The sequence below is a fragment of the Gracilinanus agilis genome, chromosome 4 (assembly GCF_016433145.1).
Source record: "Gracilinanus agilis isolate LMUSP501 chromosome 4, AgileGrace, whole genome shotgun sequence".
Classification (NCBI taxonomy): Eukaryota; Metazoa; Chordata; class Mammalia; order Didelphimorphia; family Didelphidae; genus Gracilinanus; species Gracilinanus agilis.
The window spans coordinates 475623239-475767417 of record NC_058133.1 but is presented as its reverse complement, the minus strand read 5'-3'; the positions used below and the strand labels follow the sequence as shown (position 1 = coordinate 475767417).

Here is a 144179-nt window from a genome sequence, read left to right as displayed (position 1 = left end):
TGATTCTTGCCAGTCAAAATTAGGAATAAAAAATGAGAAAATTATACAAAGGAAGATTTTTATAAAGTTATTTCACTTGGGGCAGTGAAAACTTTCTATGAGTTCATCTCTTCTTGATGGAAAAATTCTTGTCTATGTATAAAGATGAAATTATAGAGTGGTGGAGATAAAAATCAAGTCTAGAGTTAAAATTTTGTTGTATTTTTTTTTCACAAGGTTGGAATAAATTGGACACTTTTTTGAAGAAAAATGGCTACTGCTCAGATGCACAGGAATTGTATGGTATGATTCTCTTTATATGAATATTATACTTTATCCCCCAAAACAAACCAAGAAGTCTCTTAGTGGGACCTTCTGAGCTCCAAATACTTTAAAATGAATTTTTACATTTAAAAAATAATTACCAGACCTGGAGATAGGAGGTCTGGGGTTCAAATTTGTCCTCAGGCCCTTCTAGCAATGAGCCTGGCCAAGTCACTTAACCCCTATTGCCTCGGCCTTACCATCCTTCTGCCTTGGAACCAATACATATTATTGATTCTGAGATAGAAGGTAAGGATTTTTAAACCAAAAAAAATTGCAATGAAATATTTTGTATTTAGGCCTCTTATTATGTAAATACATTATGTTTCCCATGAAATAATGATAAATTAGCAAATTTGTGACATGTTTGAAAATATACTAAAATGCTAGTAGATTTAAGGATTTTTTTTTTTTTTGCTTTAGATAGTTCAAATTCATTCTGTACTGGATCTTAATGAAAGTTGCTATTATAATGACCTTATAGAATCTTAAGTTTAGCAGCTTCAGACCATTTCTCTGGAAAAGGAGGCTATTCTCACAAAGACACACATATCAGTGGTTTTCTTCTATGATAGAAGAAGCTTGTATCTATTTCTCTCAAAACAGTCAAAAAAGAACATGGCCATAAGTATTGTAAACTCGCATATAGTTGCTCTACCGAATTAATATGTTTAATGTCTTGTATTCACTGATATAAATTTCAGTTTCAAAAAGTTCCCACCTTTAGCACATTGCCCCCAACCCCAAGATGTTTTACTCTCTGGGGTTTCCTCCTTTCCAGGGCCCCATAACACTTAAAAGATTAGTAGAAAGAAGCAACTAGATATAATCAAAAGTGTTATTGCATTATTTTTGTTAGCTCCATTTTTTTACAATGACTATTGGAAAAAGTTTTAATTCTCCTTAAATTTTAGAGTGCAGTGATATTTCCCAATAAGATTTCAACTGAACAACAATCTTTAGTATTGGTGAAGAGACTCCTAGCTGTTTCTGTATCCTGCATAACATACTTGCGAGGAATATTTCCAGAATGTGCCTATGGAACAAGATATTTAGATGGTAACATAATTTTTGAAGACCTTTTAAAGATATATGTTATTTTATTTTTTCTGTTTTAAAACTTTAATTTAGCTTTAATTTATTGATATTTCAATTTTTAAAAAATGTCTCCTCTGCTTCAACTTTTGAAGGGCAGTAAAGATTGTCCTGTCCTTGAGCATTTTGCCTGGTTTGAATTATTTCTAACTACCACTATACAATACAGTGAACAAAGCAGTATGTTGTAGAGCCTTGTCTCTGTTCTTGTGCTCATTTAAAGTGAAAATAATGTGGACATGGTATACTACTATGCTTTTAGCCTGTTAACTTCTTGGTCCTTTGAATCCACAATATATTTTGCAAATGGATTCTTAGCAAATACTCTGGTGAATATGACAGAATGTGGTTTTTTTCATTATTTTTAGATTACATAGTAATCTTTATATCATATTGTAATAATGTTAGTAACATGATATGTTCACATTTTTTCTATTTAAAATATTTAGATAAGAATAATATTTACTAAATGGAAATTCATTACAAAAATTCAACAATATGTAAACTTAACCCATGATGTGGTGTAGCTAGGTGGCCAGTGGATAGAATAGTGGGGCTGCAGTCAGGAACTCATCTTCTCAAGTTCAAATCTGGCTTAGCCATGCCACCCTGGGCAAGTCACTTAATGCTGTTTGCCTCAATTTCCTCATCATCAAATGATCTGAAGAAGAAAATGGCAAACCATACCAGTATCTTTACAGAAAAAACCTTAAATAGGTTCAGGAGGAGTTGGACATGACTGAAAATGACTGAACAACCAAAAAAACCTCAGATATAACTAAAGAATTTACAATTCCATTTTGTACCTGTATTTCATAAAGAAATACAAATTCATTTATTATTTCTAGATTTTTACTTTTTTCCCCCCCAACAAGCAAAACTGCACTACCCATCTTCCCTATATTTTTACGTTTAGATCTTTGTGTCAAAATTCTGAGAGAAGACAAAAACTGTCCAGGAGCCACTCAGCTGGTGAAATGGTAAGAGTAAAAATACCTAAAGTTTAAAATCATAGGAATTTTTGGTTGACTTTGTTTCAGCTATAAATTGTATAACTGAATTTTAGTGACCCTTTAGCCCTTACATCCTCACAATGTTTCTTCAAGACTCCTTTTAATTTTTATATTCACGTTTCTATTTTACTCAGGTCCTCTAACAATAATGTGTCCAACTTCTTAATTACCTCTCAGTTCTCCTTTCCCCAGTAGCTGCCAAAACCTGTATTTTTGCCTTTATAATATTCCCTCTTATCTCATTCCCTATCTCCTGCTATAATTTTTTTCTTTCATAATTTATAAAATATTCTAGTTAACCTAAAAAAATGAAGCCATTTTAAAATCACTTTTGTAATGGGCTAGCATGAAGATTTATGCAAAGAATTTAATTTTCTGGAAATAAATTCAAGAATGCAGAGTTAAGATTTGATAATATTTGTTTTTTTTAGGATGCTAGGATGCTATGATGCTTTGCAGAAAAAATATGTAAGTCTTCCCTTGTCATTTATTTCTTTACCTTTTATAATCTGCAGATATAGTTTTTATCATGTTAATGGATAACTAATTAGAACTTTGAATTAGAGAATTTTTATAAATAGCCATGTTTCTTTAAGTTATCTTTTATTAATTTTGGAATGAATACTAAGCAAGTATTCCTAAGTCCTAACAGACTTGTTTTAATGAATGAAGACTCTTTTTTATAATTAATGTTTATTAACAGTATATTAAAGTCTGAAAAAAGCAACTTTATGTGGATTAATATTCTTTCTACAGTCTTTCTTTTTTTATAATTTACTTAGCATACTCTTAATCCATATACAGTATCATGGTGTACCAGAACCATATAAAATAAATTAATAGAATGCGCATTCATGAAGATTAACTACAGACTTCTAATATACTAACTTAACAAAAATTTGATATAACATAAATCATGAGGGTATATTTACACTTATATAGAGTTTAGCTCTAGAAAAAATTGTGAAATAAGCTATTTATTTACAGGTTTTCATCTCCCTTTTTAGGACTCCTCCAAAATCTTTTTTTGTGGACTCCTACTTTCCTATTTTCTTTAGACATTCATGCTCTACTTTTCCTTTCATAAAAACTAGCTCCCAGGAAAGGAGCAGCCATATTATTCATAGAGAAGTGTCAATTATTGATATCTTAACATTAAAAAATTTTAAGAGTATTTATTAAAAAAAACTTTCAAAGTTCTTATTTGATTTAATCCCCCAAAAAACCTCACTATTGTTATTCACAATTCTTCTGAAATTTTTGTGTTTGATAAAGTCATTATTGGGGTACTATAGGACTTGTCTAAGGCATCTGTTTATGTAGTTCACCCTATGCCATAGTAATTTCCTATTGGGAATAGTGAAATTGTAGGTTAAACATGTTATGATCCATGTTAAAATATATTTTTTTAATTAGAATTTTTTTTTGGTATTTCAGCTAAGGATGGTTGTTCTGGCTGTAAGTATTTTTGAGTCTTTTATTCTTCTCAAAATAATTGAATATGGCTTTGTCTAAATGATATGAAAACTAAAAGTATGTTAATCAGTTGCTTCTTTTGTTGAATTTCCCTTATGAATTTAATTTAAACAGACAGTTTGGTAGGCTTAATCTTAAATAACTTTTCATTATTTTTAAATAGGTGTACAGCAATCCAGAAGACCCCCAGGTAAGTGTGATTGACCTAGTAAATTATTGCAATACTTTTAATATCTAAAAACTTTTTTTTCAATTTGTGATGTAACACAAGAGAGATCATAGAACTTTTTGGCTTTTCAGAAGCTTTTACATACTTCTTCATTAGATGAGGAAGCTGAGGTTCATTAATGTTAAGTGACTGATATGCAGGGTCATGATGATGCTCAATAGTGATGGCATAATAGAGAACAGCAAATGCTGGTGAAGGACCTACTGGGGGGGTGGTGCAAGGGGGTGCATTGCTCTGGAAGCCCCCAGAGGGCCCATCTGGCCGGGGACATCAGAGAAGCTGTCAATGACCTGGCACACAAGTGGGCATTAAAGGTTGGTTTGGAATTTCACACATGCGCAGAGAAGAGGGAGACTAAAGGCATTCCAGCACAGAGAAGTATGAGCAAGTGAGTGGGATGAACTTTGACAGAGAGGAAGGAAAGGTCGGCTGGGAATAGAGAGTTCACCAGGGAGAGCATTAAATGAGGCTGAATAGAAGGTCTTGAATGCCAAGCAGAGTACGCTGAACTTGATTCAGTTGACAACAAGGAAACATTTAAATGGTTTTGAGCAAAGGAATGATGTTCCCAGCTGCATGTGCAAGGAGGATTATTCTGAAAGCAACCTTTGGGAGAGTTTGGAAGGCAAAAAGACTTAAGAAGGCTAAAAAGTTGGTGGGTCACAATGAAGGTCTGTATGCAACCCTTGTGTTGAAATAGACAGAAGGGAGGGAGGGAGAGAAAGGGAGAGAAATGTAAGAGACATTGGGATGGTGGAGTCATCAGTAATAAAGTTTGGACTCATGACTATAATGATATAATGTGCCTTGGCATAAAGAATTCCTGAGTAAGGGAACTCCCTTTTGTTAGCTTCAAATTTTAGAGAGTTGCCCAGGGAGATTTAAGTGGTTTGCCTAGGGTCATACAGCCAAGTAGGTGTCACAGGCCAGACTTCAATCCAGGACTTTTTGGCTTCCAGGACATTTACTAGGCTGTGCTGCCTCTCATCACTGATTTGATAAGAGAGAGAAAAATAAAGCCTTTGAACATGGAAAATGATTTAAATAATAATGTCATAGATAGGTTTAGGTGGGAAGATAAAGAGATTGGCTTTGGACATGTCTGAGTTTTGAGTCACTGATAATAAAACTGATAAGTAATTGGAGAGAGATGGTCCATTGTTAAGAAGAGAGCTAAAAGTTGAAGAGATGAGCAAGTTAAGTTAACCTCTGTTTGCCTTAATTTTCTTATTCGTAAAATAAAGAGATTAGATTATAAGATTTTTAACCTTCCTGCCTATTATGAAATCTCATAGAGTTATGATTGAGATTTGGGAGCTGATGCATAGAGGAAGTAATTGAAACCCTGGAAATAAATGATTGCCATCTCAAGAGGGTATAGAGATAAATAGAAGAAAAGAGAACTAAAGACAAACATTAAGAGATTGGTAAAAGATTAGGAGCTTTTAAGAAAAAAGGACCAGAAAAGTGTGGAACCTCTGAAAATGGAAGGAAAGATAATCTGGTTGAAAGAAATGATTAATAATATCACATCTGCAGAAAGCTCAAGGAGGAGAATTCAAAAAATAAACCATTCCATTCAGTAGAGTGATGTCAAGTTGCATCGATGCCTCTAGAATGGTGATTGTGAATCCAGCACTTTTTGTATGCCATATTGGCTCTATAAAATACTGATGAATCTCTAATGAACTTGAGGCCAGGCAAAGAAGAAATGAAAATGTTTCCTCTTACCTTCATATAATGAATAAGCATCCTTAGTCCTGATCATACCATTTGGGGTTTGAAACACATCCAAGGAAAAAAGTGGAGGAAAGGAAAGGAAGAAAAACAAGAATAAAACTAAAGAGAAGTTCCAGAAATACTTATACCACTCTGAAGTGAGGGTAGAGCCAAAGTAATAAAATAATAAGAATAAAGGCCTCTCAATTTAAAGTCCTGGGTTCTGCAGAAAAGGATAAAACATCAAGATTTTGGGGGGGTCAGAGGTGGGGTGCAGGAAGGGAAGGGAATGTATATTTTTCTGATTCTCTTTGGTATCTAAATGAAAATACACATCATTAGCCATATTAATCATAAAACACTATAAACTGGGGGGTTTATGTTGAAATAAATTTATATTGAAAATGATAGAATATATCACTTATCCTCATTCTCCACAGGCAATTTGGATTGACAGCTCTTTTGAGTTGATGAGAGGCTGGGCAGAAATTGGGCCTTGTGTGACTGGGAGGAAAAGATCGAATTAAATATATAATTTTCCTAAAACTTGATGGTAAAGCCTTAATCCAGTGCCTCATCATGGTGTGGCAGTGACTAAGTTTTCTTTTTTTTTTTTTTTTAATTTAAATCCTTATCTTCTATCCTAGAATCTATACTAAGTATCTGTTCCAAAGCAGAAAAAGCAGCAAGAGCTAGTCAGTTGAGGTTAAGTGACTTGCCCAGGGTCATATAGCTAGGAAGTGTCTGAGGCCATATTTGAACCCAAGATCTCCTGACTCCAAACCTGGCTTCCTATTCACTGAGCTACCTAGATGGCCCAACTATGGGTTCTTAAAGAAAATACACCATTGAAACACAAACTCTGCCAGGTGCTGCCAAGCTTTAAATAAGGTCTTGGGGTCAGTGTATCTGTTGGCCAGACTAGCTTACATAACTTAGTAGACCATCAGTTCTAGAAGTTGGGCACCAGGTAATGAATATTTTTAGTCACTTGCATTACATGAAGATTATCTACAAAGACAAAGAGTAGTTGAAATTATCAATTCCTAATATAGTGATGGTAAATCAAACAATAAAACAAACTAATATAAAATGTCCAAATGTATTTATAATTTTAAAAAATTTAAAATAATACCCTATGTTTATTATGTAGGATATTTGGGTATAACAGTTTATAAAGTGATTTAAATGTTATTTAACTAATTTCCACAACAACTCTATGAGAATAGGTAGAGTAAGTATTTTTTATGCCTAGTTTAAAAATTAAAAAAAAAAACAATACCTAAAGCCTAGAGACTAATTTTCAAACACAGTTTAAAATATTCCATTATCCATAGAGGATTTGCCTGTTATCTGTCTGTATACTTTTTAAAATAGTCAATGTAAATATGATATAGCTGGTTTTTGGTTTTCTCTGTTCTATTGAATTTGCAATCTTTATATTTTAATAATCAAATCAAAGCAGCAAGTAAATGTTTAAAAACTAGCATTCTATGTTAGATTCATAATTATAATGTTTTATTTGTATTTAAGACAATTTCAGAATGTTATCAGTTTAAATTCAAGTATACCGGCAATGGACCAGTTATGGATTTCACAAGGTATTCTGTTATAGTTTCTTCTTTACCAAGTTCTACTTATTTATGTTAATAAAACTAATTTAAGAGTGCTCTCTGAAGCTATTCACGATACCTCATCTAACTCATTAACCTAAGCCTGTTAGAATTGTCATTCTTTTTTACCACTATCTCAGTATACTTTAGCACTATGCCATAATTGTGTCTCAGGATGATAGTTTTGTTGACGATATGAACAAAGAATAGAAAAGAATTGTAATTACTTAACTATTTTTTGTTTGGGGTTTGGAATCACTTGGTAAAGTTCCAATGCTAATTTCTTTGACTATTTCTATAAAAAACAAGATTATGAAGGCATCTTAATATGTTTAAAATTAGGATGAGAAGTGATTAACCTAAATATTAAATGTTAGTAAAGCTCTTTGAAAATAAATGTTTATTTTCACGTTATAACGGTTTTTACCAGAATGATTTATTGTTGTGATATTCTTGAATATGTTTTAAAACATTAAATTTGATATGTAAACTGTTACAATAATTTCTCTAATATTTTGTTCTTTCTTAGTAAAAACAAAGGCAGTAATGCCAACCTCTCATCATCTGATACAAAGAAAGCAAGTATTCTCTTAATTCGCAAGATTTACATTCTGATGCAGAATATGGGACCTTTACCTAATGATGTCTGTCTGACGATGAAACTTTTTTACTATGATGAAGGTATTATTTACATTGCATTTCGTTTTAGCAAATATATGCAGTTTTATTGTTGTTGAAACATTTGGGTTTAACTATTATTTAGCTATATAGTCTTACATACATTCCACTTACAAACTTTAGGAAACTTCCCATTTCATGTCAATATTTGAGAAAACGACTTGGAATAATTTAACTATATAAAATGTTAGTGCTGTATATATTTCTCTGGTGACAAGAATTTATTTTAGGGGCTCTTATCTCTTAACATATATACTTTATCTGACTGAGTTATTTGTTATATAATACATTCAGAACCTGGGTAAGGCTCTGTGAGTTGTACTGTTGATTTTTCTTTGAGGTGATAAAAATAGTTTTTAATCTTTTTTTTTTTTTTGGTAGTAACACCATCAAATTACCAACCTCCTGGTTTCAAGGAAGGTGATTGTGAAGGAGTAATATTTGATGGGGAACCCATGTACCTAAATGTGGGGGAAGTTCCAACACCTTTTCATACTCTGAAAGTGAAAGTGACAACTGAGAAAGAACGAATGGAGAACATAGATAAAGCCATACTAACACAGAAACAGTTAAAAACCCCACTACAGAAAATCCTGATGGACAGAGAAGATCTAGAAGCAGAGGAAGAGTTCATGAATGTAAGAATTAGTAAGGGCTTAGAATAGATGATAGCCCCTATTGTTTTACTCTTAACTCTAGGGGTGGAGGTATGAGAAGAATCATTAACCTCCTGCGAACTTCATTTAGTACAGTCTAAGTACTATGTTGGACAGAGGACTGGACCTGGAGTCAGGAAGACCTGAATTCAAATCCTGCCTTAGATACTTACTAGCTCTGTGACTTTGTGCAGGTCATTTAATCCGTCTGCTTCAGTTTCTTTGTCTGTGAAGTAGAGATAATAAAAGCACCTACTTCCCAGGGTTGTTGTAAGGACAAAATGAGATAGTATTTGTAAAATACTTTGTAAAACTTAAATATTAAATATGTTAAATGCACAATATATTACTATGTAAATGCTAGCTGTTATAACACTTTTGAGAGAAAGGTAATTCAAATTGGGAGGAAAAAATATATTTCTTCCTCTAATAATTTTGCTTTATTAATGATAGGTTACATAGAACATTTCTTTTGAAATGCTCCAAGTTTATTTGAAATATGTTCATTGCATCTAATCTTAAAATTTCCCTCAGAGGAAAAAACAGTTATATTTTTTACATTATAGGGAAAAAAAGTTGTTGTTCATACTGTTCTGTAACTTGCAGCCTTTGACCTAGGGAAAAATTTAAGTTCTGTCAGAAGTGATTTGCTAAGTGATGATATAAGGCTCAGTGCCCCCAGTGATGCTAATATTCATTTTGACAAATATTTATTTGATTTATATTTGATATAGTCTGCCCTTTATCAGTGTCTGTTTGTCCATGACACTATTTACTACAGTGCCCAAGGCACTATAAGCCTATGTAACTGGAAGTACCCAAAATAGCAACAGGAATGATGTTCTTAAAGATCTTAGAACCTTGAGTGGGGGAATATATACAGATATACCCATATAAGAAAGAATGTGATAAATGCTAAAGAGCAGTCTAGGAAGAGTGTTTTGAGTAATTTGAAAAAGATCATTTTCAGCTGCAGAAGTAGGTGGCACCTGAGTGAGCCTTGGAGGAAGAGAGACACTTCAAATTATGGAATTGGGAGGAGTATAAAGACACTTAGTCATGGAGGATTGAATGAGCAAAGACAAAAGATAGGAAAAATCAAGATGAGACTGGAGGATAAAAAATAATGGACTTTGGCTAAGACTGTGAAAGAGGCAGCAAAGTGGGGTGGGTGGTAGACAAAGTGCTGAACTTGGAATCAGAAAGATTCAAGTTCAATTCCAATTTCAGATACCAGCCTTATAACCCTGAGCAAGTCACTTAACCTCTTTCTGCCTGTTTATCTGTAAAATGGGGATAGTAATATCTCTTGCCTCTCAGAGTTATAGTTACAAATAAGATAACATATGGAAAATACAAACTTAAAAAGCACCATGTAAATGCTAGATACAATATAATACTATATGGAGTTGCCTTTGTCTGAACAATGTCCAGTTTTTCACTGACCTTTTCAAATGATAGCTCCCCGAATTGGACACAATACTCCAGCAGATTACACTGGGACTGTTTTCTAACTATTCCTGGAAAAACTCTTCCTTATAATACAACCCAAAAGTATATTGGATTTTTTTGGTGTTTTTTTAAAATTATGAACCCTTACCTTCCATCTTAAAATCAATATTGTATATTAGTTGGGGTTAAGTGGCTTGCCCAGGGTCATGGTCAGACTTGAATCCAGACCTCTCATCTCAGCTGACTCAATCCAAAAAAGCCAATTGGCTGTTTCCTGTATTAGCTTTTTGGCTTCTACAATAATACTGCCTTGTGAACGAATGAAACATTTATTAAGCACTCTCTATGTTTCCAAAGTTCTTTATCTTTTTCTTCATTTATAAAGTTTAAGGGATTGGACTAATGGATCTCCAAAGTCTCTTCTAGCTCTAAATCTGTAGTCCTATAAATAATACTTGAATTGGTTTTATAAAAGGTTATTAGGAATTCAACTGGTAGAGTGCTATGCAGTAGATTGGCACAGAGAGCATGTGCCTTGCCTAGAGTCAGATAGTTCATACATTTGAGGCAGGATTTGAATTCAAATTCCCCTAATTCTAGATCTAATTTGACCTTACTGCCTAGGTGTCTCATAATGAAGAGGAATAGGCAAACAAGAGTCATATACATAAGGACTTAAGTAGTCCATTTTGCTTAGAGAATTTCAAAATGTAGTGGCAGGTAATAATCACTGACATTTATATAGCATTATAAAGATGTTAAATGTATTATGTATCTTAAAAGAAAAACAAGTTCTATACAATGAAATTTCAGTTTTATGTACAATCTTCTCTGGTACTACAAATCATATGGAAATTCTCATTTTATTTGATTTTAGATTTAGAGTAAAAATTAACATTTGAATTAAAAAAAAAGTATTTTCATGGCAGTAAATACTTCTACCTAGCTGTTTTTGTGTCTCTCAGAAGTATATACATTTTATTCCAGTTTTCTTTATGTGCTTTCTATATAGGAAGATTTCGTCACTAGTGATAAAATGAGAGAGCAGGAAAAAAATCATGAGCCTTTAGAATTTGAAGGTAAGTTTATAAAATGTAGATTAATTTACCTTCTTAATTTCCATTATATGTCATTTTAATCTTACTATTTTTACAGAATTAAGTTTAGCTTGTGAAGAAGATGAGATTATGAGGTCTGAAGAAAGTCCAGATCATTCCATCTCTCCTTCTCAGGTATAAAAAGATCTTAAATTTCACTTTTAAAAGATTGTCTTTCATTTTTGTAGGAAGAAATCCAACCTACCAAATAGCTATACAAAAAAATGCTCAAATGATTAATAATTAAGGAAATTCAAATTAAATCAACTTTGAGGTTCTATCTTATAATACTCAGATTTGGCAAAGTTGATGAAAAAAGGGAAATGATAGATGTTTAAAGAGTTATGGGAAAAAACATACATTAATTTACTGGTGTTAGAACTGTGAATCGGTCCATTCTGAAAAGCAATTTAGAACTCAACCCAAAATGTTAATAAACTGTGCATATCCTTTGACTTGGCAAAACCACTACTAAGGCCTAAGCTTCCAAAAGATGAATAAAAGAGGACAGGGACCCAAACATTCAAGAATATTTATAGCAGTTCTTTTTATAATGGAAAAGAACTAGAAACTAAAGGAATACACATTATTTGGAAAATGGCGGAGCAAATTGTATTACATGAATATAATGGAATAGTATTCTGTAAGAAATGATGAAAGCAATAGTTTCAGAGAAACCTGGGGACACAAATGAACTGATACAGAGAAAAAGAAGCAGTCAGGAGAATAATTCATAAAATAACAACAGTATTATAAAGAAAAAACTTTGGCAGACCAAAGAGCTCTGATCAACAAAATGACCAATTACGATTCCAAGAGAGCTGTTGAAACAAATTACCCATCTTACAGAGAAGAAACAGACTCAGGGTGCAGAGAGACATATTGTTTTGGACATGGCCATGTTTGTTACAAGGGCTCTGTTTTCCTTTTTCAATCAGAATGGGAAGAAAGGTGGAAGAGAGAGAAAGAGAGAGAGAGGGCAGGTGTGGGTTAATTTTTAAAATTTAATTTAATAAAGCAAAAGATTGTATTTCCCAAGAATAAAGAGGTGTTTTATATTTTATTTGCTTATTTTCAGTTCTTCAAAAATAATATTTGAATTTGTTACTTTAATAACAGTTGCCAAAAAATCTTTAATAGCTATAAGTTCACTTAACAATAATCTTTGTGCCTTTCATATATAATCATAGAAGATTTGCTAGAAGAGATTTATTTTTTCATATTTCCATATTGGTCATTTTGTGAAAGAAAACAGACCAAAAAAACCCCAACAACAAGAAAAATAAAGTTTAAAAAAGTATGCTTTGATTTGTATTCAGACTCTATCAGTTCTTTCTCTGGAAGTGGATAGCATTTTTCATCCTAAATCCTTCAGAATTGTCTCAGATCATTGTATTGCTGCTATACTACTAAGTCCATATCCAAAGAGATTCAATATAGGGGGAAAGAACCTACCTGTACAAAAATATTTATAGCAGCTCTTTTTGTGGTGGCAAAGAACTGGAAATTTCAGAGATACCCATCAATTGGAGAATGGCTGAACAAGCTGTGGTATATGATTGTAATGGAATTCTATTGTGCCATAAGAAATGACAAACAAGATGATCAAAAAAACCTGGGAAGACTTATACAAAGTGATGCAAAGTGAAGCAACCAGAATCAGGAGAGTATTGTATACAATAGCAACAACAATGTATGATGATCAACTGTGAATGACTTAGATATTATCAACAAGGCAAGGAACCAGGAAAACTCCAAGGGACTCATGACAAAAAAGGATATCTACCTCCACAGAAGGAACAGATGCATTAGTATTTCAGTTTTCCTTCATATTCTTCAACATTTGTCATTTTCCTTTTCTGTTATATTAACTAATCTGATAGGTGTGGGGTGGTACTTGAGAATTGTTTTCATTTCTATTTCTCTAATCAATAGTAATTTTAGAGCATTTTTCATGACTAGATAACTGATTATTTTACCTGAAAACTGCCTGTTCATATCCTTTTACCATTTATCAATTAGGGAATGACTATATATTTGAGGAATGAAGCCTTTATTTGAAAAACTTGCTATTGTTTTTTTTTTCACAGTTATAATTGCTGTGTATTTCTCTCCATCCTAATTTCCTCTGTTTAGCCTACTCTAACTCTGTCAATCCTCTAAAGTGTTTTGCTTCTAACTACCACCGCCTCCAGCCTGTGCTCCCTTCTATCTTTCTCTCCTCTTATCTCCTTCCCCTCCTATTTTCCTATAGGGTTAGATAGATTTCTATGCCCAATTGAATGGGTATGTTATTCCCTACTTCTCCTTTTCCCCTCACTAAAAAAGGCTCTTAAAAAACAAAAACAAAAAACCCTTGCCTTTTGTCTTAGAATTAATACCATTTATTGGTTTTAAAGCAGAAGAGCAATAAGGGATGGATAGGCAAGGGTGGTTAAGTGACTTGCCCACAGCTAGGAAGTATCTGAAGTCAGATTTGAACGCAGGCCCTCCTGTCTCCAAGCCTGACTCTCTATCAAATAAGCTACCCAGCTACTCCTCCTGCCTCTTTTACATGATATATTTACCCCATTCTACCTCTCCCTTTCTCCTTATCTTAATGCATTCCCCCTTATTGAATCCCTTATGATTTTCTCTTTCATGTTTACCTTTTTGTGCTTCTCTTGAGTCTTGTATTTGAAAGTAGTCAAATTTTCTATTCAGCTCTGGTCTTTTCCTCAGGAATGTCTGAAAGTCTTCGGTTTGATTAAATATCCATTTTTCCGCCCTAATGGATTATACTGTTTTGCTGGGAGGTGATTCTTAGTTGTAACCTAGCTCTTTTGCCTTCTAAAATATGTTCCATGCCTTCTGATCCGTTAATGTAGAAGCTGCTAAATCTTGTGTGATCCTGACTGGCTCTATGACATTTGAATTATTTATTTTTGGTTTGTGTTATCTTCTTTGTAATCTCATTACCAAACTGTTGACTCTTTTTTTCATGATTTTCTTGCCTCAGGCTCATTTATTTTCCCTCTACCCACTTATTTGATTAAAAAAATTTTTTTTGAGCTCTTATAGTAATTTTTGGGGGGCCTGAGAGCCAGATCTGCATATGGGTAATATAACAGAGTCCTGCATCTAGTGCCAGGCAGGAAATGCCTGTAATTTCCTTCTGACCAGTTACCATCTGAAAGCTACTGCTGCTAATTCAATTGCCCTCAAGGCCTGCTGCTGGATTGCCTGGGTACTGCCTGCCCTGTATTACACTCTACTCTCACCCTAGTGAGATAAACCTTTCCTGCCCTTCTGAGTTGTCCTGGATGCAAAATTGCTTCACCCTGCCCTTTTGGGAGTTCTGTCACCCCAGAAATCTTTTTAAAACATTATTTTAAAGTTGTTTAGAGGGAATTATGGGAAAGTTCAAGGAAGTTCCCACCTTTTCTCAGCTGTCTTAGCTCTGCTCCCTTATAGGAATCTTGAGTTAGGATAATGTCATAATAAGTTAAAATGCAGTTTGAGCTCAATGTTCACTACTTAATTCCTTCTTAGTCCACTTCTCTCAAGGACTGGTAGAACCTCTTTGCTTTGATCAATAAGAGAGTTCTTTTATGATTATAAGAAGAAATCACTTCCATGGGTCATAGGCTAATCTAAAAGGAAATTCATAGGTATACAATCATAACTCTTATTATTTTATATATGGTTCACAGAATGCTATAGCAGGAAGGGTCTTTAATGATATGATCTGGAGTCAGGAAGAGCTGAGTTCAATGCAGCCTCAGATACTTATTAGTTATATGACCCTGCACAAATCATTTAAGCACCATCTGCCTCAATTTCCTCATGTTTATATAAAAGGATAATAAAAGAATACCCTTCTAAGGTTGTTTTGAGTATAAAATGAGATAATGTTGGTAAACTGTTTAGTAAGCCTTAAAGTGCTATATAAATGCTAGTTGTTGTTATAGACCAATCCCCTTCTTTTGGTGGGGAAATTGAGACCTATAAAGTTAATGTGACTTGTCCAAGGTCACACAATGTCAAAATTAGCAGGTTTCCCTGGTCTCAGCCAAGTGCTTTTATATTTATACTAGTACTCCTTTAGTAACACTAATACTTGTCCCTGTTTTTCTCAGATCAAAAAGTTCCTTAAATGTATTTTTTGCATATAATGTGTGGTTTTGAACTGTGGCAGTAAATATCCTCCATTTTAGGTTGAACAGTTGATCTGCAAGACATCAGAACTTGATGTGTCTGAAAGCAGAACAAGAAGTGGGAAGGTTTTTCAGAGCAACATTGTGAGTACTTACTCAGAATGAACTGTATATAATACAACTGGTTTGTTTTTATTTTGTTATCTGAATCATAGCGAATTATCTTATGGTTTAGAATGGTATTAAAGTAAGAGCATGTGGCCAACTGCTCAGCCTGAAATTTATGGGGTGTCTTTACCTTAGAGGAGACAGCACAAATTGATATGGTATTTAGCTTTGTTGTTTTAGAAACCCAGCTTTACCAGTATACCCAGGAGTGATCATGCTAGTTCATGCAAACTCATATCAAACAAAAAGCCAATTTATTTATAGTTAAATCAGTTAATTCCCAGTTCCATATATCCAGTCCTAGACTCTCTCCTGAGCTCCAAATTGGATTTTCCATTAGTATCGTGAAGAGATGTTCAGAGCAAAGCTCCAAATTTTTCTTGCCCAAACTCTCTCCTGTCTTGAGCTTCCCTGTTACTGTCCAGAGTACTACTGTTCTCCCAGTTACTAAGACTTGCAACCTCGGTGTCATTGTAGATTCTTTATTCTCATTCATCCTACATACTCATTTTTACTAAATCTTATCACTTTTTTTAAGCTCTTACCTTCCTTCTTAGAATCAATACTAAGTTCTGGTTCTAAGGCAGAAGAGCATTAAGGGCTAGGGCAATGAGGATTAAGTGACTTGCCAAAGATCACACAGCTAGGAAGTGTATGAGGCCAAATTTGAACCCAGGACCTCCCACCTCCAAACGTGGATCTCTATCCACCCAGCTGCTCCTAAATCTTATCTCTTCTACTTTTACATCATTTCTCCCATTCATCCCTTATCTACTTACAGCCATCATCCTAGCTACCATCACTTCTTGTTTGGTTCATTTCAATATTGTCCAAATAGGTCTTCCTATTTCGTGTCTGTTCTCTCTCCAAAGTATTAGATTCCAAAGTGATTTTCCTGAAACATAGGATTAACCTCAGTAAATTCCAGTGGCTTCTTGGTACCTTCTAGGATCAAACATAAAGTTCTCTCTCTGTCGTTTAAAAACTTTTGCCTTCTGGCCCCTTTTCTACTTTTCATTCTAACGTTAGAATTTTTCCATAAACTCTATGGTTCAGCTACACTGGCTTACTTGCTCTTTTTAAAATATGACCCTACTTTTCCCATCTCTGTGACTTTGTCCCCCATACATGGAATGTGCTCCTTCCTCATTTCTGCCTCTTAAATAGTTATATGTACTTTGTATCTGATCTTCCTTATATTTGTTGGTAATTATTCTCTTTATATTTGTAGTACTTCTTCTAGGGTTACTTACCCCAAAGCCTATTCCTGTTGGTAGGTTGGGTTCCCAGAGGACAACTGACTATTCTTCTCCTCAGAGTCTAGGAATAACCCTGAGGTGTTTGGGGTTTTTTAATCTAATACTGTCACTCATAAGTCCCCATCTGATCTATTCCTTACTATCACAGATCAAATTGATCATAGACTTGTTTGTACCTAATTTGTACTTTTTATTTATTGAATCAATCAAACTTGTTTGGGCTTTCCATATTTATATCATTTGGGATGAGGGTTTCTGTCCTTCCTCTTATACATTTTTTCAGTTTATACTTGTTATATTTGGCATACTATATGTATTTGTCTACCCCATTAGATTTATATGTGCCTGGAAGGTAGGAATTGTTTAATTCTTTGCATTTATTCCCCAGAGAGCAGCACAATGTTTGATACATAGTAGGGCTTAATAAATGCTTTTTGATTTATTGCAACGACTGGGACCCTGAAATATTTGATAACACTTTTCCTTTCTACTTTTCCCAGTTTTGATAGAGTTATTTGGAACAATTCTATAAATAATGAATGTCTAAGCTATCATTCAGTATGACACTCTATTAGTAGACCATTAAAAATTGTCTATCCTAAAGTAGTAACATTTAATAAAACCTATAAAAGCAATGTAAATAACAAGGGAAAATCATATAATTGTTCTCTGCCTCATTCACAAATATATGCAGTTTCCTACTCTTCCTCAGATGTGAGATGGCAAAGAAGTCTCTTGAGGAAAACTTAACACAGAATGGGAAACTGGTGATTGGTGATCATTCTCCTCTCAGCATGTCCGCAGTAATATATATGGAGAAATGCCAATCTCTTAAGGCAGGCCAGATTCTATTGAAGTATCTCAGGTTGGCTCTGGGGTCAGAACTTGGAAATATACATCATGGCAGTGCCACTCCATGCATTTGCCCTTCCATCCCTCAGCTCTGACTCAGACTCTAGCCCAAAAGCTTGGCCCAGACCACTTCCCATCTCTTCCTTTTCTTTTCCTTGCAGCTTCTCCTCTCTTCTTTTTTGCATCATGTTTGTGCACCCTGACTCAATCCCTACAATCCCTACTCTATCCCCAACACCCTGGAGCTATCTCTAGTACCACAGGGTACCTAGAACTGAGAGCCCCCATTATGCTGAAGCAATCTCTGCCCATGTTACACAGTGCTCTGTAGTTTGGAATTTGCATTCCTTAGATAAATCCTGATTTAGTTAGTCTTGGATAGCACTGCTTCCATTTTACAGATGAGGAAACAGGTGAAAGAAGTTAAATGACTTGCCCAAACTGGGAATGATCACCTAGGATGTGTAGAGACAAGATTTGAACCAGGTACCCAGTTCAGTAGTGCTCATTCCTCTCTGCCATACTTTACCCAGCAAATACCTAGAGAACTTATCTTTCCCACCAGAGAACAATGTGCTAGTGATCAAAATGGTTGACTCTACAAGATATATAATGCTTCTCCCTTAAACAGTCCTGGATAATCAACAAATCTCATGATAACAATTTTTTAGATTCTAGGTTAGCCATCACATATTTTTGTCACGTTACTGTCTCAGGAGAGATAGGTTACCATTCTTACAATGTATAAGCCAGGACCCCCTTATCCCATGAAGACTCCCCCAGAAAAACTATACCAATTTTAGGATATTAAACTTTGAGTCCACACAGATGCCTACTAATTAAGCTTTTCTTTGCTCTTCAGCCAGAGTGAATTCAGAGTCATCTCATGAAATAATATTATAGCAATATTCTTCCCACCCAAAAAATAACATATTTTGGGGCACCAAAAAAATGGGCCCCCCCCAATCCAACAAATAAATTCACCACTATTGGGAAGAATAGACACATGTATGGGGCACACCCATGGAAAGGCACACATAAGGAACATGGGTGGCCAGATCATATATGCTATCAGTGTAGCCTTTCTTCCCTGCTCCCTCCAATATCACATCTCTGCTCCCCTGTGTCTCTCTTCTGGGCTGTTTTCTCATCTGCCTGCAGCTAAGGTACTACCTCTTCTCAGCAAAGGGATGAGCATAAGCATGAGTACCTTGGCTCTTTTTTAGCTTAAAGTACAAAGGAAAAAACTTAAGTTCTTCTGGAAAGGCAGAACCTCTACCTAGATACACTGAATCAGGGGAACTTAACTTGGGGTTAAAAAATGCTTTGATAACCTTTTGGATAGAATTGGTTTCCTTTGTAATCTCATGCATTCTAAGCATTTAAAAACATGATTCCAAGGAGTTTCTAAGCTTCACCAGACTGACTTCCAGAGGGGTCTAGGACACAGAAAAGGTTAAGAACTTATGAAAGTGGTCTCTCTGCTCAAGGGGCTAAGTAAGTTTTTTGGACAAGTCCAACAGCCAGCTAGTTGTAACCACAAGCATCTAGTCTTTTTTTTTTTTTTCCTCCTGACAGTATTGCTCTCTGTTCCAGACCTTTCTCTGACTTGGAGTTAAAATATTTTTATTAGTCTGTTTAACTCCTTATGAATCCCATTTTAGACAGTTCTTTCAAGGAAGTTCCACGGAAGATATACAGGTATGAGGCATGGCATTTTCATTTTCCATAGCAAAGAATGGATAAAGAAAAGATAAGAACAGTCAAAGTCTGGAGTACAGGCAGTGTTGTATCTGAGGTTTCTGCACAATTCAACTTCTTTGTTATAAAATCCTGCCTGTCACACACCAACATAATTAGTAACAAGCCTGCACACTTTAAGCTATCCTATAATCATTGTTATTTTAAATTAATTACATTTTCATTAATATTCCCTGATGTGATTTGGGAGACACCTTAGTCTTGTTGGCATCAAATTTGCAAATATGTTGTAGAGTAGTTAATTTCTGCAAATGGCTAATCTTATATTCATTTTCATTTTGTTTCGGCTTCTGACCATTTCCCCAAATTCTAGGAGTATATTCTTCTTAACTTGCATCCCCTTAAGCATTGAATACAAAATATAACAATCATTTTTATTTTTCATATTCAAAAATTTTATTTAAAAAGTTTACATCTGAATTACAGGGTTGAGAAGGAAAATATGTTATAAAATGTAGTGAATGGAGATGTGAAAGGTACTAATGCAATGAATCAGGGACTTGGAGGGATCTACTTTTAGCTTTTTTAACATATAGCAGGTATGATTTGAGAGGAATCGTGTAAGCTTCTTGCCCTTCCTTTGAAGAAGACTCCTGGTGACTGAATCCTAGAGATCATGAGGATCTAGAGGATTTAGATCCAAATGAATGTCAACTGTTTAGCAACCATAAATTACATATAATAGAACTCCATAAAGTAAAAGGAATATTTAGGTACCTATGGGAAGTGGGAAAGTTTTTTGACTCTTGGCTTGAGTGTGAGTCCTTTCTTTTTGTTTGAACAAAAAAAAAATATGTTTGTAAAACATAGCCTTATTCATCTCCAAGCAGTCAGATATGTGAGGAAAAAAACAAAAACAGGAGAAATTAGAGCTATGAATACCTATAAAGGAAAGAGTGCCTGGGAGAAAAAGGTGATCAGTAATATTTAAATGCAGCAGAGATTTTTTTTTAAAGGATTAAAATGGGGGGAAAGCCATCAGTTTTGAAAAGAGATAACCCTAGTAACTCTGGAGAAAGCATTTGAATGAGGAGGTTACAAAGGACTTGGGCAGTAAGAAGGGCTATATAAATAATGGTAAGGGATCAAATATAAGAGATGTTGAGATATAATTAAAGACTCTAGGCAACTGAATAGATATGTGGTATAAAGAATTGTGAATCTGTATGATGAGAAGTATAGTCTATTGTTGACAGAAATAGAAATTCAGAAGATGGGTGGTTTTTGAGGGGAAAATGTTAAGTTTTGTCATCAAAGTTGAGATATCCAAGGGATAATGTGAATCAACTAATGTGAAATATTCAATAATCAGTGATGTGGGATTGGAGCTCAGGTGATAATCTAGGCCTACATGTATGGATCAGGGAAATGCCAAATATTGATAGACTGATTGGAAGAAAAAAGACATCTCTCAAGTCAGGTAACTTAGTTCAATGTTGTCATTTTTTTATCATCCACAAAACTTTAGATGTTTCTCCCTTTTTCTCAGAATTATTTTCTCTCCCCTATCCATTATATTATACTCTGGAATGTCATTATATACATTTATGTCTCCTCAATCACTCTGGTTCTCTGGCTGCCCAATTCATAAACCTTCTAAATTCCTGGAAACTCTATCTTCATTCTACTTTAGCTACCCATAGAAATGTGCATAGTATCACCCATAATTGTGCAAACTTTGATATTTTTTGATTGTCAATTCTTGCCCTATCATTGCTCCTCTTGCTCTGTGACCTTTAGTCCCTTTACCAGTCCCAGTTCCCCCAGAACATATCCTTGTTCTGATCTCTCTTGTTTTCCTCTTCTTACAAAGTTGCACTGTTATCATGAATACTCTACTCACCTGTCTTCCTTACTGGAGCTTCTTCCAGCCACTAATTGTATCATTTTCCATTAGTTAGCAAACTAACCCATTTTTACTTTCCTAGTTCCTGCCCTAGTAGATTCCTGACTTAAAAAGAATGCACTTTCCCAAACCCTGGTTGCTTTCTCTTCACCGTCCACCTCAATTCCATGTTTGTAGGCCTCTTCTGTTGTGCCCTCTGGAACTTTCTATAATTAATAAGCAGCACTTCTTCACAGGCTTCTTCCTGTAATATTTTTTCCATTTTCTGGCTATAGCTGAGACCTCACACCCCATTGTATATTTGGCAACCCTATTCAGTACTTCTTGCACCTTCTCATATACTCTCCAACTCAGTGGCCTCCAGGAAGTAGGATTATTCTTTGTTTCATATTGCTACTTCTATACTCTTGGTCACTACTCAATTACCTTTCCTTGTTTGAGGTTTATTCTATCCAAACTTATTATTCATTTCAGTTCCTGATGACTTTATTTGTTGCCATTATTTACTTGCCCTGATCTCCCCATCCCTTTTAGGACTTTCCTCCCTTTTTCTCAACGAGTTCATTGCCTAGCTCACTCTCTACTCCAAATCTTGCCTCCATACTAGATAATCTACTAACAAATATATTGCTTTCCCAAATACCCTACTCCTCCCTTTCACTTCAACTCAACTGGACAGAGGGATGTTTACCCCTTTGGTCTTGCTATCATCCACTAGTGTTCCATTTTTTAAATTAAGAATTCGGGGTCAGAGCGTTGTTTGATGTCCCAAAGACATAGGCTTGGCTGGGTATAGTTTGGGGGCAAGTAGATGTCCTAGATTACAACCTGATGGTATCAGGACATAATCAGAATACGTATATCTCAAAACCTAGGGGAGAGGGGTAGCTGGGTAGCTCAGTGGAGTGAGAGTCAGGCCTAGAGACGAGAGGTCCTAGGTTCAAGCCTGGCCTCAGCCACTTCCCAGCTGTGTGACCCTGGGCAAGTCACTTGACCCCCATTGCCCACCCTTACCACTCTTCTACCTATGAGACAATACACCGAAGTACAAGGGTTAAAAAAAAAAAGTGTAAGCCTACTTAATAAATTCCAATGGTTTCCTATTACCTTTAAAAAAAAAAAAAAAACCTAGGGGAGAATCCAAGGGGGATAATTCTCTCAAAGGTCTTTAGTCTTTGATGTCCAGGGTCAATACAAGGAATTTTCCTGCTTATGGTATGATCTGAAGCACTTCCATAATTTGGGGTTACAACGGGAAACCTAGAGTCCCAGGCCAGAAGCAGTAATAATGTTTACTTAATGGTACTTGACAAACAACTGAAAAAAAAATTTTCTCCATGTTGAAAATTTCACTAAATGATAGTTAACAGGTCTTAGCCTGCCTTGTCACAAAGAACCTGACAACTTCTCACTATACTCTCCTCCCCTACATCCTCATCCACCCTTAATCAAGGTTTTATTGCTCATATTGCACGTGTCACAAGGATGGTTCCCTTTCCAGAGTGTGACTTGCTATAGGATTCTAAGGGACACTTTGAGGAATAGAGATATTTCTCCTTACCATTAAAATCAACTAGCTTTATAAAGGAATATTTACCTCACAGATATAACAAATGTAAAAATATTTCCCCTAATGCCTCAGAGATATACCATTTCAATCTTAGGGTGGTAGTGGAGGGGAGAGTGGCAGGGATGACAAGGGGAAAAGAAGCTCAAAGTTTAGATCAGTTACCATTCACCTATCCAAGGCCCAGATGTGGCATCATTGCTGGGAGACCCAGAGGTTACTCCAAAACACTCTTTGGGGCATTGATGTGAGGCTGGTGGCAGCATATACTGATCCTCAATACTGATTCTCATGTTCCTATAGCTCACTCTTCTGGCCAAGTTGAAGACTTTATTCTCCACCCCTAGAATGGAAAAGAATAAACAAAAAAGCCAAATACAGTGTCTGGTCTCTAAGGGGTTCTATGGCCTCAGAGGGGAAGAAGGCCACAAAGTCCTTTCCTTTTTACAGCATGGTCTTTCATCATGAGCTCCCTTAAACATAAATGAAGCAAAAAGAGGGAACCAGAGTTGACACAGGCCTTCTAGAAGATGCCAACTGTCCTGGCTATGCAAACAATTGAAAAAAGGTTCTTACCAACCACTTATATTATGTCTAAATAAATGCAGCGGTGTTCTGGAGCCACCTTATTACACCTTGCAAAAGCTAATTATTAAATTTTTGCTGTGAATATTTACATCTTGGAAAAGGATAACCATAACAAATCTGGGTTTGATGTATTGTTTTTCTGATTGTCTAGACTTAAGAAAGTGATAAGAGAAAATCATAAGAATGTAGATTAAGCTTAATGGCATATCATATACATATTTTTGGAGAGCCATTTGTTAAACATTTGTCAGCACAACCCTGTTGCACATGCCCCTTAGTCTTTCCAAAGCACTTCCTTTTCACACCATCATGATTCTTCTAGAATCCTCAGAGTCCTAAAGGTAGTGAAACTGTTTCAACAAGTAAATAGGGTCTGAATTCACATATCACAGTAATAGTTTGTCATGAAAATATACAGAAAACATATCAAGAACTATATGACAAAATATATGAACAATATTACCAACTCTGCATAAATGGCTAAAAAAAACTATAATAATGAGCTCACCTCAACATCTTTCCTGAACTCCAGCTGTTTTATTACCAACTGTATGTAGGATATTTCCCACTGGGGCATCCCAAAAGCTTCTCAGATTCTACAGTTCTACAATGGACCTGGGTATTTTTCTCATTAAACCTGTCTCCTGCAGACATCCATCTTTATAACCTTAGAAACACCTTTTACTTTAACTTGTTCATCCTCCATATCTAATCTGTCTATAACCCAGGCTTATTTATTCTGCCTTTATCATTTCATAAATTACTCCTCTCCACTCAAACTGAAGCCTTAGTCTAGGGCAGTGATTCCCAATGTGGGCACTGCCGCCCCCTGGTGGGTGCTGCCGCAATCCAGGGGCAGTGGTGATGGCCACAGGTGCATTTAGCTTTCGTATTAATTGCTATCAAAATTTTTTAAAAATTAATTTCCAGGGGGCTAAGTAATATTTTTTCTGGAAAGGGGGCTGTAGGCCAAAAAAGTTTGGGAACCACTGGTCTAGGCTCTTCCCTGTTTTTGGATTGGATTATTGCAGCCTCCTCATTTCCCTGCATTCTGACTTCTCTTCCCCTTTAATCCAGTTTTCACACGGATGTCAAAATAAGTTTTAAGGCGCAGTCTTGGTCATGTTATTTTAATGTTCAAGTAATTTTCTTCTGCCATTATACTTCTAGAAAGTAGCAAACCTTTCCACCTGACATTTAAAAGCTCCTCAAAATCTGGCTTCAACCTACCTTTCTGAATTGCTTTCCTTCAAACACTTTATTTCCACCAAATTGGCCTACTTGTCAATACCAGAACTTGATATCTCTACTCCAGTCATCTGTTCCATGACTTTGAACATGCTGTCTTCCATGACTAGACTGAAAGATAACTTCACTGTTTGAAATAATTTATTTTGCTCAAGGGTCATTTCAGGTATCACCTTCTCCTTGAAGCCCTTCTGGATTCCCTCCAATTATTGGTGCTTTCTGCTCAAATTACCTCATTCTTTCTCTGTATATATGTTGGATGTTGTATCTTCTAGTAGACTATCAACTCCTTGAGCATATTTCTTTGTATCCCAAGTATTTAGCATAATGTTTTAGACCTAGTACACGATGTTTGCCAAATGAATTGTCAAATGTTCACAATTATCTTCACAACTAGCTTTCAGTGTTATTGCTATACATAGCAATATTTGTATCTATGTATGGTTCTGCAGCAATATTTCTATCATGGAAATAAAAATTATAATTATCTAATTTTTAAAAGCTTTCCTCCAGGGAAGAATAGAGTAACTACTAACTAACTTCTTTTTCATAACTCAGAAGTTTCCATAGTCATTTTAAATATGTGGTTGGATGTGACAAAAATAGTCAACTCTACATATGGCCAAATAATTCCTTTTCATTACTTTTTTTTTTAAAACTCTTGCCTTGTCTTGGAATAAATACTGTGTATTGGTTCCAAGGAAGAAAAGTGCTAAGGGCTAGGCAATGGGGGTTAAGTGACTTGCCCAGGGTAAAACAGCTAGGAAGTGTCAGAGGTCAAATTTGAACCCAGGATCTCCCATCTCCAGGCCTGGCTTTCAATCCACTAAACCACCTAGCTGCACCCATTTTCATTACTTTGAAAAGTAATCAATTATTCTATCTTGATTCAGATTCATGGAAATCAGTCAGTGAAGACTTCTAAAGAAAATAAGAAGAGGAATCGATCTGAATCAGGGAGAAAGGTAAATTTGTTGATTATAGAAAATTCATTGCTGTGGTATATATGTTGTATAAAATATGAACTATTTTAATATCTCCACAAATTAACATTAAAAATGGTGAGCTTTTCACTAGGGTAATTAGGATATTTTTGATATTCAATTCTTTATTTGTACATTGATTTTAAAAGTGAAGTAATTCTTTAATAAGGTATCTTGTTTACATACCACTTATAATAAAATTAGAACTTGTTCTACCAAATCAGATGATTTATTTCAGTGATTTATGTCAAAAATTCTTTTGCTTCATTATTTGCGTGTGTACTTTGACAAGTCACGATTTTGTCAGGGAGAGTATTCATTCCACTGAACAACCATCATGGTCTTAGTTGCTGTGGTCAGAAATTTCATCACTTTTCCAGATTTTGGTAGCCTGGTCCTGAGACACCAGACATATAGTCTGTTACTAGTTCAGTGCTCAGAACCATTCTGGCCTGGTAGACCCTGCCACAACTGTGCTTTGCTGACATGGTCTTTCAGAACTTCTAGAGTCACTTTTTTAACACAGTAAGGTTTCTGAGTAAGACTTTAGAAAAGGTTTCATACTACATGAAAATTTTTTAATCTTAAAGCATAAAATTCTTATTTCAAGTATTTAGGAAAACAAACATCTCATAACTACTTTTATTTTAAAATAACAGATTATTTTAAGTACTTCACATTAACTTGGATTTATATAATACCTTTCCCAAAGAACTAATTAAAGTTTTCAAACATCTTGTAGTAAAATCAGAATATGGGCCTCCCAATTCCTTCCAGTGAAATTCTTAACAACCTGAATTGCAATCTATACTGATGGGTTTTTTCCCTCATATATAAGCTCAGGAAATCTTGTTAATGATGCCCTGATTTTAATCTTATGCAACTCCAATGGAAAGTCATTTTTGCATTTATCATACACTTATTTTAAAGCAGTCATCTCTTTTCTGCGACTCAGTTGAGTTAGACATTTATTAAATATTTACTATGTTAATTGTACTGTGCTAGGTACTGGAATTACAAAGATAAAAAATGATCCAAACCTTAACCTCAAATAGCTTAATTCTAAGAGACAGAATACATTATATACACCCATATAAACATATATGCATATATGCCCATGAATAGAAAAAATAATAGCAGAAATCATTTGGAAGAACAAAAGATCAAGAATATTAAAATAATCCATAAAAAATGAAAAAGGAGGTTTAACAGTAATTTTAAAAATTAATTTATTTAGAATATTCCATGGTTCCATGATTCCTGTTCTTTCCCTTCCTCTTCCCTCCTCCCTCCCTGAGCTGACAAGCAATTCAACTTAACAGCAATTTTTAACTAGATTTTAAGCTGTATTATAAAGCAATAATTATCAAAACTAGTACTGGTTACAAAATAGAAAGGTAGATTAGTGGAATAGAACAGACATAACAACAAACAGTAGTAAAAGATTATAGTAACCTTGTATTTGACAAAAGCATAGCTCTAGCTAGGCTATTAGAATAAGAATTCACTCTCGGTTTAAAAAAAAGGACAACTGGATAGTACTGTTCACTGAGATAAGGTCAAAATGGATACAAGATCTAAACAAACAGGGAACATATTACCTATTTATGGGTAGGATAAAAATTTATGAGTAAACAAGAGATGGAGAGCATTTTGAAATGTAAAATTGGTAATTCCAAGTACATTAAATTGAAAAGTTTTTGTGCAAATAAAATAAAACAAATGTTGCCAAGATTAGAAAGAAAGCAGAAAATTTGGGGGAGTGAATTTCAGTCTTTCAGATAAAGGTCTCATGTTGAAAATATATAGAGAACTTTGTCAGATTTGTAGAAATGAGAGCCATCTCATATAAACAGACAGTTTTTGGATGAAGAAATCAAAGCCATACAGAGGTATATGAAAAACTGTTTCAAATCACTTACTGATTAGGGACATGCAAACTAAAACAATCTGATTGGCTAAAATGACAAAAGGGCAAAATGACAAATGTTAGAGGGTATGTGGAGAAGTGGGGACACTTAAAATATTGTTGGTAGAACTGTGAACACTGATGCAACTATATTGATGAACAATTTGGAATTACTCCCAGAGAACTATTTTTTTTAAAAACCCTTACCTTCTGTCTTGGAGTCAATACTGTGTATTGGCTCCAAGGCAGAAGAGTGGTAAGAGTAGGCAATGGGGGTCAAGTGACTTGCCCAGGATCACATGGCTGGGAAGTGGCTGAGGTCAGATTTGAACCTAGGACCTCCCGTCTCTAGGCCTGGCTCTCAATCCACTGAGCTACCCAGCTGCCCCCACAGAGAACTATTTTTTGAGGGAGAGGGTCAGGGAATCTTTGGTCATGAAGCCAGAGTAGGAATGAAGGGGCCTACTCCCTCTTTGATTTAGGTTTTTTAATTTTTTTTTCTTTCTATTTTTTTAAAGCCTGGGAAGGTTGCTGGGTCTATTTCCAAAGGAAATTGTGGGAAAAAAAAGAATCTTTTATGTTCCAAAATATTTTTAGCAGTACTCTGAGGTGACAAAGAACTGAAAATTAAGGGCATGTCCATTAATTGGGAAATGACGAAACAAATTGTGATAGAATACTACTATACTGGAAGAAATGAGCAGATTAATTATTTTAAGACCTTGGAAAGAACTACATGAGATAATAAAGAGTATTAATAATTTAATATATAATAATATATAAATATATAACATGTTATATATTTATTATATAATAATAAATTAATAAAACAAGTACAATCAAGAGAACATTATATATAGCTATAAATTTAATATTTAAAGAATAACTTGTGAATATTTACCTCTAAAGAATGAACTTTAAAATGGAAACATGAGGGGGCAACTGGGTAGCTCAGTGGATTGAGAGTCAGGTCTAGAGATGGGAGGTCCTAGGTTTAAATCCTGCCTCAGCCACTTCCCCAGCTGTGTGACCCTGGGCAAGTTACTTGAACCCCCATTGCCCACCCTTACAACTCTTCCACCTGTGAGGCAATACACAGAAGTTAAAGGCTCTAAAAAAAATTAAATAGATAAATAAAATGGAAACACGAAAGACATAATCTATATATACATATTTGTTTGCAGGATGATGCCTTCTATGGTGTGAGGAGGGCAAGGAGAGACTGAGATACGTTGAAATACTATTAATTTTTAAAATTGTGTCATTTTCTATACATATCTTTAAAACATTGATTTTATATAGTTGGAGGGGAGCATTGGCTGCAGATATTGTAATGAATGGGCAGCTGCATGGCACTGTGGATAGAGTGCTGGGCTTGGAGTCAGGAAGACTCTTTCTGAATTCAAATCTGATCTCAGACACTTAGTAAGTAAGCCCTGTGAACCCTGAACCAAGTTTCTCATCTCTAAAAATGAGCTGGAGAAAAAAATGGTAAAATACTCCAGTATCTTTGCCAAGAAAATCCCAAATGGGATCACAAAGAGTCAGACATGATTGAAAATGATTGAACATTTTCTAGAAGTAGCTGTTAAGCCAACCCTTTAGGAACAGCTTTGTTTGTAGTGCAGTGTGGTTTAGTATAGAGTTCATGAAGAGCAGTAATATGAAATATTAAAGAGATAAAAATTGCCTATTTGTTGAGTATGATGCTTTTTAATCTGAAATTCCTTAGTACAAATGGGTACTGTTTCAGCAACCAACAGGAAATGGACCCATTAATAATATTAACATACTTTTAAAGAAAATGTGAGTTCTTATATCACTGAAAATCAAAGTAAAGCCCCACTCTTTGTCTAAAATAGCAAGTGAACAAAAAAAGGCTTAAATTCACAATGAAGATTGTTACAGTGGATCCTTCCTTATTTTTTTTTTTGGACAGGTCCTCCAATCCTTTGAACATTCCAGTGGTCAAGACTCAGTACCGAAAAGGAGAAAATTTAGTGAACCAAAGACTTTCATATAGAGATAATTTTTCTTTATGATTATTTGTAAAGTTCTTCTTAACATCACTATCTAAATTGAATAGTAACAATGATATTACAGAGCAGTAATATATTTTAAGGTTGCATCTCCTCCCCTGTTCCCACGCCCAACCCCCAGAAACTTGAAATTTTATGTATATAACCTTCAAACAGTCTATACATTTGTCTATACATTTCAGAATTGACTACGGCTTAAAATATTATGAAGTAAAAACCAAATTTTGATCTACTCTGAAAAAATTCTGAGGTTTAGTCTGTGAGACAGAGGCAAATAAAATTGTCAAGTCTAGTACCTCATTTGCCAATTAGCACTGACCTATATTTGGTAGATCATTCATTTAGAAATATATCCACTAATTTTTAATTTACTTTGATACAATGACTTTTTGAAATAATACATATTGAGGTATTAACATTTGGTGGATTCACAATTATATGTATATGTATGTTTGACTTTTATCATCTAAATTGTGACTGTCATTTTGTTTTATTATTAAAACAATGTTCTTCAGTACTATTTAGTGCATTAAAATGATGATCTATAATTTATTGCAAATATTTTAAAATATTTTTTACAAATTTAATGCAGCAAGATTTTACTATATGACATTTTTATTTTTTAAAAAATAAGTTTTTATTGATATTTTCTGTTTCTTACATCACCAGAGTATCCCTGTGTATCCTTTTCCTCCCTCTCCCAGAGAACCTTCCCTTATGACAAATAGTATTTTTTAGAGCAGAAAAGTAAAGTCAGCACAATGATCAATACATTTAAAAAGTCTGAAAACATGCAATATAAGATCTGTGGACCTTCCATCTCCACAAAGAAGTAGATTGGGAGTTACCTTTTCATAGTTCTTAATTTGAGTTCTGTTTGATCTTAATAATTTTGTTACATTTACTTTTGATTTTGGGTGTTGTTTTTTTCCATTCCAACATTTACGATGTTGTATTTAGTTGTTATGTTGTTTTCTTGGTTCTGCGTATTTCACTCTGCATCAGTTCACAGAGATTATTCCATGCTTCTCTGTATTCATCACACATCATTTCTTACAAGGCAGTAAGATTTCATTACATTTATGCACCATAGTTTGTTTAGCCATTCCCCAGTTTTTTTCAACTCATAGCTCTCACAAAAAGTGCTGCTATAAATATTCTGGAATGTATGAGGATTTTCTTCTGCTAGATAGTTTCCTTGGGGTATAACCTGATAATGGAGTTATGGACTTTTTGTTCATTTTATTTACATAATTCTGAATTGCTTTACAGAATGGTTGTATCTTTTCATAGCTCCACTAACAAACTATTAGTGTGCCTCTTCCTACAACCCTTCTAATATTGCCATTATGATTTCTGCTAATTTTCAGGACATATGATGAATCCTCAGGGTTGTTTTGATTTGGTTTTATTAGTAATTTGAAGCACTGTATAGCGTTTCCAACAACAAATAAAACATTTACAAACATTTACTGTATTGTATGACTATTCGTGGCTTCTAATTTTTAAGTAAAAGAAAATGAGCTCTCAACATATGTTATTTTGAAACAAAATATGTATACAGTACTTTTAACAGTTAAAGAGTGGAGGATACTCACATTCACCACTCTAAAGTTTGCAAAGAATTTCCTCACTACATCCTGGAGAAATGGGCAAAGCAAGGATTATTCCCCTTTTGCAGAGGGGTCTGAAATTCTCTTTAAGGTTAAAATAAATAGCATGCCTATAGAGTCCCACAGAAACCTAACTTGGACAGAGTAGGATTCAAACTCAGGCTTAAGGGCCATCAACTGCTTTCCACTAGGCTCAGTGGTCTTCAATAGAGATCCACCAGTTCCAGGTCTAGGCCCACCTGACCAATTTGGCTTTTATATTTCTTAGTAAAGCAGAGTTTGGGATAGTAGATGGGACAGTGGACACAGAGCCAGGGCTGGGGAGGGGAGGACCTGAGTTCAAAAATGACATCAGACACTTAGTTGTGGAACTCCAATTGCCTAGTGCCTTCTGCCTAGGAACCTATATTTAGTATTGATTCTAAGATGGAAGGTGAGATGGAGAGAGACTGATTTTCAACTATTCAGAGTCTGAAAGCATCAGCCCCATAAATTGTGCACCGTTTATTTATACTCAGGCTTTTATGGCCCTCAGGCCCGGCCACATGACGTCACACGTTCTGGTCCCACCCCAAAAGGACCAGCTTCACTCCCTGCCGCACCTCCTTCTCCCCCTCCCCCACCTTCCTCCCCGTCCCAACACGACCCAGTGCAGAACACCTGCTACTAGTGTTCCAGGTCACGCCCTTCCCTCGGCCCGGAGGGTGGGCTGCCTTCTATATCTTCGTCGTCAGGGGTCCGTCATTGGGCTGACCAGCTGTCAGCCGGGGCCCCAACCTGCCTCCTTTTCGTTGTGTTTGTCTGGACGGCAACACAATAGCGGAGGGAGGTCCTCCCCTCGCTGCCGCCTATTGGATAGAGCGCCGCCCTGGCGGTTCCTGATTGGCCGAAGGGAGAAACACCAAGCTAGGTTGCCTAGCGATCGCCGAGGAAGCTGATGTGTTAGACCCGGTTTGCAGGAGAGAACCAGGAAGTAAAGTTGGTGCTTCCTCGGCGTTGGCGAACTTTCTCAGCCTGAGGATTCGAGGGTGAACAGGTGTTCTGCGCCTGGAGAAGCCCGCAGCCGTCCGGGCCCGCACCGCGAGCAGCTGCTGCCGTCGCGACGCCAGGTGAGTCCGCGGCCTCTGCCCGCGGCCCGGCCTGCTGCGCTGTCCTTTCCCTGCGAGGGAGCAGGTGCTGGATGGGGGTACCTGTTGGCTGCCCCTGAGCGGCTCTCGCGATTGCATTACTGCCGAGGACGTGGCCCCCGCACGATTCCGTCCGGGATGTTCTCCTTCTTGGTCACGGTCTCGCGGAGCTTAAAGTTTCTTGGCTCTGGGGCGGGCAGGACGTATGCCTCCGGCTTCCTGCAGTGCCAGATCCAAGCATTTATCCTCCTCTTCTTCCTCCTCCTCTTTCTCTTCCTCCAAGTATGCTACGACCCACGAGGGTGTCTACTCAGAACATTATTTACATAAAATACTGTTATCTTGAGGGATTCGACCTTACATCTTTTCCCCCTTTAAATAACTGTTGGTTTTAAATTTTCCTTCTGTATAGCCAGCATTTACCTTTCCACCGAAGCACGGTGTGGCTATTTTACATATAGTGTCCCTTAAGAAAGGACTGGGTCCTGGGGTAAGGTGCTGAATAAACCTGGAAATCAGGGGTCTCCCCCCAAATCTAACTTCTGACACGTGGGCACATCACTTAGGTCAGCCTCAATTTCCTCCTAATCTCCACCTCCCACGATTGTTGCCTCTAATGGGGTAATGTATTGAAAGAACAAAGGATGTATAAATGACACGCCTGCTGTTACTATTAATTATGTGACCTTAGCAAGTCTCTACCTTTCTTGGAGTTTCAGTTACCTCCATCTGTAAAATGAAGCCTTTGGACTAGCTATCACTAGAAGGGGGCTGGTCTAACTCTTTTAAGACATATTTTCTAGCGCACTTTCTTTTGACCTTCAACTAAAGAAATATTTCTAGTGCCTGACTTGCAGCTCTGTTAATTCTCCTTTCTTGGGGAGTCTCAATAACATACTTCTTTGTGAATGGCCTAGCTTTCATTACTCTTTACTCCTTACTCCTTTATTTTTCTGTTTGATGCTGCACTTTCTTATGGACTTGAAATGTCACCACCAGAGAGACCATGTATTTTGAAGTGTTGTTTTTTTTAACCCTTCCTTTCCCTCTTAAAGTCAATACCATGTGTTGGTTCCAAAACAGAGCTGTGAGGGCTAGGCAATGGGGGTTAAGTGACTTGCCCAGGATCACCCAGCTAGGAAGTGTCTGAGACCAGATCTGAACCCAGCACTTTGCAGTCTCTAGGCCTGGTTCTCAATCCACTTGAGCCACATAGCTGCCCCCATATTTTGAGGTCTCAGAAAAAGATTTGTACTGATCCAACATCAAACAATAACCAAATTCTACCATGCACAAGGCATTGGGAATAGACAAAAAATGAAACAATTCCTGTTCTTTGATCTTATATTGTTTGGGATAGATACAGCATGTATCCAAGTATAATACAAAATTATTTGAAGCAAGAACAAGCACTAGCAGCTAGGGAGGTCAAAGAAAGTCTTTTGGAAGGAGGTGGCCCAAGGCTGATCTCTGAAAGTGGCCAGGAAGAGAGAGTACATTTTCAGAACTGGGGATAACTTGTGCAGATGCAATCAGGGTAGAGGTTGAAATTTAAGAGAAGAGTAGTAGTCCGATTTAGGTTGAAGATGGAAGAACTAGAAACAGAGAGACTTGCTGTCAGGTGAGAGTCAGGAGGTCCTGAGTTAGGTGAGTGGCTCTGAGTAGAGGGAAGGGGATAAATGGGAGAGAGATTATGGAGATAGAATCTAATTGGTTGGATATTAGTAGTGAGTGAGAGGAAAGAGTCATGGATGAGTGAAGTTACCAAACTGAGTGACTCTGATAATGCCCTCAACAGAGTGAATCTGTCCACATCCCCGGGCCACTTTCTCTTGTGGCCAACTCTAGGCATTTACCAAATGGATAGTTGACTAAGGTTAGTGTAGCCACTGCTTTAGCATGGTGCCTGGGACATAGTAGGTGTTTAGTAAATATGTGTTGCCTAACTGACTAACATTAAGTGTTCACTAGCCATGGAACAGAACAAAATTGACTAGTTTCCTTGAAGATGGAACGCCGGGCTTAGAGTCTGGAGCTTTCAAATCTGGCCTTTGTGGGCAAATCATTTAACCCCAATTACTTAGCCCTTGTCCTTCTGTCTTAGAAGTGTTACTAGGAAGAAGGTAAGAGTTAAAAAAAAAAAAGTATAACCTAGGCTTTAATACTATATAGGCTCTACAGTTCTTATGATAACCCCTGCTTGCAGCCTCAAACACTTCTTTGCCTCTTCTCTCCTTTATCTCCCATATCTGATAAATGGTCAAATCCTATGTATTCTACCATCAAAAATTTCTACAATCTACTGCCTCTTGACCATTCCCTACTGCCATCGCCCTAGCTCTGGCCCTCCTCATCTCTTGCCTAGACTGTTGCAATAGCCTTTTGTGTCTCTGCCTCTATTCTTTCCTTTCCTCAGTTCATCCTGTACATTACTTCCAGACTAACCTTCCTAATTCACAACTCTGATCATTGTATTTCACACATTAGAAACCTTTCATAGGTTCCCATTGTCTTTCAAATGAAGTTCAAACCCCCAAAGTAGCTTGGCTATTTGCAATCAACTTTATCTCACATTACACCCTATTCTAACCATTGTCCAAACTGTGCTGCTTGTCCACCTCTAGAATGCATCCTCTAGGGCAGTGATGGGCAAACTACTGCCTGCAGGCCAGATGCAGCCCCCTGAAATGTTCCATCCGAAACATTATTCCTAATCTGACAAATACAGTGAGTAGGATACAATACAATGAAACTTCGAAAGAGTTGCCTTAGAAACAGACTGACAGAAGAGCATTTCCTTTCCTTTGGCCCCCTCTTTAAAAAGTTTGCCCGTCACTGTTCTAGGGGACAGCTGGGTGGCTCAGTGAATTGAGAGCCAGGCCTAGAAGTTCAAATCAGGTCTCAGACACCTCCTAGCTGGGTGACCCTGGGCAAATCACTTAACCCCCATTGCCTAGCCTTTACTGCTCTTCTGTCTTAGAATCAATACTTTGTAAGGTTGTGGAAAGTTCACACTTAAGCAATTGACAGGAAGGATGATATATTAATCATAGAGATATTATCTAGTTGAGCAGTAAGCTTCAGAGTTTGATTTGACATCAATAATATCAATAATCAATACTTTGTATTGATTCTAAGACAGAAGGTAAGGGTTTAAAAAATAAAATAATAGAATGTATCCTCTACCTTCCCATTCCTCCACTTTCCTTTTCTTGCTCACTTCTTCATCTTTGCCCCTTGAAAAAAGCTCAATCACCTCCTTCTTAAAGCCTTTTCCATGGTTCTGTCTATACTAAAGTGAAATTTTCCTCCAAATAAATCTCATAGAACCTTTTCTCTTAGGCTCTTTTACATGCTTTTAATATCCTATTTTGAGTTGTAGTTATTTGAGTACATGTTTTATCTCCTCTACTAGAGTGCTGGCTCCTTGAAGACAAATGTGTTTCTCATTTATTTTTGGGTCTGGCCCAGTATCTGGCACACAGGTGTCTAATCGGGGTATATTCAAAGAATGAATGAACTGTGTGAATAAAGCAAACTGCCCATCCTTTTTGCCTTGGAGGTATGGGGCGGAGAGGATATTTTACATTAGGTTGTGGAAAGTTCACACTTAAGCAATTGACAGGAAGGATGATATATTAATCATAGAGATATTATCTAGTTGAGCAGTAAGCTTCAGAGTTTGATTTGACATCATTACATAAAGAAACTGGGTCATTGCCCTTTTGAAAGCAAAAGAGGATTTTTCTATTTCGTTGTTCTAGGTTTCCCTTCTGTTCTATTTTCAACTTACATTTCTAAATATTTCTAAATACATACGCTTCTAATTGTGTATACATATCAATACATATATATGTATGTATAACTTTCTATATATGTACATTATATTACATATGTATATATATGTTCTTATCCAACCTCCCCTGGAACAGGTGAGAATGTCATCTTTGACTCACCGAGGCCGGCGGCGGGGTGCTGAGGTTGGCAAGAACTCTGAAAAGGAGTTGGAAGGTGAAGAGGACTCCCACCAAGATAGATGTCTGGATGCGGATGACTCCGGGGATTCTAAGGATATCCGCCTCAACCTTATGGAAGAGGTGTTGCTCCTGGGCCTGAAGGATAAGGAGGTAATGGAGTCTAATAAAGGAGATATAGCTCTCTGAGTGCATGATATATATTTGTCATATTAGTACTGGCAAGTTTTGAGAGAAGTAAAATTCATGAGATTTCCTTTCTTTTTTTCTTTTTTGGTAAAGCATGAATTTTATGCTCCACAGTTTTGGAGTTCCAGTAACCTCTGGGGATGACTGAGGCCTGTAGGGTGAGACCTAGAGGGATAAATAACTAGAAACTCCTCCAAAGATTTCGATTTTGTAGGAGAAGAAAAACTGTTGATGAAACTATTTTTACCTTTCACCTGCCAGAAGTAACTACCTGTTTTATTGATAGCTACCTTTGTATGGATTATTTCTTCTGTTCTGCAGGAAACTTCTTGCTTTGAAACAAGGAAGAGGTGTGTGATGACTTGTTTTACAATGTAAAGAATAGGTGGAGCCCTATAGCATTTGGAATACAATGGATTCTTCTCTTCTGACCTCATTTAATTAAATTTAAGTACTCTCATTTGAAGAGGAATTGGATTTTTTAAAAAACAATTTAAACTTAATTCCTTAAATTCTTACTTAATATCATGTTTCATTTTTTATTAATTATTTCTATATATACATAGAAATAATTTTTAAAACAGCTCTTCCTGCTGCATTTTCCTTTATCTTGAGAACATTTATTATATAATTGCTTTAAGATGTCAAGTCTTAGGTTCTAAGAGATTCTTCCTGTCAATTGTACATTTTACCCTATATTAGTCATTTGGCTTTTTTTCTATGACTCATTTTCTACAGGTACTTTCTTTCCCTTTGTAGAGGAACATACAAAAAACATTTTAGTATCCTATATTAAGACAAGAAATCATTATTATTATTATTCATAGAGATGTTGAAAATTTCTTAGAGTAAAAGTATTTCCTCATATAAAAATATTAAATTTACCTTATTAAAAAAAACAATATTGCTATTTGATTTGAGCTGAAAGACATCATGACCAATAGTGGAGTGTCTCAGGGTACTTGGGGAAAGGTACCAAGTGATCATCGCCTCTCCCTTGCCTTAGATTCTTTGGTATAAGTGGGACGAGCTCTTGTTCGGTCTTTGGCTTAGAATTACATATACTCCCCTTGCTTCTAATTTCTTGAGGGAAGCTTCGGACCTCCCTCATAGAAAGTTGTTCACTTAATGTTAGACAAGTGCCCCATACATATACAGAGGGCGTACATAAAAAGGCTTGTGGGGAATTCTCTGCCCTGTGGGCAGTTTATAGGCTTTTCCTTAAATAAAATTATAGGCTTGTTCATTGTATCCACAAAGGAGTTCTTCATTTAAATCTCCAGGTACCTCTTTCTTTTCCCTCCAGGTTAGTTGAGAAAGTTGAATTGGATATTTGTATTACTAGTGAAATATTCCACTTGAATTTATTGAGAGAGCAAAGCAAAACTCTGTTGTGTTATTAGAGTTAGCCAAGGAAGTTGGGTCGGGCTCTTGTATTATTTAAGAAAATTTTAAAGAACAAATTAAGTGAGCAAAGCAATGATTGGGAAGGGTATTCAGAGCACAGGTTAGGATTGGGTGGAGATCTCGTTCCTGGAATCTCTTAGTGGAATGGCCAGAACACTTCTCACCAAGTACGGAAAGGAGAATCCTGAAGCGATTTGTTCACTACCTGTGTGCCAGGCTGGCTTCTGCTCTGCTTGGTGTGATTAGTTTCCTGCTAACCTATAGATGCTCAGATTCAGGCGCCGATCTTTTCTTTGTGTGTCTTTTACACAGATATTAATAGGAGGCATTTTATAAGATGGGATAAAAGTGCCTTATACGACACAACTTTTGTTTTGTAGGACAGTGAGATTAGTTGGAAGGAGAAGTAATCTTTTAATACTTTTTTAAAAAATTTTTACTAATCACATATATTAATAAATTTCCACACAAATTTTCCTAAGTTATAGGACAGAACTTATCTCCCTCCCTTCCCTTCCTTTCCCTCTCCCAGTGCTAGCAGGCGATCTGAATTATCTTGCAAAACAGTTTCATATTGTTCATTTTTGTGAGTAATCTTATAAAACCAAAACCCCAAAACATAAACCCAAATAAACAAATGAAAAATCACATGCTTTCATCTGCTTTCTAGGGAAGTAATATTTTTAAAAGTATCAATAAAACATTAAAAAAATTTTGTACTGTATATAATATTGTAAATACAAATACCAACTGATGATCATAGATTTAAAGTTGGGAGGGGCCCTACAAGACATCTTCCATTTAACTAATGGAGAAACAAAGGCCTAGAGAGGTGAGAAGCCTGTTCAAAAGAATGGGAAATGCTCTGGGAGGGGGAGGAAAGGGAGGGAGGGAGAGAAAATGAATCATGTCAGCATGGAAAAAATATTTTATAAATAAATAAAGTTTTTTTTTAAAAAAGGATGAGAAATAATGGAAAGAAATTCATAGACTGTATACCTAAGAGGTCATTTGGGAAAGTGCCAGATTTATAATCAGTAGACCTGGATTTAAATCCTGCTTCTGCCACTTGGTACTTGTGTGATTTGGACAAGTCACTTAATCCCTCTAGGCCTCAGTTTCCTAATTTGTAAAGTGAGAGGTTAGACTAGATGGCCTGTTAAAATCTGGTAATCATCGATTAGTATTTTGTGTTCACAATATGAATATCCTGTCACCTACTCATACTTTCCTTCTCTATGCAGAAATCCTTTCTTCAGAACAGCCTATCCCTAATTAATGATCATCCAACCTCTAACAAGCTCTGTTAAGTACACAGTGCTTTCAATGTGGCAGTTAAATATCTGAGGAATTGAATTAGCAGCCTTTTAGGTTGCTTTATTTTTCTTTCAAAAGGAAGTTGATAATTAAGGAAAAATAATTTTCCTTATTTAACTTGTATCACAGGAAATACAAGAAAAACATAGGCATTTTTGAATCTGAGCATTTAAGAAGAAATATTCTAATATATGTAACTTTAGCAATTCTGTCTTTCCTCTCTGAAAACACATACATTAGATCTGCACTTTTTTTACTGGTCTTCCACATTATAAATATATTCAATATTCAGCAATATTTGATGAACTTAACAGTGAGACTTTTGGACTTTATTCTATAAGAGAATAGGGATGGTGAGTGAAGCTTTTTAAGCATGAGAACACCATGGTTAAATTAGAAGTTCATTTAAGCTCTTTAGCCAAATCCAACCATTCAGGTTTATTATTCTATGTTCAATTCTCTTTGGCCAAAGCAACTGGCCATGTGGTGTTGGGTATTTGGTATCCATCATGTAAGGATAGAGAAAGACCTGTGGTTTCATTGGTATAAAAAAATTCCTCTGCCACTTGCAGACCATCAATGTTTTGTCCCAGTCTGTAGTTTGGAGGGCTTCCTAAAGCATTGAGGGGAAAGCTTATACTCTCAGTAAGAGTCTTGAAGGCCTTGAATTCAAGCCTTTCTGGGTGTCCAAGCTACTATATATCTCACTGTCTTTATCAGTCACATACTTGAGCAAATATGAAATTGTTTCTTTCTGTGAAAAACTAACTCTAACCTTAAGATAATATTGCTCACAATTTCCATATTACTCTGGTCAGAATTAGAAACAATGTTATTTAATTTCACTAGAATTATTCAATTGAATTCAGACCTATATTTTAAAAGCCTAGAAGACAAATATTTTAGATAACTGTAGATGTTAAAGAAGACCCCGTTTCAAGTGGTTAATTCATTCAGCTATCTCCTAAATCAGGGGTCGGCAACCTTTTTGGCCGTGAGAGCCATAAATGCCACATTTTTTAAAATAAAATTTCGTGAGAGCCGTACAGTGCTCACAGTGCCGCTCCTGTAACAGCGCCTGAAAAAAATGGACTTTATGGCTGCTGCAGAAAGAGCCATATCTGGCCCTCAAAAGAGCCAGATATGGCTTGAGAGCCATACATTGCCAGCCCCTGTCCTAAATAGATTATATTCCAAATATCACAGGAAGATGGCTGTCTTCTCTTTTCTTAGAAATCTCTAGTTTAGAAGCTGGGCCACAGCTTTCCTTGAAAATACAACTTCGGGGGGTGGGGGGAAGGGAATATAAATTCCATTATGATATGTTGGGAAGTTCAAACCCATAGAAAAACATATTTAAAAGTTTTGGTATACCTTAGACAAACAGTTCTTGGCAGCAGTTGAGAGCATTGAACCTGAGCACCTACCTGGCAACATAAAATAGACTTGTTTCCTGTTGAAACCAGGATCTTGTTGAATTGTCAATATTGCCTTTGTTAAGAAATCTTGATAATTCTACCTTTATTGGCTCACTGATGTTTAGTCATGAACGACTGCGGTTTTTTTACTGATAATTTAGATCTATATTTTCCAGCTCTAAAGTTACCTGTAATAACAGTTAAGTGAATTCTCTTGTCCTCCTGATCTTTGGAGAGAATTCTTTTTTAAAATTGTTTCTTTAATCTTTATTTTATTTTAATAAAAAATTTCCACATAAGTTTTCCAAAGTTATATGACCCAGATTGTCTCCCTCCCTTCTTCCCTTTCCCATTCCAGAGCTGACAGGTAATTCCACTGGATTGTTATACAAATATTATCACACAAAATGGATTTCATAATCATTTTTATAAGTGAATAATCTTATGAAAATAAAATCCCAAATCATATACCCAATAAACAAGTAATAAATCATCTGTTTCATCTGCATTCCTACCTCAACAGTTCTTTCTCTGGAAGTAGGTTGCATTCGTTTTGGGGAGAATTCTTAAAAGAATCTCTTGCGATCACAGTATCTGGATTGGCCATTCATTTGTAATTTCATTAATATAACAAAAATGTGTTGAGCCCTCCCACATGCAAGTCACCATGTTTAATTTCCTTTCTTGCTCACTGGAAGTATAGTATGTTAACATAGCTATTCATTCATTGTCTTGCAAATGGAATAGTCACAGGTTTTCAAAGATGTCTGTATTCTGGAAGGTAATAGACATTTTTAAAAAACCAAATCCCAAATGAGACTTGATAGCAGGAATATTCTTTTTTAAAATTTTAATTGAATGCGTTATCTTTTTAATGACTAGCCTTGCTCATAGAAAAATGATAAACATTTTTGAAGAAATTAAGAACTCTTGAGTGTGGAATGTAGTGCAGGCTATCAAATGTGGTCATTCTATCTGTCAGCTGTATTGAACAGATGTTGGGTTTTTGTTTGCTTGTTTTTTAACCTTTATAACCCTAAAAGCCTCATTGAATAGAGGGAGAGATACATGAAATAAATGTGATGTAAGAACAAAAGACATCAATGAAATTTGATTTAAAGGTGGTAAAAAAAATGTTATGTTTAAACTGTTGGAGAATATGAAAAATAAATAATTGGAGCTGTTAGGTGGCTCAGTGGATAGTGAACCAGCCTGGAGACAGAAGGTTATGGATTCAAATGTAGCCTCAAGACGCTTCCTAATTGTGTGACCCTGGGCAAGTCACAACTTCCTTTGCCCAGCCCTTACCACTTTTTGGCCTTGGAACCAATAATTAGTATTGATTCTCAGATAGAAGGTAAGGGTTTAAAAAATGATATAAATTAATGATGAAAGAAATCAGACAGGATAAGAATTTTATTTAAAATTTTGAATATGATGCCCCTGCCTTGACATTATTCTTAACCAAGCTATTTACTACCTCTTGTTAAAAGCCTTTTTGCTTAGAAAGTCTCAGATGGTTAGGTTTTTTGTGCATCAGATCACTTAAAAAAATCTTTCAGCCAATCTTTGTCAATCATCCAAATACCCTCTTGGAAAGAATGAAATATAACCCCTTTCTGAAGGTTAGATTCTTCAATATAATTTAATTTCTGATATTATAAGACAATTGAACTTTATCCTTTCAAAGATGTTTAACTATTAAATTAAAATCTGATATTCTGCCTGGTTTATCCTTTTAATTCTTTAGTTGAACATAGTGAATAAGGCCTCTCACAGATTAAAATGGCTTGTGTTATTGGGCTAATGTATCATACAAGCTTGTTCAAGTTGTTTTGCATGGGCTGTGGAGTTCTGCCATTTGGTTTTTAAGCTCCATAGAATTATTTTTTAAAAATTTCATTGGACCTATGACATAAAACAAAAAGATCATTTATTATTTGGCCTGATAGCTTGAAATTCTAAAATCTTATTTTATATATAGAATATAGTTCAAATGAACTTTTCCAAAAACGTACCAGCTCTCTTCTAGATCTAACTTTGACAGTGAAGAAAAGTCTCATCTTCTTTGTGTTTTGGCAGCAGTTGAGAATTTAGAACACTGGGCCTAGAGTCAGGAAGACCTGATTTCAAATCTGGCCTCAGATGTTTACTGGCTGTGTAATCCTAGGCAAGTTACTTCACCTGTTTGCCTCCCTTTGCTCCACTGTAAAATGAGAATAATATTACCTTCAAAGGATTTTATCTCATTTACAAATGAGATAACATTTGTAAAACTCTCTGCACAATGCTTGGCACACAGCAGGACTTACTAAATGCTTATTTTCCTTTCCTTTCCCTTCTTATGATAATATGATTGTTGAGTCTAGAAACTTGGTGGGCCACTTTACTCCTGCCACTGTATTATTAAAGCTGTCCTGCCTCCAAAGACAGCATCAGTCACCTCTCTTTGCTCTTCTTCCTAAGCCAAGGGAACTGTTGAAGCTTGTTCATTCTTAGTAGGACTTCCAAGAATTTTATGCCTCGAGGTAGCTTCATGTTATCTAATGGCTTATCATATGTTTTATTAAGCAATAAAGATATAAATCCTCCACAGCAATCTTTCACAAGTCATTTGTCCTAGGCTGTTGTGGCTCTAATTCACAGGTTCCCAACTTGGGGACCCTTCATCACTATATGCCATGGAATTATGTTAAGGATTCTGTTTACATGCTAAGTATTATTATTTTTCATCTTTATTTAGTGTGAACAAATTAGGCAGCATAACGGCTCTACTGGAGACCGAATCAATGCTAATGTGTGTTTTTCAGATATAGTCTCACTCCTCTTTTTTGATCTAGATCTGTGATTTTTTTTTTTGGAGTACGGAATTCCCCATCAAGGAATCCCCCATAAATGCACATCAGTCACCACTCTACAATTTCTAGTCTTAAAGAGCTCCTGGGAGCACTGACTTGGTCAGAATCATACCCCTGGGATGTGTTTGAGGCAATATTAGGATCAGCACTTCCTCCCCACTCTGGGATCAGTTCTCTATCTGCTGTCCTTGCTCTGCTTTTCTTACTGAATGTTCATGATCTTGAATTTTCTCATTCCCTGGCTACTCATTGCACAACTATCATCAACATTGGGTGTTGATATTAAAAAGACTCTCTTACTCAACACAGTTTGCTCTGGCGTTTAATGACTTAACATGCTAACCTGTGGTGGGAGACCTTAAGACAAAGCTAAAATTCAGTTTGGAAACTTAAAGCCATTATCTAAAGTAATGTCCAAAAGATGGTCCCATTGTCATGGTTAGAACATGTGGAATATTGTTTTCTGTTCTGAGTGCCACATTAGAAAAGAGTCACATTTGATTTGGAAGGCATCCAAAATAGACCAAGATGGAAAAGGCGGGGAGAGGGGCCACTAGGTGACTCCGTGAGTAGAGAACCAGGCCTAGAGATGGGTTCAAGTCTGGCCTTAGACACTTCCTAGCTGGGTCCTAGACAAGTCACTTAACCCCCATTGCCTAGCCCTTACTGCTTTTCTGCCTTAGAATCAATACATAGTATTGATTCTAAGATAGAAGGTATGGATTTGGGTTTTTTTTTTAAGCTGGTAAAAAGACTTAAAATTATGTCACATGATAAGATAGCTAAAGAAACTAGTCATGTTTAGCATGGAGAAGAGAAGCTTTTTGGGGAAACAGGAGAGCTGCCTTCAAGCAGTCAACAGACTTTAGCATCATCTGCTATGCGGAAGGCCCTCTATTAGGTGCTGAAAGAATTGCCACTTCAGGGAGCTTACATTCTGTCAGGGGTAAAATATTCAAGTTTACAAAAACAGATGCAGGGGAATCTGAGGAGGTCTGCTAGTGGAACCTGACCTGAGCTTTGTAGAGGCAGTGGGGAGAGAAGCAGGTGCATCCCACGTCTGGAGATTGGCCTTTGCAGAGGCATAGGAATGGCTAGAATGAGTTAGAGGAGCAGCAGGATGCTGAGTTTGACTGAATCCTAGGAGGTGTGTGTGGTGGGGAGAGAATGAGCTTGGAGCCAAATTGTGAAGGGCTTTAAATGCCAGAGAAGCTTACGTTTGGTTCCAGACTCAAGGAAGTCTATGGGGAGCTTATTGAGAAGGGAATGACCACTATCTTCAAGTATTTGAAGAATTGTAATCAGAAAAAATTTTAGTCTTAATTCTACATGGATCCAGAAGATGGAACGGAGATCACTGTTGGAAGTTAGAGGTCTATTCCTCACCCCCTCTCGAAAGATCTGTCCAGAATTGAAATGGAGGCCTTATAATGAGCTAGTAAGTCTTCTCCCACCCCACCTCCCTCACAAGAAATGTGCAGGCAGGGAGAGGGCAGCCATTTGTCTGGGATGTTTTAGAGAGCGTTTGTACACCAGGAAGTGACACCAGGTGACCACTAAGGGTCCTCTCCATCTGAGGGTTCCATAAGTTAGAGCAGTTGAAGAAGTTGGATGCTCTAATGGGCTTCAAGTTAAAAAGAAGGCTACAGGAGGAAATGGCTAACTCTTCTAATCACAACTGAAGAGATAAGAGGGGAAGGATATCCTCTTGGCAACAGGTTCTGCAAGTTCTACCCAGGAGACCCAGCTGAAAAAAAATTCACTTCCATTATCTCCTCCTTCACCTCATTTTATCAGCAAAGTTTCCACTTAAAAGGCAAGTGGAGGAATCTGAGTAGATAAAATATCATGTTTTTCCTTTTATTCAATCTCGAAAAGCTGCATTGACAGGCTAGCAGAGACATGGTGAAGGCTAATGGATCACCCAGGATACCATAACTTTTAAGCAACAAGCAAGAATGAAAGCAAAGCTAGGCAGTATGGTATAGTGAACAGTACTGACCTTGGAATCGGGAAGCCCTGGTTCAAGTCCTATATTTCACACTTATTGGCTTTGGAATCATGGGCAAATCCCTTAAACTTTCGGTGATTTAGGCAGCTCTTGAGTTACAGAAAAGGTCTCAACCTGCTCTGTTAATGGGATTTTCCTTTTCTGAGTGGTCTCTAGATCAGTGAATTCACAGGTCCATTCTCTATCCCCTACAAAATGGGAAAATCTTAGGGACTGTTGCTTATAATCTGTTATGCCCAAATGCAATGCAGTTTCTTCTCCTCCTTAAACTAAGCTCTTAGGAGAATCAATTGTCCTGTTTCATCATTGTACCCTCAGAGCTCTGCACAGTAAAGGCTGTTAGATTGTTGAACCCAGCTGTCCAGGAAGCACACCAGTTAAAAGAGTTCCTTGAAGGTCCTTTTATCTGTTCCTACCTTGCCATCGTTATCTATAGAGTAAAGAATGAAGGTGATAGGAGGTGTCACCAAAAACTCCGTAGTTGGGAAAAACACTAAGGTCTTCAGGTTTTTGTTCAGTTATCAATAGACTGCTCCCATTTCACTGGTAGCAGGATAGTAGTCTAGGTTTTCCAACTAATCACCATGGGGGGCAGCCAGTGGACAAGTCACTTAACCTCTATTAGCCTCAGTTTCCTCAACTGTAAAGTGAAGATAATAATAGCAACTGCCTCCTGTACACATAGTAGGTGCTATGTAAATGCTTCCTTCTTTCCTCTTTCCTGCTTACTCACCGTTCCTTACTTTGGTTTTCATGGTCCTCCCTGGGCTGTCTCCCTTTGTCTCCCTTTACCTGACAATTCTCCCCAGCATGAGCCTTTTGCTTCAGTTTTGTTATTCATAGAAAACATGGGTTTATTTGGGCTTCCTTTTTGCTCATGCCTCTACTTCCCCTCCCTGGCACCTTTTCTCCTTTTCTCCACCAGTTAAAATCCTTTAGTTTTTGTTGTTCCTGGGGTGTTTTGTTTTGTTTTTCTCAGTCCAATTCAAGTCTCCATTCCTCCTCAAAGAAACCTTCAGCTTCTCCAGTATCTGTTGATTCTCCCATTCCCTACATGTCCATGGGCCAAGTCTGTAGCCACCCAATTTGGAGTTCTTTGGACCCTTGTATTATTTGCTAGTTGTGTCTTGATCAATAAATTGTAAGCTCCTTGAGGAAAAGGACCATACCTTCTACCTTTATTTTTATCTCCATGTTCTGGTGATAGGACACAGGAGTCACTTTTCTTTGATGGCACACAGCCTCAGAATTTCCAAAAGCAGCAGTATCCTATGCTTGCTCCAATTGAAAACCATCGTAGGGCTTACTCTTTAAGCAAATAATAAAGGATAGCAAATAAAGCCCTGGCTCTTTTGCTTACTAGGGAAGAATGGCACCTAACATGATTAGTATTTCTATTTTCAGGCATGGCTTCTAATTTTGAGCAGCCTCTGCCCTAGGAGAACATTAGGGGCATGTTGTGGTTATTGTCACAGCAAAAGAGACTGACAGATAGGAGGAAGACCCAGAGAACAGTGTAGTCAGAATGAATGGATGAATAAAGAAAATATTTTAAGTGCTCATTATGTGTAAAGCACTGTGCTTAGCCCTTGGCAGACTCAGAGAAAGGCAAAACGGGCCCTATCCTCAGGGAGCCCCCATTCTGACAAGGGAAGCCTGTACACAGAGGAGGTTTCAGCTCTAAGTCAGAAGAAGACAAACTCCTTAGAGTATAGCAGAGAAGCATGTGTCACTGCAGTTTCTTTAATGTCATCTCCAATGTCGGCAGCGGCAAGAACTCTCCTTTCTGGGTCTTCTGTCCTCTGAGGCTGCAGGTGCAGTTTTCTAGGCTGCTTTTCATGCGCGTGGCTCCCCAGGATGATAGATAGAGGCGCCAGGCTGGAAGCAGTGCTACCCATCTGCCTGGTGGTGGCAGTTGGTTATTGCTGGTGGTGATGAGGAAGATGAGCTAGCCCCCCTCCACAGTGGGGAGTGGGGGTGGCAGAGTTGGAAGCAGGTACACTGATTTGTGGAACACTGCCATTCCCATGGTTCTTCACTGATCTCCATCAGTTCCTTAGGGGAGATGGTGGTCCAGGGAAGCAAAATTCAGAAGAGGAGAAGGGAAGGTAACAGCGTCAGATGCCACTGACTGAGAGGTCAAGAGGGAAAAGAATTGAGGGAAAAAAAGCCATAGATTAAGAGATCAAAGCCAGATTGTAGAATGTTTCTAGAAGACAGTGTGACAGAACAATTAAAGAAGGCAGTGAGTAGACATACTTTTTCAGGAGTTTGACCTGGGAAAAGATATCCAGACCAGCAGCTTGGGGAACAGTAAGATCTAGTGAAGGGTTTTTTTGTTTTGCTTTTTCTTAACCCTTACCTTCTGTCTTACAGTCAATATTGAGTGTAAGACAAGAAGAGCATTAAGGACTGGGAAATGGGGGTTAAGTGACTTGCCCAGGGTCACACAGCTAAAAAGTGTTTGAGGCCAGATTTGAGCCCAGGTCCTCCTGTTTCTGGATCTGGCAGCTTTATCCACTGAGCCACCTAACTGTCCCCTAGTGAAGATTTTTCAAGGATGAGAAACTTGGGCATGTTTCAGTAGTCAGCAAGCTTTTATTAAGTACCAAGCACCCTGCTAAGGACTGGGCATACAAATAGAGACAAAAACAGCCCCTTTTCTCAAGGCGCTGGCAATCAAATGAGGGATATAACTTGCAAACAATTATGTACAAATAAGATGCATGCAGGATAAATCAGAGGTAATCTTAAGGGGAACTAAGAAAGGTTTCTTGTAGAATGCAGGATTTCAGCTTGAAAGAAATTGGGAGATGGAGATGAAAATGGAAAGCATTCCAGGCATGGGGAACAGCCAGTGACAATGCATGTTGAAAATGTTTCTAGGGGGATGCAGTGGGTTGGCTCGGTGGATAGAGGGTGACTGACTCTTCTTTGTCTCCAGAAGCCTTTCCCACTGTATCACACCTTCCTTTTGAGAATTGAACTCAGGCCCTTCAGCTTATGAGACTGATGTGCTGTCTACTGCACGAAAGAGTCGTTGGGCTTGGACTTGGCCCTGATGGGGAATGGTCATCCCCACTCGAGCTCAAATACGGTCTTTTATTAGTCTGAGACTAGTGAATTTGAATTTTCCCTCAGCAAGGAACTCTTATGTGACAAGGTCAAGCCTGGGGCTTTCACTTTTAAGCTAAGTAAACTGGGATTCATTAAATCTTTCTAGGCTACAAGTTTGGGGGCTTCTAGATTCCACATCAACACTATCAATCCTCAGCTGACTGTGAAAAATTACTTTTCTAGTTGTCTTTTTCATAGTCTTGCATAATTTTAATGTGGGAAACCCCTTGTTTAAAAAAAGAATCTTCAATTTGCATTTTTCACTATGAAATCATGCTATTTTAACATCAACAAATAGTAGTCAATAGTGAAATTTTATATTCTCATCCATTTTTAGTCTGTTTTGTGACTATAGATGTCTGATATAGAAAATGATCATCAAAAGCCTACCCATTCCCTCCTGTTTTCATCAAGGATACCATTGGTGTATGCATAGGCCATTTTCATCAAGATCTTCTAGAGATGAGAAAGTAGCCCAAGATTGTTGATACTTTCTCAGTCATCTTTTTCTCTGACACAGCCACCACTCTAGTGCCAGCCCTCATCTCATGACTGCAGTAGCTACTACTGCTGGGACTGCCCCAAATCTCTTCCCACTCCAGGCCATTCTCCATTCAGCCATTAAAGCAATTTTCCTAAAGCACAGGTCCAGTCATATGCCGATTCCCCCCATTTCCCTGAGGAGACTCCAGTGACTGCCTGCTGCCTCCAGGATCAAATCCAGAGTGCTCTGTTGGGCACTCAGAGCCCTTCCTATCTTTCCCATCTCCTCACACCTTATTCCTCAGTAGGTGTTCTTGGATCCAGGACACTGGCCTCCCTCCCGGCTGTTCTGTGAATGAGACCCTCCATCTCTTAAGCATTTTCTCTGACTAACCTCCTTACCTAGAATAGCCCATCTCCTCTGTTCCTACTCCTGACCTGCACCCCACATCTTCCTTAAGTCCCAACTTAAATCTCACCTTCTCCTGGCAGCCTTTCCCAATCCTTTAATTCTCATGCCTTCCTTCTATTAATTATTTCCTGTTTAATGGCTTGCTTTATAGATATCTGTTTGCGTGTTATCTCCCTGTTAGACTGTAAGTTCTTGTCTTTTGCCTCTTGGTATCCCCAGCCCTCGGCACAGCGCCTAGCACCTACATAACACTTAATAAATGCTGATGGATTGATTGATCTTTACTTCAATTGCCTCATCAGGCTGGTGTTCTTCATCCTCAAGTGTCAGCGATGGACCCTTGAGAAATTACTCTCTATCTCTTCTCTGTGGAGGTTGGGAAACCATAGGAAGAAGGAACAGACAGAAGCTAGAGAAAGCGCTTCTTTTTATTTGTCCCTTCCATAGACCAAAGAAAAAAATACCATATTTTTCAAAAAGTGCTATTTGGCATAATTTATAAAATTAAAATGTTCCTTCCCTTCTTTCTACCCTTCTGTCTTAGAATCCATATTAAGTATCACTTCCAAGGCAGAAGAGCAGTTCAAGGCTAAGTGACTAGGACCAAGTGACTTGCCCAGGGTCACACAGCTAGGGAGGGTCCTAGGGAGTATTGAACCCCAAACCTCCTTCCTATCTCCAAACCTGACTCGGTATCCACAAAGCCCCTAGCTGCTCCTAGTTATATATTTTTCCCCTCAATATCCTTTTATATATTGAGGGAGTTGGGAATCCCAAGATAGAAAACAAAAAGGATTCCTTTTTCTTTGGAAATTAAACCAATTTTCAAGTCAAAACTGTAGTAGATATTTTTGGTGTATGCTTTAAAGATTTTTTCCCCCATCTTTGGTTCTGTTTGCTCTGAGCAGGAAGCTTTTAAATCCTCGACCTTCATGGAGTTGTTTGAAGGCGTGTCTTCAAGGAAGCTTAGCATGAGGAAGGACAGTATGTACACATGGCTGGGTAGACATTTAGGTGGAAGGTTGGTGAATTGTCCTCACCCTCTTCAGACTTTACATCCTGGTCATTCAATCCTCACTACCCCCACCCCCCACCAAAAAAAAATCCTATTTGGTACTATTTGAATTGAAGCAGTAGAATATCATTCATTCTTCCATTAATTTTGAGCCCTGATACGAAGTATGAGCAGTGAGGGCTAGGTAGTTGGGCTTAAATGACTTGCCTAAGGTCACACTGCTAGGACATGTCTGAGGCTACATTTGAACCTAGGATCTCCTGTCCCCAAGCCAGGCCCTCTCTCTACTGAGCCACCTAATTATTACCCCACCCCCTTTTTTCCCCCCTTTACTTTTCTGTCTTAGAATTGATACTAAGTATTGGTTCCAAGGCAGAAGACTTTATTCATTTTAAACCCTTGCTTTGTGTCATGGTAACAGCTCTTCAGACAGAGGGGCAGGGGCTAGACAGATGGGATTACATGATTTGCCCAGGGCCACACAGCTAGGAAGCTCTGAACCCAAGCCCTCCCTACTCCAGCCCTGTCACTCCATCACTGGGCCACCTAGTTGCCCCTGATGTCATTTTTTTTTTAAACCCTTGTACTTTGGTGTATTGTCTCATAGGTGGAAGAGTGGTAAGGGTGGGCAATAGGGGTCAAGTGACTTGCCCAGGGTCACACAGCTGAGAAGTGGCTGAGGCCAGATTTGAACCTAGGGCCTCCTGTCTCTAGGCCTGACTCTCACTCCACTGAGCTACCCAGCTGCTCCCTGTCATTTATTTTTAAGAGCAACAGAAATCATCCCATTCCTGTTTCTGTCAGTCTTCTTTTGTGATTTTTTTTCTGCTGGCACAGGCATTGGGGAAGGGTTTGCTTCTCTTGTATCAGACATTGCCGCTGGGCCTCTGTCACTAGGGTACGTCTGAATGCTTTTATGCATGGATTATGGGGATAGAATAGATTGGATATGTTTTATTTTAAAGGGAATCACAGGACAAGTCCTTCATAGATGTAAAAATTATGCCCTTTCCTTTTTTTCTAGACTGGTTTCACAACTAGGTGGCATGGTGAGTGCCAGTCCTGGTGTCAGGAAGATTCATCCCCCTGAATTCAAATCTGGCCTCAAAGTACTAGCTGTGTGATCCTGGGCATGCCATTTAACCCTATTTGCCTCAGTTTCCTCATATGTAAAATGAACTAGAGAAGGAAATAGCAAACCATTCCAGTATCTTTGCTAAGAAAACTCCAAAAGGGGGTTTTACAACTGAAATGACTAAACAAGAGTTAATATTCTCCTTTCTTTATCTCTGAGATATCACCAGGGAAGGCAGGACACAGCCTCTGTCACCCCTGTTGCCACCTCATACCCCTCTCTTCTTACCCATCTATCTTTATTCTCCTGCTCCTGCATAGTCCTAAAGGATGATATTTTTCAGGATCTCAAAGGTTTTGTGAAGTTGAATGAGAAAGAATGTTTGTCAAGGAAGTACAATCATTACATCCTGGTTTCTGAGGCACCTTTGTTTATATACTGTTGGAATCTTTGACATCTTCGTAACTAAAACCAAAGCTGAGGAGTGAGTTGGAAAGAAGAAACCCAAGGAAGGATCTTTTCTAATAGCTTCATTCTAGTTGACATGTTTACATAACTTGTTTAAAATGTGTGGGGCCACCCAAGTCTGAGAGGCATATAAATTTTATTGCTTCTTCAGGCTGCTTTGTTGTTCAGGAATAGGTTATGCTTTAATGTGAACCAGGTGGAAAAGTGAATAAGCTCCAGTGTTTATATGAAAAGAATATCCTTGTTCCACGTACCCTGTGTGGCAGGTGTTGTTTGATGGCAGAGAAGTGAGTGGATTAGACCTCCAGAAACTCAGGGGAGGTGAGATGGAATTTATAAAAGTTTCTGCTGACCTGTCAGTGTTAACTGGAGTCTGGAGTAAGAGAGTTGGAAACATAAGTGCAGTAGTTGGGGCATGGGAAAAGATCTGAGGTAGAAGGCTTGGAGGAAGAGGAGAGGTGGGTGCATTAAGTATTTTATCCCCTTCCTGTAAACTTGCAGCAGTCCAATCAGGAAAACTATTTACCCTCTTCCTCTCACAGGAAGAAACTGAAGTCACAGATCACTCTGATTTTGGAGAATGTGATTAATGATTAGATCCTGGTTAGCCAGACTACAGAAGCTATCGTCTCTCCCATTTATACATTCCTCTGCTCTAGTAGAAAGGCACATTCATTTGATATTGTGTCTCGGGCATGAAACTTACTCACTCAAAAATCCTCAGTGATGGAGTCAGGAGGTCCTGGGTTCAGATCTACCCTTGTAGATACTTTCTAGCTGTGTGACCCTGGGCAAGCCACTTAATCCCAGGTTCCCAGCCCTTACTCCTCTTCTGTCTTAGAATCAATACTTAGTATCTATTCTAAGTCGGAAGGTAAGGGTTTAAATAAAAATTCTTCAATGACTCTTGTTTGTAAACCTAAAACCTAAAAAAGTCTGGTATTCATGACCCTTTGCAGTTTGACCCTGATTTGTCTGCTATCCCCACATGACTATTCTAAAAGCAATCATATTCCAGATAAACTGGTACATTCACATCATCTCCTAAACGTGCCCCCTCCTTAAACTTCTCTTTTGTTCACTCAGCTTAGGATTTTTTTCTTCCTCACCTAAATACTATCCATGCTTCAAATGTAGCCCAAATGCTAGCTCTTCCTTCAAATTTCCCAGACAATGCCAGAGTAAAAGCGACCGATCCCTTTGAATTCTATTTTTTTTTAACCCTTACCTTCCATCTTAGAATCATGCATGCCCAGGGTCACACAGCTAGGAAGTATCTGAGGTCATATTTGAATCCAGGACCTCCTGTCTTTAGGCCTGGCTCTCAATCCACTGAGCCACCTCTCTGCTCCCTACCTTTAAATTCTTAAGACACATTGCAAGTATCACTTATATATCAATAAATCACATAATGCTTTTTGATACTTTTTCTTTTCTCTATGTCTTATCTCAACTAGATTAAATATTCCTTAAGCACAGAAGTTTATGCCTCTGTCCGCCACAACTCTAGTGCAGGGATTTATATTTAATATTCATCATTTTGACTGTCAGAAAACTAGAAAGGCCAGATGGTTTCCATTTTGCTCTACCTGATTTACCAGTAATCCTCCCCCTAATTTTTGGGATGTCACAGGAGCAGTTTTTAGAGAACTTAACGTTGCCTTTCTTCAACTTTAAATTTTTGGGTCAGAATTGAATCACAGGGTAGAGTTAGGCAGTACAATGGTTAGAGTTGGGTTTAAATCTGGCCTCAATACTTCTGAGCTGTGTGACTCTGAGGCCGTTGCCTAGCCCTTACCATCTTCTGCCTTAAAACCAATACTAAGACGAAGGTAAGGGTTTTAAAAAAAAGAATTGAATCACAGACTTTTCACTTTGGAATCTATTTCAGAGACCATCTAGTCTAGCTCATACTTGAGCATGAATCAGCTCATACACATATACATATATACATACCTGACAAGAGGTTGTCTGGTCATCTCGACTTTGCTTGCAGTCACCTCTAGTGAAGGAGACCCATGACTGACCTCCCAAGGTAGACCATTTCTACTTTGGGGCTTATTTAAATTATCAAGAAAGTCTTCCTTCTATCAAAGTGGTTCCCAGACTTCAGAGAGTGCATGGATTCTTTTTTCAGAACAAGAGACTGATGAGCTACTTATCAGCTGCTAGTGCATCCAGATTATGAGGGGCCAGGAAGAAAATGGTCTTTTCAGAAAGAGCCAAAAAGGCTCAGGAGGCCGTGAACTTTCTTGTGCTCAGCTGTGCTTTGTGACCATAGGATCACAGGTTAGTTCTGGCAAGATCTTCAAGGCCGTCTCATCCAAACCCTGCATTTTGTAGATGAGGAAACTGAGGCTGAAAGGAGTTCTGTGACTTGCTCAGGGTCCCATAGGCATATAATTAATGCAAGATTTGAACCCAAATTCTCTTTCTCCAAATCTTGCACCTCTTCTGTGTAGAGCTATGTGCTGGCTGCTGGAGAAGAGAAATAGGGAAAGGAGAAGCTGGTTTTCATTCACAGAAGGTTCATAGCTGCTGGGGGGAAAACTAGCTCCTGCCTAAGGAGGTTTACAGTCTATTAGGAGAGAGAAAAAAATCCAGAGAATATATGTATTGAAAACAGAGAAAGGCAAATATAAATTCTAAAGCCAGACGTAGTCATCCATGTTGATAAGGTATCAGGAGGTGCCAGGAAAATGGATCTGGTGAGTGAACTGAGCCATTCTTAGAGCCACCTGTGACAAGTCAGTAGCCCTTACAGAACCTTTTCCTTTGAACTAGGGTTATACATCCTTCTGGAATGACTGCATTTCATCTGGGCTCCGAGGAGGCATCCTGATAGAATTGGCCATGCGAGGTCGGATCCATCTGGAGCCCCCCACCATACGGAAGAAGAGACTACTAGACCGAAAGGTAACCCATAACCTACTTTACACATACTCTGCCTTTTTTAGAGGAGGAAAACTGGGTGCAGCTGGAGCGTGCTCTGTCCTTTGGAGGAACCTTCTGAGGCACCCATCTCCCACCTCCAAGCTGGGAGGGTAAACAAACAAGTGAAAGAATCAGGCACGAGAATCAGGAACTGCCTTCCCAGCTGCCCTCTGGCTACTTTCTTTCCTTCCTGCTAACCTTGATGAACATAAAAATGATGCCCATTGCTTGTACCTGTATCCTCACAGACTCACCCTTTGCCCTTCTCTAGTCAGGCTGCTCTGCTTCATGCCACAGTTTCCCTGTGTCACTGATCATTGGTCACCAATGATTACTCATTTCTCAGCTCCAAAACCAAAGTTCTCGTCATCTCCCCTTTTCTTATTTCTTCGGATCACTCTTTCATTCACATAGTCTCAAACTCTCCCTCATGTTCCCTACGTCCCTTAGAAACTTCAATCCTTCCTTTTTATATTGTCTCATAATGCTTCATGTTGTATTGTTTAATATCTTGTGAGTTTGTGTCATGTCTCTTTATTCAGTTGTAAACTCCCAAGGGTGGAGAACAGGTATTAGTTCTCTTTTTATATCCTATAACATCGATACTGTTAAAATCATTATCTGGAACAAGATGGATGCCACTTTGAATGACAGGACCGGCAGTTGAGAACCTCGGAATGTCCCCAGGTGCCATGAGCCAAGGGCAAAAAGCAGTTGGCCCCAGCCCTATAAATACCCCCAAGTGATAAGACAAGCAAGCTGGCTCAGATTGGAGCAGGGACTTGGGAAGGTGGGAGGTGATGGGTGAAGGGTAGGCCTGAAACCTGTATCCTGTTTTCCTACTGAGAGAGCTAGAGAACAATCACCATCATTGTTAACAGAGCTGAGAGAGTTTACTGACATCATCATTCAAGATCATAAAATAGCCTTCCCTAATCTCTGGCTTGGCTGTGGCCAAGTCAGGTCAGAGTTAGTGAGAGTGAAGAACCTCCAGTGTCTACTAAGCCTAGCAATCTCCAGACCTTGATCAGCAACCTAGATTATTAGCCTAAATAATTAGCAATAGAGTTCCTAAATCTTCAATCCTATTCCCTTGTTTCCTAACCCGAACTGTAATAAAGGGGGTAATGTGGCTGATAATGGGGAGCTGGTAGTACAAGTGAGTCACCTGGCCAGGGAGCCTGTAACTACTATAGCTGGTGATTTGAGACCTCCAAGAATGTGTAGCCTGAGCTGTGATGCCCAGTCAGTCTCCCTGCTATCTGTAGGCTTCTTTAAGGTGGAGAGTGAGGAGCCCCTTCCTGCTGGAGTGAAAGTAGCACTCAACAGGATGTGAAGCCCACACACTTCCTGAACAAAATGGATGCTTGCCCAGTACTTCCTTTGGAGTCAAGTGGTTGCTATTCTCCCCTCTCCTTAGCCCCTTAGCCCAGGATAATGTTATAATTAACTACAGGAGCTCACAGTTTTCAGGCTAAGGGTTTATTAAACACAGGAGGGGAAACTGAGGAAAGAGGGTTTAGGGTCTGGAGAAGCTGTTGCTAAGGGTGACTGGCCAGTGTTGGCAATGGACCTAGAAGGTAAGATCAGGCTGAGGAACCAGCCCCTCAGCCAGGGATAATTTCCACTGCCCTGATGTTAAGTGATCCACCAGCTAGACAGATGAGGTTGATGATTTGGTTTAGGGGTTTCCCTGTTGCTAGGCTGACCTAATCTAATTTCCTACCCACGATCCACCTCCCTCAACTTGGGGTCCCCAAGGGAAGTCCAGGGGTAGCTGGGTGTCTGGGTGAGGTCAAGGAAATCAGAACCCCTAGGTTGGTTCTGCAGGGGTATTTATAGTCCCAGCTCAAACTGTCAGGTCTTGGGACTGGCACCTGCTGGGCCAAAGTTCCATTCTCCTAACTGCCAGGATTGCCTAGGGTAATTTGCAAATGCAAGAGATCTTGCATAAATCCTTCCTTATACATCAATAGATTTAAATACAGTGTTGACCACCAAGTACCTTTCCTGAGTGGTGATGATAACAAAGCCCTTGGGAAGAGGAGATCAATACGCAGTCAGATTATACCATTATTCAGTTGCTAATCAATAGCCCTCATCAACAACTAATCCAACCTCAGATTGGGACCTAGAGAGATTAACTATTCTCACAACCTCTCAGGAGTTCCCTGCCTGGGCAAACTGTTAGAAAGGGTATCTGACAAGCTTATTCAACCAAGCTTGTCAGGGAGGAGAGGCATAGATTATACTAGTAATTCCCAGAGTGGGTGCTACCACCCCCTGGTGGGTGCTGCAACGATCCAGGGGGTAGTGATGGCCACAGGTGCATTTATCTTTCCTATTAATTGCTATTAAAAATTTTTAAAAATTAATTTCCAGGGGGCTAAGTAATATTTTTTCTGGAAAGGGGGCAGTAGGCCAAAAAAGTTTGGGAACCACTGCATTATACCAACAACAACTGCATAGAGGCCTGTGAGAGGAGAGTGCTTCCTCTCTCACCAACTACACCCAGCTTAGGCCTGGGCATACAAGCCCTCCTCCATCTATGAGAGCTATTTCTCTGGGATCTCTATACCATTATAACAATATAATATAAATATAATAGTTTTCTTAATAGCTATTTGTTGGATTTTTTTTCTAAAACCCTTACTTTTCATCTTAGAATCAATACCATGTATTGGTTCCAAGGCAGAAGAAAAATAAATAAATGCAGGCCCTTGTTCCTTTCCTCTTCTTCCCTAAAAGGTGCTGCTAAAGTCAGATAGTCCAACTGGCGATGTGTTATTGGATGAAACCCTCAAGCACATCAAAGCCACAGAACCAGCAGAAACTGTTCAGACGTGGATAGAACTACTCACTGGTAAAAGAATTCAAAATTCACTATTCATCTTTCTTTACATTAGAGACCAAGCCATAGTCCTGTCTCCTTCCCAGGAAAAGAGAAGAGAAATTCATGTTACTAGGAGAGAATAAGGACCTGACTTTAAATGTGTAAAATTAATAAAAAATGATAATAACAAAATAATAATAGCATCTACTGGGTGCTGGGTACAGTGCCAAGTTCTTTGCAAATATGTTCTCATTTGATCCTCACAATAGCCCTGGGAGGTAAATGATATTATTAATTCTCATTTTACAGGTGAGAAAACTGAGGCAGACTTAGAGGTTAAGGGACTTGCCCAGGGTCACCTAGGAAAAAGACTGAGGCCAGATTTGAACACAAGTCTTTCAATCCACTGCACTACCTAACTGCCTAATGGCAGAGATGTAAGCACCGGCCTCCTGATCACGGCCCTCCTTCTCTTCCTTCCCCACGTGGTCCTGGTACCCTCTTGAGACTTCTCAAGTCTTCAAAGCAATTTGGATAGCAGGGTGATGGTTGTAAGGGAGAGCAGGGCATGGGCTTTATAGTGTGATCAGGGTCTTACTACTGGGGCAGCTAAGTTACACAGTGGATAGAGAGCCAGCCCTAGAGTCAGGAGGTCCAGCCGTGTGACCCTGGCCAAGTCACTTTACCCCAACTGTCTGGGCCTTACTGCTCTTCTTAGACTTGAGCATAAGACAGAAGATATGGGTTGGGTTTTGTTTGTTTGTTTGTTTTTAAAAAGGTCATAGTAGTCCTTTAGGAAATGGCGATTCCCCAAATGGAAGTGCTTAACTCCAACCTCAGGAAAAGGCATGCTGGAAGAGACAGGGCCCATAAAGCTGGAGCTCCAAACTTGCCCTAGAGACCCCAGGGCCCCCTGCCTGGGGACTATGGGCCTTAGTCTTTGTGGGTCTCCCTCGGTGACAGCCCTGGGAGCCTCGAGATTCTTCCTTCTCACCCTATGAAATCCTGGGAAGCCCTTTCTGAAGAGACAGCATGTCTCCTGGGACCCATAAAACACAAATCTCAGGGTCAAAGGTGCTCCTTGACAGACGAGGAAATGACTGGTTTATATACCTGATGCTAGGCAGTTGAAGGACACAAATTTCCCTCTCAAAAAGGATGGCTGGGAGTTTGGGGGGCATCAGCTGAATATTTCTTTCTAGGGGAAAACCAAAATTTTCCCTTCTGGAAGATTTCTTTCTCATAGAAAGAGATGATGTAGCCTTTGACTTCTCTATGATAATATAAAAAACAGTCCCGGTTCCTCTGGAGCTGAGATGTCATCAATCTCCCACTGCACAATTCGCCTTGGCGAGGAGATCTCTTCAAGCCATCTCAGGGGATTTTCCTTTTTTTCTTCACGATGATTATTGATTCTCACACACAGTTATTCAATCACTTAATAATTGGGATTATTCCTTACAATTTATCACTAAAATACAAATGAATAGGATTACATGCAGTGAATATCCAGTTCTTCAAAGGCATAGAACAATGAATATGAACTGAAGCCTCATTAAATTATCCTCTTTGATTCCTGCTGCCTCTCTGATGGGACCCCTGGCCATCCCATCTCTTCCTACCACGGAAGGACAGGCAGGGCCCTTCTCCGCTGTCCCTACTGGGTCCTTATGAGACTGGAGGTGAAACCCCTCCCTCTTTGATTTTATTTTATATTTTTCCATGGTTACATGATTCATTTTCTCTTCCTCCCCTCCCCTCCTTTTTGATTGGGTTTTTCAGCTCCTTCGTCCTTCCTCTCCTGTTCCCTGCACTAAGCCTGACTCTGTGGACTGTCTCAATGTTTGGAAAAGTGAGAAGGTGCCGGAAAGATGGGAGGGGCCACAAGCTCCGTGGTTGATTCTCTCAGTCACTGCAAAACCTTTGTTCTTAGTTCTTACCGACTAGGATTCCTAGAGTCTTCTCCGCCATCCCCGGGAGAGGGTCACCCCCAGAGCGTCTAGTAAAGCTGTGCGCTCGAGGGCAGGTCTTCACAAAATTTGCCTGAGAGCCTTAGAATTGAACACGTGCTCCTATAAGTCAGAAAATTAATCTTTTTGTTTGTTTGTTTGCATGTATGGTATCCGTTCACCCATCATCGCAGGTGAAACATGGAATCCCTTCAAGCTGCAGTACCAGCTGAGGAATGTGCGAGAGCGGATTGCCAAAAACCTGGTGGAGAAGGGCATCCTGACCACTGAGAAGCAGAACTTCCTGCTGTTCGACATGACCACCCACCCTGTGACCAACACCACCGAGAAGCAGCGACTCGTCCGGAAGCTTCAGGAGAGCGTTCTGGAGCGGTGGGTGAACGACCCCCAGCGCATGGACCGCAGAACCCTGGCGCTCCTGGTGCTGGCCCACTCCTCAGACGTGCTAGAAAGCGTCTTCTCCACGCTGGCAGACGACAGGTACGACATAGCTATGAATCGAGCCAAGGACCTGGTGGAGCTCGACCCCGAGGTGGAAGGAACAAAGCACAGTGCCACGGAGATGATCTGGGCTGTGCTGGCGGCCTTCAATAAATCCTAGAGCCAGCAGGCGGGTTCTTCCTTTCCCCCTGCTGCTGATGACCACCGGAGACCACACCACTCTGTTCATGTGATGAGGTGTTTGTTTGGGAGCTGGTTGATTTTCATCTTTTTTTTTCCTTCTCTTGGACCAAATTCTTGGTGAGTAAGGGAGCAATCTCAGGGCATCGCCAGAGGCCTTGACATGATAAATGAAGACTTGCCACTTTTCCCAACATATCTTATCCAGTGGAAGAGAAGGAGTTCAGCACCCTACTCTCCTTTTGTAGCTTGCCCCTGTGTCTTGGACAACTATAGCCAGTCAGATGGGGCTCAAACGCTTCAGCCTCAGAGAGTCAGGCAGAAGTGAATAGAGCAAGCTCTTCATTTTTCTAAAACCTTTGTCCCATCTTAAATACATAGCTCACTCAAGTCCTTTGTCTCCTGGACTCTCTCAGCATTCTGTAGTTTATTATAAAGTAGCATCCTACTCGGGTGAAGGGCAGAAATCAAAACCAGTTTTTGAAGCATTTGAGATGTGGTATTTGTGTATCCCTGTTATGCTGATGTTTTTCCCATCTTTCCATTTTCATCTTAAAGCATGTCTAAAACCTGCCAACCTGGTCAATAATATTTAGAGACGAGAGATAAATTTTCAGACTCCCTCTTATTCTATTTCACTCATCCCCAGGTCAGAAACCAATTTAAAATTTTATCTCCTAACTACCTCCTCTATGCCTTGCAGGATTGGAAATTGTAAGAGGGAAGAGATGAACATTCCTACCCCTTACCACAAGGTTATTCTGGTTTTCTTCTTCCCCCTGTGCCTGCCAGTGCTTTTTATGTATTTATTTTGGCTTCAACTGACGAAGCTAGAACTGAAATTGCTTTTGGAACACAGTCTCCTGAGTTCTAAGAAAGTGTGTAGGCATTGGGTCATTGATGGTGAACCTATGTCATGTGTGCCAAAGATGGCACACAGCACTCTCTGTGGGTATTCCCCCCCCCCCCCAGCTCATTACTAGACAGGCAGAAGGAGCCTGGCTGAGGACATTTCTCACAACATCCACCCCTCTGCCCAGCAGCCCAATGGGAGTACTTCCTCCCTCCCCTGTCTGGGGTGAGGGTAGGGCAGGGTATACCCGACATGCTGTCTCTAAAAGGTTTGCCATCACTGCTAGGTCTTCATTGACACTATGAGGCTTCTTGACCCAGAAGGGGAGAGTCACTAGACTCCATGTTATTGTCCGGGTTATTATGGCTAATGATAACCGGGGTCACTTAATCTTCAAACCTCAACTGAATTTCTAACAAAAAAGGTTTTCTGTTTTCAACTCTGTAAAAGAGGCAAGGAGAGCCTATAGTAAGGGCTTCTCATAGGGATTCTATAGCTGATGAAAGGAGATTTGGTATTAGAAATACAGCTCCCAGGAACAAATTTAGCCAATGTTAGAAATCCACCCATCCCCACACACTCAGATAAGCACTGCCTCCCCACTAAGACTAGACCGTACAGTCTGTGAGTGGCCAGGCCTCCCAGTTGTTCTGGAGCGAACCTCTTCAAGGCTTGTTCTCCTGCTTCTTCCTGCTCCACAACCTGGCTGTGGTGACCACAAATATTACCAAATGAACATGTCTTAGTTTTCCCTTTATGGCTTTAAATGGCTGAAGGCAGATTGTCTGTAATAATAGTGAAACTAGGCAGAACTCCAAATTTGCTTTTCTTGAGACAGAAGGCCATGTCCCTGGAAACCCAACCTGGCTTTACTTTTCTTTGTCCTTTGAATGATTCATGTGCATGAAAACCAGGTTGTTAGAGGTCAAGTTGAGTTTGGTTCTTGTCAGTCATTATTTTCACTACTTCTCTCAAAAAGATGGGAGAGGCCAAGTGTAAGTCTCCGTTGTGTACACTGCCAGTCAGCTTCCCTTTCCCTGCCTATGGCCATTGCCTTTGTTCAATAAAGTTTGTATTCTTGGCTCTCTTGTCTCTGGGTACAATTTTGCAGTGTCTAGAGCTCTCACTGGCGATGGGATCCTTCATGTACAAGTCCAGAAATGCCTGCCCCTCCTATTTACTTCAGTTTATCAATCCGTATTGTTGGATTGGGTGCTTCAGTATTTTGGGGGTATGAGACTGGCTGCTTCCTCTACCAACTCTTCTGACACCTTCTTTGCTCTCCCTGAAGAGAGAAGTCTCCTGATCACCAGCCCTTTGGTGAGGAGTCAGTCCTGACTGAGCAGGGCTGCTTCTTGAAAGAAAAGTACTCAAATCTTTTCCAGTTTGACAGGACCTAGCACATTTTTGTTCTGTTCAAGAGCCAGAGTCACCATCAGGCATTGCAATAAATGTGGCTTCATTATGTGGGGAAAATTTGAGGTATGTTAAATTTTAGAACTGTAATATGTCTATAGGCTTAGTGCTACTATTCAGACACAGTACGGCTTCCAGCCACAGTTGTCGATGTAGACCTTTACCAAAGGAATCTTTGTTTATGTTGGCATTTAACAAAAAGATCAAGGAGAGAACAAAATAAGAACAGTAACATTATGGAAACTAGTAGTATAATTGTCATCCTAATCACTAATGTCTGTTGGAATTAACTTTAGGACTTTAAGTTTATTTGCTAGGAGGCTCAATCTCATACTTAAACACAGCAGACATTTCTAACAATACTTAGAAAGATAATCATTATAATTAATGATCATCCTTGTAACTAGCTTATTTTTCTTCCCTTATTTCTTCTAATGCCTATGGCAGAAAATAACCAGTAGAAATTTTGTGAATTAGGAACCTCTTTATATTTATGTGGTCATCTGTCATTTAGTCATTTGTTTAAACAAAGTTCTTTTCTTGCGAGGTCATCTGATGCCATCCATAAGTGATAATATGTGTTTGACAAGTATTTGAATTTTAAATATCTTAAATTTTTAGAAAGGACCTTGATGGTTATCACCAATGCAAAGTCTTGAACTTTTAACAATGAAATTATATACATGTTTCTAATGAGCAGATCTGTTCTTCCCCTCTGTAAACAATATCACTTGATTGTTACCACCCTTTTCTCTCCCTTTCCCCTGACTATGATATACATTGTGAAAGGGAATTTTTTATTCCCTTTGTCTATCTCCAGCTACCTGAAGCCCTTGCTGTAAGTTCATTGCTTTGTCCATACAGGTAGAACTGACCCTGTCTCTAGAGGAAACCACTGAGCAGATACTGGGGCAAAACTTGCTGCCTTACAAGGACCTGAATTAATTTTAACTTTGGTAACTAGTAACAACTCAAATTTATTCTTTCTTATAATGAGCAGGAAGTGGAAAAATGGAAGCAAAAGTTTAAAGCAAAACAGAACAATGGAGTATGGGTACCATCTGAAGGAAAACCCCTACTCCCTAGAAGTTTTTATCACTAAATACGCTTATCCATTCATAAAAACGGTCACTTTGGTACCCAGGGCATTGTAGACTCTGATAAAAGAGTATGGATAGGGGCAGCTGGGTAGCTCAGTGGATTGAGAGTCAGGCCTAGAGATGGGAGGTCCTAGGTTCAAATCCAGCCTCAGACACTTCCCAGCTGTGTGACCCTGGGCAAGTCACTTGACCCCCATTGCCCACTCTTATCACTCTTCCACCTAGGAGCCAATACACAGAAGTTAAGGGTTAAAAAAAAAGAGAGAGAATGGATAGCCCCTGGTATAACTACCATAGCCTCTATAGTATGTGCAGCCTACCCCGCCTGTCAAAGCTATAACCAACATGCCTTTCATGGCAAAGCTTTTGGTGGATATCCTCTGACTTAAAACACCTTTTGAGCATTTACACATTGACTTTATCATGATGCCAAAGGCTGGTCATAAATTTTGTCTAGTCATAGTGGATTAGCTGGCCATATGGCCAGAAGGATTTCCTAGCACTGAGCAACAGCAGCTTTTGTTGCCAAGTTGCTCTTAAAAGAGGTTATTCCTCGCTTTGGTCTGCCAGCATATATTGATTCAGATGGAGGAACTCATTTTACCGACTGTTTTGTCTCAGATTTATTCTTGTTTGGGGATTACTCCCAAATTCCATGTACCATATCATCCCCAGAGCTCAGACCAAGTTGAGAGAATGAATATAGAGATCTTAAAACTATGATTGGAAAATTGTGCACTGAGACTCATTTAAAATGGCCTGAAGTTCTCCTTCTAGCTCTAGTTTATCTTCAAAGTAGGCCTAGGGGAGACCTACACATCTCACCATTTGAAATGCTTTTTGGACATCCCTCTATACAGGCTAAGCCTTTTTCTCCTGCATGCACATCATTACTAGGGGAGGGACACTTCTATTGAATACAGGACTTACAGATCAAATTGCGAGAACTACATGAATCCAGAGCTACAATACAAGCAGGACCTATAGACTTCTCACTTCACGACCTACACCCAGGAGACAAGGTGTACATAAAGAACTTCCAGTGCACCGAGGAACTCAGCCTGCCTGGGAAAGTCCGTTCCAATTCCTGTTAACCATTCCCAACAGCTATCAAAATTGGAGAAAAGGACTTGGATTCATTGCTCATACGTAAAACAGGCACCTTCTATTGACACTGATTGACTATATCCTGTAATGCAATTATTTTTCATTTTTACTCCTATGATTGAACCAGAGATAATACCATTACAAAAGTCCATAGATAAGTTGGACACTGTTTTGGCTGACACATTGTCATGGAATGTGAACTATGAATTTTTTTTTAATTTATTATTGCTTTTCTTTTTATTTGCAATAGGAAAGTTTAAAATATTCATTAGCCATAGTGTGTGTGTGTGTGTGTGTGTGTGTGTGTGTGTGTCTAAAAGCTTTAGACTATGGAAACCTGCCATTGATTGTTAAATATCATGAAACTGTTACTAACAATTGTGTCTGATTTCAGAAAGAAGGGATCACAAAAGAGCTGCTGTACAGTGCCAAGAAGCACAAGGTCAAAGAGACCAACCAATCCTGGTGGGATTGATGAGAATCTACGCCAAGACAGAGGACTTGTTTTGAGGTTCGAGGAAGCGGCTGTTTGACAACGTCAGACGCAGGATTTCCCCGTGCCACATTTCTGACAAGTCCCTTAGTTTGGCTGCCATTTTGGCTCCCCTATCTCTGAGATCAAAGGTAAAATCAGACCAGGGAAACATATTTCCCTTTAACTTCAAAATCTATTCCTTTTTTTCTCTCTAATAGTATGGCAATTTTCTATAGTCCTGGCTGCCAATGAGAAAAGTTCTATATTGTTATAATTGTCTACAGTCTGGTGGGACATAAATCCCTTTAATTGGGCCCCTGATTCAAAGACCTATTATGGGCTTATTCTTGCTTACTCAGAGTTTTTATATATAATTTGATTTTGATGTTTTTTTCCCAAAAATTTAATTTTTTTCTTCTATTTGGGTTTTTTTATGTTTTATGTTTTTCTTTTGAGAATTGATTCATATATTCCATAACTCAGGCATGTATCCTGGTTTGATCTAGGTGTTGGTCAACACCCTCCTCGGGGAGTTGTATAATTTTCATAAAATCTAAGATTAAAAAAATTTTTTTGAGAGAAATTTCAGGAAAAGAAGCTTGCTAACTCGCTGAATCAAGAAAGTGACTCATTTAAAGAAGGCACCATTGTAAAAGTGAAATTTGGGAGATGTCATCTAAAAGTATATATATTTTCTATGGACACGGGGAAATTGTCAAACTACATTTCCCGTGGTCCAACGGGTTTCCGTTTCCGGTTCTTTGGGCGTGGGGACGCCTACGTCTCTAAGCAGAGAAGAGTTTAAATCTCCTGGGTTAGGAGGGAGTGGGCTCTTGGCCAGCAGACTCGGGAGGAGACAGGAGACAATGGCGAGGGCGGAGGTTTTGAATTCTTACTTGACTATTAATGGGCTCCAGCTAATTCTATTTACACACCATAAAGTTCCTGATTGATTAACTTAAAATAGACAAAGGGAATAAAAAAATTCCCTTTCACAACATAACTTCTAAGAGTAAATATTTCACTTTAGAGGGGAAAAAAATCACATAAACACAACTTTTAATGTTGACCCACAGTTTATTCAATTTCTTTTTGGTAGAGTCTTGTGTCTTTCTGATTTTGTTTTATTTGTGTATATCTATAACTTTGTATGTGAATATCCCACACTTTTAGTATGGTTGAATTCCTACCCCCAAGGCTTTCCTTTTTCCTTTAGTAGGTCCCAGATTGCCCAAACAGTTTGGAAGAAGTCAGAACTGGCTGCTTCTTCTTGGTGACTGGTGAGTGAAGTAGATAGAGGGGGAACTATCTCTCCCAGGAAGGAATAAAGATCCCAGTCAGATACATAGGGATCCAAGCCCAACAAAGAAAGAGTCTCCTCCTTCCAGGAAGGAAACCTTCTTGTCAAGATCCAATACACCTATTAGTTTTATTTTTTATACCATGTTAATTTAATGGGAAGGAAATTCAAGTTGAATCAATCAAGTGCCTTTCAGAATTGTTTTCCACATTCTCTTCTACATACAAACAATAAATCTGTTTTATTTCTTAATCCAGCTAAAATGAATTGTTAACCATGTTTTCCTAGTCATATACCTGAAGTGGGATACTTTGTAACACGAGTCCAGACACCCAGAAATTCAACTATTGGAACCATTATTTATTGGTTAAAGAAGGAGAAAAGAGAAAAAAATTATTATTACCAGCTGGGACAGCCTTCCCTAGTGGAAGCTGTATTGGATTATCATGACAAGATGCAAGGCTATTTCCTTTCACATTCAGGTTCTTATTTGTCAAGACAAAACTCATCACAAAACATAAGTAGTGATAAGTGGGTGACATTTAGGATATTTACTCTTCACATAAACCTAAACACTCAACATTAGTTAGCTATATGTTTACCTTGCCTTCTATCCTGACCTATTTGTTTGTACCTAAACACTCATCCCCAGTTAACTATGAGTGTTTACCTTGTATTCCATCCTGACCTATTTGTTTATACTGGTGTCCTTTTGATATCTGCGGGGGGGGGGGGGGGGGGGGATTTAGGACTCTGACCCTTCACTTGCCTAGGTTGTTTGCCCATCTGGAGGACCTAGGTCAGTTTCTTAAATAATGCAGGGACGGATTAATCTACTTCGATTCTACTTTATTCTTTAACCTATTTAGTCTACTTCATACCCACTTTGGAAAGTTACCTAGAGGTTTCTCCTCTAGGGCTTTTCTGATAGTTAGAAGGCAAACCAAAGGTTGATTTCTCTTACTGAAGCCATCCAGTGGCTCCACAAAGGTTCCTGGTGAGTAGGACACTCAGAAAGGAGAACCAGGGGCTGAGAGAAAATGGGTTATGGGCTAAGGACTAATGGAAAGAAAACATAAGACGAGAATAAAGACACACAGACAAAGAAAGTTCTGGCATAAGGTAGTCAGACAATAAGCAAGGTCTGGTGGAAAAGAACTTCCATATTTCAGAGTGTCCCTGCGATGAAGCTCTGATGGTAAAGAGCTTAACTCTTAGCTGACATACTGCTCTTTTATTGGGGTTACAACAGTATAGGGGGAAGGGAAAAGACAAGTGGTCTGATACATTAACATTATGAGGTAATCATCAGGAGATTCCAACCAACTGTTGGAACCTAAAACAATAGGTAGAGCAAACACCTAGATCAGGAATCCATATGGCCTAAGGCAGTGGTTCCCAAACTTTTTTGGCCTACTGCCCCCTTTCCAGAAAAAATATTACTTAGCGCCCCCTGGAAATTATGAAACTATTTATTGAACTCAGAATAGAATGTAATACAAAAAAAGTGTGGCTATCACTGTTCCCCTGGATCGCTGCAGCACCCACCAGGAGGCAGTAGCTCCCACTTTGGGAATCACTAGCCTACGGTCTTGGTACATATGTTAATTGATTGTTATTGGTAAAATAAGGAGACTGAGATAACTGACCAGTCTTCTGGAGTGTAGCCTTAGGGAAGGGCTAGAAATTTGGCTAGGTTGAGGTTCAATTTAACTCAAGGTTATAGAAATCTATCATAAGAAATACTAGAGTCAGCTTTTTGAGCACCCTTAAAATAATATTAAGATTAATGTATACTTGGACTCCTACACTTATATTCCACATTTCAATATAGTTTACTTTGATTTTCTTTTTTCTGAAAGTAAGCAAAGACTTCATCAAGTTCTATGCTAGATGCCAGGGATTTAAAAATGAAGCAGTTCCTGCCCTTAAGAAGTTTATTCTCTGCTAGGATTGTTGGGGGACATATAAAGTAAGCCTCTACACCAGTGATTCCCAAAGTGGGCGCCACCGCCCCCTGGTGGGTGCTCAGCAATCCAGGGGAGCGGTGATGGCCACACTTTTGTATTACATTCTATTCTGAGTTCAGTAAATAGTTTCATAATTTCCAGGGGGTGCTAAGTAATATTTTTTCTGGAAAGGGGGCGGTAGGCCAAAAAAGTTTGGGAACCATTGCTCTACATGATTAAGTATGATGCAAAAAAAATTGAAGAGGAAAAGAACACTGACAACAGAGAACCAGATAAGGCTTCATGGAAGAGGTTTCACACCTAAGCCTTGATTGACCAAGTTCCCAAAAGACTGATAGGAGGCAGCAGTACATTTTAAAAATAGCTAGTAGTTCAATTTGACTAGAACATCATGTTTGAACAGAAGAACAGAATGAAATAAAACTGGAAATGTAGGTGGGAGCCAGATTGTGGAAAGCTTTAAATGCCAAGCTAAGGAGTTTTTAAAGCTAATGTGCCTCAGAATATTTCAGGGTTCCCTGCCTATTCTCCACCTCTGGTAATGAAAATAAATCTTTCTCTAATCCGTACCTGACTGTTTGGTTCTTGGTTTCAGACTCTAAAGTAGACACCAGTCTTAAGACTTCTTTTCATAACCTAAGTTAAATAGCATCTATGTCTAGGGTGGGATTGCAGAGAAAGAGAAGATGGGTTAAGATTGAAGAATGAGAGAGCTTTTTCCCATGTAAGGAAATAAGTAAGGACTCTTGGATTCAATTCAATGTTTAAGTACTTATTAAGTTCCCTACTATGTGCAAGACTCTGGGCTTGAGTATTAGTGATACAGAAACAAGAAAATTTCTGAATGGATTCTTAATAAACTTATGTGTATGTGAGAGACTGAGAGCACAAATGCTTTCTGTTGAAAGGCTTTGGAATGTATGTATGTAGTGTGGCACAGGTATTGCCAGCTATTTTAGAAAGCAGAGTACTTTTGCCCCCTTCTATTCTAGTATCTTCTATTTTCTCCCTTCTCCATACTCCCAGTCACTACATTATAGCTCTTCACAATCATCTGATAGATTTTTATGTATGTTTGTGCTAGGAACAGCTTTGATAAGTAAAAGGTAACTACTAGTTCCACAGATGTCACTCTGGTTCATTTAAACAGGTCTAGAATTTAGCCTTTCCACCTAATTAAGTTCAGATAACAGTTCATTTCTGCAGACACATTAACAGGCTGATAACAATCTTGTTAGTTTGTGTAATAATACTCTTCATCTTAATTTATACCAGAAATCACTTTCTAAAATATAACCAATATCTTTTCCAAAGCAAACTACCTTCTTAACCAATTTTTTTCTTTTTTTCTTTATTCCTTTTTGTTAAATTTTGGCTTACATCATAGAAAATTTCGCAGTCCTCACAATTAAATCCCCCACAATGTATAATTCCTCCAGTTAAGCAAATCTCCTAACTGTGATTATGACCAATGTAATCAACCCTGTGTGTTGGTTCCAAAACAAAAGAGCAGTACAGGTTAGGTGAGGGGGGGTTCAGTGACTTGCCCAGGGTCACATAGCTAGTAAGTGTCTGAGGTTAGATTTGAACTCAGGACCTCCCATCTCTAGGCTTGACTCTCAATCCGTATTTGTCAGATCTGATGGATACATTGACTTCCAAAGTCATCTTATGATTTTCATAATTGTGTATATTGATTATTCTTTTGGATTGGCTTTGCCTCACTTCATAGAGGTCTTACCTGTGTGCTTTGACTACTTGATATTCTTTATTCTCTATAATTCAGTAATATGACATTACATTCACAGACCACATTGTATATGTTGGTTATTTCAGCTATTCCCCAATGATTGCAGTTGCAGTACTATGGATATTTTCATACAGATGGGATTTTCCTTTTCAGTAAACTCCGTGAGATATAAACCCAGTCAATTGCTGGCCAATACAGTGGAAGCTCTTTAGGACAAGGGACGATTGCAGCTTTTGGTCGCATCAGCTGTAGGCCTTGCTTAAAATGTCACCTAATAAATGTTTGATTTGTTTTGTTGAATCGAATGAACAGTCTTATAACTTCTCAAGTTATTCCTAATTGTTTTCCAAAACAGGCAGACCAATTCACAGCTCTACCAGCAGTCAGTTACTATGTCTATCTTCTTTAATTCCTGTTGTTGAATTTTTTCCTACTTTTACCATTTTTGCCCATTTTTGAGTATGAAATGATACCTCAGAATTTTCAAAATTGGCATGGGCAGAAAACTTTTAACAAGGTATTTAAACTATCATAAATTGTCAACACTTAGAAGAGACCTCAGCATTACCCCTCATTGTACAGTTGAAGAAACTTTTGGCCCAAAGAGATTAAATAGCTTACTCTAAGTCACATAGTTAGTTAGAATTCCCACTATTCATAAGCCTTGATTTTGGCCAAAGATGTCCATCTCCTTTCTTTTCCTTTCTCCATTCTTTGGTAGATGTATAACAGCAAGGAGAAAAATGGGCAAACCTAGAATGATCAGACCTGGATAATTGAGAAAAGAGTTAATCCTAAACAAATTGAGAAGGAAATAAATTTGATATAGGGTCCCCCAACTCCCATGTGCTTTTTGTTTTCCCCTTTAAGATGCTTCTCCATCCCAAGGTACCCCTTATTCTCTTACTACTTGCCTAACCATGGCACTTAAACTTCCAATAGAAGCTCCATGGTCTGGATCATTCCCTGACATCTTGTCATCATAGTGTAATTCTCCATAATCTCCAGCCTTATGCATAAATGAAGTCAACATTTACCCCTTTGGTATGACTTTTAGGGAAAACCTCTCCCATTGCCCTAGGATTCTGTTTGAAATTTCATTCCTAGAGGTGTATTTCTTCAAGAGTAAGATTTGCCAAACACACGAAATACATATAATATTCTGAAGGCTTTCCAAAGCACTCCCCCTTGGTTTTGTTTTCTTCCCTAAATCAATTGGCCAACAGGAGTATTCGTGGAGGAAAAAGTAAAGAGAAAGGTAAGAAATGCTCCATAAAAGCTTCCTCTAAGGCATGGTTTTGCCCAGAGCTAGTAGCACATCCCATTCTCTCCCAAATGTCTAGATAACTAGTCTGATTAATGCAAGGTGAAGTATCAGCAGCATTTTAATGGTTCTTCTCCCAGATGGCTGTTTGCATTTTAATGTTTTAATCCAAAGGAGGTTAGAGGAATCAGGGTTTGAAGATGTCCTTCAAAGCCCTTGGGAAGCTCTCAAGGCCTGTCAAGACTGAGTTTTAATACTTAGACAAGGAAATGAGCCAATTAGCAGAAGTGGCTTCTGTCTGGTATGCTCTGCCTAGCCATTAGAGGGCATTGGTGACACTTGTGTCAGGTATAGAGTCCCCTGTCATCCCACAACTTAACTTTTTTATGTCCAACAGACTATAAAAGGATGGCTAGAAGTTGGTAAACTTTTACAATGTTCCTATCCTACATAGGGAAGAACTGTGCTAGAGATGAGTATAAATGATATTATCAGAGAATGTGTATGCCTGAAAAATAAGGTGGGCAAGTTAAGGGATGAAAAATGACAGTCTATTCCACTGCTATTTCTCTACAATATCAAGAGCATTTTAAGTTGCAAAGAGGCAATTAGATATCAGGAAAAACTTCCTAACAAAATTAAAGCTATCCAAAAATGTAATGGACTTTCTGGAGAGATTGCCTCTTTGCAACTTAAGTCCATCACTACAGGTTCTACCCTCGAGGATCAAACAGAACAAATATATATATATATAACCCTTACCTTTCACCTTGGAATCAATATTAAGTATTGATTCCAAGGCAGAAGAATGCTAAGGGTTAAAGCAATGGGGGTTATGTGACTTGCCCAGGGTCACACAGATAGGAAGTGTCTGAGGCCAGATTTGAACCCAAGAACCCCCATCTTTTGGCCTGGTACTTTATCCACTGAGCCACCCAGCGGCCCCCAAACAGAACATATCTAATCCTTCCACTTGACAACCCTTCAGATATTGGAACACAGCTGTGATGACAGATGCTCAAGAATGAAAATCTGAAGACACAAAGGGAAACAGTTATAATCAGGAAGGGGGAAAGTGGCCATTTCTCTGAAGAGACTAACAGGAATGAACAAGAACTCAGTAGTCAATTTAGATTGTTAAAAACAAATGTACATGATGAAATGGAGGCAAAGCCAGGAAAAGAAGATAGACAGAAGACCTTGGAATGATCCGGTGAAAATCCTAAGGTGATCTTCAGCCAGTTTCTTCAATTGATCCTCATGGGAGGTGGACTCCAATCCCCTTACCATACTAGCTGCCCTCCTCTGGATATTCAATGTCCTTCTTAATCAGTGGTGTCCAGAACAGAAGGATTCCAAATGAAGTCTGACAGAAGAGTACAGTAGGATTAGCAGCACCCTGTTCCTGGAAACTATGCCTTTCTTAATGCAACCCAAGATGGCATGAGCTTTTTTTTGGCTGCCACCTCATATCGCTGACTCACATTGAGTCTTCTAAAACCTCAGGTCTTTTTCAAAATCACTGTTGTCTAAACATGCCTCCCCCATCTTGTACTTATGAACTTGACTTTTGTACACAAGTCATAAGACTCTCCACATTTATCCCTAATGAATTTCATTTTATTAAATTAAGGCCAATCAAGCTTGTCTTCAGGATTATTATTTTTTTTAATCCTGATTCTGGCAATCCACTGTTTTAGCTATCTCTCCCAACTTTCTGTCATCTTCAAACGTGATGAGTGTGCCATCTGTGCCTTTATTTGAGTTACTGATAATTATGTCAAACAGTGCAGAGCCAAACACTGGTCCCTGAAGTTCTCCAGACTTTATGCCACAATAACTTTGAACTAGCTACTCTTTGAGTCTATCCAGCCACATCTGAATTCATTTAACTGTATTTTCACCTTGTTTATATCTCTTCATCTTCTCTACACAATCATAGTATAAGATGCTTGTTCACAACTCTGCTAAAATGTGGGTGTTGAAAGCATATGTACAACAGACTCCTTATCTACCAGATTGATGACTATTTTTTTTAAATGAGTTTTTCCTGGCACAAATTGTTAATGAAACCATGCTGGCTCTTTAGAATGACTACTTCCCTTTCTAAATGCTTGTCAACCATCTCTTTAATGACCCATTCTATAATTTTTCCAGGAATCAAAGTCAAAATGAATGATATATAACAAACTGTTTTCTTCCCTTTTTGGAAAAGGTGAACATTTGCCCTTCTCCAGTCATGGGTGCCTCTCCTGTTTTCTGTGATCTTATAAATGTAGTTCAGTTGGTCTGTATGACTTGAATTCATCAAAGGAAACTGTCTGCTCCCATACTAGCCTGAGGACCAGTTCCTTGTTAGCCATTTTTGTTCTTTTATTTCCCGGGCAAAGGTTATTCTCCTTGGCAAAGACTATAGCAAAATAAGAATTGAACAGCTAGATAGTCATGTCTAAAAACAGATGGTCCTGGGTTCAACCTGGCCTAAGACACTTAACTATGTGATCCTGGGCAAGTCACTTAACCCCAATTTCCTAGCCCTTACTGCTCTTCTGCCTTAGAACCAATAGGTAGTCTCTCTTCTAAGACATAAGGTAAAGGCTTTAAAGAAAAAGAATTGAGCATTTTTCTTGCCTCTATTGTCAGTAATCATCCTATCCATCTCAAAGGGCCTCAACTTTTTAAAAAATAATAATTCTTTTCCAATAATAATCACAGCATTTATGTAGCACTTTGTAGCTTGCAAAGTGTTTTACAGGTACCTCATATTATTCTCATGGTAACCACGGAAGATGAAGAAACTGAAGCATGGGAAGTCCTGGGTTCAAATGTGGCCTCAGACACTTCCTAGCTGGGGGGCCCCGGGGCAAGTCACTTAATCCCCATTGCCTAGCCCTTAACACTCTTCTCCTTTAAAATCAATTGATTCTAAGACAGAAAGTAAGGGGTTTAAAAAAAAATAGTGTACTAGAAATGCTAGCTATAACAATAAGATTAGAAAAAGAAATTGAAGAAATAAAAATAAGGAAAATTAATATTGAATTAAGTTTACTCCCAAATCCCCCAAGCTATCAAATTGGGCTAGGACCTTTGGTCTTTTGATAAGATCTTGAAAGTATTAAAGGCAAGGCTGATCAGCCATGGTGAACTCTGACCCATTTGAAAGTAAAATGGATTAGCTAGAAGCTTCCCTGGCATTTTGTTTAGGTAAAGACCCACCTCTGTGATGAAATAATGAGGGAGGAATTGAAGTCTCCAAGTCCACTTCTTTCAAAATATCCACCAGTGGGGATTGCCTTAGGAGGTCCAAGAAAAAACCCATTAAGGTCAATCAAAAAGAATACCCACCTTCCTTTAAAGGAGAGAGTCCAGGCTCACTCAGTCTTTTGCTGAAGAGGCTGGTGAAATATCCATTCTTTGTTAGCAGACACATGTATCTGTTTAATAAATAATGTGATTCTTGAGGAAATTCTTTATTGGCTAAAATCTGGGTATTATAATAGGCAATGAGGAAACAAAACTATCATTTTGGAGATGATATGATAGTATATATATAGATGATATGATAGTATATATAGAGAATCCTATAGAATCAATTAAAAAAATAATTGAGCCTGCCCTTTGACCCAGCCATACCATTGCTGGGTTTGTACCCCAAAGAGATCATAGATAAACAGACTTGTACGAAAATATTTATAGCTGCGCTTTTTGTGGTGGCAACAAACTGGAAAAGGAGGGGATGTCCTTCAATTGGGGAATGGCTGAACAAACTGTGGTATATGCGGGTGATGGAATACTATTGTGCTAAAAGGAATAATAAACTGGAGAAGTTCCAGGCGAACTGGAGAGACCTCCGGGAACTGATGCAGAGCGAAAGGAGCAGAGCCAGAAGAACTCTATACACAGAGACTGACATTCTGTGGTAAAATCGAATGTAATGGACCTCTGAACCAGCAGCAATGCAATGACCCAGGACAATTCTGAGGGATTTATGGTAAAGATGCTGCCCACATTCAGAGGAGGGACTGCAGGAGAGGAAACATATAGGAAAAACAACTGCTTGAACGCATGAGTTGGGGTGGACATGATTGGGGATGTGGACTCGAAACTACCCCACCAATGCAACTACCAACAATTTGGAAATTGGTCTTGATCAAGGACACATGACAAAACTAGTGGAAATGCGCATGGGTAGGGGGGGTGCGGGGGGGGGGGTTGAAGGGGAAAGGAGGAGCATGAATCATGTAACCATGTTAAAAATGAATATTAATAAATGTAAAAAAAAAATAATAATTGAAACAACTTCAGCAAAACTGCAGGAAATAAAATAAACCTATACATATCATCAGCATTTCTATACACTGCCAACAAAATCCAACAGGAAGAGATAGTAAAAGAAATTCCACTAAAAATAACTGTAGTCAATGTAAAATACTTGGGACTTTACCTACTAAGACAGGTACTAAATGAATACAATTACAAAACATTTTTCACTCAAATAAAGAATTGGAGAAATATTCATTGCTCATGCGTAGACCAAGCCAATATGATGAAAATGACAGTGCTTCCTAAGTTAATTTACTTATTTAGTGCTATGTCAATCAAACTACCAGAGAATTATTTTAGAACTAGAAATTCATCTGGAGGAACAAAAGATCATGAATATCAAGAGAATCAATGGGAAAAAAAATGTGAAGGATGGTAGCCTAGCATTTCCAGATTTCAAACATTATTACAAAGTAGTAATTATCAAGACAATCTGGTACTGGCTAAGAAAAAGAGTGGTGGATTAGGAGAATAAATTAGGTATACAATACACAGTACTAAATGTCTATAGTAATCCAGTGTTTGATAAACCTAAAGATCCAAGCTTAGGGGGCAAGAAATCAACATTTGACAAAAATTGCTAGGAACTGAAAACCAGTTTGGCGGAAACTAACTAGATCAATATTTAACACCATATACCAAGATGAGGACAGAATGAAGAAATTATTTAAAACATAAAGGTTAATATAATAAAGGGACCATGGAAAACTATACCTGTTAGATCTATGGATAGGGAAATAGTTAATGACTAATGTGTTATTTAGAATTTCTGGGACTCTATTTAAGAGCTATTTGGGGCTCATTTGAGCATTAAGGTATGTAGATTATATGACAAACTTCCTGTGGACATTTTAGGGGACTTTGGAAAACTATATTTCCCATGATTCCTCTTGTAAAAATGGAGGCAGACAGGAAGCCTGATGATGTAAGAGAGGGGATAAGACTCCTGGAGTCAGGAGGGGCGGGCTCTTTTGGTTACCTGAGCACGCGAAGGTACAAAATGGGAATTGACTGATGCAGCAGTTTGATTTTTAATTTTGGCTGTATTACTTTTGTTTATACAAAGCCTTTTAAATTTCGTATAATCAAAATTATCTATTTTACTTCTTGTAATCTATACCTCTTTAGTTGTTTACAAAAATGATGAAGGCAGATATTAAAAGAGAAAGAATATTGAATCTCAAAATCTCTCTCTCCCACTCTCCCTCCCCCTAACCCTCTAAGACCCTTGAGATTGTAAGCAATCTCATGCAGATTTTACATGTACACTCATGTAAAACATTTCCCCATATTAATCCTTTTGTGAAAGAAAGCTCAAATAGAAAAAAAAAAAAAAAGAACTGAGAAAATGAAAAAAGTTTGCTTTGATCTAGATTCAGACAATTCTTTTTCTCTGGAAGTAGATGGCATTTTTCATCATGAGTCTTTTGGGATAGTTCTGGAACACTATGTTGCTAAGAATAGCTGTTATTCACAGTTGTTCATTATAAAGTATTCCTGTCACTGTACAGTGTTCTCCTGGTTCAGCTCTGGTCTTTTCATCAGATATGTTTGAAAGATGTAATGGACTTCTCTGCTAGCAGCAATGCAATGATCCAGGACAACTTTGAGGGACTTATGAAAAAGAACACTATCCACATCCGGAGAAAGAACTGTGGGAGCAGAAACACAGAAGAAAAACAACTACTTGATCACATGGGTTAATGGGGATATGATTAGGGATATAGACTCTAAACCATCACCAATAATCTGGAAATCGGTCTTGCTAAATGGCACAAGTAAAACCCAATTGTGCATTGGCTATGGGAAGGGTGTGGGAGAAAAGGAGGGAAAGAACATGAATCATGTAACCATGGAAAATTTTTCTTAATTTAAAAAAAGAAAGAAATGTTTGAAAGTTCTCTATTTCATTAAATATCCATTTTTCCCCCTGAAGGATTATGCTCAATTTTGCTGGGTAAATGATTCTTGATTGAAGTCCTAGCTCCTTTGCCCTCTGGAATGTCATATTCTAGGCCTTCTGGTCCTTTAATATAGAAGCCACCAAGTCTTGTGTCATCCTGACTGTGGCTCCATGATATTTGAATTGTTTCTTTTTGGTTGCTTACAATATTTTGTCCTTTACCTGAGAATTTTGGGATTTGCTGGGAGTTAACCTTTTGAGTTCTCTTTCATGAGGTGATCAATAGATTCTTTCAATTTCTATTTTGTCCTATGGTTCTAGAATATTAGGGAAGTTTTCCTTGATGATTTCTTTTATTTTTTTACAAATAAGTATTTATTTATTTATTAAACCTTGTATTGGCTCCTAGGTGGAAGAGTGGTAAGGGTAGGCAACGGGGGTCAAGTGACTTCCCAGGGTCACACAGCTGGGAAGTGTCTAAGGCTGGATTTGAACCTAGGACCTCCCGTCTCTAGGCCTGGCTCTCAATCCACTGAGCTACCCAGCTGCCTCCTTGATGATTTCTTAAAAAATGAGTCTAAACTCTTTTTTAATGCTTTCAGGTAGTCCAATAATTCTTAAATTACCTCTCCTGGATTTATTTTCCAGGTCAGTTTTTTTCCTCCATGAGATATTTCACATTTTCTTCTATTTTTGCATTCTTTTGACTTTGATGGTTTCTTGATGTCTCATGGAGTCATTAGCTTCCACTTGCTTAATTCTAATTTTTAAAGCATGATTTTCTTGTTCAAGCTTTTGTTCTTCCTTTTCCATTTGGCCAACTCTACTTTGTAAAGAGCTCTTTTCCTCAGTGAATTTTTGGACCTCTTTTTTCAAAGGACCAATTTTGTCTTTCAAGAAGTTTTTCTCTTTGGTCCATTTTTGTATTTCTTTTGCCATTTGACTGCTCATGCTTTTTAAGAAGTTCTCTTCTTTGGATCGATGTGCCTGTCTTACCAATTGGTCTATTCTTTTTTTAAGATATTCATTTCAATATTTTTTTGTGCTTTCTTTACCAAGCTATTGATTCTTTTTTCATGATTTTCCAGTATCACTCTCATTTCTTTTCTCAATTTCTTTTCTACCTCTCTTATTTGATTTTTAAAATATTTTTGAGCTACTTTATTAATTCTTTTTGGGCCTGAGAGCATTTAATACTTTTCTTAGAGGTTTTAGATGAAGCAGTATTGATTTTGTTGTCTTTTTTTTTTTTTTTAAACCCTTGTACTTCGGTGTATTGTCTCATAGGTGGAAGGTTGGTAAGGGTGGGCAATGGGGGTCAAGTGACTTGCCCAGGGTCACACAGCTGGGAAGTGGCTGAGGCCGGGTTTGAACCTAGGACCTCCTGTCTCTAGGCCTGACTCTCACTCCACTGAGCTACCCAGCTGCCCCGATTTTGTTGTCTTTTGAGTTTGAGTCTACCCTGGCACCAAAATAACTTTTCATGTTGAGTTTCTATTTTTGTTGTTTGCTCATTTTCCTGCCTTTTTCTTTTCTTTTAGTTTAAAAAACTGTAAAAGTTGGGCTTTGAAATTATGGTAAAGGGAGCACTGTTCCAAGCTTCAAGTTCTTTGTGTAGCTGCCTTCAGAGATAGCCCTTGAGATCTATCTGCTTTCAGTTCCTCCAAGGTGGTATGATGTAAGGAGAGGTATAGTTTCTGTGCTCTCATCTGTGAGTAATCTCTAGCACTCTTTTACCCATTGGAACTGTGACCAGAATCTCCTACTCCCCAGTAGCTGCAGTGCTGGCATATGCTGGTGTTCTTCCTCACCCTGCAACTGTGCCCCAGAACTGCAACCTGGTTCTGCATATGGGCAATTTGACAAAAGTATTACACCCAGAGCCAGCAAAGGGATCCCATTAATCTCCTTCTGAGCAGTTGTCTGATCCCCCTTACCATTTGTGGTTGAGAGTTCCTGAAGCCTTAGCTGCTTCTTTAGTAGGACCCAAGCCATGTTGCCTAGGTGGAGTTTGCCCTGTTGAGCTGAGCTCCACCTCCACCTCTGTGCACTAGATCCCTCATTATGGCTTCTAAGTTGTTTGGGGCTGAAAAATTACTTCAATTTGTCCTTTTAAGGGTTATAATGCTCCAGAATTTGTTTTTAGGTGTTATATCATTGCTTTTTGAGGGTAATTTGTAGAAATCAGATGGGTACTAGTACCTTCTTTGCCATCTTGGCTCCATCCTGGAATTCAAAATTTTAAAAAGTGATTGTTAATTTTTTTACATGTAATTGGGAAATATTTAATGAAATAAATTTAATTTTTTATTTAAAAAAATAGATCATTGGTGGATTTTCCCAGACCTGAATTTCTCTGAAGTGTTCCCTGAAGTCCCTTCTTCTCAGTCAGCAAACATTTCTTTTTCATTATGGAAATTACATCAGGAAAAAATTACATTATTATTTATAACTCCCAAGCCTTTAAAACTGTTCCTTAGAATTCAGGAAAACAGGAACTGTTTGAAAAAAAGGTAAAGAGGAGAAACCAGATTCATGAGAATAGTACAATAGTAATTTTGCAGAGTAGTTTCAGTTGGATGATGAAGTCATAAACCCAGTTTGATGGGAATTAAAAGGGAGTGAGAAAGGGGGAAGTCAGAAGACTTACTTAACTTTTTTGAGAAAGTTTAACTAAAAAATGAAATATAGGATGATAGCTAGTGAGTAGGTAGGATCTAGTGAAAAGTTTTTAAGGATGACCAAAGACTGAGAAGGAATAGTTAAGCAAAAAAGTGACCCAGGAGAGAACAGTCACAAAAACCCAGAGAAGGGAAAGTATCCCAGAGAAGGTGGTCAACAGTGTCAAATGACAAAAGACTTTAAGAAGAGAGGATTAAAAAGAGGAAATTAGAATTGGCAAAGAAATGTTTACCAGATTTTTCAAACTGGCAGTCCCACAGGCCCCTTAAACTCAACACATACAAAACAGAACTCATCTTTTCCCTAAACCCCATTCCTCCTCGTTTCCCTGTTTCTGTTGAGGGCACCAGCATCCTTCTATTCACAGAGGTTTGCATTTTTGACATTATTTTCTTCCCCTACAAAGCCAGTCACTTACTAAGTCTAGTTGAGTCCCCCCTATATACACACACACACACACACACACACACACAATCTCATTCGTTTCCTTTCTTCCACTCACTGTTACTATCCTAAGTCAGATCCTCATCAACTCTCACCCAGACCAGTGATGGTGAACCTATGGAACACATGTCAAAGATGGCATGCAGAACTCTCTGTGAGTACACCTGCAGTCACCTACCAGGATTTGTTACTAGAAAGCCAGAGGGACTTGGGGCAGAGCTGTTCCCCTCTCCCTCTCCATGTACTTGAGGACATACCTCACTTCACTGGCCCCTCTGCCCAACAGCCCAATGGGAGTGCTTCCTCCCTCTCCTGTCTGGGGTAAGGGGTGGGGGGCAGGGCGGGGCACTCCATCTCTAAAAGGTTCACCATCACTGAGCTAGGCCATCATAAAAGCCTCCTAATTGCCATCATAAAAAGCTCCTAATTGTCTGCCTCAAGTCTCTCCTTCCTCCAATTCATTCTCTGCAGAGCAGCCAAAGTGACCATACCACTCTTCTGCTTAATTAGTTTCTCTTGCCTTTAGGATCAACTTCAGTCTTCCATTTGGCATTTCAAGTCCTTCACCCCTTGGCTTCAATCCATCTTTGCAAGTTTACTTAACATTAGTGGTGTCAAAGTCAAATAGAAACAGATTCTAGCAGGCTGCATAGTGATTTAGAAAACCACAAATTAACATTATCTGTGTTTTATTGTATTTTTGTCTATTTTGTCAAAGGAAGACTGATTCAGATTTCTTTCTACAATGGTCATATTTTCTGTTTTGAACTCTGAGTGCTCTATGCTACCATAGGCTCCAAAGTGGAGGCTCATCATTTTGTGATGGTTTTTCTTCAATCTTTAGCCAGTCCTCTGAAGTTTCTTGCCAGAACTGTATTAAGGGACAAAACTTTTCTCCTCATCTCCTTATCATTTTTTTAACCCTTACTTTCCATCTTAGAATCAATATTATGTATTGGTTCCAAGGCAGAAGAGTGGTAAGGGCTAGGCAATGGGGATTAAGTGACTCACCCAGGGTCACACAGCTAGGAAGTGTCTGAGGCCAATTGAACCCAGGACCTTCCATTTCTTGGCCTGCCTCTCAATCCACTGAGCCACCTAACCGCCCCCACCTCCTTGTCATCTTAAAATCAATAAAGCCAAGTGAAATTAATAAGAGAGATTTTTTTCCCTTCCCAGAACAGAGCAAGAACACTTTGGTGTGAATTCATTTGTCTGGTTCTTTGTGAAGGCTGACAAAACTCTTTCAACTACAATCACCTAGAAACTAGATTTGTGGGGGGTAAATCCTAAAGTCAAGTTTCATTTTGCTAGTATTCTAATTTGAACTTTCGGGTTGGATAATATCTTAACTCTTTCCTCAACAAAATTCTGCCACCTTAGGTATACTTCTGTGTGAATTAAAATTATCTGGGGACCTCTGTCCTGGAAAGACTCAACATAGGAATCAGAGTCACATATCTGATTATCTGATGCAGGCATCCTAACTCAAACCTAACACAAGGGCAGGCCTGACATGATGGCATGACATAGTAAGGCCACTAACTATTTGAAGGATCTGGAAGACTCTGGGGGAGGGCTGAGAGGAAGGTTTGAAAAGCCAATGAAGGAAGGAGGGAAGCAGAGTCACTCCCTTTTCTCCCATTCTTCTCCCTGAACTAACTCTCTGAGCTTGCTCCTGGTCCCTTTTTTATCTTATCTCTTGTTCTCTGGCAAGCAGCAGCTTGAGGAACCAAGCTAGGTTGGAATCCAAGACTTGATCCTAAGTTGGAAACACTGGAAACCTTATTTCTATCTTTCTTTCTCTTTATTAATAAACACTTGTAAATTTAGTAATAAGCTTCCAAGATTAATTTTTATTTAGAACACTTCCTGTCATTGTCATCATCATCATCATCATCATCATCATCATCTATTGCTTTTGTTCTGAACCAATGTGGATAACTGCTAATAGAAGAGTTTTCCCATATTCTCCCCATCAATGCAGACAAGCAACACATTTGTCACTTCATTTTTTAAAGTGTAATAAAACTGAAAAACTAGAGAAGGGCCAGATTAGGAGGAGCTTTAAATGCCAAGTGGTTTATACTCAATGCTGGAGTTAATAGGAAGCCACTGGAGCTCATTAAGCAGTGGCATGGTCAAATTAATGATTTAGAAAAATCTATGGCAGCCAGCTCTGTGAGTAGAAGATGGGATGGTGAATAGTAAGTGTAATCGACTGAGGTTTGGAAATATATGAGCTATGATAAGATAAAGGGACAAGGGATTCAAGAGTAAAAGACAATATAAGAGTCAGATTGACTAAATGATGATGAAAGAGATGGCAGAGCCGAAGAATGGCCTGAGAAATTACTGAGAGGTAAATTAGAAAGTTTGAAAAGGAAAAAAAAATAGGGAGGGGGCAAGACAGAGGCAGAGGTTGCTTGAGTAGACAAAACAGTATATGGCTTAAAAAGGTGGCAGAATCGGGAGAATGTGAAGTCATAAGTCATATATTTAGAATTTGGATGGATGTAGAGATCATTTAGGGGCAGCCAGGTGGCTAAGTGGATAAGATGTCCAAACTGAAGTCAGGACTTCCCGAGTTCAAATTCAGCCTCCAGTACTTACTGTGTGACCCCCTGCAAGTCACTTTTAACCTTGTTTGCCTCAATTCCTTCTGTGAAAATAATTTGGAAAAGGAAATGGTAAACCATGCTAGTATCTTTGCTAAGAAAATCCCAAATGGGGAGAGGTGGGGTGAGGGAAACAACTAGGTGGTTCAGTCAGACCTGGAGATAAGAGGTCCTGAGTTCACATGTGACTTCAGATACTTCCTAGCTGTGTGACTCTGGGCAAGTTGCTTAATCCTAATTGTTTTATCTCTTATTGCTCTTCTGCCTTGGAACCAATAATTAGTATTAATTTGAAGACAGAAGCTAAAGATGAAAGAAAGAGAGAAAACAAGAAAAAGAAAGAAGGAAGGAAGGAAGGAAGGAAGGAAGGAAGGAAGCTCCAGATGGGGTCATGAAGAGTTGGATGGCAAAAACAGCAATAATTTAAATTAACTCCCTTATTTTACAGACTTGGAAACTGAGCCCCAAAGAATTTAAATGACTTGGTTTGAGATTATTTGGGTAGTCAAATGATCTAATACTTACTTATCTGCAAATATGCTGGGTGCCCAAGTAGAATGGAATCTCCTTGAGTGTAGGAAACATTTCAAATATAAATATAAAATATAAATATAAATATAAAAATCTAATAAAATTTCTCATCACTGGCACCTCATGCATAGTATTCTGTACTTAGTAGGTCTCTAACAAATATCCATTATATTGGAGGACTAGACTTAGGGGCCAATAATACCTGGGTATGAATCCTGTCTCAGCAGTTACATAGCTTCATGACTTTGGGCAAAGTACTTAACTTCCAGGGCAGCTGGGTGGCTCGGTGGATAGAGAGCCAGATCTGGAGACTGGAAGTCCTGGGTTTGGATCTGGCCTCAGACACTTGCTAGCTGTGTGACCCTGGGCAAGTCACTTAACTTCCGTTGCCTCTTCTGCCTTAGAACCAATACATAGTATTGATTCTAAGAGAGTAGGTGAGGGTTATATATACATATATACACACATATATAAATACTTCCTTGTGCTTGTTTCCTCTTCTATAAAGTGGAGATAATAATACCTCTATATACTTTAAAAAAAAAAAGATTATTTGGGTAGTGAGAGAGCTGAGATTTGCACTCCAATTCTCTAGCTCAAAATTCAGCATGTTTTCCACTGTTCCATGATTGTATACAGATATTCTGGAAGCTAATATACAACAAAAATGTCGATCAGTATTGAGAGCTATGGAAAAATTAAAAAGTCATTACATTAATCGATCAATCATCTTAAAAGATGAAATTATCCCTTATTTCTTCTTCACTCTATATTCTAGACTCCTAAATTTTTCTTCTTCAAGATATTCCTATCTGTCCCTTATGTAGATGGGAATATCTCATGTATATTCAATATTCTCTATATAGCCTACCCATATGACCACAGCCAGAGTGAAGTTTAGAGGCAGAATGATTTAGAAAGAAGAATGGATTTTGCTACAGGATCATGTATCAAATACCATTACTGGCTGTGTGATGGTAGGCAAACTTTCAACCTTTCTTAGCTTTCACTAGGTGGTTTAGCAGGTAAATGCTGAGCCTGGCCTCAGGAAAACCTGAGTTTGACATGTCTCAGACACTAGCTTTGAACTGAGGTTGGATAATAACTCCTCCATCAACAAAATTCTGCCACCTCAGGTTTACCTCTGTGAAAGGGAATTTTTATTCCCTTTGTCTATTTTAAGTTAATCAATCAAGAACTTAAAGTATCCCTTCTTAACATTTAAAAAGTTACCAACAAAGAAAGTTCATGCCCTAACAGGCCACAAGCACTGATGTGAGGAAGAGAGCTGACCGGTGAGAAAACTGTATATAAGCCGGAGCCTGAGAGGGATTCGCTTTCTTTTTGATTCTTGAGCTCTGAGCTCTGACAGAATTCTTGGTGGTCTTGGCCTTTTGTGCGTTGAAGGTTCTCGGTGGCTTTTTGTTGTTTTTATTTTCAATATAACTTCATTTTCACAATCCAAAAATTACAGAGCACACTTATTAACTATATACTAGTGCAAGACTACTTGCCAAAAGTCTGGAAGTGACAGNGACCCAGGAGAGAACAGTCACAAAAACCCAGAGAAGGGAAAGTATCCCAGAGAAGGTGGTCAACAGTGTCAAATGACAAAAGACTTTAAGAAGAGAGGATTAAAAAGAGGAAATTAGAATTGGCAAAGAAATGTTTACCAGATTTTTCAAACTGGCAGTCCCACAGGCCCCTTAAACTCAACACATACAAAACAGAACTCATCTTTTCCCTAAACCCCATTCCTCCTCGTTTCCCTGTTTCTGTTGAGGGCACCAGCATCCTTCTATTCACAGAGGTTTGCATTTTTGACATTATTTTCTTCCCCTACAAAGCCAGTCACTTACTAAGTCTAGTTGAGTCCCCCCTATATACACACACACACACACACACACACACACACAATCTCATTCGTTTCCTTTCTTCCACTCACTGTTACTATCCTAAGTCAGATCCTCATCAACTCTCACCCAGACCAGTGATGGTGAACCTATGGAACACATGTCAAAGATGGCATGCAGAACTCTCTGTGAGTACACCTGCAGTCACCTACCAGGATTTGTTACTAGAAAGCCAGAGGGACTTGGGGCAGAGCTGTTCCCCTCTCCCTCTCCATGTACTTGAGGACATACCTCACTTCACTGGCCCCTCTGCCCAACAGCCCAATGGGAGTGCTTCCTCCCTCTCCTGTCTGGGGTAAGGGGTGGGGGGCAGGGCGGGGCACTCCATCTCTAAAAGGTTCACCATCACTGAGCTAGGCCATCATAAAAGCCTCCTAATTGCCATCATAAAAAGCTCCTAATTGTCTGCCTCAAGTCTCTCCTTCCTCCAATTCATTCTCTGCAGAGCAGCCAAAGTGACCATACCACTCTTCTGCTTAATTAGTTTCTCTTGCCTTTAGGATCAACTTCAGTCTTCCATTTGGCATTTCAAGTCCTTCACCCCTTGGCTTCAATCCATCTTTGCAAGTTTACTTAACATTAGTGGTGTCAAAGTCAAATAGAAACAGATTCTAGCAGGCTGCATAGTGATTTAGAAAACCACAAATTAACATTATCTGTGTTTTATTGTATTTTTGTCTATTTTGTCAAAGGAAGACTGATTCAGATTTCTTTCTACAATGGTCATATTTTCTGTTTTGAACTCTGAGTGCTCTATGCTACCATAGGCTCCAAAGTGGAGGCTCATCATTTTGTGATGGTTTTTCTTCAATCTTTAGCCAGTCCTCTGAAGTTTCTTGCCAGAACTGTATTAAGGGACAAAACTTTTCTCCTCATCTCCTTATCATTTTTTTAACCCTTACTTTCCATCTTAGAATCAATATTATGTATTGGTTCCAAGGCAGAAGAGTGGTAAGGGCTAGGCAATGGGGATTAAGTGACTCACCCAGGGTCACACAGCTAGGAAGTGTCTGAGGCCAATTGAACCCAGGACCTTCCATTTCTTGGCCTGCCTCTCAATCCACTGAGCCACCTAACCGCCCCCACCTCCTTGTCATCTTAAAATCAATAAAGCCAAGTGAAATTAATAAGAGAGATTTTTTTCCCTTCCCAGAACAGAGCAAGAACACTTTGGTGTGAATTCATTTGTCTGGTTCTTTGTGAAGGCTGACAAAACTCTTTCAACTACAATCACCTAGAAACTAGATTTGTGGGGGGTAAATCCTAAAGTCAAGTTTCATTTTGCTAGTATTCTAATTTGAACTTTCGGGTTGGATAATATCTTAACTCTTTCCTCAACAAAATTCTGCCACCTTAGGTATACTTCTGTGTGAATTAAAATTATCTGGGGACCTCTGTCCTGGAAAGACTCAACATAGGAATCAGAGTCACATATCTGATTATCTGATGCAGGCATCCTAACTCAAACCTAACACAAGGGCAGGCCTGACATGATGGCATGACATAGTAAGGCCACTAACTATTTGAAGGATCTGGAAGACTCTGGGGGAGGGCTGAGAGGAAGGTTTGAAAAGCCAATGAAGGAAGGAGGGAAGCAGAGTCACTCCCTTTTCTCCCATTCTTCTCCCTGAACTAACTCTCTGAGCTTGCTCCTGGTCCCTTTTTTATCTTATCTCTTGTTCTCTGGCAAGCAGCAGCTTGAGGAACCAAGCTAGGTTGGAATCCAAGACTTGATCCTAAGTTGGAAACACTGGAAACCTTATTTCTATCTTTCTTTCTCTTTATTAATAAACACTTGTAAATTTAGTAATAAGCTTCCAAGATTAATTTTTATTTAGAACACTTCCTGTCATTGTCATCATCATCATCATCATCATCATCATCATCTATTGCTTTTGTTCTGAACCAATGTGGATAACTGCTAATAGAAGAGTTTTCCCATATTCTCCCCATCAATGCAGACAAGCAACACATTTGTCACTTCATTTTTTAAAGTGTAATAAAACTGAAAAACTAGAGAAGGGCCAGATTAGGAGGAGCTTTAAATGCCAAGTGGTTTATACTCAATGCTGGAGTTAATAGGAAGCCACTGGAGCTCATTAAGCAGTGGCATGGTCAAATTAATGATTTAGAAAAATCTATGGCAGCCAGCTCTGTGAGTAGAAGATGGGATGGTGAATAGTAAGTGTAATCGACTGAGGTTTGGAAATATATGAGCTATGATAAGATAAAGGGACAAGGGATTCAAGAGTAAAAGACAATATAAGAGTCAGATTGACTAAATGATGATGAAAGAGATGGCAGAGCCGAAGAATGGCCTGAGAAATTACTGAGAGGTAAATTAGAAAGTTTGAAAAGGAAAAAAAAATAGGGAGGGGGCAAGACAGAGGCAGAGGTTGCTTGAGTAGACAAAACAGTATATGGCTTAAAAAGGTGGCAGAATCGGGAGAATGTGAAGTCATAAGTCATATATTTAGAATTTGGATGGATGTAGAGATCATTTAGGGGCAGCCAGGTGGCTAAGTGGATAAGATGTCCAAACTGAAGTCAGGACTTCCCGAGTTCAAATTCAGCCTCCAGTACTTACTGTGTGACCCCCTGCAAGTCACTTTTAACCTTGTTTGCCTCAATTCCTTCTGTGAAAATAATTTGGAAAAGGAAATGGTAAACCATGCTAGTATCTTTGCTAAGAAAATCCCAAATGGGGAGAGGTGGGGTGAGGGAAACAACTAGGTGGTTCAGTCAGACCTGGAGATAAGAGGTCCTGAGTTCACATGTGACTTCAGATACTTCCTAGCTGTGTGACTCTGGGCAAGTTGCTTAATCCTAATTGTTTTATCTCTTATTGCTCTTCTGCCTTGGAACCAATAATTAGTATTAATTTGAAGACAGAAGCTAAAGATGAAAGAAAGAGAGAAAACAAGAAAAAGAAAGAAGGAAGGAAGGAAGGAAGGAAGGAAGGAAGGAAGGAAGCTCCAGATGGGGTCATGAAGAGTTGGATGGCAAAAACAGCAATAATTTAAATTAACTCCCTTATTTTACAGACTTGGAAACTGAGCCCCAAAGAATTTAAATGACTTGGTTTGAGATTATTTGGGTAGTCAAATGATCTAATACTTACTTATCTGCAAATATGCTGGGTGCCCAAGTAGAATGGAATCTCCTTGAGTGTAGGAAACATTTCAAATATAAATATAAAATATAAATATAAATATAAAAATCTAATAAAATTTCTCATCACTGGCACCTCATGCATAGTATTCTGTACTTAGTAGGTCTCTAACAAATATCCATTATATTGGAGGACTAGACTTAGGGGCCAATAATACCTGGGTATGAATCCTGTCTCAGCAGTTACATAGCTTCATGACTTTGGGCAAAGTACTTAACTTCCAGGGCAGCTGGGTGGCTCGGTGGATAGAGAGCCAGATCTGGAGACTGGAAGTCCTGGGTTTGGATCTGGCCTCAGACACTTGCTAGCTGTGTGACCCTGGGCAAGTCACTTAACTTCCGTTGCCTCTTCTGCCTTAGAACCAATACATAGTATTGATTCTAAGAGAGTAGGTGAGGGTTATATATACATATATACACACATATATAAATACTTCCTTGTGCTTGTTTCCTCTTCTATAAAGTGGAGATAATAATACCTCTATATACTTTAAAAAAAAAAAAGATTATTTGGGTAGTGAGAGAGCTGAGATTTGCACTCCAATTCTCTAGCTCAAAATTCAGCATGTTTTCCACTGTTCCATGATTGTATACAGATATTCTGGAAGCTAATATACAACAAAAATGTCGATCAGTATTGAGAGCTATGGAAAAATTAAAAAGTCATTACATTAATCGATCAATCATCTTAAAAGATGAAATTATCCCTTATTTCTTCTTCACTCTATATTCTAGACTCCTAAATTTTTCTTCTTCAAGATATTCCTATCTGTCCCTTATGTAGATGGGAATATCTCATGTATATTCAATATTCTCTATATAGCCTACCCATATGACCACAGCCAGAGTGAAGTTTAGAGGCAGAATGATTTAGAAAGAAGAATGGATTTTGCTACAGGATCATGTATCAAATACCATTACTGGCTGTGTGATGGTAGGCAAACTTTCAACCTTTCTTAGCTTTCACTAGGTGGTTTAGCAGGTAAATGCTGAGCCTGGCCTCAGGAAAACCTGAGTTTGACATGTCTCAGACACTAGCTTTGAACTGAGGTTGGATAATAACTCCTCCATCAACAAAATTCTGCCACCTCAGGTTTACCTCTGTGAAAGGGAATTTTTATTCCCTTTGTCTATTTTAAGTTAATCAATCAAGAACTTAAAGTATCCCTTCTTAACATTTAAAAAGTTACCAACAAAGAAAGTTCATGCCCTAACAGGCCACAAGCACTGATGTGAGGAAGAGAGCTGACCGGTGAGAAAACTGTATATAAGCCGGAGCCTGAGAGGGATTCGCTTTCTTTTTGATTCTTGAGCTCTGAGCTCTGACAGAATTCTTGGTGGTCTTGGCCTTTTGTGCGTTGAAGGTTCTCGGTGGCTTTTTGTTGTTTTTATTTTCAATATAACTTCATTTTCACAATCCAAAAATTACAGAGCACACTTATTAACTATATACTAGTGCAAGACTACTTGCCAAAAGTCTGGAAGTGACAGTCTGATGCCATATCACAATTCAAGAGTTTTCTTAGGGATTGTTATCACATCTTTCTCTGGAAAGTCAGAAGGCCAAAGTGGTCCTTCAACCCATTCAGAAGAAGCATTACTTTCTAAGAAACACTGCAGTTGTTCTATACTTCCCTGGGTTTGGGTCAGCTTAAACTGGCTGTGGGTCAGTTGATACCTCTCTAGATCTTTAAACCTATTACTTAGGGAAAAGGTTGTATGAAGTTCCTGCATGTCACAACAGGCCTGTTGGAGCCTGTCTTGTAGGCAGCTTGGGAGACCCTGTTGGACTTTGGCTCTTTGGATTTCAGCTTCCTGATCGGGACTTTGGATTCTGGTGAGATCTAGAGCAGAGGTCGGCAACATATGACTCTCGAGCCGTATCTGGCTCTTTCTGCAGGAGCCATAAAGTCCATTTTTTTTTTTCAGGCGCTGTTATAGGAGTGCGTGCTGTGAGCACTGTACGGCTCTCATGAAATTACATTTTAAAAAATGTGGCGTTTATGGCTCTCACAGCCAAAATGGTTGCCGACCCCTGATCCAGAGGCTCTAGGATCAAGACTTAGGGTATTTTTAGCTAAGTGATATTTTCTACCTCCTTCCTATATTTCCCACTTTAATATTTCTACCTTGCTGTAAATAAAACTACTAACAGCTTATTGACTCATAGTTTTAACTTTTTTATAAACAGCAACCCAACAATTCGTTTTTAACCATTATTATTTTTGTCAAACCAAATTTTTAACTATTACATTTGGCCACCCAACTTTAATTATTAAACCTCCTCTTGTCTCCATCATCATCATGATGGTTATTTTCATCTTCAGATGACCCTTGTCCAATTACTTAATCTCTCAGCCTTTCTCCTTATCTTTACAATGGGGATGACATGGGGCAGCTATAGGTAGAACAGTGGATAGAGCCCCAGATCTAGAGTCTGGGGGACTTAGGTTCAAATCTGAACTCAAGACACTTCCTAGCTGTGTAACTCTGGGCAAGTCACTTAACCCCGATTCCCAGAAAGTAAGGTTTTTTTGTTTTTGTTTTTAATGGAGATGGCAACCTCATTTCCTTTACAGGGTTGGAGTGTGAGAACCAATTGAGACAATACACCTAAAGCACTTAGAGAATCCTCAAGGACTTGGTGTGTTGGCTACATCTTTACTAATACTACTAATCTGTGAAATGAGAATAGCAATCCTCGTACTACCTACCTCACTGAATTGGTGTAAAGAATGTTTTGCAGAAGGAGCAGCTGAATGGCTCTGATTGAGATTGAGAACCAGGTCTAAAGACAGGACGTCCTGGGTTCAAATATGGCCTCAGATACTTTCTAGCTGTGTGATCCTGGGCAAGTCACTTACCCCCATTGCCTTAACCCTTAGCATTCTTCTGCTTTAGAACCAAAACACAGTATTGATGGAAGGAGAAGGAGAAAGAGGAGAAGAATGCTTTGCAAAACACAAAGCAAATGTGAGCTGTGACTGATACCAGTGCCTACACTCAAGACTTTGGCCAGACGGGCCACAATTGATGGGAATTCAGTGACTATTTGGAATCTAAGTCCTTCATCCAGCCAATAGTCTCTGAGTATCCTACTCCGTGGTCGATACCACGAGGGATAGCCAAGAAGGGCCTGGCCCCGACACTGGAGCGCTCACATGAAAAAACACAAAGCGGTCCAACATGATCACCATCATCCTGTCCATGCCACGTTCCCGGTTGCCACACTGTGCTCAATTTAGCTGACACTCCACTATGACCTCCTGATTCTTTTCTACTTTTCCCACGCGCTCCCATTTCCTCACCACCTGGAAATGAAAGTGCTTATTAGAATCGAATGATGCTTCTCATTCTCAATGCAACCCTGAGGATTTTTCCTGGCCTGCCCTCACTACCTAGCAGACCAAAGGAACTAAGAGCCCAGCAACAGCAGCCCCGCCTGCGAAGCCGCCTCCACAGGCTCTCTATTGGTCATCGTCACTAATTCTCTTACTCTATTGGCTTTGCCACCTACCCATCACTAGCGGAGAGCCCACCTTTGCCCAGCGGTTATTGGTGGGTCTTGACGTCATCTCCGGCGCACAAATCTCATTGGTTCCTACGTGCAGAGGCCGTCAAACGTCACGGGAGTGGGCCGCCATTTTGACTGAGCTACCCCAGTGACAGGAGCCGGGCAGGCAGACGCAGCCTCTCCCCGCTTCCCCTCCCCCTTCCCTATTCCTATCGCCGCCCCGCGCGCCCCATACTCCCGTCGCCCCGGCCCTGCCATGTCCCAGAAACAGGAGGCTGAAAACCCCTCGGAGGAGACCGGAGAGGAGAAGCAGGTGAAATGGAGGGGGCTAGGGGGGGTGCGAGACGGGGCTACCGTGGGGCGAATGTTGGCCTTCCCCCGGCGCCTATTGGCGGGTAGGGTCCTGAGCTCCGCTTGGGTTGGCCACTTCCCTCGGAGTTTACGGTGAGCCCCACCACCGCCGGTCCTTTGAGCTCCGGTTAGCTAGGCCGCCTGTCGGTCAGGACTGTGCGTCGGCCTCATTGGTCGGCGGGCCTGTAACTCAAGTGGGACTAGCCGTGCTGTGATTGGCCAGACTTGGGCACTGGGCAGGGGTTGAGAGAGAGCTGAGTGAATGAAGTGGGCTAGAGATCTGGTGTATTACGGGGGCGGCGTGGTGCTGGGACGCTGGTCCGCGTGTGGGGTCTCGGAGCCCCAAGTTCCTTGGCTCCTCACCTTCTTCCGCCCAGTACCCGGCGAACGCTTGATAAACAGGGCTGATGGGGGCGGCGATCTTCGTCACATCTATTTAAGGTGGAGGCTTTCACAAGTCGGAGATTCGTGTTTGTGGAGGATTGAGACAATCTGTTCTCCACCTCCACCAAGACGGAGCAGGATGAAAGGGGGCTGACATAGGGCCTAAGGCGAGATCTGTGAGAGAGGCAGAAAATTCACTCCCACTCCTACTATCACCGCGGTGGGGTGCGAGCTGGACAACTGGGATGGAATCCCTCCAGCCAAATAGGTCATCACCAACATAGCAAGGAAACATCTCCTAGACTGATATTCATTCAGCCACTATTGATCAAGTTTCCTGTTATGACCTAGGCTGTGAGACCCCGAAGGTAGATATAACACAGGCCTTACTTCAGGAGTTCAGTCTCATGGGGGAGGCCCGGAGACATGCCCTCTGATGAGACAGTGAGAATTGCAAAGGCAAGAGACAGAAGTTATCATTCAGGAGGGAAGGCTTCAGCTTCACTAAGGATATGGCACCTGAATTTGGCCTTGATGGAAAGAAAAGACTTCAAAGGATCTTCCCTTTCTTACCACCCCACTTCCTTGACTCTCCAACATAACAGACCAGGACCATCTAGCACTGAAGCAGATAACACCTCAATATCACACAGACATATTCAGTCTTTCAAATAGTCTCCAACATTTTCATCCTTTGTTAGAATTTTCCTAGTTTAGTGAAGCCTAGTAATTTCTAATCAGACATTTTTGTGCCAGTTATGCAGATCTTAAGGCAAGGCTCCTGGCACTTCCTAGCCAGGTGATCCTGGGCAAACCACAACTGCCTGGCCTTTACCACTCTTCTGCCTTGAAACCAAAATAAGTTCTAAGACAGTGGGTAAGGATTTTATTTTAAAATTTAAAAAAAACTCAAGACAATGTGCAACTTGCCAGCTGCCATTATTCAATTAGCACCTACTATGTGCAGGGCACTGGGCTCTCGGTTGCCAAGCCTTGACAGTTTTACTTCAGAATTTCTCTAGTCTTATCTATTTCTCTCAGTTCATCTGGACCACTTTATGACTTCATCTCTCACCTGAACTAATACAATAATCTCCTTGCTCCCAGTCATACCTCTCTCATCTTCCCTAAAGTTGTCAGTATAATCTTTTTAAGGCACAAATCTGACCACATCCTTGTCAAAAACCTACAGCAACTTCCTATTCATTTTAGGATAAAATATAAATTCCGTCTGGTTTTATGGGACTCCATAATCTGGTTCCAGTTGTCATTCTATATTCTTTCCCCTCACAATTCAGTTAAATTAAGAGTACTAGCTGTTCCTCTCAACTCATTATATTTCCCTGTATGCATTTATATAACCTGCCTGGGTTTTGTTAAACTCAGCTTCTCCAATTCTCTTCTTCAAGGCTGAGCTCAGGTGCCTCTAGATAGTTCTTCTCTTTTCCTTCCTCCCCCAATAAAATGAAAACTTTTAAATAATGGGATATTGCTTCTTTTTATCTTTATATACTAGCACAGTGGCTCAGTCTTTATTATATTTAATAGAATCAACATAGTATATACAAACGAACCCAAGACATTTCAGAAGTCATTCCTAGGGGCATTAGGTAGGAACCCTTGTAGAAGAGTACTTTAATGGAGCCTTGAGGGAAACTGGGGGTTCTAAGAGATATAGATGAGGAGAGAAAGTATGCCAGACATGGTGACAACTGCATAGCAATAAATAGGCCAGTTTGGCTGGAAGGAAAGAGGAATGATGTGTAGTTGATTTGAAAAGATAGGTTAGCAGTAGGTAAACAAAATGCCAAACAAGAGTTTGCATTTTATCCTGTAGACATTAGGAAGCCATTGAAGCTTCATGAGTGGGGAGTATCATGTCTAGACCTGTGCTTTGGGAACATAAATTTGGCAGTTATGTGGAGGATTGATTGGCAATGGGAGAGAAACAGAAGCAGGGAAACTAATTAGGGTGCTATGGCAATAGTGCAGGTGAGAAATGATGAATGCATGAATTAGGATGGTGTTGAATAGGTATAGAGCAGAAGCTTAGGAGCATTCTCATTGGCCCTTTCCCTGAGAAGAAGTACTTGTACCCAGGAAACAAGACACTTGGAGGTTAGGTGACTTGCTCAGGGTCATGTGGTCTTTAAGGCTAAAGAGTCAGTCTAGCAGCAAGTATTTATTGAATGCTTATTATACTCTAGGTCCTGTGTTAAGGGCTGGGGATACAAAGGAAGACAAAAAAAAATGGTCTCTGCCCTCAAGGAGCTTGTTGTCTAACTGGGATATAAGTTAAAAGGAGGAGTGGCTAAAAACTAATGAGTTCAGTTTTCAACATCTATTCTTGATGAGGCAGAAAGAGGTTAAGTGCCTTGCCCCAGTCAAATAGAGAGTTAAGAAATGAATTGAATTTTCAGATGACTGTGGGATGGCCATGTGAAGAGACATTAATTGTCCTAGCACTATTAAGACATGACAACAAAAGAGAACTCTCTAGAATCTGCCATTATATTTATCTTTCTCATTCTTTGATAGCTTAGGTAGCCATTTTCATTTTGGGGCATCCAAAGTTTGTCCTTAATTTTTGAGCTTCTATGCTGAGAATGAGCCAGCCATATGGTCCCTTCTTTTATTTAGTATGACAATTGCTCCACAGTTAAAAGTGTTATGTTTGAGTATTGCCCCCCTACTACCTAAGCCAATTTTGGACATTAACTGTAGCTGGTACTTGGTCTTTAGTTTGACAAAATGGTTCTTATTTCTTTTCCCCAGGACACACAGGAGAAAGAAGGTATTCTCCCCGAGAGAGCTGAGGAGGCAAAGCTAAAGGCCAAATACCCAAGCCTAGGACAAAAGCCTGGGGGCTCTGACTTCCTCATGAAGAGACTCCAGAAGGGGGTATGAGACACAGCCTGTTCTTTATTTCTGTTATATATACTTGTCATTTGGGCCCTATAAAATTTGAGGGCAGTTTAGGTGGAGGAGGAAGCAGTCTATAGAAATCTGCTATCCCTTTTCCTGGAATCTGCAACTTTATAAACTTTTGTTAGTGAGATTTTACACCTGAATAATCAGGATTGCCATCCCTAGGTGTGTCAGAAGTTTGAAAGAAGCATGATAGGATATTGTTAACTTTATTATGATAATAGTTCACATCAACCCTGGTGGGAGAGGGGTAGAGATAAAAAGGAGAGGTCTAAGGAGGCTTAATTTAGGTGGGTAGAGGATGGTGGGAGAGAATAGGATCCTGACTTCCCCTAAAAATGGTTTCTGTGTCCATTGGGTTGTTCTGGATATTTGCCCACTTTACAGTTGAAGAATACTAACTATACTGTATATATCTTAATAGTGTTTTGTTAAATCTTGGGGTGTCTCTCTGAAGGGAAGGCCAAACATCCCTACCATAGAAATCTTCCTTCATGTAGTGAATAATAAAGACTACTTCAGGCTCTTGGAGGTAGCCCCAGCCTTTGTTAATATTCCACCCAGAGACTAGGTTATCTTATGCAGAATGATTTCCCACTAAGGAAGGAAAGTATATGGCCACCTATGTGGAATTCTTTAACTTCTGAGGTACCTAAAGAGCCAAAAGATGTTTTCTCTTATAGGTGAAATTGGAAGCTTAGTTCATGAGTATTTGTTACAGTTGGTGATAGGAGACTGATTTTCTATTCACCTTGCTGAATATAATGCAGGCAAGGCATTTTTCAGCAGTAGAAAAGTGTGGAGAAGAGATCAGATTTTCCTCAAAGACTAGCCCAACTTCTTACTTCCTGGCCTAGGGAGTTCATTTCAGTTCTCAACCTATTTTACAAGTACAAAGTTTATCTCCAGCTAATAGATGAGACTACCCAAGACTGACTGATAGGGCAATCAGGCTCCTCTTCTCATTCCCTTGTTCATTCATCAATATTGATTATGCTTTCTTTTGCGTGCTGTGCTCAGAGGAAATATGAAGTATGGCTCCTGACCTCTGGGAATTCAAACTGTAAAGTAGAAAAGTAGATATGATTATAGGAAAAAGATTTAGATAAAGAATCATAAACAATATGAACAAAATAAGCAGGTGGTGAGAAGACAAGGAGTGATCAGACCTAATCTAATTTGATAAATGTGCTAATTTGATAAATGTGAATTTTGAACAGGGTTTGGAAGAAAGATCAGTGTTTCCATTTTGAGCTAGCACAAAAGTCCTAGCCCCTGCTTTTACCTAAATTTTCCTCCCTTGTCTTCTAGCAAAAGTACTTTGACTCAGGAGACTACAACATGGCCAAAGCCAAGATGAAGAACAAACAGCTGCCAAGTGCAGGACCAGACAAGAACTCGGTGACAGGCGACCACATCCCCACACCACAGGACCTGCCCCAGAGAAAGTCCTCCCTCGTCACCAGCAAGCTTGCGGGGTAACCTGTGCCCCTCCCCTCCCCCTCCTCCACCATCGGACTTCTCTGTATTTATAGGCTGGGCTGGGCTGAGCAATTAGTCATTCAGATCTTCACAATAATCTTACCAAAAGGGAGCAAGCAAATCAAGAGATGACTTTGGACCTGTGTTGGTAGCTGGAGGCTGCTCAGGAAGGGGGCAGGTGGGTTGAAGAGAGGCTTTTATCTCAGTTCATGACCTTTTGTTAACAAGGAAGATTTTCAGGGTATCACCTGCAGCCTTGAAGATCCTCCTTAGTGAGATATTGGCATTAGATGATGGTTTAACTTATTAGCTTTTATAAGTTGGGTGGAAAAAGTATCCCCCACCCCTTCCCCTGAGAAGGGGGGTTGTCCTAGATTTGTTCTGATGTAACCCTATGGAGGTGGGAAGGAAGGAGTCAGAGATCCTTTGGTGATAGGTACAGCATCCTTGGTGGACATGATCTGTAGTCAAGGGTTAGAGGTCAGGTGGATGGACACCAAAATTGGGAGGACACCTTTGGGCTGGTGACCATTCTTTTCCTGAGGCAGGTTAGAATAATCCTTGAGAGAGGGAGGAAACTCTGTTATTTGTACAAAACTTTAAAAGCCTGCCTATCTATTCCTCCTTCAGATTTTACCTTTTAAGGCAGGACTTTGCTTTGTCTCCATATGGCATTGTGCTAGATGTGGTTTGGAGAACCTGCTTTCCCTCCTAATGCATTGCTTGAGTTCTGTTACCATTTTGGTCACTCAGTAGTAGTATGACCTTGAATAAGTTATTTAACCTCTTTACATTCATTTCCTTTTCCTTTTAACTGCAGGAGTTGGACCAGCCAGTTGCTTCTAGTTCTGAGTTTCTGCTTGAAAAGCTCTTTGCTGTTAATCATGTGACTTTAAAGTATTAGACTCTGCAATTCTGCAGTTGCTTGATGTGGTCTTTTCAGTCAGGGCAGAACTATAGGTTGATTCCATAAAGTGAGGTTTGGAGGTTGTACCAGGGGGATGAGGTCCTGCAAGTGTCAGGACCAGGGGAAGATAATTGAGAAGCAAAATATGGATGCTTGTCTCTGACTCATCTTCTTTCCTAACCTACATTGGCTCCAGGCCTAAAAAGTAGCTGAGTATATAGTTCTTGGGCAAGTGGGAACCTGCTCATCATAAATACATGAAGTCCCATGTTTTGCATGTGATCAAAGTCTCCAACTAAATTGTTAGGGAGCTGGAATAGGAAAGGAATCGAAGGATCTACTCTCCAAAGGGCAAGAAGTGGTAGCAGAGGCCATAAGTATGGAGCAGCAAGTCTTAAAGATAATTAGACCAGTCAAAGTGGGTAGTATAGAGAAGTGCTAGAAAACTGTTTCCTTAGGGGTCAGGACTCCCCGATCCTAAAAGACAAAGAAGGCAAAGAAGGCTGGCTCATTTATAAATATGCAAAGGGAAGGGGTTGCAAGTGATAAGGAAGAATAAGGTATGCCTTGACCTAAATATAATTGTCTGAGCAGGTTATGCCTTATCGATGTTACTTATTGGAAAGGGTGAATGTTGTTCTCTACTTGCCCTTTTACTATATAAATCCTGATCATCCATTCACTCACCTTATGAGAATGACTAACTGATCAACTTGTTAATGTGTGTATATAGATACTGTGTGTATATATACTTCCTTCCTGCTTAACCAGTCAGATTTCTTGCTGTCACTTGAGAACATAGGGTATGGGAGGATCAGAGACACAGTCTTCCTGACCCACAACTCCACTGGCTCCCACTTGTAAATGTATATAATTATTTTTGTGTTTCTTGCTCCATTTCCTCATGCTCTCTTCCTAGGTCAAAAACCCTATGTTGAAGGGGAGAATTGCTAAGCATCCTGTATAGTTGCCTCACCTGTCCCAACCACTTTGTACATAAATATGTCGCATATATTATTATATATATAAATATATATATAATTTTTGTACGTCCTTTTCATCTCCAATCTTCTTGAGTTCTCTGTTCATTTCTTTCCGTTCCAAGTTACTCTTTCCATTGCCCAGTGTGAGGCCTCAGGACTGATGATCATAATGAAGTTTGACTTTTAGGGACTACATAGAAGAGATAGGGAAATTGATTAGAGCAAATTGCCCTCCTCCATGACCTATGAACTATGAAAACAGGGAACCAAATGATTTTCTGAACTGCCTGTCTTTTAATTCATAATATGGAGTTCCATAACTTCATTAACGTGGAAAGGTTTTTTTCTTCAAAATAAGCTCAAATATTCTTGTTCAAAAGTTGGATTTTGGTTGTGTTCTCTCCAAAAGATGTTTTTGTGTAAGGTCTAAACAAAGGAACTGTTAACTTCCATCATCTGCTCAGGTGTCCCCACTCCATCAGTCCTGCTTCCTCAGTCAGCTTGACCATTTTGAATGGGTTTGGTCCTACCTCTGAACCAAGAAATTACCCTCCAGATTTGAAACCCCAGATATCATTTGTTCTTTGTCTAAAGGATGATTTTTGTTTCTTTGGGCATCCCAGGTACTACAAGAGGGGCAAGGAGAATGCTACTGTGTGGAAAATAATATTGGGAACTTCTCTCTTCCCCACTTCTTTTTCCCTTTGATGCTCTGGGAAAAGTTTAAAAAAAAAATCCCTATATGAATGGAAATGGGGAAAAAGCCAAGTGGCTTAATAGTTGTCGAGTTTGGAGCAGAACTATGGGGTGGGGAGAGGTATGGGACTGGGTACTTTTTACCCTGTTACTTGACAGTGTTTTTATTTTTTCTTCTGTGTTCGTCCGCAGTGGCCAAGTTGAATGATGCTTCCCGGGGCTCCCGACAGATCCTGAGACGCTGCCCCCCTGGGTCCTGTGCTGGCTCCTGCCCCTCCTTGCCTTATCGGCTAGGGGGTCAGGAGGTGGCCTGGCTGCGGGCCGGAGAGGCAGAAGCCCCTGCCCGACGGTGTCCCAGCGCATGGAGCCCCTCGGGTTGAGCACCAAGACCTTGAATCTTTTTTTTTGTGTTTTATTTTTCCAAACATCTTCTGGGAAAAAATCTCTATGAAATCCTGGTGTGGGGTTGAGAGGGTGGGGTTGGGTGGGAGGGACATGGGGTAATATGAATTGGGGCTTGGAGCAAAAAAAAAAAAATTGCTGACTACCCTCTTTTTGTAGCCCTTGGTTGGTGATAGCTGGGTGTGGGGGTTGCTATAGGGAAAATGGACTGAAGATGGATCAGTCCAGTTCTGCAGAAAAAATGCCTTGTGTGCTGGGATTGGTGCTGGGTGATCTAGAGTCAGGTAAATGGGACTGTCCATCCAGATCTGACCACTGTAAATACAGCTCCCTTGTCTGTCTGTAAAGCAGGCTGGGAATCATAACTTTAATATATCTAAATGTCTTTGAGGATTGCTGACCCTTTGAAGTAGAACTATACCATGGGAATTGGGTCTGTGAGTCTTGGGGGGAGGCAGAAATTTGGGGGAGCCCCAAAGAGCCTAGGGAACTTTTTCAGTATTTGAAATAAAAAAAAAACACCCACAAAAAAAACCCCAGAAGTCCTCTGAAGCTGCTGGTGTGTTTTATTGAGGGGGGGGAAAGTAAGATTATCAAGACCATCAAAGAGAAAACTGGTCTAGAATCTTGGACGGACATGGAACAGGGATAACTATATGAGTGGGTATGGGTGGGTTCTTAGCTTTTGTCACTGGGAGGTGGGGTAGGGAAAGGAATAGGGACATAGCCGCATAGGCTAGGGCCTCTCCTATCCTGCAGAAGATGGTTGGTTCTCTTTCATTTCTAGGGCAGCTAGGGGAGGGCCAAATCAATTATTCTGTGATCATGAGTAGTGGCTTACACAATCTTGGATTCAGGGTTCTAAGTATTTTCATGGCCCCATTTAGAAGTTCTGACAGGCTTAACATAGGAAAAACCCACCCACCTCCTTTCTCCTTGAGTTTTTGTAATTCCTATTCTAGCTTTCATTATTAGAGCTGAAGCCTTTCTTCTTGTGACCCTCAGGAAGCTAGAGAATATTCTTCCAAAGCAGTCCCAAGGCCAACCCGTCAGGCTGCCACTTGAGAGCCCAGAAGCTTTCTGATCATGACAGTTAAACTCAAAGTCCTGTCCCATCCCCACCCCCATTAAACCTGAGCTAGCACATTCTGTTGGTATGTTGTAGGGATAGGTGACTGTCATCCTTTCTAAAGCCTGATTAAAGCACCTAGGAATAATATGCTTGAGAGAAGTGAAATGAGGGTTTCAAAGGCCAGATACATTCCTATAAAATAATGTTTCTATTGCATGGGAGAAGATGGGACTGCTAGGCAGAAAGAATGTTGTACTTTGGAGTCAGCTAGATCTTCACGCAGCCAGTTTCCAAATGAATTCTGTTCTAGGAGCCTGGCCTTTGCAGCTGTAGAGAAAATCAATGCCCAGACATCTCCCATCTGGTTCAATATAGTAATTCCTACTGGATAACTAATATGTGCTATGGACTCCAGGTAATAATAAGATGAGCACTTTACTGTCTCTGCCTTTAAGAACTTACAGAATCAACAGTAGGGAGTGGGTGGGAGGAAAAGTAAGATATTCATTCATACAAGGCAGAATATGATTAAGTTCAGCTAGATAGGATCTAAGGGCCACAAAATCCTCCAATTAGAGGAAAGGGCATATTTTGTTGTAGATAGAAGAAGTTTTCATAAAATGGTCTTTGAGAGGCCTTCAAAAAACACTAGTCACCTGTGGACCTTCTGCCCACTCATAGGTAAGCACTAAGAGAAAGCCACACCTTAGGGAAGATGGTCCTTGCCTTCATAGAGCTTCAAATCTAGTCAGGGATATGACATATATTTAATTATAAGTTAAATACATTGAAGTGTAAAAGATGGGAAGATCCAAGGGTCTTAGTGAAAGAGATGGCATTAGTGATGGGTTTGATAGGATAAAACATCCTAGAAGACAAGTACAGGGCATGTTGAACATCAGAGAAGCCCAGTTTAGAGTGGGTAGAGGAGAGTGAGCTAAAAACACAGTAAATACCAAACTAATGCCAAGGAAAGGAGTTTAAACTTGCAGGCAGTGAAAGGTCACTGAAGATATTTTAAGTAGAGGGCCAACTAGATATAATCATAAAGTCTGGTAGTAATGGAAAGGATGGTTTGGAGGGAATAGGTAGGAAGACAAGATAGGCAGCCACTACATTGGTTCAGATGGGTAGTAATTGGAGTACTGTTAACAGAATGGTCCTAGGAATAGAGGTGAATGTGAGAAATTGCTGAAGAATGTAGTGGATTAGATAAGATGCAAAGATAACCTGGTTTGCAATACAGAACAAATGATTAAAACCAAGATAAGGAGCAGGTTTTTTGGGGGGGAAATTTGTTTATATGTTGAGCTATAGGTGTTGGTAGGACATAGAAGAGATAGCCTGTAGTATGTGTGTGTGTATATATATATACATATATATTTATATGCATAAATATGCACACACATATACATGGTTTATTAGAAAACTGAGGCAGACAAGCTAAGTACCTTGACCAGGGTCGTACAGCTAGCTTCTGAGGCCAGATTTAAACTTGAATCTGCCTTATTTCAGGTCCATCTCTATTTAAGTGCTTGTAGGTAGTTGATGGTGCTTAGAAAAGAAAAAAGGGCAAGAGATTTAAATTTGTCATCTGCATGGTGATGACAGTTGACAAAATGAGACTGTCAAGGAGAAAAATGGGAAGGGCTAAGGACAGAGTCTTGCTTTAAAATATCATGCAGATTAATGGAATCCTAAAATTTTCCTGAGTTAGATACAATGTGAAGGGGAGTTGAAGGAAGTTCATTACAGTTTCCCAAGCCTCTGTGGCTTGTGGGGAAGAGAATGAAGAAATTATGTCTTTGAAAATCAAGGGAGGGTAAAGTGGGAAAGGGAGGACGTGATCAATTGAAGATTAGAGCTGAAAAAGGCAACTAAGGTATTGGTAACCATCAGAGTGCAACTGTAGAGTTGCTAGAAGCCAGAGCGCAGAAAGTTACAGAGTGGGTTATAAGGAACTGGAAGTGTTGAAGGATGGGAGAGAAGAGGGAAGATGAGCAACACAATTCTTAACTAGGGAGTACAGTAGATAAAAGTGCTGGACTCTGATGATGGCACCCATCTCCAAGGGTTGCTATAAGATTCAAATGAGATTTGTTAGACATTTTGAAACCTTAAGGTCCTACAACATGCTTTCTATTCTTAATCCTCAAAACAAGCCCATAATGAAGCAAACATTAATACCTCCTGTCTGACTTGGTCAGCAGAGCTGTGGAGGTGAGAAATAATGTGGTGTATTTGAAAAATGTAGTAGATTGGCTCCCAGAAGTAAGATAATGAAAAACAGGTATTAAGAGGTGGAAAGATCTCTTGAGGATACAGTTAAGAATAACATTTAATGTTAGGCTGAGAAGCTATAGTGCTATCTACCCTAGGAAAAGTTAAGTAAAAATAAGAAATTTTATGTTAGGTAATATAAAATCTATAAAAGATCTATAAAATATAAAAAAGATCTATAAAAGAAACTCAATCCATGCCTTTGAGCCCAAGAACTAGATAGGAAAGAACAATACATATAAGAACCTAATGATTAGCAAAGCAATGTCAACATGCAAATGAATGGAATCCTAAACTTTTCCTGAATTGAAAATACTTTGCAGTGTGAAGGGGAATCAAGGGAAGTTCATTACTATTATCCAAGCCTCAGTTCCAGTCTGAACTAATGCTGTAATTACTTTTAAGTCCTGTCATATGTGGCTACTAATGGTATATTTCAAACTATCTAGGGAGTGATGTCAGTAAAGGCGAATGTAGGTAGCAGAGAAATTCCTTCCAAACTTCAGGGCGTTATTCATTTAGGAAATCTTAAGCACAATGTACAGAGCATATGTTAGATAATGAAAAAGAAAAAAAAAATTTAAATTCACAGAATCTCTGATCCCAAGAAACTTATACACTAGTAAGGGACTTAAGACACAAATGACCATAATAAAACATGAGCCCCAAAGAGGGGTATAAATTGCTATGCAACATTCAAAGAAGATTTCCATTTGGGATGAAACAAGGAATGCTGCATGGAAAAGGTAGTATTTTAATAAAATCCTAAAGGATGGGCAGGCAGGGAGGGATTCAGTAGGCAGAAATGCAAATGCTTAGGTCATTGAATTAAGCCTGGGAAACTGAACAATTGCACCGATTTGGGAATCATAAGTGTGTTTGCCAAACCATGAAAAACCCATTTTTATTGGAGCATAACTGAAAAATGTCTGCAAAGCCCAGTTAAAGGCAATAAGGAGGACCTCTAATGCCAAGATAAAGAGTTTAGGCTTTATTTGGCATGCAGAAAAGGAGCCAACAAAGATTTTGAGCAGTGGAATGACTTGATTTGTGGATAAGATATGTAACACAAACATTTGGAAGTGTAAGGGAAATAATGGGAAAGGAAAGTTTAAATTACTTCATTCTCCATTAAGCAGATGAGAATGTAGGGAGGGGAAAGAAGGTGGTTAGAGGCTTCAAGAGATAGAGGAAAGGGTCTGAAGTGACAGCATCAGAGTTGAAGAAAGACTAAAGGAACTGGGTAACAACAGACAGAAGGACTTAGCTAGGGCAAGATACCATGAATTTACTTTTTTGTTCCAGATCTGTGATTTTGTTAGTCTAGGGATTCCCTAGAATGGAAGCTTTTCTTCACTTATAGCAGTTGGCAACTGTAGGTGACAGTTGTAGAGAATTGTCTGGGGCTGTTGAAAGATTAAATGATTTACCTCTTGGTAACAGAACTAATAGTCCTCAGAAGCGAGACACAACCTAGATCTTCCCAAATGAAAGGTCACCTTTTTATCTGCTACACCAGCCTGTCTCATGAATATTTAATGGATAAAATTGATTTAGTTTTGACTGTTAGCAAAATCAGTATCTTGGAATCTAGAGCCAAAAAACTGGAATGGGGTGGGACACAGATTTAAAGACTAGATCTAGAATGACAGGCAACAGAAGAAGGAATTCCTTTTTTTTTTTTTCCCCCTTTTTTAAACCCTTCTGTGTATTGGCTCCTAGGTGGAAGAGTGGTAAGGGTGGGCAATGGGGGTCAAGTGACTTGCCCAGGGTCACACAGCTGGGAAATGTCCGAGACAGGATTTGAACCTAGGACCTCCCGTCTCTAGGCCTGACTCTCAATTCACTGAGCTACCCAGCTGCCCCCCTGAGGGAGGAATTCTTTATCCTGCCTGGGTCAAACAAAATCCAGTTGTGGGAGGGTAGAGGGAGGGAAGGAAACAGCCTTGGAAGAGAGGGAAAGATGGATTTGATTTTTTTTTCTTTTGAAAAAATTATCTACTATGAAAGGTACTGTGCCCAAGATTACAGAGAAACATTCTCTATCCTCAAAGAACATACATCCTACTGGAGACCAAATTATGGTGAGAATAGAGTTGATTTAGGAAAAAAATAAAGGAATGGGAGAGTTACATGGAGATTAATATGTGAGAAGACATAAATTACTTTAAAGGTTTCATTTTTTTTTTACATCACCATAATTTCCCCCAGTATCTCCTCCTCTTTAGATAGCTATCCCGTATAACAGTATTTTTAAGGCAAAGAAGGTGACTTGGGAGGAAAGAGAAAGTCCACATAACCATATACTAAAAGTCTGAAAATAATGTGCTACATACACCATTTGTACATTGAAAGATGGAATGGATATTATTATGAGGGCTGTGATGTTCTTAGGAAAACCTTATAGAGTTTGGGGATAAAGAGTTTGTTTAGAATGGAATAACTTCATAACGTGGGGTAGAGAGGAAACATGGTAAGAGTGTGGGCAGGAGAGACCTAATTTCAAAAGCAACTGTAACACCAGCTGTATGATCATAAGCAAGTCACTTCTCCACTTTTCTTCATCTGGAAGGAAGATCTGTGACTTCTGGGGAACTGCTGATAGAAAAGAGTATCATGGGGTATCAAGCTGGTGACTTAGTAGATAAATTTTATTTGCCATTTGGTATGAATTCTGAGAGGCTGCAGCTTGGCTAGAATCTTACAGTATGTGTTTAAATCAAGACTTGAATCTAGGTCTTCCCATTTCCAGTTAACAGTGTTCTTACTACTAATGTTGCCTTTCTTCATCTGTAAGTGGAGAAAATACCTGTAGTACTTACCTCACAGAGTTCTTGGGATTATCAAATGAGATAGTTTGTAAATCATAAAAATACATTAAAATCAAAGAATTTGCCTGATGCACATACTTTGTGTCCTTGGGTAAGTCACTTAACCTCAGGACCCTAGGTGATTTTCTTAAAGACTTTAAGTTACAGATGAGTATCTAGAGCATCTATAAAGGAAGTTTATACATTGGAAGTTACCTGCACTGAAAGATGAAGAAAAAAAGGAGATTATACCTATATTATTATAGAAGAAGTAAGCCTAAAATGGTAGAATTTTGTTGAGGGAAGAATAGAGCTTATCCAGTTCCAAAGTTCAAATTTGAATAATTGAAAGATGGGATTTTGACTTCAGGGTTTACTCCCACACAAAAAGACAAGTGAATTCACACCAAAGTGTTCTAGCTCCTTTCTTAGAGTAAAAAAAAAAAAAAAATCTAACTCTGGCTTAGTATCTTCTTTTGGTTTTGTTTTAAGATGATAAGAGGATAAGGGAAAAAGTTTTCCCCCTTAATATAACTCTGGTAAGAAGCTTCAGAGGATTGGCTAAAGATTGGAGAAAAATCCTCACAGAATGACAAGCCTCCATTTTGGAGCCTGTTGTGTAGTACAAGAATACTTAGAGCTCAAAACAGAAAGTATGGCCTTTGCAGAAAGAAATCTGAATCAGTCTTCTTCTGAACCAAGTCATATTTAGAGTTAAAAGGAGATTAGGAAAACTATCAACACCTTTTTCTTTTCTTTTTTTAGTTAAACACTGCAAAAACAAGTCTAGTGACAAGTCCTTCAGTAACTCATATCTGGGTATGACACTATTGAAATTTGCTCTAATTTGTATACCATTTATAAGGAGAAATTAGCTACTACTCAAAATGTTATTAATAAAAATTATATTTTTATAGAAAAGGCAGGAGTGAGTGGGTTGTATGCTTTTCTCAGTTATCCATAATTAAGGAATCATTCGCTAAGGGTTCATTAAAAGCTCAACATATACCAGACAATGCCAGGCATTGGGGACATAGAAACAAAACATGAAACAGTTGCTGCCCTGAGGAGCTTCCATTCTATCAAAGAAAATAATGGGGGACAGCTGGGATGCTCAGTGGATAGAGAGCCAGGCCTAGAGACTGGAGGTCCTAGATTCAAATCTGACCTCAGACACTTCCTAGCTTGTGACCTTGGGCAAGTCACTTATTCCCCCATTGCCTAATCCTGCCTAGCCCTTACCAGTCTTCTGCCTTAGAACCAATACACAGTATTAATTCTAAGATGGAAGGTAAAGTTAAAAAAAATTTTTTTAAAGAAAGAAAATAATGTCTATCCATAGATGAATATACAAAATAGTAAGAGGTATTTTGGGCAGGAAGAGCACTAGAAACCAGGGGAAATCAGGAAAGATTTTAGCTAGCTACGGTGCTTGAAATGTCAAATGGAAACTTGGAGTTGATCCTAAAGGCAAGAGGGAACCACTGAAACTTATTGAGTAGGAGAATGGCATGGTCACTCTGGCAGCTATGCTGAGGATAGATTGGAGGGGGAGAGACTTGAGGCAGATATAACAATTAGGCTTTTATGTGGTCTAGGTCTAGGTGAGAACTGATGAGAGTCTGACCTAGGATAGTGACTGTGAGTGGAAGGAAGGAAACAAATGAGATGTTGAGGGAGAGGGGTCAATTAGACTTGGTAACTGAATGGCTATGTAGGTGAGGAAGCACAAAGAGTTGAGAATAATGACAAAATTGCAAACTTCTGTGAATGGAAGGATGCTGGTTCCCTCAACAGAAACAGGGAAATGAGGAAGAGTGGGGTTTAGAAAAAAGATGAGTTCTGTTTTGCACATGTTAAGTTTAAGGGGCCTGTGAGACAACTAGTTTGAAATATCTGATAAGCATTTGGTCATGCACAACTAGAGTTCAGGTCAGAGATTAGGACTTATTTATAGAGTATCTTCCCCATCCTTAATAAAACCTTTACTAGTTTCTAGTATCCCCACCAGCTATCATCCTCTGTCTCTTTTTCTCTTAAAACTTCTTTAAAAAGCCATCTGCACTAGGTCTCGACCTCTTTCGCTCTTCTAAACCTTCTGGTTTCTAGCCTCATCATTCAACTGAAATAAATTGCCAACAATCAAATCTCTCAATGGCCAAATCTAATTCCCTCTTTTTAATCCTCTCCTTAAAAGTCTTTCAATTTGTTATTTGACACTGTTGATCACATTCTCTTGATACTCTCTCTTCTCTCGGTTTTTGTGATTGTACTCTCCGGGTTCTCTTCCCTACTTTAATCATTCCTTCCCAGTCTTTTTTTCTAGGCTTTCATCCATGCCCACTAACCAGGGGTGTCCCCAAGGCTCTGTTCTCTTCTCTTTTCTCCCTACTCTCTCCCTTTTATGATCTCATCAATTCTTATGGTTCAGATATCTCTATCTAAGTGTAGTCTCTTGAGCTTCAGTCTTACATCACCAGCTGCCCTTTGGATATTTCAAACTGGATGTCTAGTAGGCATCTCAAACTCAACATGCCCAAAAGAGAACTCATTACCTTCCTTTCCAAATTCTTTCCTATTTTAAACTTCCTTGTTACTGTTGAGGTTACCATTATTCTCCAGGTTCATACCCTTGATGTCATCCTCAAATTCTCTCACTCGTCCCACATAGCCAATCAGTTGCTAAATCTTGTAGCTTCTTGTAGCTAGTTGTAGAACATCTCTTGTATACAACCCCTTTTCTCCATGCACACAGTTACTACCATCCTTGTTCAAACCCTCATCACTTACTTACTGATTGCCTAGACTATTTCAGTAACCTAACCTAATTACCCTCTGTCTGAAGTCTATCTCTACTACAATCCATTTTCCACTTAGCTGCCAATGACTTTCCTAAAGCGTAGTTATGATCATGTCACTTCCGTCCCCTAAGCAATAAACTCAGGTAGCCCCCTATTTCCTAAATTCCTTTGACATTTAAAGCAACCTTTCCCCCTTCCTCCCTCTCTAATCTTGCATTCTACTCCTCTCACTACAATTAAACCATACTGAGCTGCTTGCTTTTCCTTCCATACAACACTAGCTTTTCTGAATGATGCCTTTGCACTGGCTGTTCTTTCCTGGAATGACCCGTTTCCTAACTTCTGACTCTTTGAATCCCTGGCTTCCTTTGAGACAGGTCAAGTGTCACCTTTAAGCCCAGTCAAGGTGCCCTTCTTGGTCCCCATAGTTGCCAGTGCTGTTCCTTCAGGCTACTTTCTCCCAATTCTATTTATCTGTAAGTTCCTTGAAAATGAAGTTTTTGCCTTTTCTTTGTATTCTCAGTGCACAGTGCCTAGAGCATCAAACATGCTTAATAAATACTTGATTTGGGGCAGGTGGGTGGCTCAATGGAAAGAGAACCAGGCCTGGAGACAGGAGATCCTGCATTCAAATCTGGCCTCAAAGGCTTCATAGCTATGTAACTCACTTAACCTCATTACCTGGCCCTTACCACTTTTCTGACTTGGAGCTGATAATTAGTGTTAATTCTAAGACAGAAGGTAAAGATTTATAATTTTTTTTAAATGCTTGATTGATTAAACACATAGGAACTAATGAAACCCCCAACAGAAAGAGTAGAAAGAAGAGGACTTAGGATAGAGCATTGGGGCAGTGCTTACAGTTACAGAGCAGGAAATGTATGATCTAGCACAGGAGCTTGAGGAACAATCAAGACAGAAAGAAGAACCAAAGAGAGAACAGTGTCATGAAAACCCAAAAGAGAGAAACTATCTAAGAGGAGAGGTTGGTTGGCAATGTCATATGAGAAGGGGGCAAGGATGAAGAGTAGGAAAAGGCCACTGAATTTTTCCATCCCTTTTCTAACCTATCCTCCATATAATTCCCCAAGTGATTTCCTAAAAACCATTTACTTTGAATGGAGAGAGCTATTTCAATTGAGTGATCAATTCAGAAGCCAAATTTCAAGAGAATCTGAGCCCTAGAACAAGATCCCAACTTCCATGACCTAAAAGGCCTATTTTGACCCAGACACCAGACCCAAATAAGACCCAGTTGCCTACTTTTAGGCTTTTATGGCTTCCAAGGTCTCCTGTGCCAGCCTGCCCTAGAGTACAAGATCTTTACTCCCTGACCCTCAGGGCTTCCTCCAGCCCAGGTCTAGCACCACTGCTTCCTGGTTCCTAATCCCAGTCCTGGATTACTATATCATGTACCACTGAACAAAACTGGAGGAAATCACAAAATCATGATGACTAGACCCAATAGAAATTTGTCATCTGTTCTCAACTGGGCCTTAACTTTGGCAAGGCAATCATCTTACTCTTGTCTAATTAATTGGCTATTCTACTCTTCATAGCATTTGCTTTAAACCTTCTCATCTATTCTCATGGCACCCCATACTCCCACTCTTCTGAAGATATTGTCTTCACCAAAATTAAGGCCAATCACCAAAACCTTCCTCTTTATCCCTCTTTATCTTATAGCACTCAGACATCTTCCACCAACTATATACTCTACTCTAGTCTTGGATAAAGAAAATAAAGTCTTTTCAAAGGTCAAAATTTTAAAAAAACCCTTACCTTTCTGTCCTAGAATCAATACCTAGGTATGGGTTGCAAGGAAAAATAGCAGTAAAGGCTAAACAATTGGGGTTAAGTGCCAAGGGTCACATAGCTAGGGCTTGTCTGAGGCCAGATTTGAAGCTGGGACATCCTATGTTCAGGCCTGGTTCTCTATCCATGGAGCTACCTAGCTGCCTCTCAAAGGCAACTCTTTACATGTACCTGTGATCCCATCCCTGCTTATATTTTTCAGCAGATTGCTCCTAGTATTACCCCTTCTCTCTTTTAATTTGTCCTCAGTCTCTATCTACTGACTCCTTCCCTTGATCCTACCATATTCATTAGCTATTATCTTTTATATCTTTTTTCCAGAGAAAAATTCCTTTAAAAAAGCTGTCTCCAATAGGGACCTCAACTTCTTCTCTCACTTTTTTTTTTAAAACCCTTACCTTCCATCTTAGAATCAATACAGTGGGGGTTAAGGGACTTGCCTAAGGTCACCCAGTTAGGAAGTGTCTAAGACCAGATTTGAACCTAGGACCACCAATCTCTAGGCCTGGCTCTCAATCCACTGAGCCATTCAGCTGCCCCCTCCTTCACTTTTTTTCTGAGCCCTCTATAATCTAGGTTCTGATTTCATTCAACTGAAACTTCCCCCAAATTACCAATGGTTTCAATTGCTAAATCAAATGGCCTTTTCTCAATTTTCATCCTTGATCTCTGTGGATTTGTCACTTGACATTGTTAATCATCCTTTCTTGCTCATACTTCCTTCTTTATAGGTTTTCAGGACATTGCTCTCTCCTAGGTCTCCTTCTATCTGTCTGACTCCTTAAACTTCCTAGCTATATCATTATCCATGTCATACCCACTAAATGTGGGTGTTGCCCAAGGCTCAGTGCTGGGCCTTCTCTTTTTCTTCTTTACTATCTTACTTGGTACATCTAATCAGTAATCATATTTATTATTTCTATGCATCTGATTGCCAGAGCTATATAATCAGCCCTTATCTCTCTCCTGAACTCCAGTTTGCTATCACCTACTGCTTTTGGACAGTTCAAATGGATGACTCATAGGCATGTCAGACCCAATATACCCCAAACAGAACTCATTATCTTTCTCACCTCCCCACCCTTACCACTCCTCAAAAAAACCTCTCCCTTCTTCTGAACTTCTCTATGACTTTTTTTTTCAACCTTTACTTTCTGTCTTAGAATCCATACTAAGTATAAGTTCCAAGGCAGAAAAGCAGTAAGGGCTAGGCAAAGGGGGTTAAATGACTTGGCCAGGGTCACAGGATGTGTCTGAGGTCAAATTTGAACCCAGGACGTCCTGTCTCCAGGTTTGGCTCTCTATCCACTGAGCTATCTATTCCTCTCTATTACTTTCCAGGGCAACACTACCAACCTCCCACTCACCTAATGTCATCCTAAACTCCTTTCTCATCTACATCATTGTTTTCCAAATCTTGTTTTTCCACCATTCCAGTGTGTCTTGTACATATTCCCCTTCTCTCCACTCACACAACCATCACCTTAGTTTAGGACTTCATCACCCTCCCCCCCAGACTATTGCAATAATTTATCTCTACCTTAGGCCTAGCTCTACTCCAATCCATCCCCTACTCCTATTCCAAAATGTTTTTCTTGAAGAAATTTGTCTAAAAAGCCTGAGGGGGGCAGCTAGGTAGCTCCATAGATTGAGCACCAGGCCTAGATCAAGGATGAGAATTGAGAATTGAGATCTTGGGTCTAAATCTGACCTTAGATACTTCCTACTTGTGTGACCCAGGGCAAGTCACTTACTCCTCATTGCCTAGCCCTTACTCTTGTTCTGCCTCAGAACCAATACACAGTGTTGACTCTAAGACTCTAAGGTAAGGGTTAAAAAAAAAAAAAAAAAAAGAGTAAGTCTGAGAAGTTAGGTACTACAGTAGAAAGAATGTCAGACCTGGAGTCAGGAAGTACCTCTTTTCCTGAGTTCAAATTCAGCCTCAGATATTTACTAGTTGTGTGACCCTCAGCAAGTCTCTTAACCCTGTTTACTTCAGTAACCTCATCTTTAAAATAAGTTGGAGAAGGAAATGGCAAACCCCTCCAGTATTTTTGCCAAGAAAACTCCAAATGGGGTCATGAAGAATAGGATATGACTCAACAAGTCTGAACATGAGAGCCCTTTCCTATTCAATAAACTGCTGTGGCTCCCTATTAAGGTTTGTCATTTAAAATCCTTCACATTATGATCTAGGAGAAAAGATACAGCAGAGTAGAAGACTAGAAATCACTTAAGGATTGAGATTAGCTTTAGGAAAAGGGAGCCAATGCATCCACTGAGCCACTAATGAGCACCATCTGGCGGCCACTCACCCAAAGTCCAACTAAAGTGACTGAAAGGACTATTAAGTTTGCAGCGATTTAACCTGGCGACTGGAAACCTGAATAATGGTGTAAAATGTCATCCTCCTAACGTCATACTTCTAGCAGCTGTATTTCTGTAATGATTGAAGTGAGACCTCTAAGGGAGATATTTGGGGGCAAGAGCCATCTCATCAACTCCACCCCACTTCCCCAATCAGACTCGGGATTTGAATTATCCCTAAATCCAAAAGAAACAGACCACTAACATACATAAGGATCCCTGCTGGCCACATTTTGACTGGCTTTAGAATTGAATGCTATTTACATGTTATTGTATTTTTATTTATTTTGTTAAATATTTCCCAATTACCTTTTAATGTGGTTCAGGCTGCACTTGGGAGTGCTCAGGCGACCAGTAGCCCCTCTGGCTAAGTGTTTGACACCTTTTGTCTATTTGTGCCCCTTTTCGGTGATCATTAAGCTTCAGGGATGTACAGTCCTTACCAAAACTCTGAGTCAGCCTAAGTCACTTCCTCTTCCACTGACCTCAGGGTACAAGGAAATCTCCGGAGTCCTCATAGGAAGTTCCCATCCCCCAGCTTTTTACAAGAATCTGGTTTCATAGAGACCTAAGAATTTAGCAAGCATTTAATCATTGTTGTGAGGATACCAAGTAAATATTTAGGCTAGAAGTCTTGACTGGAGACTTTGGTCTGAAGGTCTGGAGGAGAAAGATCAACTCTGGCTTGGATCATTCTGTATATCTGGCCCCTTCTCTGGTGATTGGGTCTATCCCCTCTATTCACCCCCACAGTAAGGAGAAAAGGAAGCCACCACCCTGGATCAACTGCTGGATCTCAAGGTGGCTATGACATCTTTGGCAGCCTGGGACTCAACCCATCTCTATAGCCTTAAGTCTTTTTAGATTTCTGCATTCTTTTGTAGTTAGGATCTATGCCTCTACTTCATTTCTTCCCCATTCTCCCAGTCCCTGAATTTGGCACTTAAGGCAAAAATGGGAGCTAAATCTTCAACGCCTCCTTTCTAACCACTAGGAATTCATCTAATTTGGGTGAAAATTTGGATAACTAAATTTAAATATTGTTGCATTGTCCAGCCCTTATGTATGACTGCTCTGTAATAAGGAACAAGAAAATGTTGGTTTCTGAAGTAAATTGTCCGTCCTACCTTCCCACTCCTTGCTGAGTCAGGGGCAGGAAGATGTCACGTACCAGTGTCATCTCCTGATAACCTTCTGACCGTTCCCAACCTTACAACTGTCATCAACTCATTTTCCATTGCCTATATAGAAGGTTGCTATCTTATCACAGACAGAAAACAAATGGTTGCTATGGACACCTTTCTTTTTGTTTTTTTAACATGACAAAATTAGACTCTCTTCAGGCTGGCTGGCACAGGTGAAGTTGCCACCCCCCCATTTCTCCCACCTCCCATCTCTCAGCTAGCTATGCTATAGCAACATCAAGTCTGTCATCTCTTTTCCTTGCCTTCTTTAGACTTGTTCCTTGGTCCTCTGTTGACATCCTTTGGGATCCCAAACTCTTGCTCTTACACCTACACTATCCTCAATTAATTACAAAACTTCCATTCTTTATCTTGCTCTCTACTTCCTACCTCCTACCTAGGCTGATAGATCCAGTTTCATTCTCCAGTTTTGGAACTCCTAGGAATTAACTTCTGGACTGAAGGCTTAGAAAACCTCAGTTGTTTGATTCCTGGGAAAAGCTTTTTCTGTGGTGCCCTTCGTCCTCTGAAAAAAGTGGGAGGAGCAGAGTGGTTTGAAAGTTTTAGTCTCTGAGGCAGCAGAATCAAGTGAGGATAAGAGAAGGGGAAGGAGACCCATTAATAGGAGGAAGGTGGGAAATGAAGTCCAATTAGGACAGAGCACAGTGGTCCTAGAATCACCCTCCTTGGACAAGAGGAGATGGGGAAAGAGCCGTACCACTTTGAACCTATGATCCAGCAACTCAAGCTTTCTCTGTGCTTTCTCTGCCTTCTCCAAAATAGAGACCTGAAGTTAAAGTGTAAACAGGAGTACTAGGCTGGAATTCTGAGTAGTCTTAGGTGTTACTTCTGAAGAGTTTTTTATTTGGGGGTTTTTGTTTTGTTTTGTTTTGTTTTGGCAGAGCATGAACTTCTACTCCTTTCATTATTTTTTTCAAATCAAGCATTTATTTCCTGTCCCTACCCACTCCTCGAAACAACAAAGAAAAATAAAACCTTCAATATACATAGCTGAACAAAAAACAAGTTCCCCTATTGGCCATGTCCAAAAAGGTGTGCCTCGTTCTGCATTTTTAATCTATCATCTCTAGGTCAGGAGGTGGGCAGTGTATATTGTCCTTGTTCCTCTGGAATCAAGGTTTGTCAGTGCATATTTTACCAAAACCCTAAAGCTTTTTCAAGTTGTTTTCCTTTATAAAGTTAATATTGCACCAATTTTTCTTCTGATTCTCCTCACTTCACTCTGCATCTATTTATAGAAGTCTTCCCAGTTTTCTTTGAAACTTTTGAGTTTCATTACTTCTTATGGTAAAATAACATCTTGTTACATTCACATGCCATAATTCTAAAATTAAAAATTTTTTCAAATAAAAATCCATTTTCTCTCATATAATAAAGATATGTATCACAATTTACTTAGTCATTACTCAATAAATGGGCACTCCTTTAGTTTTCAGTTCTTTGCCACTACAAAAAGCTGCTTTTGGTGTTATATATTTAAGCCCTTTTCCTCTTTCTTTGGGGAATAGGCCTGGTACTCCTATCAACAGGTCAAAAGGTGTGCATAGTTTAGTAACTTTTGGAGTATGGTTCCAAATTGCTTTCCAGATTGGCTGGATCCAGTTCCTCCAACAGTGTATTAATTAATGTGCCTCATTTCCTGTAGCCCCTTCAACATTTGTAATTAATTTTCCTCTTCTGTCATCTGAGAGTCTGATGGATGTGAGATAGTCCTCCAGAGTTGCTTTAATTTGAATTTCTCTAATTATTTGTGATTTGGAGCATTTAAAAAATAGCGATATTTATAGCTTTCCCTTGGAAACTGTCCATATCCTTTGAACATTTATCAACTGACAAATGTCTCTTATTCTTATAAATTTGAATTGGTTCTTTATAATATCTTGAATGAGATCTTTATATGAAAAACTTTTTGCAAAGGTCTTTCACTACTTACCTAATTTCTCTCCTATTTTTAGCTGCATTGGTTTTGCATAGAAACTTCTTAATTTTATCTAATTTAAATTGTTCATTTTATCTTCTTTGACCTCTATCCTTTGTTTGGAGGACATGGTCAAAAAGTCTTCCCATATCTATAGATCTTAAAGGTAATTTCTTCCATTCTCTTCTGATTTGCTAATCATATCAACTTTTACATCTAAGTAATATCCCCACTTGGAGTTTATATCAGTGTACTGAAATGTTGGTCTGTACCTAATTTGTGTCAAGATTGCTTTCTAGTTTTCTTGGCAGATTTTGTCAAATAAGTGAGTTCTTATCCCAGAAACTGGAGTTGTTGGGTTTATCAAATACTACTGGCATTCATTTGTTTCTATAGGTCATATAACTAATATCTTCCATTGATTGACCTATTTTTCACCCAGTACCAAATCATCTAAAATTACTGCTTTGTTCTATAGTTTGAGATCTGGTGCTGCTAGGTCCTCTTCTTTCCCACTTTTTCTTATTACTTTCCTTTAGGTTTTCAACTTTTTGTTCTTCTAGAAGAATGTTATTACTTTTCTAGATGAGCTTTCAATCCTAAATCCAAGCAAGTCCCCAGTCCAACACACTCCCCTTCTTTTGGAAATGTGCTTGATTTCCTTAGCTTGAATCCTACACTAGGTTGGACTGCTTGAGAAGAACAAATGTGTACACTTCTCCCACCTCTGAATTTCTTGCACATGTAAGATCAGCTGAGAAATTTTTCCTTCCCAGGTTCTAGAGACTAATCCTAAAAGTTGGCTTGGTCAAGATCAATCCCAGATGGAAGGCAAAAATCACCTAAGATGTGAGTCATACACAACTAGGCTTCTATGTGAGTTTTCCCTCCAACAGTGTAACCTGTTGTAACCTAGTCATACCTGCACATTGTATGTGGTTCTTATTCATATCATTCTATAAGTTTGCCACTGGGATGCACCCAATATATTGTTGGATTTCCTTGTGTAATGGGTGTAATTAGAGGATTTTACCACCACCACCACCACCTAGTTGGCTCTGATTAGGCTACACTACATAGAGCAACTCCACAAGTTTGGAGCTAAGCCCCCTTTGTGACGCATTTACTTTGGCCCTGAATAGTGAGTCCTTTGTTATGTGGAACCAGAGGTTTTTGATTCAAAATTAAATGTTACTTTTCCTCCTACTTGAGGTGGAGATTAGGGGGGGTACATTAGAAGACCAAGAAGAGCCATCTACATAAGAGACCTTAAAAGGAGTGACTGCCCTTTGGCTCTTTCTCCAAACTTGGGGGACATAATGCCCCTCTTTCTGGAATCTCCCTGTGTGGCATTGTAGAAGGCAACAGCCATCCTTTTACCCTGGCAGGAATGGATCCCTTTGTAAATGTGAGCTATTATTTGCAAAGACTATTTAAGAAAATATGCTGATGACTAAGCTCTATAGGTTGCTCATTCAACTACATATCAGAAACTGGACAGTAGGTTTTCTTCACCCATGAGTTTTTCCTGGGTTAGAATAGACAAGCTCTTTTTTTTTTTTTTTTTTTTTTTTAACCCTTGTACTTCGGTGTATTGTCTCATAGGTGGAAGATTGGTAAGGGTGGGCAATGGGGGTCAAGTGACTTGTCCAGGGTCACACAGCTGGGAAGTGGCTGAGGCCGGGTTTGAACCTAGGACCTCCTGTCTCTAGGCCTGACTCTCACTCCACTGAGCTACCCAGCTGCCCCATAGACAAGCTCTTTTGAATGGTTATAGATCGTGTCTTGGAGGCTCTGCATTGTTCCAGAGGCTGATGCAATCAGTGCCCTGTCATCTCCAAAAGAGAATATCTGAAAAGTCTTAGCATCTAGAGGTTTACAAAGCCCTTTTACTTATACTATCTTATCTGATTGTCACAATAAGCTTGTGAGGTAGATGCTATTATGAGTCTCATTTTACAGTTGAGAAGACAAAACTCTGAGCATTTGAATGACTTTACCAAGGTTACACAGTAAGTCTCTGAAGCAGGATTCAAACCAGGTTGTCCTGACTCCAAGTCCAGCTCTATATCTACTCATACCATACTATCTCTCAAAAGATAATGAATTGGGCACAGAATTAGAAAAGCATAAGGGTCATAGAACAAACAGAAGGTCACTGCATTCTGTTACATATGTCAGGGAGTGTTATATAATTTTAACCTATTCCAGAAGTCATCTTGTGTAGAAAGCCTTCAAAGAGATGTGCTGCTCTAAGGAATCAAAAACTTCTTGGGGGGGGACAGGGGCAGGGCAGCTGGGTAGCTCAGTGGATTGAGAGTCAGGCCTAGAGATGGGAGGTCCTAGGTTCAAATCCAGCCTCAGACACTTCCCAGCTGTGTGACCCTGGGCAAATCACTTGACTCCCATTGCCCACCCTTGCCACTGTTCCACCAAGGAGCCAATAGACAGAAGTTAAGGGTTTTAAAAGGAAATAACTTTTTTTTTTTTATTGTGAGCTAATGATTCAGAAGGATCTCATTCTCTATATCTTTCAGTCATTTAAGATGATACAGATGTGGTCCTGTGTTGAATGCCATTTGTGAAAGTCTTCTTGTTTCCTTCCAAGACCCACAAACAGGATACCCTATACTTATGTCTAAATTGTTTTCATAAAAATTTCATACAAATTAGTAAGTGGGCATTTGTGTCTATATTTATTAGTGTTCGTTAGTCCTTTTTTAAAATCCTTACCTTTTACCTTAGAATTGATACCAAGTATAAGTTCCAAAGCAGAAGAGGCTAAGCAATTGGGGTTACATGACTTACCCAGGTCACACATCTATGGAACTGTCTGGCCAGATTTAAACCAAAGACTTCCTGTTTTCAGGCCCACCTCTCTATCCACTGAGGCACCTAGTTTCCCCCTCTTAGTCTTTTTTTTTTTTTTGTAATAATGTCTAAGCTTTTTCTACCCCTTTTGTATTTTTCCTTCCTTCAAATACCTAAAAAATGGATCCTTGGGAACATACAATTCTATTACCTCTATAGAGTTGCCACCTTTCTATGTAGTTGGTCTAATCTGGCTGCTTTTGTTTTTTTCAGTGCCATTTCTACTTCCTCTGAGGGACTGTGATGTTAGAGCCTAAATGGGGAGGCTTTACTGTCTTTGATGGAGAAAAAGGGTTTGTTAAATGTATGTATCCTTCCTGTCTTCCTTCTCTTTTTCCCCTTCTCCCTTCATTCTTGAATTGCTTTCAGATTGGCTTTACTTAAGCAAGACTTTTGCTAAGCTTTCTTTAAATTGGTATTACCCTCCACTGATACCATTTTTATAAGAAAAGTACTGCTCTAAATTTTCCGCCATTCTTTTGTATGAATTTACAAATTACTTTATATTCAAAATCTGCATTGCACTTTACTGCTATATCCTTTCCCTTAGCAAGTGAGCCAACTTTTTATAGACATGAATAGTTTCATTTGGTCTCTTTGCTAGAGTAATTGATTTATATTGGTTTAAATTATTTTAATGTACGGATGTCCTTGTAGGTAGGTGGTGTAGTGGATGGAGTAACATTCCTGGCATCAGGAAAACTCATCTTCCTGAATTCAGATTTGGCCTCAGACTCTTATTAGATGTATGACCATGGGCAAGTCACTAAACTTGTTTGCTTCAATTTCCTCATTGGTCAAATAAACTAGAGAAGGAAGCAAACCACTTCAGTATTCTTGCCATGAAAACTCCAGATGGGATCATCAAGAGTCAAACATTACTGAAAACAAGTCAGCAACAAAAATTGATGTCCTTTTATATCTCATCTTTTAATATCAACAACTTGTTGAAATAGACCAATTTAGAGTTCTTTTAATTGAATACCACATCCCTTCCCTATTTTTATTCTTTCTTTTAACTTTGTATTAACCTCACTCCTTGGTCTAACAAGTTGGTCCTAAATTCACACAGCAGGAACATGCCATTTTACTGTTAAAATATAATCAATTTTGTGTGTGTCGTTAATGATTATTAAGTCTGTTATTTTTCTGATAATTTTCTTGGAAGTATTCAGATTGGAAGCTTCTGTAGTCTGTTATAAATCTTTGGCCTGTCTCATTCCTTATTCCTTCCTCATCCATATTTTCTAACATTTTTTGCCATTCTAGCCTATTGCCCTCTTTCTATCGAAGTTTCTGAATATCAAAGTGTAGACTGATTTAGTTTGGAGGATTTTATTAGTCCTTTGTAGAATCTCTCTACTTCTTTGTTCTCTGGTACATGTGCTACAAGAAGATGTAAGCTCCTCAAGGGCAAGGTTTGTTTGTCTTTGTGTCAACTGTACCTAGCACAATGCCTGCACATAGGAGGCACTTGATTACCTTTTGAATGGCAGGTATTGGACCTGTGATTTCAATAGTTTTGGGAATGCCTGGATGAGGAAGTTCCCTTTATGGATGCATATGAATATTTTCTCTTCAACTTACAGCTTTGGAAAGTTGTTGAGGTTACCAAGGATTTAATTGACTTCAGCTCACAATTACACACACACAGCAGAGGTAAGGCTTGAGCCCCAGTCTTTCTGACTCTGAGGCCAGATCACGTCTATGACAGACCGCCTCTCAGCATTGTTGAAAAAAATAATTACTTTCATAGTGATCTTTTTGCAAATACCATGAGTGCTGCAAATAAGAAATGATAAAATGTTTCTTGTAGCCTTGGAACACATGATAAAAAATAATTCATTTTCAAAGAAGACTAATGACAACACAATGTTGGAGTCAGGGTACAGTGTGTTTTGCTGTGGATCAATATGTTTGTAAGGCACTACTACAGATCAGGCACAAAAGTATATTAGAACATTTAGAGTGAAAATAACTCTGAATTTGTTCAGCTTTCATTTCCTTTGTGTTTCTACAATTCTGCTTTATGTATGGAGTACAATGTCTTCTTTGATGCCAGTCCTGAACTAGTGTTGACTATGTCTCACAGTCAATACTAAAGTTCTTCAGAGATAAACTTGAGAGTGTCTTTATACTGCTTCTTCTAACTACTATATAAGCAATTACCTTGTTCGAGTTCTCCATAAAAGTCTGTTGGGTAAGCAAGCATTTGGCATTCAAGCTATGTGGTTGGCCCATCCGAGTTGCACTCTCTGCAACAGAGTCAGAATACTTGGAAATTCAGCTCTAAAGAGGACCTCAGTGTCTGGTACCTTATCTCTCCAGGTGATCTTCAGGATCTTCCTGAGACAATTCAGGTGACAGCAGTTCAGTTACAGATTGACCAGGTTTCACAAGCAGACAACAGTGTAGTCAGCACGATGGTTCTTTAAACCTTGAGTTTGGTAGCAGCCTGATATCTTTTCCCTCTCACACCATTTCAGAAGCCTCCAAATGAGCTAACTGGCTATCAGTGCATACATGAATCTCATCAGTACTGGAGAGCGTACTGCCAAGGTAAATGAACTTATCCACAAAATTCAACATTTCTACATTTACTGTGATCACATATGTATGGCACAGTGCTGGCTGGTGGAGGACTTGTGTTTTCTTGGTGTTAATTGTTAGGCCAAAATTAGCATAGGAAGTAGAGAATTGATCTCTGTTGCATCTTGGCCTCAGAGGCTGCACTGAATGCATAGTCATCTGTGAATAAAAAGTCAGACACCAACTCTGCCTCAACTTTTGTCTTGGCTTATAGCCTTTTCAAATTAAATAGTTCATCATCAGTGCAGAAGCTGATCTTAATGCCATTTTCATCTTCACTGAAGGTGTCTCAGAAAACATGCTGAAGCATATGGGAGTAAGCACACAACCTTGTTTCACTCCTTTGGTGACTGGGAAAATATGGAACATCATTCAGAACCCATATGAGCATGCCATATGAAACTGGCATACAACTGATATATTAGCCTAGCATTCAAGGCTGTAGCCTTTTATCATACCTTATAAATATTTCCTCTTGACATGATCTACCATCCTATCAAATGAGACTATTCTTTGTTCCCAGAATATGCCTCAACCTTTCTTGCCTCAGTATATTTGCTCACTACATTCCTATGTTGGGAATGCATTTCCTTATAAGATAAGAAAAAGGAGACTTCCCGAAAAATATTGTTATAAAACCACAGGATTTAGAGCCAGAAGGGATCATAAAGGTCATCTGGTTGATCCTTTTCAGTTTTAAAATGAGAATACTGAGGTCCAAAAAGTTTAGATGACCTATCCAAAATGGCCCAACTAGTAAATAGCAAAGCCGGAAAAAGTTTTTCCCATTGTCCTGAAAAATATTTAATGTAAAACCCTGTTTATTTCCCAAATTTATAAAAGAAACTTCATCCTTCAAAGTGATGATGTCCAATCTGACTATCCAAAGTTTTAATGAATTCCAACTATACCAGGAATGCTCAAGTTAGTATTTGATATGACTGATACAATGTAATTTAATTTCTATATTGGGAGGTTGCACAGTATAATAGAAAAGCACATTCAAGTCGAAGGATTTGGAGTACCTATCTTGATTCTGCCATTTAATACCTATGTGACCTAAGCTGAATCACTTGATTTCTTTTTCTTCAGCTATAAAACAGTTAAAACAATACTTTATGTGGCTTTTAGGAGAATAGATAGTAATAAAGAGTAACATTTTCATATACAACCCTCTTTTTTCCATTCTGCTATATATAAAAAAGTGCCCATTTTATTTGGTGTTTATTAAGCTCAGAGTTTAAAAAATAATGTTTTGAAAAATGATGTATATAAAGCATGGTGGGTAAGGTAAATTGCTGGTGCTGGATAAAAAGCCATAAACAATCACCTAGCACTTCAAATGAAGACAAAACTGCTTGCTTCATGCAGGAAGCTACTGAGTTGAGGAGGGAAGACAAGTTCCTAAGGTTTGGGAAATGGACTATATTAAGAATGATATATAAAAGGAAGAAGAGCAAGAACCTTCTCCATTTCTATGGATCCCTCTCCTTATTGCCCACTTCTCCAATTATTTCTCCTTTTTGTTTCTTCTAGCTTTTTATTCTACAAGTTTACCGAACACCTACTCTGTGTGACTGAGGTATTGTGCTATGTAGCCACAAAGAATGAGACTATAGTTATTGTCATCTTTTAGCTTGCAATTTTTTACAACTCTGCCTCCTCTCAAGTTTTACCAGTCTCCCAGGTGGTATAGAGGACACTAACATTTTCTGGGACTCATCCTTCCCAGATAAACATTTATGTACCTGTAGGGCAATTTCATTGAATTCCCCTAGCCACAGGTGAACTAGGATATAGCCAATCCCTAAAGACTTTGGGGAATAGGGGCTGTTATAGGCTCTGGAAACTCTAGTCAATAAGCATCTGCAGGCCTGTTATGAGAGGTTTATAACCTCTTGTTTTGTGATTATGTCTAAGCAGAAAACAGAAATGTGACTCCATTATGTGACGGGATAGGTGGCAAGAAATGTAGAATGTGGTCATCCTAAATGAATTGGAAACAGCAATTTTGTTACTGTATTGTTAAATTCAATATACACATTTAAAAAACAAAATGCATGTAATATGAATTTACAGTTCTACAAAAAATTTCCTTTTTGATTCTTTTAGTTTGGGATTATTTGTTCTTGTTAAATTCATACTTTTAAAAAAGATAGAAATAAGAGAATCAGGGCCCTAGATGATAATGTTTGCTAGAAGAATTATGAAAGAGCTTAAAAACTAATAAGGATAGTAAATTCAGTTCATCAGAAAGAAAAAGATAATTTGGTTAAAATAGGTTAGACTGTACTATTAGGGAATTTCTGAGGGTAGAATCCAAAAGATCCAATAAAGCTAATCCAGGTTGATAGTTGAAGAGAAACATTTTGACTTGAAACATGGAGTTGGACTTAGAGCCTGGACAAAATTGAACATGGCTTCAACCCAGATCACAGGAGACAATAAATAACTGACCTGAGTCTAGGGAAGGTAGGGTGAACTAATAGTCACTAACTTCTAGTGGCTAGTAGTCATGAGGAGTGGGGCTAGAGGACAGCTAGAGGACTGGAAAAGGAAATGGTTAATGCTAACTAAATAACTTGAAACTGCATATCTGTAACATGTCTAATCAATGTATAACTTGTAACCAAAAATTACCTCACATTGTAAAAAATGTATGTGTTTGTACTGTGTATGGACAAACTGTACTGCAGTGGACATTGAAGGAGTGAAGAGAAAAGTTCATTAGGGCAAAACTACAAGGGGAAAAAGATAGGATCTCTGAAGAAGGACCTTCCTCCAAACCCCTTCCCAGGGAGTGGTAACAGTGAAAGGTCATCATCAACAATAAAAGTGGACTGAACATCTTTCTGCAGGGGTGTTTGAGACACAACCAAGTACAAAATTCCATTGGTGCCTTTGAGAAGTATAATCACAGGGTCTCATGATTGAAGGGACCTCAATGTCTACCCAGGCCAGCTGATACATGGTCTCTCACCAAGCTCACCTTGGACAAATAGTCATCTGGCCCTTGTTACTTTTAGTGTGGGGAAACCCACAATCTCCAATCAGACTATTCCCCTTTGGGGAAGCTCTCCTAGCCAATATTATTAGCTTAAATCTGCCTCTGCAATTTCTACACAGTGGTCCAAATTCAGCTCTGCCCGCCCCCCCCCTTCCCAAGCAGAACAAGGCCAATCCCCTCCCACAGCAGTTTAATAGGTAAAACATATACACAAAAAGACAAAACCAAAAGTATTGTATATGCCACATTGTCAAATTATCTTAAAAGCTACACCAGTGGAATCAAATCTTTAGCAGATTTTATTAACCTGGAAAGTTTTCCCCTGTAGACCCGATGACAGACTGTAAATTTTCCATGGACCAGCCTAGCTAGGTATGAAGAGGCTCTTCCCACAATGGCTGGCCACCATAGAATGAATTTCTTCTGCTAAAGCAATTTATTGAAGATTGTCTAACAAAGGTATGTAAGGGACTGTGATTTATAATATCAATCAAAAATTCTTAAAATATTTGTTAGATTCTGCATTGAATCCTTGAAAGCAGGAATCATTACTTTGTACAAAGCAGACAGGTAATACATGTCTGTTAAATTGATTTTTTTAATTGATAATGATACAAGATAGCACATGATAAGTGCTAAAAAGTCAGAGGAGGAAAATAATTGTGAACTGGTGTGGCTGGTTAAGACTTCATTGGATGAGATGAGAACTAGGCTTCTGAAGGAAAAGCAAGACTTGGAAAGAGAATGAAATTGTAGGCAAGAAGAATGGTCTTAAAGTTGCCACGGTAAGTGGGAATGGGTCCAGTGTGTTTGGTGCAGAATAAATCAATCAGTTTGCTGCCCCAACAAATTACAGAAAAGAACCTAGCTAGGAAAACTCACAGGGGTACAGGGTACTACTCTGAGCATTAAATAACCTTGTTTCTTGCCTTTACAATGCCTTCTAAATTTTTAGCATCATAATTCTTCAGTAGAATAAGCCTAGAGAACAGGCAGAAAAAAAATGAAGGGTCAGAAAATGGAGAGAGAAGGGTCTCACAGAACATATTGGTGAAAAAAAATAGAACCTAATTCAGCCTTCTTTGTAGCTAGTGGTTGACAGGACTAGAAAAGTCTAGAAGCAAGGCACATCAAAATGCTCTCAGTCAGCAAGCCTAAGGGGGAAGTTCAGTTAGATGGGCCTAAAGTTTAGGATGTAAAGGAAGTTCTCAGAAACAGCTGCAATAATTTCAAAACCGATATGTCATCAGAGACTTTGAAACACGCCTAGGGGGTTAGCACTGTTTTTCTTTTGCAGCCTAGGCTTTTGCCAGCTTTATTTATTTTAACAGGAGCTGTAGGGATGGTGGGCAAGCCCCTTTGATTTTCTAGAAACTCAATTATGATCTCTAAGGCTGTCTTAACAGTTCTCATTATCAAAAACTATAATAATGATAGCTGACATTTCTATTGGCTTTAAGGCCCATACATTGTCTCATTTGATGCTTACAGCAATCCTGTGAGGAAAGAACTAAAGATTTTATCCTCATTTTATAGCTGAGAAAATTGAAGCACAGAGAGGCATGTCCACACTCATATGACTAATGTTGGGGGCAGGATTTAAATCCCAGCCTCTGCTTGATGTCCTTTCCAAGGCTTTCCCTGGGTTCTTTCTTCCTTTTTTCAGGATCTCTATCTCTTCCTCATGATAAAAGAACTTTGAATGGCTCACAGTGAGGTCCTAACCAACAAGGTTAGGCTTTTGTCAACTACACAGCAAATCAGGCAGTATCAGCTTTATATTGTTCTTAGCTTTGATTAGAGTCTCACTTCTCTTTCCATTAATTTTTATAGTTTTCCTTTGCAGTAGAAAACAAAGATGGGTGCAATAAGTGACCTGGAAGGATTTTTTTTTTTTTTTTTTTTTTTTTTGCTGCTGAAATGGTGCTTTGTCCTAAAGATAACTCAGAATCTCATGAGCAAAGATGAATCCTTGAAGCCTGAGGGTTCCCTTAGCCTCCTGCTCCTTCTGAACAGGTCTCTCTGCTCCTTCCTCTCACTGTTCTCACTCTTCCCATTGCAAACCAGTTCTTTTCCTGGTTCTAGCTAGTATGCTGCTCTGGATTCTTCTAGAATTATCCATATTTTCATGACATTTTTACTTTTAGTCCTTTGCAAGCCTTATGTTTTTCGTATGTGTACACTATTTCCTCTATTATACAGAACAAGGACGCCATTTCCTCTTTTCCTACTTCTCTCCTTCCTTCCTCTAACCTTAACCCACCCTGTAGGACTCTACCCCATGGACAGGGTGCTTAATTAACTAATATCTCAGATGGATGGATCTCCTTATTAGGAAAGAAATGGGACCAATGGTTCATCCAGTCTAGGAGTCTGTCTCTGACCACTCAGTTCAATTAGACTTTTTCATAGGCCTACACTAGTAGGCACTCTGGGAGATATAAAGATGAACAACAATACAGTCCTTGCCTTCTGGGGTATAATCTACAGGCGGAAATCACAGAGAAGGGCACCATGGCATTGTGGCTAGGGAGAGAAGCTTCCAAGTTCATCCCTGCCTCTGACACATTTTGGCCGTGTTACCCTGGGCAAGCCTCTTAACCTCCCAATCCCCCTATACCAAGCAACTCTCAAAGCAGAGGTTGATCCACTGGTGAAGGAAGTTTCCCTGTACCAATGAAAGAAAACAAAAACCAAAATCACGCAGATGAATAGAATACTAAATAGCATGTGATAAGAGCTATAAGACATATACAAAGTGCTATGGCAGCCCAGAGAAGAGGTTACTTCCTACTGGGGGAGAGCCAGTATCCATGTAGTATTTGAAAGTCTGCATGTTGCTCTACGATATGAGAAGGCTTCATGGAAAAAGCAGCATTTAGGCTGGGCCTTGAATGAGTAGGATTTTGTTTTTAGAAAGTTTTTTTCTTCACTGAATTTTTTTTCCAAGCTGTTGACTGTTAATTCTCTTATTTGATTTTTTAAAACTTCTTTTCAAGTTCTTCTAGGAGTTTTTTTGAGGTTTAAAACCCTTCCTCACTTGACCCTGGGCAAGTCACTTAACCATCATTGCCTAACCCTTATTGCTCTTCTGTCTTAGAAGAAATACACAATATTGATTCTGAGATGGAAAGTAAAAGATTAAAAAAAATGGGTCACCATAATTATATTGTCTTTTACTGCTCAAACATATTCTTATATAGCTTACCAGAATAATATTTCTTGAACATAGGATCACAGAATTTAGAATTAAAGAGTCTTTATGAAATATCTAGTTTAACTTGGTGTTCATCTTATAAATGGTGAAATTAAGGCCTAAATATGAAGTGGCTGGGCCATAGGAAATTTGAACCCAGTCTTCTGATTCCAAAACTAGTCCTTTTGTTGCTCCTCTGATCTAGATCTAGAGTTCCTATCCTTCTAGTCATCTTTTTATCATTCTCCACACATAAATATATAAATTTGCACTTATCTAGTTTCTACCTCCTGAGTATGTTTTCTAATCTCCTGCCTCCACCTTTGTGCATTCTGTTCCTTATGCCTAGAATGTACTCTCTCCTCTTTCTCAGTGAATTCCTAGCCATCCTTTAAGTAAAGTTGTCAAGCATGCTGCCAGATGGCCATAACTGACCCACAATACTCTCAAATCTACTTAAACCAGATTAAAATGTAATTGAGGGTCAGGGAGTAAGAGTTAGGTAACAAAGTAAATAGAGTACTAGGTCTTAGGTACAAAAGCTTGGGCAGGAAACTTCCATTTGTTTCCTCTACCCCTTTAAGACAACATTCTTTATAATAAATATATAAAATTTTATCATTTATACAGAAGGGTAGGAGGCATCTAAAGTCAATTCTAAAGACCTCTTATAAAATTATAATTTAAATTCTCAAGGCATTAAAATCTTGAAGGTTGTACATAATTATCAAGATAGAGTAAAAACTTAATAAAAACTTAAGGCATGTGATGTGAATGTTTGCCTTATCCCTCTATTAAGCTATATGAATCTTATACAAATTCTTTATCTCCTGTAGTCATTAATAAATGCTTGTAGAAAGGGGAAAAGAAAAAGGAATGGAGAGAAACAGAAAGGAAAGGAACTCTATACATTCTCTTTATGAATCATTTTGGACCTATTTCATCTTGTTTGAGAAGTTCAGGTTGGGGCTGTTATAAACTAATGCAGTTTTGTCTTGTCATCTTTAGCCTTTCATCCAGTTTAGTGCTGATTTTTGACGTCTGCTCCAATGAGATGATAGTCTCACCTAACACAGCTAATTCCAGAATGGCTCCCACGTGTATAAGCAGTCATTTCCTCTCTGTTAAGATATTGTCAATTGTTTAGTACTCATGACATCTAGTACTTTCTAGATCCTTCCTAGAAAAATGAATTGATGATAAATAGGCAGGAAGTTTCTGAATAGTCAAAAAGCCTTTCTCATTTCTTAATCTAAACAGTATTTTAAGACATCATTTTCATAGTCCATTCCTATCCTACCTTCACATTGAAATCACTAAGCAAAAATGTATATATTTATGTGATATGCAGAATCTTAAATTTTTCATAGGCTTTTTGTACTTTCTACAACAGCTGTTGCTATAAAAACTAAAATTATCTTCATGGAATTCTTTGTGCTTAAGCTTACCATGAAGAATGCAAGGCAAAATAACCATATGTCACATTATGCTATTAGTAATACTATACCAAACAATAAAATCAACTTTAGTGGGAGCTAAGTGGCTCAGTGGATTGAGAGCCAAGCCTGGAGATGGGAAGTCCTGGGTTCAAATTTGACCTTAAGTACTTTCCTAGTATGTGTAACCCTGGGCAAGTCACTTAACCCCCATTTGAACCCTCACTGGCCAGGTTCCACTGAAGGAGAGGCTCTTCTGCCTTGTAACCCATATTTAGCATTGATTTTAAGACTAGAAGGTAAAGGCTTAAAGATAAATAAAATGAAATAAAATCAACTTTACCAACTCCTCTAATTACCCCCTCTCCAAGGACCATCCTTCATTTAGTTGCAAATTCTTTATAAATATTTTAGTTTCATTTGGTTCATAATTAGAATATTCATGTAAATATAATTATTTTCCTTAGCTGTTATATTGCACTGGTCACCGGAAAAGACTCTCACATTTAGAACATTAGCAGTAAAATGAATAGATTGTCTAAAATCTCTGTTAATTTTTTGCACTCTCTATCTCCTTTTTCATGGCTCTGGTCATTATCAGTAAAGAAGTAGTAGGGGAATGAGGCAGCTAGATAGCACAGTGTCAGACCTGGAGAGGGAAGGGCCTGGGTTCAAATTTGATCTCAGACTGTTTCTAGCTGTATGACCCTATACAAGTCACTTAACCCAAATCACAGAGCCCTTGTCATATTTCTGTCTTAGAACAGATACTAAGATAGAAGGTAAGTTTTGTTTGTTTTTTTAAGTAGTAGGGGAAAGCATAAGATTAAGGACCATTCTGTATTTGTATTTGTCTTTTTTTTTTTAAGGGTTATAAAGACCAAATGGGTCTACTGACCAGTCTAGTAGTTGATAAGGTTCTATATACCTAGGTGATTGTTTTGGTTTAGCATCACTTTTTTTGAATACTCATAGAAACAGCTTGTCACTACATTAATTATCCATCAAAGAGTTTTAATTAGCTGAGTGCTTTATTGGAAGCCACCAGTCCAGGCCTCTTCAGTTACTCTGGCATATCCCTGCTAGCCACTACAGAGTGCTCAAGCCTACAAATGGCTGAATCACTCTTTCAACCCTTATGAAATACTTTTCTTCAGCATTTGATTCTAAGAAGCAAAGTTCATTCTGAACCTTCACTGGCCAGGTTCCACGTAAGGAGAGGAAATGAGATGTTACTCAAATATTGAAATACAAATATTGAAATCTACTATCTGACTCAGACCTTCTAACTTATCAGGTCATTTACCATGATGTGCATAGAATCTATCAGACCCTTAGAATGTGATCATATAGTGTATTGAATAATGTTCGTCCTTTGTTTCAGAGGACCAATGACATCATAAGGTCATCTCTTGGCTTATGAATGAATTGGATTTGAGTGACAAAGAGTTGTGCAATTTTCAGCCTCACTCTCTCTTCCAGAATTACCAAAGTCCAGTGGCAAGACAGAAGTCAGGCTAACTGGTGGTAGCCAGGATGCAGTGAATATCCTTAGTCTCTGATGTCTGACCAAACTCTAAGCACACCACAGCGCCTGCTTCAGCTGCCTTCATGACCACCGGAATAAATTATTCTTATCTGTCCATTCAACCGGGGGGAAGTCTTACATTGCTTGGGGTTAATATCACCCTAAATTACTTACGGATTTATGACCTGTTATTAGCCCATCTGCTGAGAGAGTTTTACCAAGAGGTGGCCAATAAGAATGCAACAGCTTCTTGGAGCCACAGGTGAGAGTTGGGTGACAAACACCAAAGATGAACAGCCCTGAGGTACTACTAGTCTCTCCTGTACACCCCATAATAATAGTGTGTTGTATATAACGTGAAAAGGGAACTAGACCAAACACTGTCATGGGGAAAGAATTGCTCCCAACCAACTCCCTTTATTTCTGGTGGAAATGCTCAACATATCTGTTCCCTCTATCTCCTGTGAATCATTTCCTGGACAGTAAGCCTCTACACAAAGATAAAAAGATGATCAGAGGTACTGGTCTACAGTTAGGCCAGGATCTGAAGCAATCTATTCTTGGGACCACATTGAGATACTATTTCCTACAAAAGCTTAACCACTGTAGCATAATCATCGCCATAAGGTGGGTGAAAAAAAAGTCCAGAAATCCCATTAGCCAGCATATGCCAGATGGAGAGGCATGGCATCAAGGTACATCAATTTATAACATAAAGTAATTTGTGGGCCTTACAAACAAAAGGATAATGGTGAAAGACTATGAACGTAATATCTCATGACATATCAAAATGTGGTTTGATGTAGGATATCCTGAGAGCATTTACAGATGAAATCAGGATAATGACAAACAAATGAAAAATAGAATGAACCTGCCAGCATTTCTATAATAACCTATTTTCATAATTTAGGACAATGGTAACATCACATCTAGACTCTTGACATCCAAATTCCTGAATTACTGTGTAAAAAAATAGAAATGATATTTAAGAAAAAGAAGCCAGGATGAGCAGTGAGACCAGACCAACTGCTTACTCTACTATGTGATCTCGCCAATGTGGGGTACTTTTCTAGGGAGGCAGATCACAAATCTGCCCACTTCTCACCTTGTAACTCTTATCCCAGGTCCACCTACAAGTTTGCTATAGAGGTCTATAAGTTCAGGGTTCTGGATGTGTCATGGGATGTTTTGTGGAAGAACATGGTCCAGATCACTTGATATAGCATGAATACTAAAAAAAGCACAAAGACTGTAACACAAGTTTTATCTTGGTATTTTGTCATATGACCAGTGCATTTTTTCCAATCATACATTTTTGTGATATCATCCTTTGCTTCTCCATAATTTTTCTTTGGTAATATGTAACAATCCATATTACCCATCATACAGCTCTCCTTTGCTCTTGGAGTGACTCAGATAGATTAGCTGACCTTCAACCCTATTTCTTCTTGCATGCACCATTGTTAGCCTATGAATCACTACCATATGATATGAAGGCAGAGGAAAGGGATCAACTGTCAAGCTATTTAAAAGATTATCTAAACAATTGGTAAAAATCATAATAGTATCCAAAAAATCTTTTAAAATTTTTTATGCAAACAACAAGGTCATGCTTAATGAAACCATGAGACAGGTTTTTGAAAAGAATGTTCAAAACCGACCACATTATCTCCAATTATCTCCAATAATTTGACTGAAAGATACAAAAAAAAAAAAGATGCAGTTTGTTTATTGTTAACTGATTACCAAAAAAAATGACTAACAAAATGAGGCTTTAAAGATGATCTTTTAACAAAATGTCTTATGTTTATAATAAGACCCTAAAAAATTCCTAGCTAGATGTACAACAGAGAAACCTTCATTCTATAATCCTCCAATGATCAATATTAAGGTGAAAAATGGGGAAAGGGAAGGTGTATGCTTGCTAGCAATATTCACCTCTGTCATGGAGAATGGCCAATGCAGAAGCCAGATGGCTACAGAGGTTGAGGTTCTCCAGATGCTCCTATTTGCAGATGATATTGTGCTAATTACATATAGCCCAGGAGTAAATACTACAGGGTCTCCACCCCAATTGCCCCCCATCCCCCCATGAAAGATATGATACAGTGGAAAGAAAAATGGTTTTGGAGTCAGAGGATCTGGGTTTGAGCTCAGGCTTTGCCATTTAGTAATAATGTTAATAATTTATATGGTATTTTTAGATTTGCAAAATATATATATATATATATATATATATATCCCCCTATATGTACCACTTATATTTGTGATCTTTGTCAAATCACTTAATTTCTCTGGATCTTGGTCTCTTCATCTGTAAATGAATGTTCTGGACCAGATAACCTCTAAGGTCTTTTCAAATTCTAAACCAATGATCCTAAAGTCATAACAATGAAAATGAGATCAATCTAACAATTTATTAGAACAGGGAAGTGTATAGAAAAATACAGAATTGAATAAAAGGAAGAGTGTAGACACACAAATCCAACTTTTCAGTACATGTTCTTCTGGTGATACTGTATGCTAAGAAACTTGGAATCCTAACATGTCTAAAAACATAAAAACTGCAACTGACCCAAAGGGCAATGAAGAGGTACAAGGAAGGCATAATCAGTCTGTGGTCTATCACCAAGATGACTTGCATGCCTAAAAGAGATCCAGGAATTGTAAAACTGAAAAATTAGGATGACTGTTTATGTAGTGAGAGGGAGAATTAAGAGGTTGGTGGCCTAAATTCATTGCTTCCCACAGAATGTAAAAATACTTACAAAAAGTCTTCCAGCAGGGGAAATAGACCTTCTTTGCTTCTAACCAATGGTTAAAGTGCCAGGCCTAGAATCAGAAGGACCTGGGTTCAAATTTGGCCTTGAATAGCTGTGTGACCCTGGACAAGTCACTTGACCCCAATTGTCTAGCCCTTGCCCTTCTGTATTAGAAAAAAAAAAAAGAAGATATGAATAAGAAACTCAAACGAAGAAAAGGAATGGATAAGATACAGGTTGAACACCTGGGGAAGAATAACTCCATTCATAAGATCAGACATAAGTATTGAAACATATTTAAGCTTCTATTGGATTCTTTGTATTTTCATCTCCTATGTAGCAAGTTCCATAATTTAAATTCAGTCAGTCAACACATATTTTAATAAATGCTCATTTTGTGCCAGGAACTATGCCCAATACGGAATATAGGATTCTGTGCCAAGTGCTGGGTATGCAAGGATCTTATTGTCTGCTTATGGAAAGTAGTGGAAGGCCTGCTCTGAGGGTGACTCGAACCTATCCCAAATCCCAAGTCTTTGCCAGGGACCTGGAGACTGAAAGGTAAGGTGCCAGAGGGGGCTAAGCTGGCATGAAATGAAGCCTGAGCAAGTCATTACGTGGATTACTTTGCCCCAACACACTAAGGATATAACGGCACCTAGATCAGAGCAGATATGTGAAAGGACATGCATATAACTTTTGTAGCCTTCAGAAATCCAATAGAACTTTTTATGTCTTTCAGTGACATCAGGGAAGCCAAAGCCAATCACATCTTAGAGACAGCTTTGCTTCTATTACATAAAGCTAATACCCAGGGATCGTGGAAGGGAGGGGCTTGGGCCTTCCTTCCCACCATGTTGTAGATGGGGGAAAAGAAACTACTTCAGGAAAAAGCTAGTAAATATTAGTCCTATCACATAAAATATATGGCTTTTGTGGTCTGCCTCATACTCTACCTAATTGGGATGAGGCTCTGGGACTAGCAATAGAAATGAATTCAATTTAACTGAGGGATATCTAGCTAAGATGGCTGCCTGAACATGAAGATGTACAGGTCCAGGAGATTGGCGGGAATATCAACTTTTAAGCAATTCCAAGCTACCTAGGGCAGAAATATAAATCAGAAGCACTGGATATGCCCCCTGTGAAAACAAGTGTTTTCTTGTCTGTTTATGAGCTCAAATATGACGCCTTTCTATCTTTTGATTCTATAAAGAAAACCTTTTACACATTTAATGTTTTGTTAGCATGAAAGTTTACTAGGGATATAAGTGTCTTTTCTGGAAAGCAAAATAAGCCATATATAGAAGTTTCCAAGATTTCCCCAGACTGAGGCATAAGCCAGGAAGATTTTCAAAATAAGTCAAATACTGATGTTTCTAGGGTTTCCCTGGATGGGAGGATAAGGCAGAGATTTTGAAAGAAGACACTCTCAAAATTATGCCTGAATCCTCAGGATTTTGCAGGAGATTGTAGGAAAATGGTAGAAGAGCCCAGATCCCCTGCAAACACCCTACCAGAAATGCACCACTCTCAAAAGAAATGAGACCACTGTAATCACCTCCACCCAGCCCAGCACTTCATAGAAGAGTCTTGGGAGTCTTGCTGAGACCTTGGGATAGACAAGCTGGGGTGACTAGAAAGCAGAGGGTAGGCAACCTTGGTTGTAACAGCCTGAACTCAATAGTCCCTGAAGTCTATGACTACAAAAGCCCAGTCCAAAAGAGCAAATTGGGAGTGTCCCAGGCAGGTTCAGTATGGCACTGGAAACCTAAGACCATCTGCCAAAGAAAAAGCCTAGACAAAATCTAATCTGAACAGTGTTGGAGCATGTAGCAGGAACAACTTGACAGCAGGAGGGAAGGGTCACCAAACTCAGTTACAATAACGAGAGAAGACAACCATTCACTGAGACAATTTTTCAAAAAACTGAGAAAAGGAAATGCAAGAAATATCTAAAAAAAAAAACCCAACTACCAGGTCAAGAATGAATCATCCAAAAGTCATAGGATTAGCAGGGTGCTGCGAGGGGAGGCTGAAGCTGGTGGATCACATGAATTCAGAAGTTCTGAGCTACAGCAAAACTAAAGCTAATCAAGTATTCAACCTAAGTCTGGCACTAATATGGTTAGTCTCAAGGAGCAGAATGCCGTCAGGCTACCTGAGGGGCAAGCTGGCTCAAAGTTAGAAAAATGGGGCAGGTTAAAACTTCTATGCCATTCAATATGAGGATAGGGCCTGTGAGAAGCCATAACACTTCTAGCCTAGGTGAGATAGGTAAAACCAGTCTCAAAAAAAAAGGACTATTTGAAAATCATCATTTTTTAAAAAATTTAAATACCATATATCAGGATAAGTGAAAACTGACAGAAATCTTAGTTCTTAAGGAATTAATCAGTTCCCTCTGGAAAGAAACCCCAAATGAAAAATCTCAGGAACATAGCTAAAATCCAGAATTTCCATGTCAAAGCAGCCAAAAGATAGTACACATGATTTTTTTTTTCTTCCTTAGGATAGGGAGGAAAAGTTAATTTCATTTATACAGCATATTTAAACGTATAGCAAAATAAGTGGCCAGTCTGTCAGTCAATAAGTATTTAAGCTTTACTATAGGCTAGGCACTGTGTTAAGCAACAAAGATACACAAAATGGGGAATAAACAACCCTTGCCCTCAAGGAGTTCGCAATCTAAGGGAAGGGAGGAGAAAGCATGTAAATAAATAAGTATATACAAAATATTCAGGGTAAATTCAGAACTGGTTTGTTAGCTCAATAAGGCGATGTTAACTGGAAAAAAACACTGAACTATTAAATATTAAATAGTCAGAAAAACCAAGCCATCACAAGAGGGATGCACTACAATCCTTAGGCCTCCACACAGAGCCCAAGGCTCTGGCTACCAATCCCTCGGAATGCCACCATGCTAGAAGATAGCTCTGAGGAACCATGAAAATTGGGAAACTTATATGAGGGAGGAAATATTTTTATTTCCTGAAATAGAAAAGCAGACTTTTGAAATGGTGGGAATTACAGCATTCTTTCTGGGGAAAAAAATCCAAAACTTTACTAATGCCAACTTGGAAAAACACAGAACCACTAAAGTTGTCATAAAAACCAAATCTTTAATCAGGATAAGAGACAAAGTCCTTAATATTCGGCAACCACACAGAGTACAGCACTTGGTACCACTCAGAGCCAAAGCTCTGGGGCTCTGGGGCCAGTGTCTCTGGGAAATTCACCAACAAAGATGATTTTCCAAAGATTAATAGAACTTGAGGCTTACATACCTTTTGGGAAATTAAGAACAGCAAACATACACTGACAGTTACAAGCAGGGTAGGGAATGGCTATAGCCAGAGGCTGGGGTATTAGGGAGTGGGCTAAACTACAACGGATACGAAAGGACAGCTATGGCCAGGTATTGGTTTCCTTGGGAATAGATCTCTGATACCAGGGGGGAAAATTCTAAGACAAAAAGGGTGATTGAGGATTTGAGCATTTCTATTACTCCTATTCAGGACAGTGGTGTGGTCCCTTGTTCAGTCTAAGACTAGGTCAGTTTGGGACTTCTAAAGGCATGTTCCCAGGGGACAAAGGCAAACTCGGGGCTCCCAAAAACCCAGTTGACACTAAATTTACTAATCTGCCTCAATTTTTGGCATACAATAGTTGACAAATATGTATATTCTGCTCCCCTAGGGATAATAAAGATTTTTCTCCCCTTTATTAAATGCTCTACTATGTGCCAGGCACTATGCTAAGTACTGCCCTCAAGGGGGATAGCAATTTAATGGGGACGAATGGGAAGGAAAGCTACCAGAATTAAAAGAGGGAAGGCTTCCTGTAGACTGGATTTTAGTTGAGACTTTTAGGAAGCCAGTGATGTCAGCAGGTGGAGATGAGGAAGGAGAGAAAAAAAATACCTGGAGGAGAGAGAATGTGGAGTGTCCTGCTCAAAGAAGAGCCAGGAGGCTTGTGTGGCAAGAAGTAAGGTGCCTGAAGACTGGAAAGATGAGCGGGTGTGGGAGGTTATGTAGGGCTTTGAATGCCAGAGGATTTTGTATTGATCCTGGAGACAACAGGGGGCAACATGAGTTTATTGAATAACTGGGTGACAGGGTCACACCTGTGCTCTAGGAAAATCACTAGCAGCTGAATGGAAGAGACAAGAGGCAGCCCGACCCAGGCTGTTGCAACAGACCAGAAGAGGGCCTGCAAGAGAGGGAGGGAAAACAGGGGCATGTTGGGAGAGGGGCTATGAAAGTGACTTTTTTTTTAACCCTTACCTTCTCTCTTAGAATCAATACCAAGGGGGACAGCTGGGTAGCTCAGTGGATTGAGAGCCAGACCTAGAGACGTGAGGACCTGGGTTCAAATCTGGCCTCAGACACTTCCCAGCTGTGCGACCCTGGGCAAGTCACTTGACCCCCATTGCCTACCATTACCGCTCTTCTGCCTTGGAGACAGAAGGTAAGGGTTTTAAAAAAATAATAAAAAAAGAATCAATACCAAGTATCAGTTTCAAGGCAGAAAAGTGATAAAGACTAGGTAATTGGAGTTAAAGTGACTTGCTCAAGCTCATAGAGCTAGGAAGTATCTGAGGCTACATTTAAACCCAGACCTTCCGTCTCCAGGCCACTGAGCTTCCCCCAAAGGTGAATATGACAGGGCTTGGCAACAGATGATTTATGGAACAGGATGTGAGGAGTGAAGGATTATAGATCACAAGCTTGAGGATAATGCTTTCTTTGACAAAAATAGAGAAGTTAGGGAGGGGAAGTGTTTGGGGGAAAGACAATGAGTTCAGCTTTGGGATATTCTGAGTTTAAGATATCTACTGACTATATTCTAAGCATCTCTATTGATTATAAAGTAGTTAAGTTAATAATTTATCCTTGTGAATATAAACATCAATATTTCTGGACTTTGAAAGTATGACTAATAAAAGGATTTTCTTAAGGGTTACAAAAAAGGAGATGGGTAGGTAAGAGGTAGGTTGCCTTTAAGCCAGCTCAAAACATCAAGAAATGCAACAAAGTTACAAAAACTTCAAGATGAAGAAGGGAAGAAAAGAGACATTTTCCCTATCAGGTAATTTCTACAAAGGAAAAAAACCCCAAATTTAGAAGGCTGGAGCCAACTCCTGTTCCTAGCTATGCTTAGACCAGCTACCCCAGTGATGGTGACACTATGGCATGGGTGCCAAAGATGGCACGAAGAGCACTCTCTGTGGGCACATGTGCCACTCCCCACCCCCTAACCTCCAAAGAGGGACTAGAAATTCATTACTAGAAAGGCAGAGGGACAGGCTGAGGTGCTCCCTTCCCCTCTCCACATGTGCCTGAGGACATTTTTTCACATCCCCCACCCCTCTTCCCAGCAGCCCAATGGGAGCCCTTCTTCCTCCCCTGTCTGGAGTAAGAGGGGGACCAGGGACAAGGAAGGGTGTGACACTCAGTTGGGTGGGGTAGGATGGAGGTGGGGCCTGGCACTCTGTTTCTAAAAGGTTTGCCATCCGCCAGCTCTGATATGGCTAACTGGCTTTAGTTGGACATTCTGTTTTCTCTTGGGGTCTCCTCTCAGCATTGATCCAGAAAAGCACCTGCACCACTTAATGGGGGCAGGTAACTGAATTTGCCCACTCCTGGTGGTCTAGATGGGATTAAATGGGAAGCTTTAGTTGAGTTTGGGGCAAATAAATGTGGGCTCTAAACCAACACTATCATGATTAGAAGGGAAAGGATTTCCAGCAAGATAGCCTATCAGGAGGTTGGATGTAGCAGGTCTATTTCAGCCTTTGGAAGTGCTGGGAGAATTATCCCAGTAATTGAGTCTGAACCACCAATGCAAGATGCAAAGGGACTTCATTGTCTTGGTTTAAACCAAGGTCTCACCTCATAAGTGAGCCAGAGCTGTGCCTGAGCTGGTTTTTTATAAAGTGGTAGGCAGCAGGGAGGCAGGATAGGGGGATGTCTCCAAGGTAGGCGGTCCAGCAGGGGAGAGGTCTGAAAGGTGGGTGGTCCCTTCAGATAAGGGGGGAATGTCTGGAAGGAATTCCTTCAGGTAAAGGGGGAAGGTCTGGAAGCCAAAGGTCTGTAAGTTAGGGATTCCTACAGACGAACCTGTTTCACTATAATATTATACATGGGTCTGGATTTTTAATTCTGACTCTTTCTGGGTTCTACACTTTGAATGGTGTCCCTTTAAAAAGTGAACTAGCTAGACATCTGGATCTTCTACTAGATCAGAGAAATCTAGCAGTTGTAGATGAACAAGGAGGCAATATTATCTGGATAGAAAGGAAGGAGCTCTGGATAATAAAGCATAGCTCTAGCTCAGATCCCCTAAAATAGCCAAAAAGTCACCAAACCAAAAAAAAAGAGAAAGAAATGTAAATAAAGTAGGAAAAGGACACAGCTTTACTGAAAGATAGATAAGCTCAGTCTCTAATTTCAAAACAGCAAGCAATATACCAAATAAAGAAATGATAGAAAAAAGGGGCTATCACATCAGTTATGTCGATAAAAATCAAAATGAACAAATAATTTTAAAAAGGACACAATATGATGCCATCTAGCCAAGAAATATTTAAGTGTGTATTTCATACCCAGCACTGTGCTAGGTGCTGGTGATTCAAAAAAAAGGAAAATAAGCTCACAATTTAATGGGAGATGAAAACACATAAAAACAAAGTAGAAAGGTGGGGATTATGATGAAACCTTGAAGCTATTTGGGAAATGATGATGGCTGCCAGTCAGAGGAGAAAGGAGCCCTGGGGTAAGTGGTACAGAGGCAGCAAAAGTTTTGGAACTTATAAGATCTAGTAGAACAACAAGTTTTTGGAAATCAAAACAAAGCCCAGGAAGGCAGCCAGGGGAGAAATCGTTAAGATGGCTGCTCTGGGTGCCTTTTTTTGTGGACTAGGAGGAACTAGGGAGGAGCAAAGAAAAGCAATGTGAAAATCCTTGATGAAAGGAAAAACAAGGTAAATTCTACAGGGCTGCCAGAAATTATAGTGGCACAATGGCAAGAAACTCCAAAATGGTTGTGTCGATGTGGAATCTAGAGACCCCAAACTTGTGGCCTAGTGAGATCTGATGAACCCCAAGTTTTAGGAATAGCTTGTAGGTTGGAGACACCCCCCCAAAGCTTGTACTTGTTCCCTGTTCCCTGTTCCTATGAGAATCCACTCTGAAGGGAATCTCAAGCTAGCAGTTGCAGACTGAATGATGGACCCTAGGGTAAAAGCTAAATGACTCTTTAGGGCAGTAGGCAGCATATCAATCTTGTAAGCTGAAGGTCCTGAGTTCGATCCCAGAAAGGAGGATGTGGTACAATGGGAGAAGCTTCTAAGGCAAAAGAATCACTTAACTTTGGAAATCATGCCAAATTACTTAAGATATCTTTCCATTTATGAAAAATCAAATAAGTCAAATAAGTGATTGGATCTTCTTCACAAGAATTAAGCAGATCAAGTTTTCACCCAAAAATAATTTATCCTACAAAGCTGAGTCTAATCAGCAAGGAAAAAAGATGGACTTTTATCAAAAGAGGAATCTGAGTTAATTCTTCAAAAGAGACAAGGGAACAAGGGAAGAACATGGTATTTGACATGCAAACACATCAAACAAAAGAAACAAAGGAAAGGTAAATAAGAACAGTTAAAAAGAGAAGGCTCAGCAATTAAGTCAATACTTTTGTACACTGGGGCTAGATGTGACCCCCTACTCTCCCACTGGTTGGGCACAACCGAGAGCACTAATGGGCAAAAGGATGTGGGAAAGAGAGAGCCAAAGAGGTCAGGAAATTGTCTGGAGAAGGAAATCAATAGTTGTTCCCTCATTAATCAATCTGTTCGGTGGGGTGAAGGTGAAAGACATTAGGGAAGTACACTCTAGCCTAGCTTTATCTTGAATGGAGAATAAGCAGTGAGCATTTTTTGGTCTCTCATAAAAGGGAAGATGTGGTAGAAGAGGGAAAGAGCATGAGACTGGGGGTAGGACCCAGAGGAGGTGAATTGGGTCTTATCTATGGAGGAGAACTCTAAAGGCATCCCTGCATGTTCTCCCTGAATTTTGCAACTGGTTTCACTGAGGTGAGAACAAAGGTTTGGTTTTGGTTTGGGGGGAATCACCTCTCACCACACCTATGCAGAGAGCAGATGGACAGAAGTGCATGAGATTCAAGGGTAGATAGATGTATGGGGCTCTGGTTGGGCAGATGGTGAACAAAAGGGCAGGAAGTAGAAAATGATGCCTCAACTAAGATTCAGTGCGTTCCACCAAGCCATACTGCCTCCTTAGTGAATGAGTATGTCTGGGCCTGAGGTTCCTCAGAAGAAGATCCTTAAAAAAAGAGAGAAATGAGAAAAGGTGTGGGTGGTATCCAAAACTGCCTTGAGAGCTGGGGAGGATAGGGAAGGGATTGAGGCTTTTACCTTCTAGAAGCCCCATCTGGCACGAAGACTAAGGAAGAACTAAGAGCAAAGCCTCAGAATGACAAATCACATCCCTAAGTAGCCTAGAAGGGGGGGAAAAAGGGATGAATATTACACATTTTAGAAATGAGGCCATAATCAAATATCACAACAACTTAAGAGAGTGAGAATAGTTGGGAGCATCGAGGACTATTTTGTTTTGTTTTTAAATTTGGATTGGGGAAGGGAAAGGGAAAAAGTAACTAACTGAAATGAAACTCAAGACTTTGGGCCAGGTAAGGTTAATCAGGTAGTGGAAAAAGAAGGAAGAAGGACAGAGTAAAAGCAAAATCACACAGGCACTGGACTGTGACTTAAGGGTGGGGGGAGAAACAATTTATAAAATAAGGAGTTCAGAAAACCCCAAACCACACATTTAAAAGCTATTCCTACCCTATAAATGAATGCATTTAATTTCCCACTAAAATGAAAGTGAATGGTAGGATGAACAAGAAGACAACAAAGTCTTAACAATTTATTGTATCAGAAACACATTTAAAACAAAGATACAAAGAAATAAAAAATGAGGCCAGAATGAAAGTTATGATGCTTTAGGCAATTCCTCAAAGCATTAGTTGCAATCAAGATTTCAGAAAAGGAAACAATAAAAGTCAAGAGAAACAATCTAGGACACTTCATTTAAACTTCATTGAAACAAACAGCATTCTTAAATATGCAGCAAAGTGATATGGGCCTAATAAAGAAAAAGCCAATTAAAGTACAGCATTGAAAATAGGAAACTACCCCTCTTTTTTTAAATAGATTTAACTGAAGAGAGGAAAAAAAGAGAGAAAAGCTTACCCCTGGGTAAGTCACTTGATCCCCAAAGCCTAGCCCTTACTGTTCTTCTGCCTTGGAACCAATACACAGTATTGATTCTAAATCAGAGGGTAAAGGTTTTGGGAAAAGAAATAATAGATAACTATATTAAAAAGAATGAGTCAACATAGCAAAACTGAAAGGATACACCAAAATAGTCCTCAAAGGAACAATTCTATTTCTGAAAACATATAGTAATAGAGTAGAAAAAGTAGATCATGAATTTAGCAT

General features: G+C 39.0%; 3 protein-coding genes across 3 annotated transcripts; all 3 read left to right on the top strand.

Annotated features, from left to right (window-relative positions):
* Nucleotides 1-249: 249 nt before the first annotated feature.
* Nucleotides 250-29671, top strand: HORMAD1 (HORMA domain containing 1). Its single transcript, XM_044676120.1, has 14 exons — nt 250-282; nt 1218-1362; nt 2315-2378; nt 2843-2879; nt 3849-3869; nt 4051-4077; nt 7369-7436; nt 7978-8129; nt 8508-8764; nt 11247-11313; nt 11390-11466; nt 15528-15611; nt 25650-25721; nt 29588-29671. Exons 1-14 carry the CDS (start codon nt 250-252, stop codon nt 29669-29671), a joined length of 1188 nt encoding a protein of 395 aa, XP_044532055.1.
* A 6694-nt stretch (nt 29672-36365) lies between these two features.
* Nucleotides 36366-62466, top strand: GOLPH3L (golgi phosphoprotein 3 like). The gene is made up of 4 exons (XM_044676119.1): nt 36366-36554; nt 54956-55087; nt 57854-57968; nt 60082-62466. Exons 1-4 carry the CDS (start codon nt 36366-36368, stop codon nt 60507-60509), a joined length of 864 nt encoding a protein of 287 aa, XP_044532054.1. The 3' UTR covers nt 60510-62466.
* A 30525-nt stretch (nt 62467-92991) lies between these two features.
* Nucleotides 92992-101674, top strand: ENSA (endosulfine alpha). Its single transcript, XM_044672658.1, has 4 exons — nt 92992-93176; nt 96374-96499; nt 97838-98004; nt 100787-101674. The coding sequence occupies exons 1-4, from the start codon at nt 93120-93122 to the stop codon at nt 100800-100802; spliced, it is 366 nt and encodes a 121-aa protein (XP_044528593.1). The 5' UTR covers nt 92992-93119; the 3' UTR covers nt 100803-101674.
* The last annotated feature ends 42505 nt before the right edge of the window (nt 101675-144179 follow it).

Excerpts from the sequence above, each read along its gene's own strand:
- HORMAD1 (XM_044676120.1), top strand. The coding sequence starts at position 250 with ATGGCTACTGCTCAGATGCACAGGAATTGTATG. Across the intron at positions 1,363-2,314 it reads TGGAACAAGATATTTAGATG|ATCTTTGTGTCAAAATTCTG; the intron begins GTAACATAATTT and ends TTTTACGTTTAG. Across the intron at positions 7,437-7,977 it reads CCAGTTATGGATTTCACAAG|TAAAAACAAAGGCAGTAATG; the intron begins GTATTCTGTTAT and ends GTTCTTTCTTAG.
- ENSA (XM_044672658.1), top strand. The coding sequence starts at position 93,120 with ATGTCCCAGAAACAGGAGGCTGAAAACCCCTCGGAGGAGACCGGAGAG. Across the intron at positions 93,177-96,373 it reads AGACCGGAGAGGAGAAGCAG|GACACACAGGAGAAAGAAGG; the intron begins GTGAAATGGAGG and ends TCTTTTCCCCAG. Across the intron at positions 96,500-97,837 it reads TGAAGAGACTCCAGAAGGGG|CAAAAGTACTTTGACTCAGG; the intron begins GTATGAGACACA and ends CTTGTCTTCTAG.
- GOLPH3L (XM_044676119.1), top strand. The coding sequence starts at position 36,366 with ATGTCATCTTTGACTCACCGAGGCCGGCGGCGGGGTGCTGAGGTTGGC. Across the intron at positions 36,555-54,955 it reads TGGGCCTGAAGGATAAGGAG|GGTTATACATCCTTCTGGAA; the intron begins GTAATGGAGTCT and ends CCTTTGAACTAG. Across the intron at positions 55,088-57,853 it reads AGAGACTACTAGACCGAAAG|GTGCTGCTAAAGTCAGATAG; the intron begins GTAACCCATAAC and ends CTTCCCTAAAAG.